The sequence below is a fragment of the Anolis sagrei genome, chromosome 3, assembly GCF_037176765.1.
Source record: "Anolis sagrei isolate rAnoSag1 chromosome 3, rAnoSag1.mat, whole genome shotgun sequence".
NCBI lineage: Eukaryota > Metazoa > Chordata > Lepidosauria > Squamata > Dactyloidae > Anolis > Anolis sagrei.
The window spans coordinates 1,839,250-1,961,145 of record NC_090023.1 but is presented as its reverse complement, the minus strand read 5'-3'; the positions used below and the strand labels follow the sequence as shown (position 1 = coordinate 1,961,145).

The following is a 121,896-nucleotide window of genomic DNA, read 5'->3' as shown; positions in this document are numbered from 1 at the left end:
GGTATTGGTTGTGTTGGGTGGTGGCCTTGTTCTGCAGGAGGATTTGGGGGAGCCAAGGCTTAGGGATGGACACCCTCTGTTTTTGGAACCCAGGGTTCCATGAGGACAATGAGAGGTTCCTTCTCCTGCGCATCCAACCAACCTCCTGATGAAGGTTCCTGGAGGACTCCAGCCTTCTCTGGGCAGGAGTTCTGTCCCACTGAAGCAGCTGCCGGCAGTGGAACCAGGATCCTCCTATCCTTCCGAAGCGGCCACCACTAGCAGCAACCAAGCCAGGAGGGCCAAAGTCCATTCCTTGCCCATCCCTTTGGAGTCAGGCTTCGCTGAAGTCATGGTCCGTCAGATTGACCGTGTAAGGGACCTCAATGACCGCCTGGGAGATCTCCCGGCCCGTGGCCATTCGCCAGGAGTTGAGCGGGCTGATGGCCTTCCGGAAGCGCTGCAAGGAAGAGCAAGGGGAACGACGAGAGATTAGGCATTGCTCCGAAAGGGAGGCGTTCGCTTCAGAGGGACGTACCCTTTGGCTCTGGCAGACCTCCCCAAAATCCCATCTGGACAGTCATCAAGACTCCATTTCCAAAGGAACTTTTTGACTGGGGTGTTGTGTGGTTTCTGAGCTGAATAGCTCTGTTCAAACAGCATTTTCTCCTGACATTTTGCATCTGTGGCTGGCATCTTCAAAAGATCTGATGGTAGTCAAGTAAGTGGACTATGGAATGTCCAGGCAGTGACTGTTAAACAGGTGTAAAAGGTGCAATTAGCAAGCTAGATTTTTATGTGTTGGGTGTGATTCACCCATTAGCATGCAAGTGACCCTGCAGATAACAGAGTCAATTAGTGAGGGCATCTGTGTGGAAGTAGCATTGCCATTGTTCCCTTTTAATTGTTTGCTGTCTGGAGACATCCTTTGCCTGGGTGGCATTCACTCACTTTAGACTACTTACTGCCTGGAGACCTCCTTTGCCTGGGTGGCATTCACTCACTTTAGACTACTTACTGCCTGGAGATCTCCTTTGCCTGGGTGGCATTCACTAGCCCTTTACTACTTGCTGCCAGGAGACCTCCTGTGCTTGGATGGTGTTCATTAGTCACTGTCTTGATTCTAATGTTTTTCAATACTGGTAACCATAGAATCAGAATCCTAGAGTTGGAAGAGACCTGATGGGCCACCCAGTCCAACCCCATTCTGCCAAGAAGCAGGACAATCACGTTCAAAGCACTCCCGACAGATGGACATCTAGCCTCTATAGAAGGAGCCTCCACCACACTCCGGGGCAGAGAGTTCCACTGCTGAACAGCTTTCACAGTCAGGAAGTTCTTCCTCATGTTCATAAGGAGCCTCCGCCACACTCCGGGGCAGAGAGTTCCACTGCTGAACAGCTTTCACAGTCAGGAAGTTCTTCCTCATGTTCAGAAGGAGCCTCCGCCACACTCCGGGGCAGAGAGTTCCACTGCTGAACAGCTTTCACAGTCAGGAAGTTCTTCCTCATGTTCAGGTGGAATCCCCTTTCCTGTAGTTTGAAGCCATTATTCCATTGCGTCCTAGTCTCCAGGGCAGCAGAAAGGAAGCCTGCTCCCTCCTCCCTATGACTTCCTCACATATTTATACATGGCCTTCGTTGTGTCTCTTCTCAGCCTTCTCTTCTGAAGGCTAACCATGCCCAGCTCTTTAAACCACTCCTCATAGGACCTGTTCTCCAGAGTCTTGATCATTTCAGTCACCCTCCTCTGGACACATTCCAGCTTAGAGTCAATATCTCTCTTGAATTGTGGTGCCCAGAATTTGACACAGTGGGATTCCAAGTAAAGTGGTCTGACCAAGGCAGAACAGAGAATGGGGAGCATAACGTCCTTGGATCTAGGCACTAGACTCCTATTGATGCAGGCCAAAATCCCACTGGGTTTTGTTATTTTTTTTGCCACCACATGACATTGTTGACTCATGTTCAATTTGTTCTCCACGAGGACTCCAAGATCTTTTCCACATCTCAAGCCAGGCATTGTCCCTTAACGCATTTCCTTTTTCCTGCCTAAGTGGAGCATCTTGCATTTGTCCCTGTTGAACTTCATTGTGTTAGTTTTGGCCCATCATCTCTCTCATCTGTGAAGATCATTTTGAATTCTGCTCCTGTCTTCTGGAGTCCTGACCATCCCTCCCATATTTTGTTCATTTTCATAGTTTCCTTTCCGTTGAAATTGCCCGTATGCTTATGGACTTCAGTGGCACTTCTGTGTAATCTGACAAAGTAGTTGCCAGAGTGGTCCAGAATGTCAACAGAAAGGCCAGGCTACTTCCAGGCAGATGCTCCAAGCAGCAAACAACTCAAAAGGCAACAAAGGCCAGGCTACTTCCATGCAGATGCCCTACTCGCATGCTAATGGGTGGCTTCCACTCAACACACACAAATCCAGCTTTTTAATTGCACCCTTACACTTGCTTAACAGACAATGGTTCTTTCCTTCCACCCTGGACATTCCATGGGTATATAGACTCCACTTGCTTGACTGTCATCAAATCCCCTGAAGATGCCAGCCACAGATGCAGGGGAAGCGTCAGGAGAAAATGCTGCTAGAACACCTTGGCCAGACAGCCCAGAAATCACACAACACCCCAGTGATTCCAACCATGAAAGCCTCCAACAGCATAGTTTCTGAATTGTTGGAGGCTTTCATGGCTGGAAATGAATCTAGACAGGCTATTGTCTAGATTGGGGGGACCCTGATTGACTCATTTACCCGTACCCACTCATTTACCTATATATAGGCCGACACATCCATTATAGCCAGGATCATACATCACCCCCTGGAGCAATTGCCATGTTATCATTTCCTGGCGACACCTTTAGGGTCCCTGCCAGGTGGCCCCATTCCCATCCACGCCCAACTTAGGTCCCCATTTGTTCCTTCAATGGCAGGGACACAACAAGGGGTCTTTTTAGGATTTCCATAGGGTGGGTGAGGGGGGGTCTCTCAATTCAGCCCCTCAATACCCCCCCCCCCCCCCCACTTTCTCCCAATACTCACATCAGCCAGCGTCCCGGTCTCCTTGCACAAGGCGATGGCGGCCCAAAGCGGGATCTGGCCGCAGGTCAGGACCCCCATGCAGACCCCCAGGGCCGACCCCCAGGCAGGGAAAGCGTAGGCCCCATAGTGCAGGGTGGTGCTGGAGAGGTCCAGGAAGATGTAGAAGAGGGTGAACTAGGGACAGAGAGGAAGGAAGAGGAGGGAGGGGTGACCTATGAGTCATGCTCACCAAAGCCCCCTCCCCAAAGAATGCTCTGTGTCTCTCCTTTGGAGAAGCCACAGGAGCCCAGAACCCCCACGCCAGGGCTCTCCATCTGAACATGAGGAAGAACTTCCTGACTGTGAGAGCCATTCAGCAGTGGAACTCTCTGCCCCGGAGGGAGTGTGGTAGAGGCTCCTTCTTCTGAAGCTTTGAAACAGAGGCTGGATGGCCATCTGTCAGGGGTGATTTGAATGCAATATGCCTGCTTCTTGGCAGAAAGGGGTTGGACTGGATGGCCCAAGAGGTCTCTTCCAACTCTTGGATTCCATGATTCTATGATTAGGAAGAACTATCTGATTGTAAGAAGAGCTGTCCATCAGTGGAACTCTCTGCCCCGGAGGGAGTGTGGTAGAGGCTCCTTCTTCTGAAGCTTTTAAACAGAGGCTGGATGGCCATCTGTCAGGGGTGCTTTGAATGCAATATTCCTGCTTCTTGGCAGAAAGGGGTTGGACTGGATGGCCAAAGAGGTCTCTTCCAACTCTTGGATTCTAAGATTCTCGGAGTATCATCGGATCATAAAGTTGGAAGAGACCTTCGGGACAATCAAAGCACCCCTCAACAAATGACCACCCAGCCTCTGTCAAAGCCTCCAAGGAAGGAGCATCCACCAGACTCTGAGGCAGAGAGTTCCACTGCTGAATAGCCCTCTTTACAGTCAGAAAGGTCCTCCTAATGTTCAAGCTGACTCTCCTTCCAAGTCATTTGGACCCATGGCTCCATTGAGATCCAGCCACCAGTAGAATCACTGTGAACATCACGACCACCAATCAGTTTGTTGCTGGACTGTAACTCCCATCATAGAATCAAAGAGTTGGAAGAGACCTCCTGGGCCATCCAGCCCAACCCCATTCTGCCAAGAAGCAGGAATACTGCATTCAAAGCACCCCTGACAGATGGCCATCTATCCTCTGTTTCAAAACCTCCAATTAATCCCTCTCTACAGCTGCAGTTCTCTACCTGTGGGTTGCGGCCCCTAGAGGGGTCAATAGGCTGTCTAAGAGGGGTCACGCCATAGCCTCCTTCGACCTTGCCACCCCCGAATGGCCGTTGGGCCCCCTCCTTCCCTTTTCTATCTTTCTTTTTCTATCCCTTTCCTACTCCAAGGAGCAAGATCATAGAATCCTAGAATCCAAGAGTTGGAAGAGACCTCGTGGGCCATCCAGTCCAACCCCATTCTGCCAAGAAGCAGGAATATTGCATTCAAATCACACCTAACGACCATCCAGCCTCTGTTTCAAAGCTTCCAAAGAAGGAGCCTCCACCACACTCTGGGGCAGAGAGTTCCACTGCTGAACAGCTCTCACAGTCACGAAGTTCTTCCTCATGTTCAGATGGATTCTCCTCTCTTGTAGTTTGAAGCCATTGTTCCATTGCGTCCTAGTCTCCAGGGAAGCAGAAAGGAAGCTTGCTTCCTCTCACATATTTATACATGGCTATCATATCTCCTCTCATCCTTCTCTTCTTCAGGCTAAACATGCCCAGCTCCTTAAGCCGCTCCTCATAGGGCTTGTTCTCCAGACCCTTGATCGTTTTAGTCACCCTGCTCCTGCTTCTTGGCTAAAGGCTCAGCGGAGCAGCCCCAAAGCCTCTTACCTCTCTAGCCTCGTGCTGAGCCAGAGCAGTGTCGTGAGGAGGCATTGGGCTGCTCCACCAGGCTTTGAGCCAGGGAGCAGGGACAGGAGGAAGCCTTTCCACCTCTGCCACACTTCCCGTGCTTGCAATTTCTCAAGTCACTCCTGACACACACACAAAAAAACCCCTAGAATTCAACTTGTCCAGGTGTGCACACAGGGGCGGCTCAACCCATTACGCAAAGTAAGCATTTGCAGTATAGTTGATTTTGCCCAGGGGTGCTCTTGGGGAAAAATAGACCTTGACATATGCGAGTTGTAGTTACTGGGATGTATAGTTCACCTACAATCAAAGAGCATTCTGAACTCCACCAAGGATGGAATTGAACCAAATGTGGCACACAGAACTCCTACAACGAACAGAAAATAGTGGGTTGTTGTAGGTTTTTCCGGGCTATATGGCCATGTTCTGGAGGCAATTTTTCTCCTGACGTTTCGCCTGCATCTATGGCAAGCATCCTCAGAGGTAGTGAGGTCTGTTGCAAGTAGGAAAAATGGGTTTATATATCTTTGGAATAATGACCAAGGTGAGACAAAGGACTTTTGTCTGCTGGGGCTAGCTGTGAATGTTTCAGCTGATCACCTTGATTTGCATTCAATGGCTTGGAAGTGCCTGGGGGGAATCTTTTGTTGAGAGTGATTTTATGTGCCTGTTTGTTTCCCCTGATTTATTTCACTGATTGTTTCACTGATATATATCAGTGTTTGGGGGGGGGGGCGCAAAATACTGCTTGCTTACCATTGAAAATTACCTAGGGCTGCCTCTGTGTGCACAGCATCCCCTTGCACTCTCTCTGCTGGAGATGCTACTGTCATATGAGCTCCTGTCATAATGTTATTTAATTACAACATCCCTGGTGTAATCTCATTAACTTTAATGTGTGGGAAAGGGAGGGACATCAGAGGTTTGGAGTGATTGACACATGGTGGGTGTGAGGCTTATACATATTGATGGCAGGGGAGGGACTGATCAATGGCTCTGATGTGTGAGGAAGTAGAGGCATCAGAGGATTTCTGTGATTCATGGGTATGGGCAAACTTAAGCCCTCCAGGTGTTTTGGACTTCGACTCCCACAATTCCTACCAAATTGTGGAAGCTGAAGTCCAAAACACCTGGAGGGCCCAAGTTTGCCCATGCCTCTTTTTTTTTTTTTTGGTTGTGTCAGGAGCAAGTTGCTTCTGGTGTGAGAGAATTGGCCGTCTGCAAGGACGTTGCCCAGGGGACAATGCCTGGATGATTTGATGTTTTTATCATCCTTGTGGGAGGCTTCTCTCATGTCCCCACATAAGGAGCTGGAGCTGATAGAGGGAGCTCATCCACCTCTCCCTGGATTTGAACCTGCAACCTGTCGGTCTTCAGTCCTGCCAGCACAGGGGTTGAACCCACTGCGCCACCGGTTGCCCATGCCTGATCTAGAGCAACACAGCCAGTGCACAAAGGGACCTTAGAGCCCCGAACCTCCTTGGTTACATGAGTGTAACCTGTCGACTTGAACCTTGGGGCCGAGAGGAGCAACGAGTAAGGAGCAAACTACTTTCCTACCAGGAGTAGACCCGGAGTGAAGGCCACCCAGCAGGCCTTGAAGTAGAGCACCATCTGGCTGCACCAGGGAGGGCATCGGCTGATCATGTCCACGATGTCCCGGCAGAACTGGTTGATCCCTGCAAGAGAGGAAGGGAGGAAAGAAGGGCTGAGCAAGTGGAGGGACCCATTGGGACACCGCTATTCACCCCCGGCATCCCACAGTCAGGAGGGTTGAAGCTGAGAGGTGGGTGCAGAACATGTCAGAGTGTTGACGGTTGCCAGCGAAAGGAATGCCAGATCACACAGACACTGAGTTGCAAAAATAAGGACTCTGCAAGCTTTGAGTTACAAAAAAAACTAAGTTTTACGAAGTACATCAAACACTCGTCTTACTACAGTGAGCTACAAACAGGCACTAGTCAAAACGAAAGTCTCTTCACATCTGCTTATCTCTCTTCTCTCTGGCTGAGACGGACTACTCCCTTCTGTTCACCTACATCCAGAGAGCAAGAGCAAACCTTATCTTACTTCTCCCAAGGTTACATAATCACAGCCTCATGGTATGAACATTCTGCACAGCATTTCTAATACACAGTGGAATCCATCTTGGCAATACATAGAAGCACATTGAAAAACACATACATAACTCGCTGCGGACTCGCTGTTTCACAGATTTTTCTTCCCCTTCCCCTTCCAGGAGCCGGCGGGGAGGAAGAGGAGGAGCCAGGTGCTGGCAAATGGTGGGGCCTGAGGATCATAGAATCATAGAATCCTAGAATCCAAGAGTTGGAAGAGACCTCATGGGCCATCCAGTCCAACCCCATTCTGCCAAGAAGCAGGAATATTGCATTCAAATCACCCCTCACAGATGGCCATCCAGCCTCTGTTTCAAAGCTTCCAAAGAAGGAGCCTCCACCACACTCCCTCCGGGGCAGAGAGTTCCACTGCTGAACGGCTCTCACAGTCAGGAAGTTCTTCCTCATGTTCAGATGGAATCTCCTCTCTTGTAGTTTGAAGCCATTCTTCCACCTCGTCCTAGTCTCGCAGAAAACAAGCTTGCTCCCTCCTCCTCCCTGTGGCTTCCTCTCACATATTTATACATGGCTATCATGTCTCCTCTCAGCCTTCTCTTCTTCAGGCTAAACATGCCCAGCTCCTTAAGCCGCTCTTCATAGGGCTTGTTCTCCACACCCTTGATCTGCTCCCTCCTCCCTGTGGCTTCCTCTCACATAGTTATACATGGCCCTCATCATATCTCCTCTCAGCCTTCTCTTCTTCAGGCTAAACATGCCCAGCTCTTTAAGCCGCTCCTCATAGGGCTTGTTCTCCAGACCCTTGATCATTTTAGTCGCCCTCTTTCTCTGGACACATTCCAGCTTGTCAATATCTCTCTTGAATTGTGGGGCCCAGAATTGGACACAATATTCCAGGTAAAGTGGTCTAACCAAAGCAGAATAGAGCATGGGGAGCATGACTTCCCTAGATCTAGACACTATGCTCCTCTTGATGCAGGCCAAAATCCCATTGGCTTTTTTTGCCGCCACATCACATTCCTGGCTCATGTTTAACTTGTTGTCCACGAGGACTCCAAGATCTTTTTCACACGTACTGCTCTCGAGCCAGGCCTTGTCCCCCATTCTGTATCTTTGCATTTCATTTTTTCTGCCAAAGTGGAGTATCTTGCATTTGTCCCTGTTGAACTTCATTTTGTTAGTTTTGGCCATTCATCTCTCTAATCTGTCCAGATCCCTTTGAATCCTGCTCCTGTCCTCTGGACTATTGGCTCTCCCTCCCAATTTGGTGTCATCTGCAAACTTGATGATCCTGCCTTCTAACCCTTCATCTGAGTCATTAATAAAGATCCTGAACAGGACCGGGCCCAGGACGGAAGAACTCCACTCGTCACTTCTTTCCAAGATGAAGAGGAAGCCTTGGGGAGAATCACCCTCTGGGTTCGTCCATTTAACCAATTACAGATCCACCTCACCATAGTTTTTACAGTTAGTTATTGCAGTGTTCCCCCACTACTTTGTGGTTCACTTATTGCAGACTCGCTGTTTCACGGGTTTTTCTTCCTCTCCCCCCCCCCCAGGAGCCGGGGGGGGGGGGGAGAGAAAGAGGAGGAGCCAGGTGCTGGCAAATGGTGGGGCCGGAGGATGCCGGAGCCTTGCTCCTTTCGGGCTAGGAGGAGAAGGTCAAGGAGAGGAGGAAGAGGGTGAGCACAGACCTTGGCTGAGGCACTGGAAGAGCTTGCCCAATGGGGAGGCCTACAGCTCAGGCCAGATGAGAAGAAGAGCAAAGGAGAAGGAGAAGAAGAATGCCCCCAAGCACTTGCAGAAGCAACAACTCCCTCCTTCTCTTCCTCGGAGGCCCCTTGGCAGTGGAGTCTTGCACTATTTACAAGAACTACTTACTTACTTAGGCAATCCCTTGTTGTCCGAGTAGGATAATCCTCCAGGGTGGGTCCGTAGGTGACTGTGGAGCCCTATTCTTGACTCGCATGTTCTCCCACAGTGAGGGCATCGGTTTCAGTCTGGGTTGGCTTGATGCGCCTTCCTCTTGGTACCTTTCTCTCTTTCACCCTCCATTCATGCCTCTTCAAATTATGCAGCACTGCTGGTCACAGCTGACCTCCAGCTGGAGCGCTCAAGGGCCAGGGCTTCCCAGTTCTCAGTGTCTATGCCAGAGTTTTTAAGGTTGGCTTTGAGCCCATCTTTCAATCTCTTTTCCTGTCCAACAACATTCCGTTTTCCGTTCTTAAGTTCGGAGTAGAGCAACTGCTTTGGGAGACGGTGGCCGGGCATCTGGACAACGTGGCCAGTCCAGTGGAGTTGATGGTGGAGGACCATTGCTTCAATGCTGGTGGTCTTTGCTTCTTCTTCCAGCACGCTGACATTTGTCCACTTCTCTTCCCAAGAGATTTGCAGGATTTTTCGGAGGCAGCGCTGATGGAATCGTTCCAGGAGTTGCATGTGACGTCTGTAGACAGTCCACGTTTCGCAGGCATATTGCAGGGTTGGGAGGACAATGGCTTTATAAGCAAGCCCCTTGGTCTCCCTACGGATGTTCCGGTCCTCAAACATTCTCTGCTTCATTCGGAAAAAGCTGCACTTGCAGAGCTCAGGCGGTGTTGTATTTCAGTGTCAATGTTGATGTCTGTAAACAGTCCACGTTTCGCAGGCGTAGAGCAGGGTTGGGAGGATGATAGCTTTATAAACAAGCTCCTTGGTATCCCTATGGATGTCTAGGCCCTCAAACACTCTCAAGAACTAGGTTTCCATGACACAAAGTTCAACCATCACACTGGAGCTTCACACACAAAGCCTTCTCATACTTACTAAGGCCTGCCTCACACTGAGGCCTTCTCACAGACAGAGACCTTCCTCCCACTGAGGCAAACTCACACTGAGGCCTACTCAGCTACAGGCACGCCTGCTTATATAGAACTGCACTTTTGCTGAGTCATTGCATCCATTTAACCCTTTCAGTGCTTGACTCACATTTTTGTAATTAAAAATGCCTAATTTTTAATCTTTCCGACAAGCCCAGCCCAGCAAGGAATCTGGCAAAACGTTTCAGAGACGTCAAAAAACGATACGACTGGGCCATGTTTCCTGCAAAGGACTCACCGTAAAAGAAAGCCATGCCGAGGCACATGAAGAGGACGATGATGATGAGGCCGAAGCTCGTGCTGTAGGCGTCAATGAGGGTGAACCAGTAAATGCCACCCTGTTAACGGGGAAACCACAGATATTGAAGGATGCTAAACAAGGGGCTTTGAATTAAATTAATAGCAAAAAAGAAACATACCCTTCCTCTGTAGAAAAATAGCAATATGAAAGAAAATGTCTTTAAGAAACAAGAAGGTACCGTGTTACACAGGATGTCGCATTGTGGTTAACTTCAAAGGTTACGAGAAGGTACTTTCTGTCAAAAGGTCAAGGAAGAGGGGGCTGGAAAGAGAGTACTTTCCACGAAAAAAAAAGTATTCTTCTGTTAAAGGTTTAAATTGTTGATCTCACAGTAAAAGGTTAAAATTTATGTCGGTGGTACTTTCCCTTTTGCATTGGGGTATAAAGATATGCAGATTTCAAGAGACGGCGCGGGCAGTCTTTGAAAGCACAAACAGAAGTGCTTCTGTCCGTCTCATGTTGATCAGCTCGATTAAATGGTGTCTTACATGAACCAATTGGACTCTGTGGATTTCTTCAAAAAGGGACCCCACACTCTAAACCCGTGATCCCTTACAATATTAGGAGTGGAGAAGTCACCAAGGGGACCACAAAGGTCATCCAGACCAACCCCAGTCTGCCAGGCAGGGATACACAACCCACAGGGTTCTTCCTGTCCCTCATTGCTCTCTATGTACATACAAGTTTGCATGCTTCTTCCCTTCCAACAGGAATGACATGAAGCTCAAAGGGACACTCCACCTGTGACCGATCTCAAAAGGAAGACCACTTTACCTCTGTGATCAGGAGGAGGCCCAAGAGGTAGAAGGCGGTGCAGAGGAGGGCCAGGAAGAGGGCCTTCCTCTTTCTCTCCCGCAGCGAAGGGAACTCGTCCATCAAAGCTGTGGAGATGCCCTCCATGTTGCCAAACTAGAAAGGTCAGAAAGAAGAAGAGATTCGTTGAGTTGGAAGGGACCCCAGGGGCCATCTAGTCCACCCCACTTCTGCAATTATGCAGGAAAGGTAAAGGTAGTCCCCTGACATTAAGTCTAGTCATGTCTGACTGGGGTGTGGTGCTCCTCTCCATTTCTAAGCCGAAGAGCCAGCATTGTCCGTAGACACCTCCAAGGTCATGTGGCCGGCATGACTGCATGGAGCGCCGTTACCTTCCCGCCGGAGCGGTACCTATTGATCTACTCACATTTGCAGGTTTTCGAACTGCTAGGTTGGCAGAAGCTAGGGCTGACAGCGGAAGCTCATGCCGCTACCCGGAATCGAACCTGCGACCTTTCGATCAACAAGCTCAGCAGCTCAGTGCTTTAACCCACTGCGCCACCAGGGGCTCTTATGCAGGAAAGGCACACTCAAAACACCCCCGACAGATGGCCATCAGAGGCAGGAAAGGGGTCAGAGAGGGATAGAGGCCCCAAGCGAAGTCTTACAAAGGGACATTGCTTCACACTAGGCCAGGAATACCTTTTAACCCCGCACCAAACAGTGTCCTGTAGTTGCTAACTACAGCAGTTTATTTACAAAAAGCATATCCAAAAGGGAAAATGGACTTTTCCCAAAAAGCAGAAGAAAAGGTGCTATGAAATGGCAATAGTCCAAATATATAAAGATCAATAGTCCAAGACTGCAAGGCTCATGGAATCCGAGATAGCAAGGTACATAAAATCCATGAAGTCAAGAGCATAGACCTGAATCCATAAGCATGAAAACAGGAACTTCTCCGGAAGAAGGGCAAACTTGAGAGCTGATCATGAACTTGATTTTATGACAACATTGTCTACTCTGAAGAGGCCAGGAAAACATCACCTAATTTAAGCTCAAACCTCACCAAACAGACATGAGATCATCCCTTCGGCACCTGGGTTTCAAGGACTGCTTCTCACAGAGTCTTTCTGACCTTTTAATTAACCTTTTCTTGGCTCTCTCTGAGCAGAGACCTAATCTCATATCATGGGGAAACTTCCCATCTTCAGAAGGCTGAGAAGACCGATTCTCAAAAGTAACATCCTCTGTCTCTTCTGCAGCTGTTGGTCCTTCTGTCTGATCTACGGCCTACATTTCTGTCTGTATTTCAGCCTCGTCACTCAGTGAAAAAGCCATCATTTCCCTCATTGGGTTGTTGTAGGTTGGGGTAGCCAGATTTTGTTCATTTTCATGGTTTTCATGCCTACCAGTATTAAAAAAAACTCTAAAATTACAACAGCAAAACAACAGAGAGGAAACAATCAGGGACAGCTAATCACCTCTCAACAAAAGATTGCCCCAGGCACTAACAAGCCACACCAAAAAACTGCCAGGCCATCAAATGCTAATCAAGGTGGTCAGTGGAAACATTTACACCTAGCTCCAGCAGACAAGAGTTCTTTGTCCCATCCTGGTCATTCCACAGGTATATAAACCCATTTTTCTTAGTTCCAACAGACCTCACAGCCTCTGAGGATGCAGGTGAAATGTCAGGAGAGAATGCCTCTAGAACATGGCCATATAGTCCGAAAAAAACCTACAACAACCCAGTGATTCCGGTCCTGAAAGCTTTCGACAATACATTTCCCTCATCCTCTGAGGAAGAATCCCCGGCATCCCCAGCAACTAGCTGCTGAAACCTAATGTTGCTGTTGACCCAACCACAGGTGTGTGTCTGTTACACAACAGCCCCCCAAACAGCCACTGGGAAAGACTTACTATGATGTGGCTGGCCCCACTCACCAAAGTGTCCACTCCAAGAGTGAAGAGCATCAGGAAGAAGAGAACGGACCAGAAGGCCGAGCCGGGCAGCAATGCAAGGGCTTCTGGGTACGCCACAAAGGCCAAACCAGGACCTGGAAGAGTTTCAATGAATCTTCATGGGAAGGGACCCCAGCCCCCAGGAAGGAAGGAAGGAAGGAAGGAAGGAAGGAAGGAAGGAAGGAAGGAAGGAAGGAAGGAAGGGGGCCCCATCCGTCCGTACCTGAGTCGGCCACCTGCCCCACGGGCACCTTCTTCCGCCAGGCCATGTGGCCCAGGATGGAGAAGATGGCGAAGCCGGCAAAGAAGCTGGTGCCACAGTTCCCGATGGCGATGACCAGCGTGTCCCTGCGAGAGGGAGGCAACAAGGGACCGTTGCAGGGTTTGTGTCTCGGAGCAAAGAGCAAGAGTCACCCAGGAGGGCTGAGGAAGGGACTGGGAAGGCCGTACACTACAGAACCCAGCTGGCTCTAGGGCAGTGGTTCTCAACCTGGGGTCCCCAGATGTTTTTGGCCTACAACTCCCAGAAATCCCAGCCAGTTTACCAGCTGTTAGGATTTCTGGGAGTTGAAGGACAAAAACATCTGGGGACCCCAGGTTGAGAACCACTGCTCTAGGGTGTCCTGGAAGAAGGAATCCAAACATGCTTCTCCAGTCACTGGGATAAAGGGTTTCTCAACCCAGAAGCTTCTCAGATGTTTGGGTCCCAGTTTTGGAGAACAGGGGAGGAAGGGAGGAATAGCTGGATGGATGGATGAACAGATAGACATGGAGAGATGATAAATACTAGACAGACAGACAGACAGACAGATAGATAGATAGATAGATAGATAGATAGATAGATAGATAGATAGATAGATGAAGAGATGGAGGGATGGATACATGGATAGACAGAGGGATGGATGGGCAGATGGATAAGTTGATGGATCAATGGATGAACAGATTATGATAGATACACAGGGATAGATGGAAGATGGATAGCTGAATAGATGGATGGACAGATGGAATGATAACATGCATGGATAGATAGATGGGTGGATAGATGAAGGATAGGTGACATACATAAAGACAAACTGATAGGTGGTTAGACAGTTCAGATGGATAAATGGATGGAGGGATGAATAGACAAACAGACAAATAAATGAATGGAGGGAGGAATAGATCGGTAGGTAGGTGGGTGGATGGATGGATGGATGGATAGAGGACTGGATGGATTGAGGACTGGATGGATGGATGGGTGGATGGATTGAGGACTGGATGGATGGATGGATGGATGGATGGATGGATGGATGGATTGAGGACTGGATGGATGGACATGGATGGATGGATGGATGGATGGATTGAGGACTGGATGGATGGACGGACGGACGGATTGATTAATGGATGGATGGATTGAGGACTGGATGGATGGACTGATGGATGGATGGATGGATGGACAGATGGATGGATAGAGGACTCAATGGGTGGATGGATTGAGGACTGGATGGATGGACTGATGGATGGATGGATGGATGGATAAGATGCATGGATAGACAGATGGGTGGATAGATGAAGGATAGATGACATGCATAGAGAAAGACACACTGACAGGTGGCTAGACACTTCAGATGGATAAATGGATGGAGGGATGAATAGATAGGCAGATAGATGGATGAATGGACGGAGGGATAAGTAGGTAGGTAGGTAGATAGATAGACAGAGGACTGATTAGATGGATAGATGGACTGATGGATGGATGGTTGGATAAGATTGATGGATAGATTCATGGCTAGACAAATGGGTGGATATATGAAGGATAGATGATAGATACTTAGACATACATAGACAGATTGATAGATAGTTCAGATTGATGGACAGAAGGATGAATAGATAGATAGATAGACAGACAGACAGACAGACAGACAGACAGACAGACACATATCAGAGTTTTAAAAACCCAGAGGATGTTGGTGGTGGATGGAACCATGCTGGGTCTTTCCCCTTCCAAAAAGGATGGGCCAGCCCATGTTTTGGTCCCATCTCAGGTGTTCAGGTGTCCCATTTCCACAAAGGACCCTTCCACCCCCACCCCGGGGCCCCCACCTGATGACGTTGTTGTGGAACTTGTTGTAGGAGGCCATGGAGAGGAGGCCCCCAAAGCCGATGCCCAGTGAGTAGAAGATCTGGGAAGCTGCATCATTCCAGACCTGGAGGAGAAGGAGGAGGAGGAGGAGGAGGAGGAGGAGAGGAACAGGCAGTCAGGTGTCGGGAGAGAGGTGGAGCCACATAGGTCTGCCTCGCAGGGGAGTCGCCACCTTTTAGGTGAAATCCCCCCCACTCCCAGGATTTCACTTGGTTCTCTTGTTTCAAATAGTGCTCTTTTTGTCAACAAACAGCATCATTGCCAGCATGGTCTCCTTTGTGAGAACCGAGGACCTCTCCAGAACCATCTTAATCAAAAGCCCAGCTGTTCATAAACTCATTGGTCATACCTCCAGCATTTTGCACTACTACGAGGAAGGTTCAGTTTCCCAGATCCTAAACAGACTCTCATTGGTTCCACCATTCTGATTTCCCTTTGATTGTCCCAGCCCAAAAAGTCTTCTATAAGCTTTGTATGTCTCCATATCATATACATGGAGCACGCCTGCAAAGGAGCTCCTTCCGTTGCAGAAGGGCCGCCCAGCCCCTTGTCCACCCGTCTCCGGCCACAGATGACCCACCTGCGCACTGCCCAGGCGGCTCCAGTCAGCGGAGAGGTAGAAGCGGACGCCCTCCAGGGAGCCCTCCAGCGTGGCCCCTCGGACGATCAGCACGAAGATGACCAGGTAGGGGAAGGTGGCCGTGACGTAGACGACCTACACAAGACAGCAGACATGGGAAGTTGGGAAGAGAGACCATGCCTCGGAGGAGAGGGTGGTAAATATCCATTTGTATTCATGCAAGGTAAATAAGGATTCTCAGTTGTTAGACTGATATCCCTGGCTATCTCTCTGAACTGTTAAGAACAAAGATTATGACAATGCACGAAATATATAGCAGATCTTCAGAAGTGTTATTTTCAGTTGCCCAAAAACATCTACTTTCCCTTTTAAATCACGTGTTGGGAATCAGCCTGTGTTTCTGTTCAGGATCCTGATGTGGGAAATGATGAGGGAAATGATGGTGCCGAGGTACAAGATGAAGATGGTTTGGTCAATGATTTTCATGCAGACAATGACAGAGAGGCCCCATTGCAAAGGGCAGTTTCTCATGAGAATATCCCCGCTGGGCCTAGCAATGATGGTTCACTCCCTCTCTCTGTGAGCTCTCAAGATTTGGGTTTGGAAAACAATCTGATGCCTGGGAATTTTAATGAGCAGCCAGAGCTAGATAGGGAGCTGAAGAATAGATGGTGGGAGGTTAGCCAGGGTCAACAGCAAACTCGGTGTTTATGTCACTCCGAAAGGCTTCGCCTGACAAGGGGTAAATGTGGGGGAAATGCTAAATCAATTTATGAGTTTTGGGATATAAGGCTTGCCTCAAGGGGAAACCTGTTAGATTAGGCATCGTTTGGAAACCAAGTTCGTGTGCCATGGAAATCCTGTTCAAGAGGTCTGGTTCCTGTGGAGTTTTTAGCCTTTTGGATTGTCTTTGCATCCTGTCTGATTCCTGTCTGGATTAATGCTGCATTGGATTGCTTTTATTTCTTGTGTGGATATTGTTTTGTCTTACAGCTTTTTATGGACTGATTACTTTTTGGAACCTTCTTATTTTCTTACAAGCATTTATTTCTCCTGGCTATTTACTAAGCTTCAATAAAATAAGATTTGTTTCTTCACTCTTTGTGTGGTGTGTTTTAAAGTCAAAGGGCTTTTTCCTGACCTGGAGTGCAACATCACACTCTCAAGAGACCAAATATATATAAGTTTTCATTAAAAGCGTCATAGCTGATTTACTCACAAACTTCATGTATTCAGCATACAGGTAGATTTCTTATTGGTTGAGAGTTTAAACAGTAAGTTCTCTAAGGCATTCGGTTGCAGTCTCTTCGCTGCCTCATGTCTAATGCATAAGAAACACTGACTATACAAAACATAACACAACAGTTGTGCTGGTATGGCTGTACCAGAAGGTCCAACTTTATTTTCTTTCTGTTATCTGTTTGCAGTCATAGGGCAGGCCTCCTGTCCATCATAATTAAGCTTTGGTTCCGCCCCTTATTCTGGGCTCTGGGAGGGAAAGGAGCCATTTTTTGGGCAGTCTCACATAAGGAAGCTAAACTATAGGATGTAGACCAGCTCTTCCTGTAGAAAAACTTCTTTTCCCAAGAACATCCGGGAAAACAGAAACAGAAATTCCAGGGAAAAGGTCCCAAGGCTCTGGCTGAGAGCTCACGGCCTCTCAGCCTCACAGCAATCAGAGGGAAAATAACCCTGAGGTTTTCAACGAATTCTCTGAGGGAGGACAGCACTACAGATCCACGGAACTCCATCTGAAATATCTACAAGCCTCGGCTGGTAGGTCTACTCAATACCCAGACGCATTTGGAATCGGTAGTAGGACCCACACTGATGAGGCAGAGATAGTAAACGGCCTGGGAGAGGTTAAATAGGGTTTTTTTCCCTACAGATAAAGTACAGTTAATTGAAGTCAGGTGCCAGTCCATTGAGGACTAGACTAAGAAAGCCTTAAAGTGTTGTTTGAACCATTGAACATTCATTTCTCAAGAGCAACCATCAAACAGCATGCCTGGCAGGAGGTTTCTAGTCCTCCTCTTTTCTGATCTACGTCCTTATGCAATTTGGCAACAAAGTGGTCACTTGCTCTCACCTTTCCTGAGCTGTGGATGCCCTTCAAGGTGCAGAGGAAGAGGAGGGCCCAGGCCAGGAGCAGGCAGAGGGCCAGGGGCCAACGCACGGGGCCAGGGTCCCCCAGGCCGGAGCTGGACGTCACCCCCAGCACCTGGTCACTGTGAGGTAGAAAGGACAGGGTTGTGGTCAGCAGCACTGCAGTCAGCAAGGGATGCCCCCTGAAACCCCCCATCTCCCTTCCCCTCAACATCCGTGCAGGTGGAACCTCTCCTCAATTCAGAGCGGACCAGGATCACCTCCAAACTGTATTCACAGAGACCTTGCACTCTCCACCCTCCAAACTGCATCCATAGGAACCTTATTTGGGGGTTTTACTTTGGGATATTGTTGGAGTTCAGCCTGTGATTGTGTTTCAGGATCAGGGTGCTTTGGATGTGGGAAGTGATGCTAATGAATTTCAAGATGGCAATGGTTTGGTCAATGATACTGATGCAGAGAAGGACCAGGAGACCCCTGTGCAAAGTGTAGTTTCCCATGAGAATGTCCCTGAGGGGTGTGGGGAAAATGGTGTATTCCCTGAATTGCTACCAGGGAGTTCTCAGGATTTGGGGCTTGAAAACAACTGGGCATCTGGCCCAGCTGCTAAACTTAATGAGCATATAGATAGGAGGCAGGAGATTAGTCAAAACAGGCAGACCGAAGAGTGCCTTCGGCAGACTGCCAGAATCCGACAGGGAATCTCAAAGTGAAACCTATTTTTGAGTGCTGGCGAGACTCAAAGCAAAAACAGCAGAACAGCAGGAGTTTTAGAAAGATGGGAGAAGGTTCATGTTGTAGTTCAGCCAGCTGAGGATGATGAGGGGTTTGGCGTAGTTCAGCCAGCTGAGAATGATGTTGAGGGGCCTGCAGGATCTGATGCTTCTAGAGGTGCTCAGACAGAGGGGATGTTAGAATGGGATGGTGATTCCCTGGTTGGGAGAATGGAGGGGAATTTGGTTGATTCTCTGTGTGAAAACGAAACTGTTTTAGAAGCTGACAGGCAGAGAAGGGAGGAACCCCCTTCCTCCCTTCTCTGCCTGTCAGCTTCTAAAACAGTTTCGTTTTCGTTGGACAGAGAATCAAGGCTGTTCCTGCAGGGGGAAAATTTCAGGTGCAAGCCAGGCCATAGGAAAGGGAGGCCGAGAAAGACTCCTCAGGTTCAACAGAATGCTTTCATGCATTGCTGTCCTTAATTAGGGAAATAATAGCTTTCAGTTCTCAGATCAAGCAACGCAGCAGATAGAGCAAGAAGCGCCTGCTGTTGCACCTCAGAGTAGATTCACCTTGCTAAAAACACCAAACTGCAAACAGACAGAAGTCTTTATAGTTTATTAAAAATAAAAGGTAAAAAGTTCTTGAATGCAAAGGTTAGTGTTCCAAAAGATCAATATAGCATAGCACTTGAAGCTTAATCCAAAAAGGCACCAGCAAAGCAAAACCCAAGCTAATATGACAAAGTCCTGAAACCATGAACACAAGAAAATAATCCAGACAAACAAAGGCAAGCTTCTTAGCTGAACGAAAAGTTGCTTTGACAAAACTTTGGTCTCAAACACACCGCTTAATATCCTTTGCAAAACATGAAGGCGTTTCTTTGGCCCCTGGCCTCCCTCTTGTTAGCTATACTCTCACTCCTTCGAACTTGGAATTCCAAACGGTCAGCCCGATCTAAGGTTCCCATTTCGTCAAGGTCAGTCTGTTCGTTAGTGTCAGCGTGTTTCTCTGGTTTCTCTGCTTGCTCATTATCAGGCTGAGAACTGTCCTTCTCTGAGTCAATCTGCACCTGCACCTGGCTATTTTCAGAATCAACACTCTCATTCCTTGCTGTGGGAAACTGCACTTCCTCACTATCTATAACAGGGACATTTTGAACCAGACTGTGAACCTGAGTCCCATCATCCTCATCGGAGACACTCAGTGAATCCATCTATGAATCCAGCTGAGTAACAACACCTGCCTTGTTCCTAGCTTCAAGTCATTCCCTGGTCAAGTTTTGCTTTAAGTCTTGGGGATTTTACCAGGGACTCAAGCTCATGTATTGTTCTTTGATTCTTGGTGCACTCAAGTTGATGTTTTATTCCTTGTCTTTTGGATTAATCAAGCTCATGATTACACCCTGCACCTTGGATTCATGTTCATGCTTTAACCTTTGCATTGGAGATTTATCTCTGGCCTTTGGGACTCTTTCTATCTTACATATTTGGATTTTTTACTTTTTTACTGAATGTGCTTTTTCAGTAATCTGTTTATTCCTACATTTGTCTTCCTGGGGAGTGCTTGAGCAAGGTGAACCCTCGCTGAGGTGCAACAGTTCAAGAGACAGGACACTATGACCTGAAGAGAAGGGAGTGTAGGAAAGAGGAAAGAAAGAAAAGGGGAAATGGCTGGAATGAAGATAGATAAGAGGCAAAGGACAAAGAAGAAGTGTGACTGAGAGGGAAAAGCTTGTCCATGCATGTTTAGCCTGGTGGCACTATTGCACACCCAATAGCTTTGCTCTGGCCAAAACCAAACCTATTGCAAGTTGAGATCCTCGCTTCTAGTGCCAGATTGAAACAGAGAGACTAGGGCCGTGATGGTGAACCTATGACACGCGTGTCAGCACTGATACGCATGGCTATTTTTGATGACACACAGACACATGCGGCCGCATACAGAGAAGTACACCTTATAAGAGCCAATCTAATTCCATCCTTAAATTTGCAAAAAGCTCTGCAAATTTAACATCTGCACGTTTGAGTTTTGTTCACTCCATAACTCAGCATGGATTACGCATTTTTCTTATTTAAACTATAAATATTGCAAAATTATGGGTTTTTTCTAGAAGTGACACTCTACCCAAGTTATGCTCAGTTTATTGGCAAATTTGGACACACCGAGCTCAAAAGATTGTCCATCACTGGACTAGGGCTTTGGGGCAGACTACTCTCATGCAATGCCTTTGCTGCAGAGGAAGCTGAGCCATGCAATGTTGCGGTTGCTTAGAAGTCTTCTTGGAAATCCCATGCAACCCAGACGGATTGCATTTCCTGTGTGCCTCTCCTTGCAAAAGAGAAATGGTGCCATCCGCACCAAGGGAGGTGCAGGTGGTGGAGAAACAGGAGGGAAGGAAGCGCTTTGCAAAGCATCGTAACAAGGCCGCCGCTTGCAAGACTTTCCGAGCTTCAAGGGGGTCCGAAGGCCTGAGGAAATGAGCTGTAGTTGCTGTGAGCTATTCGGGGCTGTACGGCCATGCTCCGGCAGCATTCTCTCCTAACGTTTCACCTAATATCATCCAGCCACAGATGCAGGCAAAATGTTAGGAGATAACTTTATGGCCATCCAGCCCCGAAAAGCTCACAGCAACCCAGTGTTGCCTAGATTGCAACATCGACAACCCATACTTTGTTTTTTAACACAATCGTGAGGTCAGGAGTGTTGTTGTTGTTGTTGTTGTTGTTGTTATACACAACAAGATTCATACTGACAAGAGTTTTGGAGCACAAGACTCCTGACTCCACAATGGTGGGAAAATAAACATGTGGATGTTTCAATAAAAATGCATCTCCATAAAAATGCATCTCATTCATGTGGCACTATTTCTCTGTAGCACACCCAATAGCTTTGCTCTGGTCAAAATAAGCCTATTGCATTTGATCTCCTTGCTTCTAGTATCTCATTGAAACAGAGCTAGTAGGGATCTGGGACAGCATTGAGCCTCAACACTAATGGGTCATGACACATGGTTTGGAAAGCTCTGCCTGACAGCCTCAAGATGAATGGTCAGAGACACTTCTCCAGATCTACATCCAATCTGTGTTAGATGCTTCCCAGCTTAAAGGCCCATCCCCATCTCCTTGGTTTTGCTTTGATGAAGCTGTTGTGACTCAGCTTGACTCTGAGTCTGAAGCTGAGCTGTCTGGGCCTTCTGAGCCTGACTTTGGGCCTTCCGAGCCTGACTTCCTGCAAGATGATGAGGAGGCTGATGGGTTACAGATTCCTGTGCATGTTTAAGACGGGGCTGATAGTGTGGCTGCTGAAGGAGAAACAGCAAGTCAGTTCCCCGGGGAAAGGAATGTTCCTGTAGTTAGAGAGACTGATAGCGAGAGTGAAATCCCACATGGCCAGGTGGAGGATCTGTCCCAGCTGGACCCAGATAAGGGGTTGCATAGCCTTGAAGATAATGAATTAATGAGCAGACAAGATCGTTTGCAATTAAGACTTTGGAGAAGCACTCGCTTGGCCAGTAAGCAAGAAGCCAAAGGTGCCCAAGGTCAACGCAATGCTTTCATGTTCGCAAAGGGTATTTAGTCCTGAAGCTGACAGGCAGTTGTTGTCAGTCCAACATTGCTCTTCCCATGTTTACTTCTGGAGATTTTCCTTGGTTTTTCGCAGCACGCTTCTGGCTTCCTGAGTTTGGGATTTGGGTCTTGTTTTCAACTGTTTCAACATGGACTTTTGTTTGACCATTGCTAAGGGATTATGCTTCATGTTTTTGCCTTTGGATCTTGGGAACTTTGCCTTTACATTTAAGTCTCTGCTTTGTAAAGGTAAAAACTACCCTGAGTTGCAACAGTAGCAAGGTCCTTCCCAAAGGAGAGATGACAACATTGGCCTCCCTGCAAAGCACCTACACCAGAGCAGGAACACCTCTGACCTTCAACACTACACCAGCTTAGCAAAATAGGCAAGCAGTTTATTTGTAGAATATAAGTAGGCAAAGCATGAAAAAATAGCAAAACAGTAAAAGTCCAAAATCCAAAATAGTCCATAAGCTTCAAAGGGATACCAGATCCATGAGTACTTAGAAATCCATGAATCAAGGCATTTGAAACCATGAAAATAAACAGCAGGAAAATTCCATAGACAAAACTAAATCTTGTCAAAAACTTGGTGCATGAAACTCAGAGCACTTGAAAGCAAGACCGTGATAAAATAACAACGTTGACTCAACTGAAGCAACTTTCTTCCATTAATCATTATAAACCTTTTCCAGATTCCGAAACGGAAAGGAAAGCAATTTTCTTAACCTTCCCACCAGAAAATGATAGGAGCCCCCGGTGGGTGGGTTAAATCCTTGTGCAGTGGGTTAAATCCTTGTGCCGGCAGGACTGAAGACCAACAGGTCGCAGGTTCGAATCCGGGGAGAGGAGGATGAGCTCCCTCTATCAGCTCCAGCTCCTCATGCGGGGACATGAGAGAAGCCTCCCACAAGGATGATAAAAACATCAATTCATCCGGGCGTCCCCTGGGCAACATCCTTGCAGACAGCCAATTCCCTCACACCAGAAGTGACTTGCAGTTTCTCAAGTCGCTTCTGCCCTATCCTCTCCCTCATCAACTCCTGCACCTGGCAAATCAATCTCACCATCATTTTCAGACAGTTGCTCTGAGAAAAGCGGCGAGAGGCCTCTCTCAGGAATGTGGCCTTGTGAGTCTTCCTGAGACAGTTCAGACCTCTCTTCTGATCTTAGCTCAGGCCAAGCAACCCCTCATCCCCAATCCCATCAGGAACATTCCCATCATGAACATCAACATAAACTTGAGTATCAGCATGAACATCAGACACAATCACAGGGTGAACAGGCTGACATACAACAGCACCCCTTTCTCCCACCAAATACAACTCACTTCCAGAAGGCTTCACTGGCGCTGATCTGGGAGACGTTGGCCAAGGAGCCATTCTGAAATGAAGCAAAAGCAGGTCACCCTACATCTTGCAGTCCTTTGAATGTGTGGCTTTGTGGCGTGAGGGCCTCCCGTGTTGCATCTCTGTGGTGCAAGGCAAGGAATCCCTGGTGGCCACCACGTCCCCACATAGAGGTCAGAGGGCAAGGGTCACCTGTGTCCAGCAGAGGGGGGCATTCTGGGGGGCCTGGCAGGACCAAGGCAGGGGACTCTGGAGGGACATGGCCAGGTAGTAGAAGGTCCAGGCGATGATGACGTTGTAGTAGAGAGAGACCAAACCGGAGACCAGCAGCATCCCAATCCCGATCCCTGCGGAGGGACAGTAGAGAGGTCAAGGACAAGCGTCAAACCCCAACATGGTCCCCAACTAGGCTACAGTAGCACAGCTGTTAAATCCTAGCTGCAGGAAATCTGCTGACCAGATAATTAGCCGTTTCAAGCCGCAAGTCAGGGTGAGCTCCCGCTGTTAGCCCTAGCTTCTGCCAACCTAGCAGTTCGAAAGCAATGCGAGTAGATCAATAGGTACCATCTTGGCAGGAAGGTAAAAGGGTGCCTCATGCAGATATGCCAGCAAAGAGACTGGAGACGTTTGCAACAGCAGGGGTCTAGGATGCATGAGGTCTCCCTCACTTCTCCGAGTATCTTGTTCACATCCTCTGGTTTCACCAATTGAAATGAATCCATCAAAATCGGACAAGCCGGTGTTCGTGTTACATCCTCAGAGACTACCATTAACATGGTGTCCAGGCCAAAATGGATCAAAGTAACTTTGTCCGCAAAGAACCGAGCAAATACTTCACAGCGAGCTGCCGAGTTGTCAGGGCTCCCATCCTGAAAGGTGGAATTTAATAGGCCTCTGACAACTCGGAACAGCTCCACTGAAGGGTTCCTTGCAAACGCAATATTGGGTGCCATCAATGATTTCTGTGCAGCTTTTATTGCCACGGCATATGCCCTTAAACGGGCATCTAGCCGTGGTTCAATTTGACTCGCTTGGATCTGAGCATCACACGCCATCTATTTTATTTCCTTATATTCCGCCCTTCTCACCCCGCAGGGGACTCAGGGCGGATTACAGTCAACACATATATGGCAAACATTCAATGCCAGTTTTGACAAACAACGTTTAACACCCAAATACACCAAGGCTATTTAACCTTTTTCTGGCCACCAGGGGAGCTGCTGCTTTTTATCGTCCATCAACGACACCGATGAAGTTCTTCCGCATTCCACGTTCCCCGGAGTCTTTTTTCTTTATGGCCTCATAAATTAGTTAAATTTAGCCTCCCACACAAGGTGGTGCCTTATTTTCCTACTTGACAGATGCAACTGTCTTTCGGGTTGCAAAGGTCGACAACGGGCTACACAATGGCTGGACACCCACTCCAGCCCGGGCTGGCTTCGAACTCATGACCTTTTGGTCAGAGTGATCTTAATGCAGCTGACACTCAGCCAGCTGCGCCACAGTCTCCTCTTCCTTCGCTTCATCGCTGCCAGCTCCTCGTTGAACCAAGGAGCTGGTTTAGCTTGGCTACTTGGGAGGGGACGTTCTGGAGCAATTGTGTCTATTGCTCTAGTCATCTCCCCATTCCAGAGAGTGACCAGAGCATCAACAGGATCACCTACCGAGGTGGCAGAAAACTCCCCAAGAGCCATCAGGAAACCATCCGGATCCATAAGCCTCTTGGGATGGAGCATCTTAATGGGTCCTCCACCCCTGCGGAGGTTGGAGGATGCAGTGAGTCTAAACCTGATCAGGTGGTGGTTGGTCCATGGCAACGGAGCGATGGTCGGTTCCTTCACACCACCACCTTCCTCCCATCCCTGGCAGAAAACCAAGTCTAATGTGTGTCCGGCCTTGTGAGTAGGGCCAGATATCAGTTGGGCCATGGAAGACATGAAGTCCTGAGCTGCTCCTGACAGGGTGGCCGTGGCATGGATGCTGAAGTCCCCAAGCACAATAAGCCATTGGGACTTCAACACCAGGCTCCAGACCATCCCTCCTAGCTCAGGTAGGAAGACTGTAGTGCAGCGGGGTGGACGGTACACTAGCAGAATCCCTATTCTGTTCCGGTCAACTACCCTCAGGTGGACACATTCAAAATTGGTTGACTGTGGGATGGGGCACCTGATCAGGGAGATGGAATCCCTATAGACCTCCAGATCTCGGTTGGTGCTGCACGGAGAAACGTGATGGACAAAGCTGGGTCAGATTTACACCTCCAGCCTCGTCCAACCAGTTTTCCGTTATGCACACCAGGTCTGCCCGCTCATCTAGAATTAAGTCCTGGATGAAAGCTGTTTTCTCGTTGACAGAGCTGGCGTTCAAGAGCACCATCCTTAATCTATTATTATTGTAATCTGGTCTGAATCCCTCTGGGGAGATAAAGCAGAATATAAATCAAGTGTATTATTATTATTCAATGAATATCTCATAGAGTTTCAATCAATTCAGCACAGTTTTTGACACAAAAGCAAAGTTTCTGGAGGAGAACAACTACTTTCAGCTTTAAGGACTGCACAATTAAACAGGAAACTACTCTTTCAAATTAGGACAGATTTCCCCCCAAATTTTGTTCCATAGTGTAATTTTTTTAACGGGGGTTCATTCAACACCTTAATACTCCCCAAACACCTCCCAGAGAAGAGCCCTCCCCAAATAAAAAGACAGCCGGTACCTTTGAGGAGGGGGCAGCACTTCCAGACGGTGATGGGTCCGGCGGCCCCATATTGGCCCAAGCTGAGCTCCATTAGGAAGAGGGGCAGCCCGACGAAGAGGAGCATGATGCAGTAGGGGATCAGGAACACCCCTGCGAGGCGGGAGACATGCATCAGAGGGTCAGGCGTGGAGTTTCCTTCAATGAACACATTTCAGGCTACCATACTGACTCGAGTAATATATGAAGCATGGACAGTCATTTCACAGTAGCCCAAAGTCACAATAACCCAGATAGTCATTTCCTCTTCCTACTCCCTTTGCTGACTGGCTGTTGCCAGCAGAGTAGAACCCGATAATTTCTATTAAACTATTTTTCTTTCTTCCCTGATTTCATTTTAGGAATCAGAAGTAACAAGACTGAAAACCAAAGTTGTAGGTCTTGGCAAAAGAGAATCCATGAAGCACTTATCTGTCTCTCAAAAGTAACTACTCATCATAGAATCATAGAATCAAAGAGTTGGAAGAGACCTCCTGGGCCATCCAGTCCAACCCCATTCTGCCAAGAAGCAGGAATATTGCATTCAAATCACCCCTGACAGATGGCCATCCAGCCTCTGCTTAAAAGCTTCCAAAGAAGGAGCCTCCACCACACTCCGGGGCAGAGAGTTCCACTGCTGAACGGCTCTCACAGTCAGGAAGTTCTTCCTCATGTTCAGATGGAATCTCCTCTCTTGTAGTTTGAAGCCATTGTTCCATTGCGTCCTAGTCTCCAAGGAAGCAGAAAACAAGCTTGCTCCCTCCTCCTCCCTGTGGCTTCCTCTCACATATTTATACATGGCTATCATGTCTCCTCTCATCCTTCTCTTCTTCAGGCTAAACATGCCCAGTTCCCTAAGCCGCTCCTCATAGGGCTTGTTCTCCAGACCCTTGATCATTTTAGTCGCTCTCCTCTGGACACATTCCAGCTTGTCAATATCTCTCTTGAATTGTGGTGCCCAGAATTGGACACAATGGCTTGATGATCCAGAACTGGACTTTGCCAAGCATTCTGTTGCATTCTAGGCTTGAGACACCTTTTCACGCAGCACCACACCAGAGTCCAAAATTTATTAATGAAAGCATATATAAGGGGGGGAAGGCATTTCCCCAAAATGCAGTAGAGTAGAGTAGATGCAGCAATCCAAAAATGACAAAGTGCATGAGGTCAAGATAGCCAGAATCCACAACAGTCATTCAAACATAAATCTAAAAGCATGAAAACAGGAGCTTTCAAGGAACCAAGGCAAGGACAGGAAACTTGAATCATGAACTTGAGAGCCGAGACAAGAATGCCATCAGGTTGTTGTAGGTTTTTTCGGGCTATATGGCCATGTTCTAGAGGCATTCTCTCAACAAAAGATTTCCCCAGGCACTGCCAAGCCATCAAATGCTAATCGAGGTGGTCAGTTGAAACATTCACACCTAGCTGCAACAGACAAGAGTTCTTTGCCCCACCCTTGTCTTTCCACAGATATATAAACCCATTTTCCTAGTTCCAACAGACCTCACTGCCTCTGAGGATGCTTGCCATAGATGCAGGCGAAACGTCAGGAGGGAATGCCTCTAGGACACAGCCATATAGCCCAAAAAAACCTACAACAACCCAGTGATTCTGGCCATGAAAGCCTTCGACAATACACAGAATGCCATCCTTTGGCAACTTTGTCTCCTCTGAGAGACACCACTTAATTTAAGACCGACCAAGAACTCATGAGGTCATGCCGGATGCACCTGGACTTCAAGAACTTCTCACGGATTCTCTCAAAATATCTAATGAATCTATTTTTCACTCCTTCCGTTCTTAAACCTAATCTGGCTCCTTGGGAAAACTCCCCATTGGCCTAAGGCCATGTCACAAGGAAACTGAAATCTTCACTTTCTGTTGCCTGGGAACAAGCACAGGAAATCCACAATGGCCTTCTTGGTCTGCAATTCTCTCTGATCACTAGCAGAATTTTTAACTTTGAAATCTATCAAATCTCTTATCATCTTCTGAAAAATCCTCTGCCACTTGCTGAGACACAACACTTTCTCAGATTTCCTTCTCTAATCATAGAAACTTGCATTGCTCTACAAGCATCAGTGACCAAAGCTTCAAAAACAGTGGGAACGTGTTAGATCTGAAGCAGAAAACCTTAGGGTACATCTATGCTGTAGGATGAAGCCACTTTAATTGCCTTGGTTCAATACTATGGGATCATGGAATCTATAGTTTGATAAGGTCTTAAACCTTCTCTGCCAAAGGATCTGATGCCTTACTCAGCATTGCATAGGATTGAGCCATAGCCATTAAATTGGAGATAATGTCTCTAGAATCAAAGAATCGTAGAATCAAAGAGTTGGGAGAGATCTCGTGGGCCATCATCATCCAGTCCAACCCCATTCTGCCAAGAAGCAGGAATATTGCATTCAAATCACCCCTGACAGATGGCCATCCAGCCTCTGTTTAAAAGCCTCCAAAGAAGGAGCCTCCACCACACTCCGGGGCAGAGAGTTCCACTGCTGAACGGCTCTCACAGTCAGGAAGTTCTTCCTCATGTTCAGGTGGAATCTCCTCTCTTGTAGTTTGAAGCCATTGTTCCCTTGCGTCCTAGTCTCCAGGGAAGCAGAAAACAATCTTGCTCCCTCCTCCTCCCTGTGGCTTCCTCTCACATATTTATACATGGCTCTCATATCTCCTCTCAGCCTTCTCTTCTTCAGGCTAAACATGCCCAGCTCCTTAAGCCTCTCCTCATAGGGCTTGTTCTCCAGACCCTTGATCATTTTAGTCGCCCTTCTCTGGACACATTCCAGCTTGTCAATATCTCTCTACAATTGTGGGGCCCAGAATTGGACACAATATTCCAGATGTGGTCTAACCAAGGCAGAATAGAGCATGGGGAGCAGGACTTCCTTAGATCTGGACACTAGGCTCCTCTTGATGCAGGCCAAAATCCCATTGGCTTTTTTTGCCGCCACATCACATTCCTGGCTCATGTTTAACTTGTCACACAAGTCCACGAGGACTCCAAGATCTTTTTCACACGTACTGCTCTCAAGCCAGGCCTCATCGTCCCCGATTCTGTATCTTTGCATTTCGTTTTTCCTACCTAAGTGGAGTCTCTTGCATTTGTCCCTGTTGAACTTCATTTTGTTAGTTTTGGCCAATCATCTCTCTAATCTGTGGAGATCGTTTTGCATCCTGCTCCTGTCCTCTGGAGTCTTGGCCCTCCCTCCCAATTTGGTCCCATCTGCAAATGTGATGATCCTGCCTTCTAGCCCTTCATTTAAGTCATTAATAAAGATGTTAAACAGGACTGGGCCCAGGACAGAGCTCTTGGAGCAGATTTTATTTATTTATTTATTTATTTATTTATTTATTTATTTATTTCGGTTGCTTCTACCCCGCCCTTCTCACCCCGGAGGGGAGTCAGGGCGGCTTACAAGAGCAAGGCACAATTCGATGCTCGCATCACATAACAGCAATAAGATAAATAACATCTGGCTACCGCTCGCTGGACCAGTTGAAGTTTCTGAACAGTCTTCAAGGGCAACCCCACGTAGAGTGTGTTGCAGTAGTCTATTCGGGATGTAACAAGAGCGTGGACCACTGTGGCCAGATCAGACTTCCCAAGGTATGGGCGCAACTGGTGCACAAATTTTAGTTGCGCAAAAGCTCTCCCGGCCACCGCTGAGACCTGGAGTTTCCCCTTTTGCTTGATGAGAATGTTATGCGAATCTAATGCGGACCTGAATTTTGGCCAGGTCTTTTAGCCAAAAAAGGTGAGTGTTAGAGTAAATAGGGTAATAATAACAATAATAACAACATCAGAAACAACAACAACAGCAACAACAACAGCAGCAGGAGAAGCTTCTCCTCCTTCTCTGGACCATGGATGGCACTTACCTCCTCCATTGCGGTAGCAGAGGTAGGGGAAGCGCCAAACGTTGCCCAGCCCCACGCAGTATCCCAGGCAGGAGAGCAGGAACTCGTACCGGCCGCCCCACGTCTCTCTGGCCGGAGCGGTTTCGGGGGTCGCAAGGGTCGCGGCCTGGGTCTGGACGGCGGCAGGAGGTGAAGGGTGGGCCTCCGCAAGGGCCCCGTTGAGCTGGACATCACTGCCCTGCGTCTGGAGGACAGAAGGACAACATGAGGATCAAGGCATGGAGGAGGAAGGGGTCAGAAGCCAGAGAGATGACCATTCGGGGCTTTTAGAGAAGGAGAATGGGGACAAAGGGAGAATGGAGGCCAGAGGAGGAAGGGAAGGTGGCATGACTCGTAGTCATAGAATCATAGAATCAAAGAATTGGAAGAGACCTCCTGGGCCATCCAGTCCAACCCCATTCTGCCAAGAAGCAGGAATATTGCATTCAAAGCACCCCTGACAGATGGCCATCCAGCCTCTGTTTAAACGCTTCCAAAGAAGGAGCCTCCACCACACTCCAGGGCAGAGAGTTCCACTGCTGAACAGCTCTCACAGTCAGGAAGTTCTTCCTCGTGTTCAGATGGAATCTCCTCTCTTGTAGTTTGAAGCCATTGTTCCGTGATTGGGGAACACCTGGGGGTAAGTGTTTGTTGTGATACTGATTGTTGTGCACGACAAAATGAAGTTTAACAGTGACAAATGCAAGATACTCCACTTTGGCAGGAAAAACGAAATGCAAAGAGACAGAATGGGGGATGCCTGGCTCAAGAGCAGGACGTGGGGGAAAGATCTTGGAGTCCTCGTGGGGAGGAAGGGGAACATGAGCCAGGAATGTGATGTGGAGGCAAAAAAAGCCAATGGGATTTTGCCCTGCATCAAGAGGAGCCTAGTGTCTAGATCTAGGGAAGTCATGCTCCCCATGCTCTATTCTGCTCTGGTTAGACCACATCTGGAATATTGTGTCCAATTGTGGGCACCACAATTCAAGAGAGATATTGACAAGCTGGAATGTGTCCAGAGGAGGGCCACTAAAATGATCAAGGGTCTGGAGAACAAGCCTTATGAGGAGCGGCTTAAAGAGCTGGGCATGTTTAGCCTGAAGAAGAGAAGGCTGAGAGGAAACATGATGAGAGCCATGTATAAATATGTGAGAGGAAGCCACAGGGAGGAGGAGGGAGAAAGCTTCTTTTCTGCTTCCCTGGAGACTAGGACGCAATGGAACAATGGCTTCAAACTACAAGAGAGGAGACTCCATCTGAACATGAGGAAGAACTTCCTGACTGTGAGAGCTGTTCAGCAGTGGAACTCTCTGCCCCGGAGTGTGGTGGAGGCTCTTTCTTTGGAAGCTTTTAAGCAGAGGCTGGATGGCCATCTGTCAGGGGTGATTTGAATGCAATATTCCTGCTTCTTGGCAGAATGGGGTTGGACTGGATGGCCCAGGAGGTCTCTTCCAACTCTTTGATTCTACGATTCTATGAATAGGGGCTACCTGGAAGGAAAGCATGGGCCAACTTCAGCTCTCCGCCCAGGTGTTTTGGACTTCAACTCCCACCATTCCTAAGAACCAGTGCAGTCTGGGGACCCTTCCACGCAGCTCAACAAAATCCCACATGATATGCTTTGGAATATATAGCAGTGTGGACACAGGCAACCAGGTTCAAAGCAGATATTGTGGGATTTTCTGCCTTGACATGCTGGCTGTGTGGAAGGGCCCTGGGAGTCTATAAAGAGAGGCTGGATAGCCATCTGTCAGGAGGGCTTGGATGGAGTGTCCTGCCTGGAAAAAGGTGGGTTGGGCTAGATGGCCTTTGGAGGTGCCACCCATCTCCACTGGAATATGCACTTGACAGGAGAATCATACGAGAAGCTTGGCCTGTCATTGAACATCGAGAAAACCAAAGTCCTCTTCCAGCGGTCACCAGCCAACCCCTCCCCAATGCCAGAGATACAGGTTAATGGTGGAACATTAGAAAATGTGGACCATTTCCGCTCCCTTGGCAGCCACCTCTCCACCAAAGTCAACACTGACACCAAAATACAACACCGCCTGAGCTCTGCGAGTGCAGCATTTTTCCGAATGAAGCAGAGAGTGTTTGAGGACCGGGACATCCGTAGGGAGACCAAGAAGGAAGGGAAAGGAAAGAGGGAATAGTATGAAGGGAAGAAAAAAGGAAGGAAGGAAGGAAGGAAGGAAGGAAGGAAGGAAGGAAGGAAGAAAAAAAGGGAATGAAAAGAAAGGAAGGAGGTAAAGTATGGAGAGAGGGGAGAAAAGAAAGAAAGAAGGGAAGAGGGAAGAAAGAAAAAGAAGGAAGGGAAAGGAAAGAGGGAATCGTATGAAGGGAAGAAAAAAGGAAGGAAGGAAGGAAGTAAGGAAGGAAAGAAGGAAGAAAAAAAGGGAATGAAAAGAAAGGAAGGAGGAAAAGTATGGAGAGAGGGGAGAAAAGAAAGAAAGAAGGGAAGAGGGAAGAAAGAAAAAGAAGGAAGGGAAAGGAAAGAGGGAATCGTATGAAGGGAAGAAGAAAGGAAGGAAGGAAGGAAGGAAGGAAGGAAGGAAGGAAGGAAGGAAGGAAGGAAGAAAAAAAGGGAATGAAAAGAAAGGAAGGAGGAAAAGTATGGAGAGAGGGGAGAAAAGAAAGAAGGGAAGAGGGAAGAAAAAAGAGAAGAAAAAGGAAAGCAGTAGTATGAAGGGAAGGAAGAAAAGAAAGGAAAGGAAAGGAAGAAGGGAAGAAAGAAAAAGAAAGAAGGAAAAGGAAAGGGAATAGTATGAAAGGAAGGAAGAAAAAAGGGAATGAAAAGAAAGGAAGGAGGGAAAGTATGGAGAGAGGGAAGAAAAGAAAGAAGGGGAAGAAAAAAGAAGGAAGAGAAAGGAAAGAGGGAGTAGTATGAAGGGAAGGAAGAAAAAAGAGAGAAAGGAAGGAAAAGGGAATGAAAAGAAAGGCAGGAAAGAGGGAAAGTATGAAGGGAGGGAAGAAAGGGAAAGAAGGGAAGAGAAAGGAAGGAAGACATTTAGGTAAAGCACCAGCGGGACCCCACAGCATTGAGACCAGGCAGATGATAGTGGTGCCAAACCCCCTTCATGTTCCAGTGTAGATGCGTTCTTGGCAGGGCAAGCCTTTCAGCCTTTTCTGGTTTTGTGGGTGGATTTCTTTTGCCCTGAACTTCAAAGGGCGGCGGTGGCCTCAGGGCTTGGCTTGGGTTGCAAACCCATCAGGAAACAAGAGGCATTTTTTGGTGACGCAAGGCCAGCCTTGAGCAAGTCCAGCCAAGTGCAAGAGGCTGAGCAGAGGAAGGAAGAGAGGCGCTTCGGGAGCCATGTCAGCCTCTTGCCTCGTCTGGCCGCCTTGCCTTCTCCTTGCATCACCAATGGCCCAGGAGTTTTGCATCCAAGGACTGGAATCATAGAATCCTAGAATCTTAGAGTTGGAAGAGACCTCCTGGGCCACCCAGTTCAACCCCATTCTGCCAAGAAACAGGAATATTGCATTCAAATCACCCCTGACAGAAGGCCATCCAGCCTCTGTTTCAAAGCTTCCAAAGAAGGAGCCTCCACCACACTCCGGGGCAGAGAGTTCCACTGCTGAACGGCTCTCACAGTCAGGAAGTCCTTCCTCATGTTCAGGTGGAATCTCCTCTCATGTAGTTTGAAGCCATTGTTCCATTGCGTCCTAGTCTCCAAGGAAGCAGAAAACAAGCTTGCTCCCTCCTCCTCCCTGTGGCTTCCTCTCACATATTTATACCTGGCTATCATATCGGGTTCGACGTTCAGAGAGGGGCTTATTTATTTCGTTGAGGGCCTTATTTCCCCTTGGCTTTGTGGCTCTCGGTCTTCTTGATTGAAAGGTCGCAGGTTCGATTCCGGGGAGCGGCGTGAGCTTCCGCTGTCAGTCCTAGCTTCTGCCAACCTAGCAGTTCGAAAACATGCAAATGTAAGTAGATCAATAGGTACCGCTCCGGCGGGAAGGTAACGGCGCTCCATGCAGTCATGCCGGCCACATGACCTTGGAGGTGTCTATGGACAAACGCTGGCTCTTCGGCTTAGAAATGGAGATGAGCACCATACCCCAGAGTCAGACATGACTGGACTTAATGTCAGGGGACAACCTTTACCTTTACCGTTATCATATCTCCTCTCAGCCTTCTCTTCTTCAGGTTAAACATGCCCAGCTCTTTAAGCCGCTCCTCATAGGGCTTGTTCTCCAGACCCTTGATCATTTTAGTCGCCCTCTTCTGGACACATTCCAGCTTGTCAATCTCTCTCTTGAATTGTGGTGCCCAGAATTGGAGCATGACTTCCCTAGATCTAGACACTAGGCTCCTATTGATGCAGGCCACAATCCCATTGGCTTTTTTTGCCGCCACATCACATTGTTGGCTCATGTTTCACTTGTTGTCCACGAGGACTCCAAGATCTTGGAAGCGGCACTGGGGGCAATTCAAACAGGTGTCAGGTGGGGAGGGGTGTGCCGTGTGCGCGCATGGGAGCAAGAGAGCGCTCAAGCCAGGCTGCAAACAGCAATTAATCAAAGATTGTCGTGCCTGAAACAGTTCTTAAAGGCAACCCTATAAAGCCCCAAAGCAAACACAAGGCTTGGCCGCCATCCAGAAGCCGTTTCCGGGAATATGCCAAACGGCTAAAAAGGCAGCAAGAAAATCCAACCAATGCTCCGTTCAGCAAAGGACAAGAAGGATCCTCTCACCTCTGCAGGAGTCTATCGTGTACCATGCAGCTGTGGACAAGAAGTCTCCATAGGGACCCCCAAACGCAACAACATTGCCCAAACACGCATCAAGGAGCATGAACGGCACTGCAGACTCCTTCAACCAGAGAAGTCAGCCATAGCAGAGCACCTGAGGAACCAGCCTGGACACAACATAGTATTTGAGAACACAAGAAATGCTGGACCGCTCTCACAACCCCCATGTCAGGCTACACAGAGAAGCCATTGAAATCCACAAGAAGCATGTGGACAATGTCAACAGAAAGGAAGAGACCATGAAAATGAACAAAATCTGGCTACCAGTAGTAAAAAAAACTTTAATTACAACAGCAAAACAACAGAGAGGAAACAATCAGGGACATCTAATCACCTCTCAACAAAAGATTGCCCAGGCACTGCCAGGCCATCAAATGCTAATCAAGATGGTCAGTTGAAACTTTCACACCTAGCTCCAGCAGACAAGAGTCCTTTGTCCCACCCTGGTCATTCCACAGATATATAAACCCATTTTCCTAGTTCCAACAGACCTCACTACCTCTGAGAGTGCTTGCCATAGATGCAGGCAAAGCGTCAGGAGAGAATGACTCTAGAACATGGCCAAATAGCCTGAAAAAACCTACAATAACAGCAGCAATGAGGGTTTTATGGATGTCCTTTTTGCAGTTGTCCCTGGCCCCTTCCTTTCGCATTGGTAGCCGCTTTGAGTCTCTTTGTGGAGAGAAAAAGCAGGATATGAGTAAATACCATAATAATAATAATAATAATAATAATAATAATAATAATGTTCCAAAGGCAAGATAGGAAGCTCCCCAGAGATTCCTAACTGGCCATTGGGAGGTTACAGCCACAGAAAAGGAAAGACTTCCTACTGCAAGAGCCCTTTGGTCATGGAATCTACTGCTGCTTCTGTCTGGGAGTCCATTGGGTCTCCTTCCTTCTCTGGAGGTTTCTAAGGAGAGGCTTGATGGCCATCTGTTGGGAGGGTTTGGATGGGGATGCTCCTATCTAGAAGGATAGGAACACCCTCTCATTCTACATGGCCTTCTGGATGGCCTTTGGGGGCCCTTTCTAACTCTAGGAGTCCATCGAGAGAGACTAAATGGCCATCCGTCTGGAAGGCTTCTGTTGTGGGTTCCTGCCTGGCAGAAGGAGGCTGGACTGGATAATAATAATAATAATAATAATAATAATAATAATAATAATTACAACACTTAATTTATACCCCGCTACCATCTCCCCAGGGGACTCAGTGCGGCTTACATGAGGCCGAGCTCAAAATACAACAATACAAGCAATGACAACAACAATACAAGCAATTTAGAACAGCAAAACAGTAAAACAATAACATAAACATCAAATAAGACAACACACTTTAAAATCTATGGGTACGCCAAATGTAATTAAGATTAAAAAAATAATGCTGGACATAGGCGAAAGAGTGATGGGGCGGTTTGTGGAAACATACAAGCAGACTTAAAACAATATAAAGTGCTTTGGAGGACAAAGTGCTATGGGATCATTGTTCTGGGAAGGCACACTGGAACAACCACGTCTTCAAGCTCCTCCTGAAGACTGCCAGAGTTGGAGCATGCCTGATGTCCTTAGGAAGTGAGTTCCAGAGTCAAGGGGCCACCACTGAAAAGGCCCTCTCCCTCGGCCTCACCAAATGCGCTTGCGATACAGGTGGGAGCATGAGCAGGGCCTCTCCAGATGATCGAAGACATCATGTGGGTTCGTATACAGAGATGCAGTCACGCAGGTAGGCAGGTCCCAAACCGTTCAGGGCTTTGTAGGTGAGAACCTGCACCTTGAATTGGGTAGAAAATGAATGGCAGCCAGTGGAGCTCCTTAAACAGGAGGGTTGACCACTCCCTGTAAGGAGCCCCGGTTAACAACCTGGCTGCCGCCCGTTGGACCATCTGGATGGCCCTTTGGGGACCTGTTCCCACTCTGTGCTTCTGTGCCACCCAGTTTCTGCCAACCTAGCAGTTCAAAAACATGCAAATGTGAGTAGATCAATAGGTACCGCTTTGGCGGGAAGGTAACGGCGCTCCATGCAGTCATGCCGGCTACATGACCTAGGAGGTGTCTACGGACAATGCCGGCTCTTTGGCCTAGAAATTGAGCATATTATTTATTCACGGACACCTCACCTTTTTCTCAAAACTGGGATTCAAGGAATATTATAAAAATTAAACACAGATCTTAACATCCATATGTGTGTGTGTAATGTTCATTTGTGGGATTAACATAACTCAAAGCCCACTTGATGAATTGACACGAAATTTGGACACAAGGCACAGAAAAACACTGAAAAACACAGCGGAAGGGACTTAAAAAGCCAAAAAGACACTGCAATGCATGCGCAAAATGACTCCCCCTGGCAAACAAAACACACAATATGGAACCCTGCGCATAGGGTTGGTCAATGCGACTTAAGCAATGTGCAGTCATTGAATTCTTGAGTGCAGAAGGTGTCACCTCAAAGAAGATTCACCAGAGAATGCAAGCCGTTTATGGTGATTGTGCTGATGTGAGTACTGTGTGTCGTTGGGCGAGAAAGTTTAACGATGTTGAGGTAACACCTTCTGCTGTCAAGAATTCAATGACCGCACGTTGCTTAAGTCGTATTGACCGACCGTCTGCGCAGGGTTCCATATTTCGCAGTTTAACAACACAACTGTTCAATGCTAAGTCTTCCCACCAAAATGGAACTGTAGAGGAGAGTCTACTGAACAAGCCAGTACCTGCTGCATACGTTGCTTAAGTCACATTGACCAACCGTCTGCACAGGGTTCCATACTTCACACTTTAACAACACAACCATTCAATGCTAAGGCTTCCCACCAAAATGGAACTGTAGAGGAGAGTCTACTGAACAAGCCAGTACCTGCCACATATGTTGCTTAAGTTGCATTGACCAACTGTCTGCACAGGGTTCCATACTTTGCACTTCAACAACACAACCATTTAATGGTAAGGCTTCCTGCCAAAATGGAACTGTAGAGGAGAGTCTACTGAAGAAGACAGTACCGGCCACATACCAGTACTGCCATCTGTTGAGGAGTTACGAAGGTGGAGGCATTACTTTTCATTCAACCCTCGTATGTCTATACACCCCAACTTTCCCCACTAGCAACACAACCTCAGAAGATGCCATTGGCTACAGATGCAGGTGAAACTTCAGGAGAAGGTGGCCAGACAGCCAGGAAAACTCACAGCAACCCAGACCCTGCTCTTGAAGATGCTCCTCAGGGGAATGATGCACCGTCTCCAGGTCATCATTGCCCTTTTCCGAACCCCTTCCAACTTAGAATCATGGAATCCTAGAGTTGGAAGAGACCTGGTGGACCATCATCCAGTCCAACCCCATTCTGCCAAGAAGCAGGGAAATCGCCTTCAAAGCACCCCCGACAGATGGCCACCTAGACCCTGCTCTTGAAGGTGCTCCTCAGAGGGATGATGCATGGTCTCCAGGTCATCATTGCCCTTCTCTGGATCCCTTCCGGCTTAGAATCCTAGAGTTGGAAGAGACCTGGTGGACCATCATCCAGTCCAACCCCATTCTGCCAAGGAGCAGGGAAATCGCCTTCAAAGCACCCCCGAGAGATAGCCACCTAGACCCTGCTCTTGAAGATGCTCCTCAGAGGGATGATGCATGGTCTTCAGACTGTCATTGCCTTTCTCTGGACCCATTCCGGCCTAGAATCCTAGAGTTGGAAGAGACCTGGTGGACCATCATCCAGTCCAACCCCATTCTGCCAAGGAGCAGGGAAATCACCTTCAAAGCACCCCTGACAGATGGCCACCTAGACCTTGCTCTTGAAGATGTTCCTCAGAGGGATGATGCATGGTCCTCAGACCGTCATTGCCCTTCTCTGGACCCCTTCCGGCTTAGAATCCTAGAGTTGGAAGAGACCTGGTGGACCATCATCCAGTCCAACCCCATTCTGCCAAGAAGCAAGAAAATCACCTTCAAAGCACCCCCAACAGATGGCCACCTAGACCCTGATCTTGATGCTCCTCAGAGGGATGATGCATGGTCTCCAGGTCATCATTGCCCTTCTCTGGACCCCTTCCAACTTAGAATCATGGAATCCTAGAGTTGGAAGAGACCTGGTGGGCCACCCAGTCCAACCGCATTCTGCCAAGAAGCAGGGAAATCACCTTCAAAGCACCCACAACAGATAGCCACCTAGACCCTGCTCTTGAAGATGCTCCTCAGAGGGATGATGCATGGTCTCCAGACCATCATTGCCCTTCTCTGAACCCCTTCCGGCTTAGAATCCTAGAGTTGGAAGAGACCTGGTGGACCATCATCCAGTCCAACCCCATTCTGCCAAGAAGCTGGGAAATCACCTTCAAAGCACTCTCAACAGATAGCCACCCAGACCCTGCTCTTGAAGATGCTCCTCAGAGGGATGATGCATGGTCTCCAGGTCATCATTGCCCTTCTCTGGACCCCTTCTGGCTTAGAATCCTAGTGTTGGAAGAGACCTGGTGGACCATCGTCCATTCCAACCCCATTCTGCCAAGAAGCAGGGAAATCACCTTCAAAGCACCCCCGACAGATAGCCACCCAGACCCTGCTCTTGAAGATGCTCCTCAGAGGGATGATGCATGGTCTCCAGACCGTCACTGCCCTTCTCTGGACCCCTTCCGGCTTAGAATCCTAGAGTTCGAAGAGACCTGGTGGACCATCATCCAGTCCAACCTCATTCTGCCAAGAAGCAGGACAATTGCCTTCAAAGCACCCACAACAGATAGCTACCTAGACCCTGCTCTTGAAGATGCTCCTCAGAGGGATGATGCATGGTCTCCAGGTCATCATTGCCCTTCTCCGAACCCCTTCCAGCTTAGAATCCTAGAGTTGGAAGAGACCTGGTGGACCATCATCCAGTCCAACCCCATTCTGCCAAGAAGCAGGGAAATCGCCTTCAAAGCACCCCCGACAGATGGCCACCTAGAACCCTGCTCTTGAAGGTCTCCAGGTCATCATTGCCCTTTTCCGAACCCCTTCCAACTTAGAATCATGGAATCCTAGAGTTGGAAGAGACCTGGTGGACCATCATCCAGTCCAACCCCATTCTGCCAAGAAGCAGGGAAATCGCCTTCAAAGCACCCCCGACAGATGGCCACCTAGAACCCTGCTCTTGAAGGTCTCCAGGTCATCATTGCCCTTCTCTGAACCCCTTCCAACTTAGAATCATGGAATCCTAGAGTTGGAAGAGACCTGGTGGACCATTATCCAGTTCAACCCCATTCTGCCAAGAAGCAGGGAAATCACCTTCAAAGCACCCCCAACAGATAGCCACCCAGACCCTGCTCTTGAAGATGCTCCTCAGAGGGATGATGAATGGTCTCCAGACCATCATTGCCCTTCTCCAAACCCCTTCCAACTTAGAATCATGGAATCCTAGAGTTGGAAGAGACCTGGTGGGCCACCCATTCCAACTCCATTCTGCCAAGAAGCAGGGAAATTGCCTTCAAAGCCTTCCAGACAGATGTCCCCCCAGGCTCTGCTTCCAAGCCTCCAAAGAGAGCCAACCTCTCTCCTCTCTTGCTTTGCCCAGAACTGGACTGGGGGTTGTTCTCCCAGAGGTGAGGGGGTCTGACCAAAGCAGGAGAGGAGAGAGGGGCAGGCAGGGCAACTCCCAGCACCCCCCCCCCTCCTCAAAGGACTGACTCACCTGCAAGGGCTCCGGGGGAGAAAGCTGCATGGGGGGGCCACAGGAGCCCTCCTTTCCTCCCCTCCTTCCTTCCTTCCTCCTCGCCCTCAAAGGCTCAGACACAGGAGGAGAAAGAAGAGGAAGCTCTGCAGTGAAGGAGGGAGGCAGGCAGGTAGAGAGGAAGCGCCTCACCTGCCCGGTGTCTCACCTGGGCAGCTCAGGCCACGCCCCTCGGGGCAGGGATGTGGGTGGGACCAGGGGCCAGAGGGGAGGGGCTGCCTCAGAGTTGGGCCTCACCCAGAGGAGGTTCCCCTTTGCCTTGCCTTGAGGCTGAGAGAGCGCCACCTGCCTACCTTCTCCTGGAGACAAGGACTGTTTTTCGGGCTGTATGGCCATTTTCCAGAAGCATTCTCTCCTGACGTTTTGCCTGCCTATGTGGCAGGCATATAATAATAATAATAATAATAATAATAATAATAATAATAGGAAGTCAAGAGTAGAAAACTGCTTCAGGTGCAAAAATCAAAGAGGGATTAGAGAGGTGATTGGCCAAAACTAACAAAATGAAGTTCAACAGGGACAAGTGCAAGAGACTCCACTTAGGCAGAAAAAACGAAATGCAAAGAGACAGAATGGGGGACAATGAGGCCTGGCTCGAGAGCAGGACGTGTGAAAAAGATCTTGGAGTCCTCGTGGGGAGGAAGGTGAACATGAGCCAGGAATGTGATGTGGCGGCAAAAAAAAGCCAATGGGATTTTGGCCTGCATCAATAGGAGCTTAGTGTCTAGATCTAAGGAATGCTCCCCATGCTCTATTCTGCTTTGGTTAGACCACTTTACCTGGAATATTGTGTCCAATTCTGGGCACCGCAAGTCAAGAGAGATATGGACAAGCTGGAATGTGTCCAGAGGGGGGTGACTAAAATGATCAAGTGTCTGGAGAACAAGCCCTATGAGGAGCGGCTTAAGGAGCTGGGCATGTTTAGCCTGAAACAAAGAAGGCTGAGAGGAGATATGATAGCCATGTATAAATATGTGAGAGGAAGTCATAGCGAGGAGGGAGCAAGCTTCCTTTCTGCTTCCCTGGAGGCAAGGACACAATGAAGCCATGGCTTCAAACTACAAGAGATGAGATTCCACCTGAACATGAGGAAGAACTTCCTGACTGTGAGAGCCGTTCAGCAGTGGAACTCTCTGCCCCGGAGTGTGGTGGAGGCTCCTTCTTTGGAAGCTTTTAAACAGAGGCTGGATGGCCATCTGTCAGGGGTGATTTGAATGCAATATTCCTGCTTCTTGGCAGAATGAGGTTGGACTGGATGGCCCAGGAGGTCTCTTCCAACTCTTTGATTCTATGATTCTTCTTCTGAATGTACATAGATGATGTTGTCATCAGCATACTGGAGTTCTATAACAGATGTTGTTGTAACCTTGGATTTGGCTTTCAGTCTGCTGAGGTTAAACAGCTTGCCATCTGTCTGATAGATGGTTTCCACTCCGGTGGGAAGCTTCCCATCAACAAGGTGAAGTATCATAGCGATGAAGATGGAGAATAGAGTTGGGGCAATAACACATCCCTGTTTGACACCTGATTCCACCTTAAATGGGTCACTTTGGGGGCCATTGCTGTCCAGGACTGTTGCCATCATGTCATCATGGAGGAGCCGCAGGATGTTCACATTTCTGTTAGGACACCTGATTTTTTGGAGGATGGTCCAGAGGGTGCTGCGATTCACTGTGTCAAATACCTTTGCAAGGTCAATGAATGCCATGGACAGAGGTTGATTTTGTTCCCTGCATTTTTCTCGGAGCTGTCGTGCAGTGAAGATCATGTCCACGGTTCCTCTGGAGGGGCGCAAGCCATTCTGGGATTCTGGGAGGGTGTCTTCTGAGAGGGGCAGAAGGCGGTTTGCAAGGATTTCTGCGAGGATTTTTCCAGCGGAGATTAGGAGGGAGATACCTCGATAGTTTCCGCAGTCTGTTCTTTCCCCTTTTTTGAAGAGGGTGATGATGGTGGCGTCCTTGAAATCTGCTGGGATTTTCTCAGTCACCCACACTTTTTCTATGAGCTGGTGGAGTTGTTGTGTCAGCTCAGGTCCTCCCTCTTTAAAGATTTCAGCAGGGATCCCATCAGGTCCGCTGGCTTTGTTATTTTTTTGTTGGCTGAACGTATCCTCCCCTATGAACCATCAAGATTATTAAGATCGTCTGGAGAGGCCCTGCTCTCGGTCCCACCGGCCTCGCAAGCGCGCCTGGTGGGGACGAGGGACAGGGCCTTCTCCGTGGTGGCCCCGCGACTCTGGAACTCTCTCCCACCGGAGGTCAGAACCGCCCCGTCTATCCTGACATTTAGGAAACGGGTGAAGACGTGGTTGTGGAGACAGGCTTTCGATGAATGAGACAACACCCTAGGATTCTGGATGGAAGATGATGTATATTTGATTTTAATATGACGACTGACCACCGTAGTTTTATATATATTGTTATTTTAAATGTGTTACTGTAATTGTGAACTATGATATTTTAATGAGTGTATGTGTTTTTATGGTTGGAAACCGGGCTGAGTCCCTCAAAGAGGTTGAGAAGGTCGGTATAGAAAACTTTGAAATAAATAAAATAAATAAATGATGGCAATAACTTTGCGAGATCAAGGTCTTGACCCATTCAAATATTAAAGCCCTGAAAAGCCCAGGGAAAAGCAAGAGGTCTTTGGTTGGAGTTTTTGCAGCCCTCAACTCCCTTCCCCAGATGTCATGGACTTCCTCTTCATCTAAAATGATCAAGGGTCTGGAGAACAAGCCCTATGAGGAGCGGCTTAGGGAACTGGGCATGTTTAGCCTGAAGAAGAGAAGGCTGAGAGGAGATATGATAACCTATAAATATGTGAGAGGAAGCCACAGGGAGGAGGAGGGAGCAAGCTTGTTTTCTGCTTCCATGGAGACTAGGACGCGGAACAATGGCTTCAAACTACAAGAGAGGAGATTCCATCTGAACATTAGGAAGAACTTCCTGACTGTGAGAGCCGTTCAGCAGTGGAACTCTCTGCCTCGGAGTGTAGTGGAGGCTCCCTCTTTGGAAGCTTTTAAGCAGAGGCTGGCTGGCCATCTGTCAGGGGTGCTTTGAATGCAATATTCCTGCTTCTTGGCAGAATGGGGTTGGACTGGATGGCCCATGAGGTCTCTTCCAACTCTTTCAATCTATGATTCTAATTGTTTTATTTCAAAACATTGCCAATTTTTCAAAAACAGAGGTGGACTAATGAGCATTTTGTCCCACCTTAGTTGAGCAGAAAGCGTCCCTACAATATTGTGTCCCTTTTTTTGGGCAGCGAAATGTCCCTGTCCTTCTCTGCTTCAGCTCTTTTCAGAGTCATATCCAGAGTGACAACCCCGTTGGAATGGAGACCCAATGAATCATCATGTGTCACTTCCCGTCTGCTGTGGGCAAAGGATGGATTGCATTGGTTTCTGCCTTGAGATACAAATCAGATTGCAAGACAAAACGATGGGGAAAGAGCAGCACCTGCAGAGAAGTCTAAGGAACGGCAACAGTTCTGCAGGAAGTTGTGTTTGTTTCAATGGGATCTTGAGGGGTTTTCCCCATTAATCCGAGACAAAGAAGCTATCCAGTGTTCCCAAATAAATCTCACCAACTTGACGAAGAAGCCACCGAGATGTATATTAATTCAGACGAAGTGATGCCAGCCCACAGTAATCTGCCAAAGTAAGCTGAGATACAGCACATTTGCAAAACAGTCGTTTTTATACACTGCAACCCTTTGACATTCAGTGGATCTGAGTGTCCCTTTTTGGGTCAGTTTAGGAGAGTGACTAAAATGATAAAAGGTCTGGAGAACAAGCCCTATGAGGAGCGGCTTAAGGAGCTGGGCATGTTTAGCCTGAAGAAGAGAAGGCTGAGAGGAGATATGATAGCCATGTATAAATATGTGAGAGGAAGCCACAGGGAGGAGGAGGGAGCAAGCTTGTTTTCTGCTTCCTTGGAGACTAGGACGCAATGGAACAATGGCTTCAAACTACAAGAGAGGAGATTCCATCTGAACATTAGGAAGAACTTCCTGACTGTGAGAGCTGTTCAGCAGTGGAACTCTCTGCCCTGGAGTGTGGTGGAGGCTCCTTCTTTGGAAGCTTTTAAACAGAGGCTGGATGGCCATCTGTCAGGGGTGATTTGAATGCAATATTCCTGCTTCTTGGCAGAATGGGGTTGGACTGGATGGCCCATGAGGTCTCTTCCAACTCTTTGATTCTATGATTCTATGAAAAGCAAGATATTATTATTATTATTATTATTATTATTAAACTTTATTTGTACCCCGTTAACATCTCCTGAAGGACTCGATGCAGCTAGTCTTATAATTAATCAAGGAAGAAGATAAGAGTTGATTCAAAACAGATCAGTTAAGTCGCGGATACCGAAACCCAGGTGGGAAACGGTATCCGCGGTTTAAGGGAGCCCTATTCTTGACCCGCATGTTTTCCTGCAGTGAGGGCACTGGTTTCCAGGTGGAAGGCGGTCCTGGTCAGGGTTGGTTTGATGCGCCTTCCTCTTGGCACTTTTCTCTTTCATCCTCCATTCATGCCTCTTCAAATTCTGCAGCACTGCTAGTCACACCTGACCTCCAACTGGAGCGCTCAAGGACCAGGGCTTCCCAGTTCTCAGTGTCTATGCCAGAGTTTTTAAGGTTGGCTTTGAGCCCATCTTTGAATCTCTTTCCTTGTCCACCAACATTCAGTTTTCCATTCTTGCGTTTGGAGTAGAGCAACTGCTTTGGGAGACGGTGGTCAGGCATCTGGACAACGTGGCCGGTACAGCGGAGTTGATGGTGGAGGAGCATCGCTTCAATGCTGGTGGTCTTTGCTTCTTCCAGTATGCTGATATTTGTCTGCTTGTCTTCCCAGGAGATTTGCAGGATTTTTTGGAGGCAGCTGTGATGGAATCATTCCAGGAGTTGCATGTGACGCCTGTAGACAGTCCACGTCTCACAGGCATAGAGCAGGGTTGGGAGGACAATAGCTTTATAGACAAACCCCTTGGTCTCCTTATGGATGTCCCGGTCCACAAACACTCTCTGCTTTATTTGGAGGAATGCTGCACATGCAGAGCTCAAGTGGTGTTGTATTTCAGTCTCAATGTTGACGTCTGTAGACAATCCACGTTTCACAGGTGTATAGCCGGGTTGGGAGGGGAATGGCTTTATAGACAAGCTCCTTGGTCTCCCTACGGATGTCCCGGTCCTCAAACACTCTTTGCTTCATTTGGAGGAATGCTGCACATGCAGAGCTCAAGCGGTGTTGTATTTCAGTCTCAATGTTGACGTCTGTAGACAGTCCACGTTTCGCAGGCATATAGCCGGGTTGGGAGGGGAATGGCTTTATAGACAAGCCCCTTGGTCTCCCTATGGATGTCCCGGTCCACAAACACTCTCTGCTTCATTTGGAAGAATGCTGCACATGCAGAGCTCAAGTGGTGTTGTATTTCAGTCTCAATGTTGACGTCTGTAGACAGTCCACGTTTCGCAGGGTTGGGAGGGGAATGGCTTTATAGACAAGCCCCTTGGTCTCCCTATGGATGTCCCGGTCCTCAAACACTCTCTGCTTCATTGGGAAAAATGCTGCACTTGCAGAGCTCAGGCGGTGTTGTATTACAGAGTTGATGTTGACTTTGGTGGAGAGGTGGCTGCCAAGGGAGCGGAAATGGTCCACATTTCTGGCATTGGGGAGGGGATGGCTGGTGACTGCTGGAAGAGCACTTTGGTTTTCTCGATAGTTAATGACAGGCCGAGCTTCTCGTATGCTTCTGCGAAGGTATTTAGAGTGGCTTGTAGTTTTTCTTCTGAATGCGCACAGACGACGTTGTCATCAGCATATTGGAGTTCTATAACAATGTTGTTGTAACCTTGGTTTTGGGGCACTTTGGTTTTCTCGATGTTCAATGCCAGGCTGAGCTTCTCGTATGCTGCTGCGAAGGTATTTAGAGTGGCTTGTAGGTCTTCTTCTGAATGTGCACAGATGACGTTGTCATCAGCATATTGGAGTTCTATAACAGATGTTGTTGTAACCTTGACAAGCTGGACTGTGTCCAGAGGAGGGCGACTAAAGTGATCAAGGGTCTGGAGAACTAGCTTTATGAGGAGCGGCTTAAGGAGCTAGGCATGTTTAGCCTGAAGAAGAGAAGGCTGAGAGGAGACATGATAGCCATGGATAAATATGTGAGAGGAAGCCACAGGGAAGAGGAGGGAGTAGGCTTCCTTTCTGCTGCCCTGGAGACTAGGACGCAATGGATCCATGGCTTCAAACTACAAGAGAGGAGATTCCATCTGAACATGAGGAAGAACTTCCTGACTGTGTTCAGCAGTGGAACTGTCTGCCTCGGAGTGTGGTGGAGGCTCCTTCTTTGGAAGCTTTGAAACAGAGGCTGGATGGCCATCTGTCAGGGGTGATTTGAATGCAATATTCCTGCTTCTTGGCAGAAGGGGGTTGGACTGGATGATGGCCCAGGAGATCCCTTCCAACTCTTGGATTCTATGATTCTTCTTCTGTGCATAGGTGACCTTGTCATCAGCATACTGGAGTTCTATAACAGATGTTGTAACCTTGGTTTTGGCTTTCTGTCTGCTGAGGTTCCATAGCTTGCCATGATTTCCTCTCCAGTGGGAAGCTTCCCATCAAGAAGATGAAGTCTCATAGCGATGAAGATGGAGAATAGAGTTGGGGCAATAACACATCCCTGTTTGACACCTGATTCCACCTTAAATGGGTCACTCTGGGAGCCATTGCTGTCCAAAACTGTTGCCATCATGTCAGTGTAAAGCCTCAACCCTGGTATAGGTGTATAATAGTGTCCATGGCTTCCAGAAGTTGCCTCAGTCAAACTCTCCTTCAGAAACGAAAAAGGCGCCAAAACAAACCAAGCCCTTCTCTGAGGTAAAAGGCAGAGTGCGCTTGCGCGGGCGCCATTTTGTTCTCGGGCGGAGCTAGCCCCGCCCCTTTCCCTCACTTCATAACTTTTTTTCAGGGAACGAAGGGTACGCTATGCCCTTAGTCAAGATGGCGGCGGTGAAAAGGCGGAGCTACGGCGGCGCAAGAGGGACATCGTCAGTTGGCGGGAGAGCGGGAAAGAGGCATTTGGAGAGACAGAGGGAAGGAAGAGGAAGAGGAGGCCATGCACGTCGTCAAGAGAGGTCAGCACTCTCCGGAGAGGATAAATATTTAATCTTTTAATGGCTTTTAAGGCTATGGAGGGTGTTCAAGGCTGTTTCAGTCCTGCAGGCTTGGTAATTAAGGGAAGTATTGAATGTGGAGGGAAATACACATCCCCATAACCACCCTCACCCTTTGTTTTGGCCATTGGAAGAGGCCTCTTAGAGAGAGATACCTTTTCATATGGAATAATAATAATAATAATATGTAGTTTTTAAAAGAACTAAGTTTTCGTGTTTGTGTAAAATATATGCAATAATAACATTGTAATGTAATACTGATATATTATTAACTATATAATTTTATATAATTAATATATAAATATTATATTATAAACTATATAATTATATATAATAAACAGAATTATTAATGTTATATTAATATTATATTAATAACTTTACATAATTATTATATCAAATAATTACTATTGTATCAATATATTAACTATATATAATGAATATATAGTTATTAATATATTAATAACTATAATTCTATATAATTAATATATAGAATTATTTGTGTAAAGTAGATACAATAATAACATATATTATTAACTATATAATTCTATATAATTAATATATATAATTAATATACAGAATTATGAACGTTATATTAATATTATAAAATATATTACATATTATATTAATAACTTTATATAATTATTATATCAAATCATTACTATTGTATTAATATATTAATTATATAATGAATATATAGTTATTAAAATTATATTAATAACTATAATTCTATATAATTAATATATAGAATTACTTGTGTAAAATAGATACAATAATATACAATAAGTAGCTGATGACACTATTGATGTTAGCTAGACACATTTCTAGTTAGGAATAGTTTGCATGGATTTTCCTTTGAAAGTGGCTTAAAATCGAGTGAATGGTATATGTTATACCTACTTTGTACAACTTGCTGTCTACATACAGATCTAGACATGTTCCAGTATTTCTGAACGTATATTTTCTGATTATATATGAGATTATGTCAAATAATTAATTTAAAAAATATTTAAGAGAAAGAAAGAAATAGGAGATAAATGTTATATAGAATGTTAATCTATAAGGTTCATCTCAAAAAGGATTAATATGTAAAAGAAAACAATCCTCATGGTGGTGGGAACTATAAATGTTGGGTATGTATTAAAATAAATATATATAATAAAAAGCACTATATATATATACACACAATAATAACATATATTATATTATTAACTATATAACTATTAATATTATATTAATATTATATATTATATTATAAACTATATAATTATATATAATTAATATACATAATTATGAATGTTATATTAATATTATATAACATTCATAATTATGTATATTATATATAATTATATAGTTTATAATATATAATATATTACATATTATAATAACTTTATATAATTATATCAAACCATTACTATTGTAATAATAGATTAATTATATAATGAATATATAGAGTTATTAATATTATATTAATAACTATAATTCTATAGAATTATTGTTATATTAACATAATATAATATATTACATAATATATTAATAACTATATATAATTAATATATCCAATTATTAGTATTGTGTTTATTATATTAATTATATATAATGAATATATAGAGTTATTAATAGTATATTAATATTATATATTAAATTAATAGCTATATAATTATATACAATTAATATATAGAATTATTAATGTTATATTAATATAATATATATTGTATTATATTAATATATATTGTATCTATGTGAGGTTGCCTTTGAAGACGGCCCGGATGCTTCAATTGGTCCAACGTGCGGCAGCCATGATACTAACAGGAGCGGGACACAGGGAGTATACAACCCCCTTGTTGTACCAGCTCCACTGGCTGCCGATTTGCTACCGGGCTCAATTCAAGGTGCTGGCGTTGGCTATAAAGCCTCACTCCTCAGGATGTCTGGTTCTAATTCATTCACCACACCGTCAAAGCTATCCTCGATATTATTATCCTTCCTATACAGATCTTCTGTGTAGTCTCGCCACCTTCTCTTGATCTCTTCAGCTTCTGTTAGGTCCCTGCCATCTTTGTTTTTAAGGCCTATTCAACCTCACTCCTCAGGATGTCTGGTTCTAATTCATTCACCACACCGTCAAAACTCTCCTAGATATTATTATCCTTCTGTGTAGTCTCGCCACCTTCTCTTGATCTCTTCAGCTTCTGTTAGGTCCCTGCCATCTTTGTTTCTTATCATACCAATTTTTGCCTGAAATTTACCTCCAATGTTTCTAATTTTCTGGAAGAGGTCTCGTGTCCTTCCTATTCTGAAGATGGGACTCCCAGGTCGGAAGATGGCCAAAATGCTACTGGGGAGGAGCAGAGGATAAGTCCAACTAGCCCCAGACGTGATGACGCAGCTAGCTCAAAGCCGAAAGGAAGGCTAGCGGCCGACGGTACTGGAGGTGAACGACGAATCCGATGCGCTAAAGATCAACACACCATAGGAACCTGGAATGTAAGATCTATGAGCCAGGGCAAACTGGATGTTGTTATTGGCGAGATGTCAAGACTAAAGATAGACATTTTGGGGGTCAGCGAACTGAAATGGACTGGAATGGGCCACTTCACATCAGATGACCACCACATCTACTACTGCGGACAAGAGGAACATCGAAGAAATGGAGTAGCCTTCATACTTAATAAGAAATTCGCTGAAGCAGTGCTTGGATACAACCCAAAAAATGACAGAATGATCTCAATTCGAGTGCAAGGAAAGCCTTTCAACATCACCGTGATCCAAATATACGCCCCAACCACAGCTGCTGAAGAAGCAGAAGTAGATCAGTTCTATGAGGATCTGCAGGACCTACTGGATAATACACCAAAAAGAGACATTATTTTCATTACGGGAGACTGGAATGCCAAGGTGGGAAGTCAAATGACAACTGGGATCACAGGCAAGCATGGTCTGGGAGAACAAAATGAAGCGGGACGCAGGCTGATAGAATTCTGCCAGGAAAACTCGCTGTGTATAACAAACACTCTCTTCCAACAACCTAAAAGACGGCTTTATACATGGACCTCACCAGATGGTCAACACCGAAATCAGATTGACTACATCCTTTGCAGCCAAAGGTGGCGGACATCCATCCAGTCAGTGAAAACAAGACCTGGGGCTGACTGCGGCTCAGATCACAAACTTCTTATTGCTCAATTTAGAATAAAACTAAAGACATCAGGGAAAGTACACAGACCAGTTAGATATGATCCCACTACAGTGGAAGTGAAGAACAGATTTGAAGGACTAGATTTAGTAAACAGAGTCCCAGGAGAACTACGGACAGAAGTCCGCGACATTGTTCAGGAGGCGGCAACGGAGTACGTTCCAAAGAAAAAGGAAACCAAGGAGGCAAAATGGTTGTCTGCTGAGACACTGGAAGTAGCCCAAGAAAGGAGGGAAGCAAAAGGAAACAGGGATAATAAGGGGAGATATGCCCAGCTAAATGCGCAATTCCAGAGGTTAGCCAGAAGAGAGAAGGAACTATTTTTAAATAAGCAATGCATGGAAGTGGAAGAAGACAACAGAATAGGAAGGACAAGAGACCTCTTCCAGAAAATTAGAAACATTGGAGGTAAATTTCAGGCAAAAATGGGTATGATATTAGCTATATATAGTTATATATAATTAATATATAGAATGTATTATATAATGCTAATAGTATAACAGGCATGGACAAACTATGGCCCTCCAGGTGTTATATTAATATAATCTTTAGGTTCTTGTGGGTTTTTTCGGGCTATAGGGCCATGTTCTAGAGCAGTGCTTCTCAACCTGGGGGTCGGGACCCCTGAGGGGGTCGCGAGGGGGTGTTAGAGGGGTCGCCAAACACCATCAGAAAACACAGTATGTTGTGTTAGTCATGGGGATTCTGAGTGGGAAGTTTGGGTCAATTCTATCATTGATGGGGTTCAGAATGCTCTTTGATGCTAGGTGAACTATAAATCCCAGCAACTACAACTCCCAAATGTCAAGATCTATTTTCCCCAAACGCCACATGTGGGCATATTGAGTATTGTGCCAAGTTAGGTCCAGATCCATCATTGTTTGAGTCCACCGTGCTCTCTGGATCTAGGTGAACTACAACTCCCAAACTCAAGGTCAAACCCTTCCAGTATTTTCTGTTGGTCGTGGGACTTCTGTGTGCCAAGTTTGGTTAAATTCCATCGTTGGTTGAGTTCAGAATGCTCTTTGATTTTAGGTGAACTCTAAATCCCAGCAACTACAACTCCCAATTGACAAAATCAACCCCTCGCCCAACCCCACTAGTATTCAAATTTGGTTTTATTGGGTATTTGTGCCAAATTTGGTCCAGTGAATAAAAATACATCCTGCATATTGGATATTTACATTACAATTCGTAATAGTAGCAAATTTACAGTTAGGAAGCAACAACGAAAATAATATTATGGTTGGGGGTCACCACAACATGAGGATCTGTATTAAGGGGTTGCGGCATTAGGAAGGTTGAGAAACACTGTTCTAGAGGCATTCTCTCCTGACGTTTCGCCTGCATCTATGGCAAGCATCCTCAGAGGTAGTGAGGTCTGTTGGAATTAGGACAATGGGTTTATTCCACAGATAGATAAACCCCTTTTCCTAGTTCCAACAGACCTCACTACCTCTGAGGATGCTTGCCATAGATGCAGGCGAAACGTCAGGAGAAATGCTTCTAGAATATGGCCCTATAGCCCGAAAAAACCCACAAGAACCTAGTGATTCCAGCCATGAAAGCCTACTGGCTGTTAGGAATTGTGGGAATTGAAGTCCAAAACACCCGGAGGGCCAACGTTTGCCCATGCCTGTAGTGTAATATACTGGTAGTGTATTATATATTGTGGTATAATAATATAGTACAATATAATAATACAGGATTTTTAAGGCAGTGTAGACGGAGCCTGAGCTACATAGAATTGTCTCTCTAGTGGTGTGTTTGTAGGTTGGTGTGTGCACATTAATGTAGGTATGCGTTAGGTTTAGGACCCTTCCACACAGCCATGTCACCCAGAATATCAAGGCAGATAATCCACGATATCTGCTTTGAACTGTATTATCTGAATCCTTACTTACTTAGGCAATCCCTCGTTGGACGAGTAAGATGGTCTTCCATCATGGGTTTCCTTGTGGGTCCGTATGTGGCTGTGGAGCCCTATTCTTGCTCTGCATCTTCTTCCGCAGTGAGGGCATTCGTTTCCAGGTGGAAGGCGGTCCCGGTCGGGGTTGGCTTGACGCGCCTTCCTCCTGGCACGTTTCTCTCTTTCACCCTCCACTCGTGCCTCCTCGAATTCTGCAGCACTGCTGGTCACAGCTGACCTCCAGCTGGAGCGCTCAAGGGCCAGGGCTTCCCAGTTCTCAGTGTCTATGCCACAGTTTTTAAGGTTGGCTTTGAGCCCATCTTTCAATCTCTTTTCCTGCCCACCAACATTCCGTTTTCCGTTCTTGAGTTCGGAGTAGAGCAACTGCTTTGGGAGACGGTGGTCGGGCATCCGGACAACGTGGCCGGCCCAGCGGAGTTGATGTTGGAGGACCATCGCTTCAATGCTGGTGGTCTTTGCTTCTTCCAGCACACTGCCATATAATCCAGTTCAATTTGGATTTTACACAGTTGTGTGGTGGGATCCTAAATTTTGTAGAATGTTTAGCAGTTAGTTAGAAAGCTAGGAGCCTCCGGTGGTGCAATGGGTAAAACTGTTGTGCCGGCAGGAGTGCTGACCGATAGGTCAGCGGTTCAAATCCGGGGAGAGTGCCAGTAAGTTCCCTCTCTCAGCTCCAGCTCCCCATACAAGAACATGAGACAAGCCTCCCACAAGAATGGTAAAACATCAAATATCCAGGCGTCTCCAGGGCAACGTCCTTACAGACTACTAATTATCTCACACCAGAAGCGACTTGCAGTTTCTCAAGTCGTCCTGACATGAAAAAACAGTTCGAAAGCTACTGAGTTTTAACAATATATATATATATAATATATATATAATATAATATTGTGGGGTTTTTGTTTTTGTTTTTTGTATTTCCTATTGTCCTTATTTCTGAACAAAGCCTATTCTCTTTTTGACAGATGGCCGCCATGAGCGCGTCATGTTCGACAAGATCACCTCCCGGATCCAGAAGCTGTGCTACGGTCTTAATCTGGATTTCGTGGATCCGGTAAGTGGCTTCAGCGTTTCTCCCCATAGACCTCCTGCTATGGGCCTGTCTTGAAGTAAACAAGGCGAAATCAGAATGGTGGAGTCCCTTGAGCATTTTATGCAGAGGAAAGGCAGGATCCTTTTTGTTTTCATCTACAGTTGTCCATTTTGTTTGTTTTCATCTACAGTTGTCGTCATGATGCACTTTCCCTGTCCTTGTTGTTGTTCATTCGTTCAGTCGTCTCCGACTCTTCGGGACCTCATGGACCAGCCCACGCCAGAGCTCCCTGTCGGCCGTCACCACCCCCAGGGTCTCCTTCAAGGTCAGTCCAGTCACTTCAAGGATGCCATCCATCCATCTTGCCCTTGGTCGGCCCCTCTTCCTTTTGCCTTCCACTTTCCCCAGCATCATTCCCTTCTCCAGGCTTTGCTGTCTCCTCATGATGTGGCCAAAGGACTTCCACTTTCCCTCTAGTCTCCTTCCCTCCAGTGAGCAGCCGGGCTTTCTTTCCTGGAGGATGGACTGGTTGGATCTTCTCGCAGTCCAAGGCACTCTCAGCACTTTCCTCCAACACCACAGCTCAAAAGCATCTCTCTTCCTTCGCTCGGCCTTCCTGAAGGTCCAGCTCTCACATCCGTAGGTGACTCCAGGGAAGACCATGGTTTGGACTAGGCAATGGATCTTGGTTGCCAGTCTGGTGTCTCTACTCTTGACTATTTTATCGAGACTGGACATGGCTCTCCTCCCAAGAAGGAAGCGTCTTCTGATTTCCTGGCCACAGTCTGCATCTGCACTCATCTTTGCGCCTAGAAATACAAACCCTGTCACGGCCTCCACGTTTTCTCCCTCTATTTCCCAGTTGTCAATCATTCTTGTTGCCATAATCTTGGTTTTTTTTATGTTTAGCTGCAACCCGGCTTTTGCGCTTTCTTCTCTCACCTTGATTAGAAGGCTCCTCAGCTCCTCCTCGCTTTCGGCCATCAGAGTGGTGTCATCTGCATATCTGAGGTTGTTAATGTTTCTTCCAGCCATTTCCACCCCGGCTTTGCATTCCTCAAGCCCCGCACATCCTCGCATGATGTGTTCTGCATACACGTTAAAAAGGTTGGGTGAGAGGATGCAGCCTTGCCGTACGCCTTTCCCAATCTTGAACCCGTCTCCTGTTCCGTGGTCAGTTCTGACTGTGGCTCCTTGGTACAGATTCCTCAGGAGAGAGGGAAGGGGGCTTGGTATGCCCATCCCACTAAGAACTTGCCACCATTTATGATGATCCACACAGTCCAAGGCTTTAGAATAGTCAATGAAGCAGAAATAGATGTTTTTCTGAAACTCCCTGCCTTTCTCCATTCTCCAGCATCCGGATATTGGCAATCTGGTCTCTCGTTCCTCTGCCTTTTCTAAACCTTTTCCCTGTCCTTAATAAAGGCCAAACCCCACTGCTCCCCCTTCTTGGGCTCCTCCCTTACAAATGCACTTTTCTATACACTCTTTTACTCCCATCTCATCCAGGGTTTTCACATTTTAGCTCATGCATTTGGCCCGCCCTTTGTGTTTGAATTCTTATTATGTTATGTTGCATTGTTTATTCTGTTATTTTATATATTGTTAAGTATTTTACTTGATGTCATTGTTTTTGTTTATATGTATTTTTGCTCTATTGTAATTTGTTTGGGCTCGGCCTCATGTTAGCCGCCCCGAGTCCCTTTGGGGAGATGGTGGCGGGGTATAAATAAAGATTATTATTATTATTATTATTATTATTATTATTGTCTGATTCAGTTCCTTGTATTTTCTCTTCCCTTTTACTCTAGCTATCAGCTCTTTCCATTTTGACTCCCAGTTCTCCTTAGAATGTCCATTCATATATTTAATTCCCCTTCCAGTAATATTATGAATCATGTAGTCTGCAAAGTATTCAAACCATTGGGTTGTTGTAGGTTTTTACGGGCTACATGGCCATGTTCTAGAGGCATTTTCTCCTGACGTTTTGCCTGCATCTATGGCAAGCATCCTCAGAGGGAGTGAGGTCTGTTGGAACTAGGAAAATGGTTTTATATATCTGTGGAATGACCAGGGTGGGACAAAAGACTCTTGTCTGCTGGAGCTAGGTGTGAATGTTTCAACTGACCATCTTAACTAGCATTTGATGGCTTGGCAGTGCCTGGGGGAATCTTTTGTTGAGAGGTGATTAGATGTGCCTGATTGTTTCCTCTCTGTTGTTTTGCTGTTGTAATTTTAGAGTTGTTTTAATACTGGTAGCCAGATTTTGTTCATTTTCATGGTTTCCTCCTTTCTGTTGACGTTGTCCACATGCTTCTTGTGGATTTCAATGGCTTCTCTGTGTAGCCTGACATGGTGGTTGTGAGAGTGGTCCCGCATTTCTGTGTTCTCCAATAATATGCTGTGTCCAGGTTGGTTCCTCAGGTGCTCTGCTAGGGCTGACTTCTCCTTTGTCCCTCCCTGGTCATTCCACAGATATATAAACCCATTTTTCCTACTTCCAACAGACCTCACTACCTCTGAGGATGCTTGCCATAGATGCAGGCGAAACATCAGGAGAAAATGCCTCTAGAACAGTGGTTCTCAACCTGGGGTCCCCAGATGTTTTGGCCTTCAACTCCCAGAAATCCTAACAGCTGGTAAACTGGCTGGGATTTCTGGGAGTTGTAGGCCAAAACACCTGGGGACCCACAGGTTGAGAAACACTGCTCAAGAACATGGCCATAAAGCCCAGAAAAACCTACAACAACCCAGCGATTCCAGCCATGAAAGCCTTCGACAATACATATTCAAACCATTTCTTATTATTGCCCATTTTCTGTTCTCTTTCCAACCCCAGGCAACCTTTGCTTGTGCAGCTTCTATCATATATTTTTGTAATTTCGGCCCATTCTTTAGTCTCGTCTATAACCCATTTTCTGGGTTAAAAATTGATATTTAGTCAACTCTACTTATCTGGAATCCCCGGTGGCACAGTGGGTTAAACCCCTGTGCCGGCAGGACTGAAGACTGACAGGTCGCAGGTTCGAATCCGGGGATAGGCGGATGAGCTCCCTCTATCAGCTCCAGCTCCTCACGCGGGGACATGAGAGAAGCCTCTCACAAGGATGATAAAACATCAAAATCATCTGGGCGTCCCCTGGGCAACGTCCTTGCAGACTGCCAATTCTCTCACACCAGAAGCGACTTGCAGTTTCTCAGATCGCTCCTGACACGACAAAAAAAACAAAAACAAAACTACTTATCTCTGATATTTCCTCCTGCTGTTTTTTTAATCTTGTTTCAAGGTTTGTCCCCAGAGCTGTTATGAGGGTAGGATATTGTCAGGATTTATTGAGATATAATTGTGTGTTTTAAATGTAATTCTTGTATTACCGATATGGATTCCACTTAGAGCAGTGTTTCTCAACCTGGGGGTCGGGACCCTTGTGGGGGTCACGAGGGGGTGTCAGAGGGGTCGCCAAAGACCATCAGAAAACATAGTATTTTCTGTTGGTCAAGGGGGTTTTGTGTGGAAAGTTTGGTCCAATTCTCTCATTGGTGGAGTTCAGAATGCTATTTCATTGTGGGTGAACTATAAATCCCAACAACTACAACTCCCAAATGGCAAGGTCTATTTTCTCCAAACTCTACCAGTGTTCACATTTGGGCATATTGAGTATTTGTGCCAAGTTTGATCCAGATCCATCATTGCTTGACTCCACAGTCTGGATATAGGTGAACTACAACTCCAAAAATTCAAGGTCCATGTCCACCAGACCTTCCCAATATTTTCTCTTGGTCGTGGGAATTCTGTTTGCCTAGTTTGATTCAATTCCATCATTGGTGGAGTTCAGAAGGCTCTTTGATTTAAGGTGAACTATAAATCCCAACAACTCCAGCATTACCAAATGACAAAATCAATCACCCCCAACTCCACCAGTATTCAAAGTTTGGGGGTATCGGGTATTTGTGCCAAATTTGGTCCAGTGTCTGAAAATACATCCTGCATATCAGATATTTACATAACGATTCATAACGTTAGCAAAATTACAATTATGAAGTAGCAATGAAAATAACGTTATGGTTGGGGGTCACCACCACATGAGGACCTGCACTAAGGGGTCGCGGCAATGGGAAGGTTGAGAACCACTGACTTAGAGTGTAATGCTATGCTGAAATGTTTTATGTTGAGGCTGTGATTGAGTGACCTTAAGATAAGCTCTCTGCTGCTGAGAAAAATTAGGGAGTTAACCACTTGGAGCAGAAGAGCTAAGCAGCTGCAAAAGAACTGTTTTGACTTTCGGTTTGCCTTGTGTGTTCCTGTGTGTCACCCGCTGAAGATGGATGTGCTTAGTAAACTGAGTTTTCCTTGTAACCTGACGTCTCCAGAGTCCATGATTTTACAGAGCTGTATCTGGTGGATCCAGCATTTGCTTCTGTCAAGTTGTGCCTTAGCTTGACAGATATTAATGTTTTATGTGGAGGGAAAGCTGCAAAAGTCAGAAGCGCTGTGAAAAACCCCTCTTTATTAGAATTGTTTTTGGGATGCTTCAGGCCGGCTTGCCCGTTGACGTTCTGCTTTGTCCTTGTCCAGGCTCAGATCACCATGAAAGTGATCCAGGGTCTCTATAGTGGCGTCACCACCGTGGAGCTGGACACTCTGGCCGCGGAGACAGCCGCCACCCTGACCACCAAGCACCCCGACTACGCCATCCTCGCCGCTAGGATCGCCGTCTCCAACCTGCACAAGGAGACCAAGAAAGTCTTCAGCGGTGAGTGGAGGCCTGTGCTGTAACACGGCATCACCTTTTGCACTGCATTGCTCACTTGGCAACATGTTAACTGTGTGCCCCTAGCACAACTACAACTACAACTCCCAAACTCAAGGTCAATGCTCACCAAACCCTTCTAGTGTTTTCTGCTGTTCATGGGAGTCCTGTGTGCCACTGTGTGCAACAATTCCATTGTTGGTGGGGCTCAGAATGCTCTTTGATTGTAGGTGAACTATAAATCACAGCAACTACAACTCCCAAATGACAAAATCAATTTTTTGAGTGGTGGTCACTCCTTGGGTTAGTAGGTGTCTTGTGGCCAAATTTGGTGGCAATTCATCCAGCGGTTTTTGAGCTATGTTAATCCCACAAATGAACATTACGTTTTTATTTATATAGACTAGCCGTCCCCTGCCACGCGTTGCTGTGGCCCACTCTGGTGGTCATGGGGGTTCTATGTGGGAGGTTTGGCCCAATTCTATCGTTGGTGGGGTTCATAATTCTCTTTGATTGTAGGTGAACTACAAATCCCAGCAACTACAACTCCCAAATGTCAAGATTCTATTTTCCCCAAACTCCACCAGTGTTCACATTTGGGCATATTGAGTATTCGTGTAGAGTTTGGTCCAGATTCATCATTGCGTCCACAGTGCTCTCTGGATATAGGTGAACTACAACTCCCAAACTCAAGGTCAATGTCCACAAAACCCTTCTAGTGTTTTCTGTTGGTCATGGGAACCCCGTGTGCCACTCTGTGCAACAATTCCATTGTTGGTAGAGTTCAGAATGCTCTTTGATTGTAGGTGAACTATAAATCACAGCAACTACAACTCCCAAATGACAAAATCATTTTTTTGAGTGATGGTCACTCCTTTATTTATTTAGAGGATTTCTATACTGGCCTTCTCAACCTCGACGAGGGACTCCTTGGGTTAGTAGGTGTCTTGTGGCCAAATTTGGTGGCAATTCATCCAGCGGTTTTTGAGTTATGTTAATCCCACAAATGAACGTTACATTTTTATTTATATAGACTAGCTGTCCCCTGCCATGTGTTGCTGTGGCCCACTCTGGTGGTCATGGGGGTTCTGTGTGGGAGGTTTGGCTTAATTCTATCGTTGGTGGGGTTCAGAATGCTCTGTGATTGTAGGTGAATTATAAATCCCAGCAACTACAACTCCCAAATGTCAAGATTCTATTTTCCCCAAACTCCACCAGTGTTCACATTTGGGCATATTGAGTATTCGTGTAGAGTTTGGTCCAGATTCATCATTGCGTCCACAGTGCTCTCTGGATGTAGGTGAACTACAACTCCAAAACCAAAGGACACTGCCCTCCAAACCCTTCCAGTATTTTCTGTTGGTCATGGGAGAACTATGTGCCAAATTTGGTTCAATTCCATCGTTGGTGGGGTTCAGAATGCTCTTTGATTGTAGGTGAACTATAAATCCCAGAAACTACAACTCCCAAATGACAAAATCAATTTTTTGAGTGATGGTCACTCCTTGGGTTAGTAGGTGTCTTGTGGCCAAATTTGGTGTGAATTCGTCCAGCGGTTTTTGAGTTCTGTTAATCCCACAAACGAACATTACATTTGTATTTATATAGATATTTATACTCTGCAAGCCTGTGTGTCAATAATGGCAGCTCTGAATACTCTAATGCAGGGATGGGCAGCTTTGGTCTTCTAGGTGTTTTGAACTCCAACTCCCACAATTCCTAACAGCCAGTAGGAATTGTGGGAGATGAAGTCCAAAACACCTGGAGGGAGGGCCCAAGTTTGCCCATGCCTGCAGAGAACAGCTTAATTAAATAAATTCACATTCGAATATTGACAAGCTGGAATGTGTCCAGAGGAGGGCGACTAAAATGATCAAGGGTCTGGAGAACAAGCCCTATGAGGAGCGGCTTAGGGAACTGGGCATGTTTAGCCTGAAGAAGAGAAGGATGAGAGGAGATATGGTAGCCATGTATAAATATGTGAGAGGAAGCCACAGGGAGGAGGGAGCAGATCAAGGGTCTGGAGAACAAGCCCTATGAGGAGCGGCTTAGGGAACTGGGCATGTTTAGCCTGAAGAAGAGAAGGCTGAGAGGAGATATGATGAGGGCCATGTATAAATATGTGAGAGGAAGCCACAGGGAGGAGGGAGCAGATCAAGGGTCTGGAGAACAAGCCCTATGAGGAGCGGCTTAAGGAGCTGGGCATGTTTAGCCTGAAGAAGAGAAGGCTGAGAGGAGATATGATAGCCATGTATAAATATGTGAGAGGAAGCCACAGGGAGGAGGAGGGAGCAAGCTTGTTTTCTGCTTCCCTGGAGACTAGGACGCGGAACAATGGCTTCAAACTACAAGAGAGGAGATTCCATCTGAACATGAGGAAGAACTTCCTGACTGTGAGAGCCGTTCAGCAGTGGAACTCTCTGCCCCGGAGTGTGGTGGAGGCTCCTTCTTTGGAAGCTTTTAAGCAGAGGCTGGATGGCCATTTGTCAGGAGTGATTTGAATGCAATATTCCTGCTTCTTGGCAGAATGGGGTTGGACTGGATGGCCCAGGAGGTCTCTTCCAACTCTTTGATTCTAGGATTCTATGAATATAGTCAGGCAGTCAGTAGCCTTTATTTCGGTCAACAAACCATTGGCTAAGTCAAGTGAAAGTAGGATGATGAAATACAACAATAAACAATTAATAACATCACATTTGGCTTATAATTAATAAAAACAAGTATCACCATTCGCTATTGGATGAATGGCTGTCTATATAATCTAAAACAGGAACTGATTGCAAGTTAATAATAAGTCTCCCGAGTACTCTTTGTTACACTCAGCCTTTACAGGTTATTCATGAAGCACTTGCGGCTTTTTGCCGCTGCAAACAGAAATTTGGCCACCTGTTCCGTTACCCTTTTATCAAGATAAGACAGTAAATAAGTGCAGTCCCAACATAGGGATCTTCCTGGTCACTTGGTGAGTAGAGGGGATATTCACCTTAGTCTATCATCCTTGTAAATTGTGCAAATAAAAAGTACATGTGTTGCAGTTTCAATTTTACCCTCCCCGCATGGGCAGACTCTGTGTTCGTAATCAGTCCCTTTGTATCTGCCCTCTAGTTTGGCTGATTTGAGGGCATTGAATCTGGCCCAACTGAAAGCAAGGCGAAATTTTGGGATGTTTAAATTTTCTAAGTATTTGGCACCTCCCAAAGAATTAAATGTTAGGCCTAAACTCAATGGAGAGCATGTGGAGCGCGCCAGAGACATTGAACATTCGAATAAAACTGTCCACATTGCAGTAAAGGGTCGGATGGGCCTCTTCTGTCTTGCTGCAGAGGCAGCCCTTTGGGGGAAAAAAAACCCTTTCGATGCTGCGTTTCTTCTCCTAACTACTTTTTTTGTTACTAGATGTGATGGAAGACCTGTACAACTATGTGAACCCTCACAACAGCAAGCATTCTCCCATGATTGCGAAGGAGACGCTGGACATCGTTCTGGCCAACAAAGACGTACGTAGCACTTTCAGAGATCCATTTTCCTCCTTCTTTCCTGAGTGTGTTGAGTCAAAGTGAAGCTAGCTGTTCTCAGATTGGCAAAACACAAGCCTTAGAATGTAATGTTAGATATCGGCCTGGTGACACCGGATTATAACCGGAAGTGGGATGATGGCCATATAACATTTTCTTTTCTTTTTAAAATCAGCTTTTAAAAATTGAATATTTCTATTTTTTCACACAAAAGTGGAAAATTGAACAGTTGGGTAAAAAGGAAAAAAGAGAGGAAGTGTTGGGGCTCAGCCTGTGTTTGACCCTGAATCTGTTATAGTGTTTCCCCTTCTAATGCTTCTCAGCCTGACTTGGATGGTGAACCTGATGTGAGCAATGTCAATGAGGATGAGGTGCAACACCTCTCAGGCCAACGAGTGGCCATCACTCATAAAAACACGGAAAAACACAGCAGAAGGGACTTAAAAGCCAAAAAACAAAAATACATTACAATGCATGCACAAAACCACATATATACATCCAAACACACATATATACACGTATACAGAAATATATACACACATATAAACAGAAAGGGGGAAGGATGGAAGGAGAGAAGGAAGAAGAGAAAGAGGGAAGGAGAGAAGGAAGGAAGGAAAGAAAGGTAGAAAAGGAAGAAAGGAGAGAAGGAAAGAAAAAAGTGAAAGAAGGAAGGAAAGAGAGAGGGAAGGAAGGAGAGAAGGAACAAAAGGGAGGGAAGGAAGGAAGGAAAGAGACAAGGAAGGATGGAACCAAAGAGCAAAGGAAGAGAGCAAAGAAGAACGAAAGAAGAAGGGAAAGAAAAAGAGGGAATAAAGGAAAGAGGGAATAAAGGAAAGAGGGAAGGAAGGAAAGGTAGAAAAGGAAGAAAGGAGAAAAGGAAAGAAAAAAGTGAAAGAAGGAAGGAAAGAGAGAGGGAAGGAAGGAGAGAAGGGACAAAAGAGGGAAGGAAGGAAGAAAGGAAAGAGACAAGGAAGGATGGAACCAAAGAGCAAAGGAAGAGAGCAAAGAAACACGTAGAGAAGGACGAAAGTAGAAGGGAAAGGAAAAGAGGGAGGGAAGGAAGGAGAGAAGGAAGGAAATAAAGAAAGGTAGAAAAGGAAGAGAGAAGGAAAGAAAAAAGTGAAAGAAGGAAGGAAAGAGAGAGGGAAGGAAGAGAAGGAACGAAAGAGGGAGGGAAGGAAGGAAGGAAAGAGACAAGGAAGGATGGAACCAAAGAGCAAAGGAAGAGAGCAAAGAAACAGGTAGAGAAGGAGGAAAGAAGAAGGGAAAGAAAAAGAGGGAATAAAGGAAAGAGGGAGGGAAGGAAGGGAGGAAAGAAAGGTAGAAAAGGAAGAAAGGAGAAAAGGAAAGAAAAAAGTGAAAGAAGGAAGGAAAGAGAGAGGGAAGGAAGGAGAGAAGGAACAAAAGAGGGAGGGAAGGAAGGAAGGAAGGAAGGAGACAAGGAAGGATGGAACCAAAGAGCAAAGGAAGAGAGCAAAGAAACACGTGGAGAAGGACGAAAGAAGAAGGGAAAGTAGAAGGGAAAGGAAAAGAGGGAATAAAGGAAAGAGGGAGGGAAGGAAGGAAAGAAAGGTAGAAAAGGAAGAAAGGTGAGAAGGAAAGAAAAAAGTGAAAGAAGGAAGGAAAGAGAGGGAAGGAAGAGAAGGAACGAAAGAGGGAGGGAAGGAAGGAAGAAAAGAGACAAGGAAGGATGGAACCAAAGAGCAAAGGAAGAGAGCAAAGAAACAGGTAGAGAAGGACGAAAGTAGAAGGGAAAGAAAAAGAGGGAATAAAGGAAAGAGGGAGAGAAGGAGGGAGGGAAGGTTAGCCACAGCATCATGTGGCAGGTACAGCTAGTAAAAAAGAAACAATATCAAAAAGAGGATTATTATTATTATTGTTACTAGCCGTACCCTGCCACGCGTTGCTGTGGCCCAGTCTGTGTTTATGTGTTTTGTGTGTATATATATTTGTGTACGTGTGTATATACATGTGTTTGCATATATATTTATGTGGTTTTGTGCATGCTTTGTAACATTTTTTTTGCTGCTTTGGCTTTTTAGTCCCTTCTGCTGTGTTTTTCAGTGTTTTTATGGGTGATGGTCACTCATTGGCCTGAGAGGTGTCTTGTGTCCAAATTTGGTGGCAATTCACCCAATGGTTTTCGAGTTATGTTAATCCCACGAGCGAACATTACATTTTTATTTATATAGATTGTGCTTATTTATACCCCACTTTATCTTTTTCAAAGGGTACTTAAAGCAGCTTAACATAAAAGCATTTGCACACGATTTAAAATATACAAATATGCAAATATTAAAACAGAATTACATATAAGCAGTATTTAAAAATTCACTGTTAAAAATAATTAAAACACATTCAAAGTTATGGTCATCCAATTTTCAACCTAATAGTCATACCGTCTTATACTTTCTGTCTTCTTCCATGTTCTTCTTCTCTTCTGCTCCAGCTCTTCTTCATTTTTAAAACTTCATCCTTGAGTATTCTTACTGGGATTGTTTCTTGTAGAACTCTCTTGTCAAATTTTCATTGGTATCTGAATTACTGTCTAAATAAAGGTTTACTTCAATCTATTATTAATTATTCAATTAGTATTTTGCAGACTAAATTCACTATATAAAACGTTTGTCATTCATTCCTCCTTACTTTTATCCATTAATTATTAAATGATTATTCTGCAGACTAAATTCACCGTATAAAACTTTTTATTTATTTCATAGAATCATAGAATCAAAGAGTTGGAACAGACCTGGTGGGCCATCATCCAGTCCAACCCCATTCTGCCAAGAAGCAGGAATACTGCATTCAAATCACCCCTGACAGATGGCCATCCAGCCTCTGTTTAAAAGCTTCCAAAGAAGGAGCCTCCACCACACTCCCTCCGGGGCAGAGAGTTCCACTGCTGAACGGCTCTCACAGTCAGGAAGTTCTTCCTCATGTTCAGATGGAATCTCCTCTCTTGTAGTTTGAAGCCATAATTCCATTGCGTCCTAGTCTCCAAGGAAGCAGAAAACAAGCTTGCTCCCTCCTCCTCCCTGTGGCTTCCTCTCACATATTTATACATGGCTATCATATCTCCTCTCAGCCTTCTCTTCTTCAGGCTAAACATGCCCAGTTCCCTAAGCCGCTCCTCATAGGGCTTGTTCTCCAGACCCTTGATCATTTTAGTCGCCCTCCTCTGGACGCATTCCAGCTTGTCAATATCTCTCTTGAATTGTGGTGCCCAGAATTGGACACAGTATTCCAGATGTGGTCTAACCAAAGCAGAATAGAGGGGGAGCATTACTTCCTTAGATCTAGACACTATGCTCCTCTTGATGCAGGCCAAAATCCCATTGGCTTTTTTTGCCGCCACACCACATTCCTGGCTCATGTTTAACTTGTTGTCCACGAGGACTCCAAGATCTTTTTCACACGTCCTGCTCTCGAGCCAGGCGTCCCCCATTCTGTATCTTTGCATTTCATTTTTTCTGCCAAAGTGGAGTCTCTTGCATTTGTCACTGTTGAACTTCATTTTGTTAGTTTTGGCCCATCATCTCTCTAATCTGTGGAGATCCCTTTGAATCCTGCTCCTGTCCTCTGGACTATTGGCTATCCCTCCCAATTTGGTGTCGTCTGCAAACTTGATGATCATGCCTTCTAGCCCTTCATCTAAGTCATTAATAAAGATGTTGAACTATCCCGCCCATTTCAGCCTGAAGGCGACTCAGGGCGGTATACACAGTCGGCACAATTCGACGCCGAAACAAAATACATACATTGATAAAACAAAAACATTCAGTGCAATTAAACATAAACAACAATGCATAATAACAATTTAAAAAGAAACTATGTCCTCTGTTCAAATCTTGATCCATTTACATTCATTTTTATCATTCATTCCCCCTCTACCTAGTTAATTTTTAATATTTCTGACGCTACTTCTAATTCTTCATTGCTTTTACTCTTACACACAATATTAAAAACATTACAAATTGCATATATCCATATAAGCCAATATCCTCAAATGCACATTTAAGTGTTAAAATTTGTATAGCAAAAGTTAGTTAATTTCCAATGATGTAGATGGGTAACGAGCATATGAGGAGGTGCGTGAGGACACAGGGATGATGAAGGCACATAAAATGCCGTAATAAAAGTCATAATAGTTCCAGTTTCAGAGAATTATTGCAAGGCTGACTTCATTCACATAGATTTTGTCATGGTTCTGCCTCACAAATGCATGAATAATACAATTTACTTAAAGGATAAGTAACAATCTGCTAATGTTCTGATCACATTTTGGTGTGGGGGGGCAAATCTGTCTCAAGAGAAGGCAGGATCATCAAGTTTGCAGATGACACCAAATTGGGAGGGATAGCCAATAGTCCAGAGGACAGGAGCAGGACTCAAAGGGATCTTGACAGATTAGAGAGATGGTGGGCCAAAACTAACAAAATGAAGTTCAACAGGGACAAATGTAAGATACTCCACTTTGGCAGAAAAAATGAAATGCAAAGATACAGAATGGGGGACAATGCCTGGCTCGAGAGCAGTACGTGTGAAAAAGATCTTGGAGTCCTCGTGGACAACAAGTTAAACATGAGCCAGGAATGTGATGTGGCAGCAAAAAAAGCCAATGGGATTTTGGCCTGCATCAAGAGGAGCCTAGTGTCTAGATCTAGGGAAGTCATGCTCCCCATGCTCTATTCCGCTTTGGTTAGACCACACCTGGAATATTGTGTCCAATTCTGGGCACCACAATTCAAGAGAGATATTGACAAGCTGGAATGTGTCCAGAGGAGGGCGACTAAAATGATCAAGGGTCTGGAGAACAAGCCCTATGAGGAGCGGCTTAGGGAACTGGGCATGTTTAGCCTGAAGAAGAGAAGGGTGAGAGGAGATATGATAGCCATGTATAAATATGTGAGAGGAAGCCACAGGGAGGAGGGAGCAAGCTTGTTTTCTGCCGCCCTGGAGACTAGGACGCAATGGAAGCCATGGCTTCAAACTACAAGAGAGGAGATTCCATCTGAACATGAGGAAGAACTTCCTGACTGTGAGAGCCGTTCAGCAGTGGAACTCTCTGCCCCGGAGTGTGGTGGAGGCTCCTTCTTTGGAAGCTTTTAAGCAGAGGCTGGATGGCCATTTGTCAGGGGTGATTTGAATGCAATATTCCTGCTTCTTGGCAGAATGGGGTTGGACTGGATGGCCCAGGAGGTCTCTTCCAACTCTTGGATTCTAGGATTCATTCACATAGATTTTCTCATGGTTCTGCCTCACAAATGCATGAATAATACAACGTACTTAAAAGAATAAGTGACAATCTGCACTTCTGATCACATTTTGGGGTGTGTGGACAAATCTGTCTCAAGAGAAGAATGCCACAATTTCAGGATGCCACTACCAGGTACAATATTGAGTCTTAATTTACTGTTTCTTTTCCACAGCGACTGAACTCTGCCATCATTTACGACCGAGATTTCTCCTACAATTATTTTGGCTTTAAGGTAAAGAGCTGGGGTTTTTCTCCTATAGGAATGACTGTAATGGATGAGGTTTTGAAGGGAAGGCCCTCCACTTTGTATCGACTAGAATTAAGAACCTCCCCGATGAGTGTTTTGCTTTCTGGAAATTGTGTCTATGGCATTGAATGTTTGCCACGTATATGTACGTTGTGATCCGCCCTGAGTCCTCTGTGGGGTGAAAAGGGCGGAATATAAATACTGTAAATAAATAATAATAAATTGGGGTTTGATAACCTCAATCTCCAAAGAGATGTCCCAGTGCAGAAAGGAGGCAGTGGTGGGAAGAAAGTGAACCTCACTTCCATTATTTTAGTCTCTGAAGAAGGGTTGCCTAATTTTTATTATTTCTCTCTTCTCTTTAAGACACTCGAGCGCTCCTATCTCCTGAAAATCAATTCTAAAGGTATGTCTGACTTGAGCATTATCTCAGTCCTATGTGCCACAGGTTAAGGCAGGTGGGAGTCCCCAGTGGCGCAGTGGGTTAAACCCTAACCCTGCCTCTCTCATCCCTACCAACTGTGCTTGAGATGGAGGGACCGAGAGAAGAGCCTCCCCAGCAGATCTTCATGCCCATGCCCATGCCCAATTCAAGGTGCAGGTGGTACCTACAAAGCCCTAAACGGTTTGGGACCTGCCTACCTGCGTGACCGCATCTCCGTTTATGAACCCACGCGTTCTCTTTGCTCATCCGGAGAGGCTCTGCTTGCGATCCCTCCTGCGTCGCAAGCGCGTTTCGTGGGGACGAGGGACAGGGCCTTTTCTGTGGTAGCCCCCCGATTTTGGAACACCCTCCCCAAAGACATCAGACAAGCCACTACGTTGGCAGTCTTTAGGAAGAGTTTGAAGACCTGGCTGTTCCGATGTGCCTTTCCAGAATAGGAAACTTCAGAAATATGTCCCAGAAGCACTTTATCAGAGTTTTAAGATGGTCTGCACATTGAACTTACCCTGAAATCCTACATCCACCTGTCACACCCAGCACCTTTTAATCTGTACCCATTGCATTTGGCCCCGCCCTAGTTTTATTGTGTTATGGTGTATTGTTTTTATTGTTTACTGCTATTGTTTTAATGTTTGCTTTGCTTTAAGTTACGTGTTTTGTTATGCCGTTGTGTTATTGAGGCCTTGGCCTGTGTAAGCCGCATCGAATCCTTTGGGAGATGCTAGCGGGGTACAAATAAAGTCAATAATAATAATAATAATAGAAGGAGATGGCGGTCTCAAAGATAGATTGCAGCTGACACAATTTGGAAAGCTCTGCCTTCCACCTCACTGGGCCCATAACTGCACATGCCTGCGGTCACTTATACACTGACCGTTTGATGCAAGCTTGACTGCATTTTGCCCCTTTAAACAGGGGTAAGCAAAGTCAGTGGATGTGGGGAAATAGAGCCCGCCCTATGCATCAGCACACTCCAGCTGTAAAGCACATTGCACCGCAAAATCAAATAGCTGTGGACATCCAAAGTGCTCTGCTGATCTACAAATGGGGAGAGCTGGAGGGGAATCCCTGCATTTGTTGCACAGAAGTGGATTTTAGGCAAGTCTCATGAAAAAGACACACAGGCAAGAGGAAAACGGAACAGAAAAACTACTCTTATCAGCAGAGGCATAAACTTGCCGTGTTGCATACAAAATCAAACAGTGCAACAAGCTTACATAGTACTTGTTAGTAACACAGAATAAGGCATCGTCATCTTCATTCAAATGAGAGAGAAAAACATAAACCTTGAGTAAATAGCTATTCCACCATAGCCAAGAGCATCACTGTTAGAGCATAGCAGCATTACAAAATATTGTTTCTCTTCCTCAGAGTAGCAAATTGCTTCTCCAAACTGTAATCTAAAATCCATACAGTTATACCCCACCGAGTGTGGCCCAAACATGCTGGCTGACCTACATTACCAGCTGCACATAATTAACATCATAAGGTTTTTCTTTAACGCACACTTGATCCTGGAACTCACTGCCTAGAGAAATTAGGAAAGCCCCTTCCCTAGAAAATTTTAAAAAGAACCTTAAAACCTGGCTCTTCTGCTGCGCCTTTGATGAGTAGGTATACAGTTTGCACATTATTGCTCAGCCTCAAGTATTCGTCCCCTCTCCTCGTGGGAAACCCTGCTTCCACATCCCGCCCTATAATGAGCTCTCCTCCACAAACTACCTGCTTCTCTCTTTTATCTCATCCGAGTTTTTAATTAGTTTTAACCAGTTTGTCTTTTAATCATTACATGTAGCCTGCCCATCATTATTGTCCCTGTGCTTATTGTAATTTTTACATTGTTATGTATGTATATGTTTTATGTAAATATGATGTTATTGTTTATTGTTTGCATTTTCAGTTTGTGTTTTGGTTTTTCCCCCCCTTTATTGTACTTGTTGTTTGGGCTTAGCCTCATGTAAGCCGCTCCGAGTCTCCATCGGGGAGGTGGTCAGTCAGGTCGTGTCAGGAGCAACCTGAGAAACTGCAAGTCACTTCTGGTGTGAGAGAATTGGCCGTCTGCAAGGACGTTGCCCAGGGGACGCCCGGATGATTTGATGTTTTTATCATCCTTGTGGGAGGCTTCTCTCATGTCCCCTTTGCATGAGGAGCTGGAGCTGATAGAGGGAGCTCACTCCCCTCTCCCCGGATTCGAACCTGCAACCTGTTAGTCTTCAGTCCTGCCAGCACAGGGGTTGAACCCACTGCGCCACCGGGGGCTCCAAGGGAGATGGTGGCGGGGTATAAATAAATATTATTGTTGTTGTTGTTATTATTATTATTATCATCCTGCTACCACTTACTGTAACAAATTTACTATACATTTTGGGAATTGGTTTGAGGCCAGCCCTTGCTCCATGCTTCAAACCAGTTCCAGAATCTCGCCCTGTATTTATTCTGAGACATGGGAAGTCTTGTGCGTTTGGGAGTTTTGACCCTCTCTCTCCCTCTCTCTTGCCCCCGGTGTGCAGTGGCCGAGCGTCCCCAGCACATGCTGATGCGGGTCTCTGTGGGGATCCACAAGAACGACATTGACGCGGCCATTGAGACCTACAACCTGCTCTCCGAGAAGTGGTTCACCCACGCCTCCCCCACCCTCTTCAATGCCGGCACCAACCGCCCCCAGCTCTCCAGGTGAGGCCGGGCTCCGGTGCAAAGCTTTCCGCTGGCTTTTCTTGCACTGGCCTGTGGTTTTAAGCCAGGCATGGGCAAACGTTGGCTCGTCCTCCAGGTGTTTTGGGCTTCAACACATGTTTGCAGTTCATGCTTAAAAGTGGCTGGGTAATGCATGGGTTTTGCTAAGGAATCCTTGCAGATATGGCTTCTCCACAGCGTACAAGCCCTATGAGGAGTGGCCTAAGGAGCTGGGCATGTTTAGCCTGAAGAAGAGAAGGCTGAGAGGAGATATGATAGCCATGTATAAATACGTGAGAGGAAGCCACAGGGAGGAGGGAGCAGATCAAGGGTATGGAGAACAAGCCCTATGAGGAGCGGCTTAAGGAGCTGGGTATGTTTAGCCTGAAGAAGAGAAGGCTGAGAGGAGATATGATAGCCATATATCAATATGTGAGAGGAAGCCACAGGGAGGAGGAGGGAGCAAGCTTCCTTTCTGCTTCCCTGGAGACTAGGATGCAATGGAGCCATGGCTTCAAACTACAAGAGAGGAGATTCCATCTGGTCATGAGGAAGAACTTCCTGACTGTGTTCAGCAGTGGAACTCTCTGCCCCGGAGTATGGTGGAGGCTCCTTCTTTGGAAGCTTTTCAACAGAGGCTGGATGGCCATCTGACAGGGGTGATTTGAATGCAATATTCCGGCTTCTTGGCAGAATGGGGTTGGACTGGATGACCCAGGAGGTCTCTTCCAACTCTTTGAATCTATGATTCTATGTACGTGGCCTTTGTTGCACGGTGTGCCTTCCCTTTGCCTCTCTCCAGCTGTTTCCTGCTGTGCATGAAGGACGACAGCATCGAAGGCATCTACGACACGCTGAAGCACTGTGCGCTCATCTCCAAGTCGGCCGGAGGGATCGGCCTCGCCGTCAGCTGCATCCGCGCCACCGGGAGCTACATCGCAGGGGTGAGTTTGCGTTTTAAACATGGACGCACTGGGCTCTAATGTTTCTTCCTCGTGGTGTCTGTGAAATTGCACATATGGGTTTGTTTCCTGAAAGTGGACTGCTTCCCTGCAAATGTATCATGACTCCAAAACCATACTCCTTTCTATTCCTATGAGAAAAGGAGCAAGTGACCAGACTGCGTTCCTTTGCAAATCTTATCTGAACTCCCAAAGGTGCACCACCTCTTTCAATAGAGCATGGTGGGTGGGACGGACTCCTCTGGTCTGCCACCATTTTGGAATATTAGAAGCTCTCTTATATAGCAATATTTCTTGCTGATGTTGTTCCAAAGTTGTAAATGAGTGATAGATGTTTTTCCAGCCTGAAACATCCTGACTTCATCTCGGTTCCCGACAGATGTTGACTCTCCATAATTGGTGTTTGGTCAACGTAAGGAACCTTATGTTAACTTCCTTCTTAACGTAAGGAACCTTGTAAACAATTCCTTAACTTAAAAGAACCATTGTCTCTGATAACGTAAACACATTTTCCACCAAAAGTTCAACAGTTAATTATTTGTCTCTGGTCATCAATGTCAACAGTTTAATTATTTGTCTCTGGTCATCAATGTCAACAGTTTAATTATTTGTCTCTGGTCATTAATGTCAGCAGTTTAATTATTTGTCTCTGGTCATTAATGTCAGCAGTTTAATTATTTGTCTCTGATCATCAATGTCAACAGTTTAATTATTTGTCTCTGATCATCAATGTCAACAGTTTAATTATTTGTCTCTGGTCATCAATGTCAGCAACTTTTAAATACAGTCCATGAAGTGGGTTGTAGGTTTTTTTGGGCTATATGGCATTCTCTCCTGACGTTTCACCTGCATCTATGGCAAGCATCCTCAGAGGTTGTGAGGTCTGTTGGAACTAGGAAAAAGGGTTTATAGTATATCTGTGGAATGTCCAGAGTGGGACAAAGAACTCTTGCCTGTTGGAGCTAGGTGTGAATGTTTCCACTGACCACCTTGATTAGCATTTGATGGCCTGGCCGTTCCTGGGGCAATCTTTTGTTGAGAGGTGATTCGAAGTCCCTGATTGTTTCCTTTCTGTTGTTTTGCTGTTGTAATTTTAGAGTTTTTCAATACTGGTAGCCAGATTTTGTTCATTTTCATGGTTTCCTCCTTTCTGTTGAAAGTGTCCACATGCTTCTTGTGGATTTCAATGTCCATAAAGTTTTCACCTCCTTCTTATAGTTTTCCATCTTTCAGTCTTTTTAGAATTGTGTCTTCAGCCCAATTAGGCCCCGTTAATACACCTTTCATACAGTTCCATTCAAACCATGCATCATATTTCATAAGTTATCAATGGGACCTAAAACAAACACGGTAACATAACATACCTACAGCAACATGCACATACTCAACACACAACTGTACAGAGACTGTTCTGCAAATGTTACGCTCAGTGCTGAGTTTGGCTCCTTATTATCCTGCTCCCTTTAGATAGAGCTGTATAACTACACTTATACCGTTCCTCTACTTGTTTTTGTTGAGGAAAAGTGATAAACAAGTCCCAATATTCTCCTTGATCGGGCTCCATCAGTGTGTCCATTTCTGCTAATTCACAAATCTTTGTCGGCTGTTTTTCTTGCATTGCAATGACTGGTCGTTTCCATCTCTGCACATACATGATGATTCCTGCTGCCATTACCCAGTATTGTAGTCCATCCTCCATGTTTCCTTTCTAGTTGATGGTCCGTCATTCCTGTTGTGGCTCACTTTGAGCCTGAGCTTTCTGAGCCTAGTTTCCTCAGGACGAGGAGGATGATGGGTTACAGATTTCTGAACATATCCCTGTTATTGAGGCAGACAGTGTTGATTCTGAAGAAGAGATGGCATTTCTGTTTCCCAGAGAAAGGAATGTTGTTTTAGATGAAGATAGTGAAACTTCACAGCTGCAGGTGGAAGAGTTGGCCCCATCTGGGAGTTCAGGGCCTCTCAATTCCCAGGGAGACCAGTCCCAGGATAATGAGGTATCCGGCCTTGAAGATGGTGGAGATTTGATTAGGGGGGACCGTTTGCAATTAAGGGTTTGCCGAAGTGTGTGCCTTGCCAACAAACGGGAAGTTTGAGGTTAACGTAATGCTTTCATGCTGGGGAGACATATTTAACGATCCGATTGAAGTCTGTCCTTTGTCAGTGCAATGTTGCTTACACCCTGTTAACTTCTCTGAAATTACCTCGGCTTTTGGGGAAAGCTTCTAGCTCTTTGGGAACTACAAAACTTACAGCCTTGGTGTGTGGTGGTGTCTTGAGCAAGGTGAATCTATCCTGAGTTGCGACAATTCCCCCCCCCCCCCAAAATAAAACTGTGGTTTCAGAGATTTTTTAAAACCTTAACAATATATTTCCAGCATTGTATGTAGTTGACTCCAGTATTTCGGTGCCGTTCTGAAAGCCATTATTTTGCACGTCTTGCTTCCCTCCCCAGACCAATGGGAACTCTAATGGGCTGGTCCCGATGCTGAGAGTGTACAACAACACGGCCCGCTACGTGGACCAAGGGGGAAACAAGGTATGACATTGTTGTTGTTGTTGTTGTTGTCGGTATTACATGACAGAAGAAAAAGAACGTTCATTTTATGTGTGCGTTTACGTTAATTTGAGACTACAAAACCCATGCTTTAGAAACAGTCAAATGTGGCACTTTTTCCTTGACGCCATCTTGGCTTCTCTTGATTGTAAGGACCACCCTTTAGTTGTTCTATATCAGTGGTTCTCAACCTTGCTAATGCCGTGACCCCTTAATGCCGTTCCCTATATTATGACCCCCAACCATAATATTGTTTTCGTTGCTACTTGATACCTGTCATTTTACTACTGTCATAAATCACAATGTAAATATCAGATATGCAGGATGGATATTCATTCCCTGGACTAAATTGAGCACAAATACCCAATATGCCCCAATGGGAATGCTAGTGGGGTCGGGGGGAGGATTGATTTTGTCATTTGGGAGTTGTAGTTGCTGGGATTTATAGTTCACCTATAATCAAAGAGCATTCTGAACTCCACCAGCGATTGATTTAAATCTAATTTGGCACACAGAACTCCCATGACCAGCAGAAAACACTGGAAGGGTTTGGTGGGCATTGACCTTGAGTTTGGGAGTTGTAGTTCACCTATATCCAGAGGAGTGCTGTGGATTCATGCAACGATTGATCTGGACCAAACTTGGCACGAATACTCAATATGCCCAAATGTGAACACTGGTGGAGCCTGGGGAAAATAGGCCTTGACATTTGGGAGTTGTAGTTGTTGGGATTTATAGTTCACCTGTAATCAAAGAGCGTTCTGAACTCCACCAGCGATGGATTTAAATCGAATTTGGCACACAGAACTCCCATGACCAACAGAAAACACTGGAAGGGTTTCATGGGCATTGACCTTGAGTTTGGGAGTTGTAGTTCATCTATATCCAGAGAAGTGCCATGGATTCATGCAATGATGGATCTGGACCAAACTTGGCACGAATACTCAATATGCCCAAATGTGAACACTGGTGGAGCCTGGGGAAAATTGGCCTTGCCATTTGGGAGTTGTAGTTGTTGGGATTTATAGTTCACCTACAATCACAAAGCATTCTGAACTTGACCAACAACAGAATTGGGTCAAACTTCCCACACAGAATCCCAATGACCAACAAAATTTACTATGTTTTCTGATGGTCTTTGGTGACCCCTTTGACGCTCCCTCACGACCCCCTCAGGGGTCCCGACCCCCAGGTTGAGAAACACTGTTCTACAGAGTTAAACTATTGAATCTTAATCACCTCAATTTGGGAAATAGAAAGGACTATCGATGTAGAAGGGGGCTCTGCATCATCAGAGCAGAGAATGACCTCTCTTCTGGTGACCTTTCTCCCCCCCCCCCCACTTTGTCCTGACCTGACCTCGGTGCCCTTTGCCCTTCCAGCGACCGGGGGCGTTTGCCATCTACCTGGAGCCCTGGCACTTTGACATCTTTGAGTTCCTGGACCTGAAGAAAAACACCGGGAAGGAGGAGCAGCGGGCCAGGGACCTCTTCTTCGCGCTCTGGATCCCCGACCTCTTCATGAAGCGGGTGGAGACCAACCAGGTAGGGAGCCCCACTCACCTGGGAAGCCTTTGGCCAGAAGAAGCACTGCCTTGGCTTATTTCAATTAATTCAGTTCCTCTAAAATTTAGGTGAGTTTGGTACCTTTCGGAAACAAACACCACATTTATTGTTTATTATATCATATATCTGGCTACCAATATTAAAAAAAACTCTAAAATTACAACAGCAAAACAACAGAGAGTAAACAATCAGGCACATCTAATCACCTCTCAACAAAAGATTGCCCCAGGCACATCATTCCACAGATATATCAACCCATTTTCCTACTTCCAACAGAACTCACTACCTCTGAGGATGCTCTATTTAATAGAGTAATATAATAAATGATGTAATTATAATAGATGTAATAAAATAGTAAAGTAATAAATGTAATAACAATAATAATAAAGTAAAATAATAAATGATAAATTATAATAGAGTAAAATAATAAATTAATAACAGTAATACATAAAGCAAAAAATGTAATAAAAATAATAGAGTAAAATAATAAATGTAATAATAACAATAATAAATAGAGAAATATAATAAATCTAATAATAATGAATAGAATAAAATAATAAACGATGTAATTATAATAGAGTAAAATAATAAATGTAATAACAATAATAATAAAGTAAAATAAATGATAAATTATAATAAAGTAAAATAATAAATGTAATAACAGTAATACATAAAGCAATAAATGTAATAAAAATAATAGAGTAAAATAATAAATGTAATAATAACAATAATAAATAGAGAAATATAATAAATCTAATAATAATGAATGTAATTATAATAAAGGAAAATAATAAATGATAAATTATAATAGAGTAAAATAATAAATGTAATAACAACAGTAATAAAGTAAAATAATAAATGATAAATTATAATAAAGTAAAATAATAAATGTAATAACAGTAATACATAAAGCAATAAATGTAATAAAAATAATAGAGTAAAATAATAAATGTAATAAAATTATAATAATAGAGGAAAACAATGTAAATGTAATAAAAATCATAATGATAACAGAGTAAAATAATAAATAACCTTGACTCGAATATAAGCCGAGGGGGCTTTTTCATCCTAAAAAAGGAGCTGAAACACTCGGCTTATACTTGAGTCTATATGGAAAACTAAACTCTGTAACAAAATTTATTTCGTGTTTAATTGTGCAGCCCTTACTTTGAAAGTAGTTGTTCTACTCCAGAAATGTTTTTGTGGCTGCCACAAACAAGGTTGAATGGGCTGAGACTCTGAGATAGTCATTGAAAGCCCAGAGCAAAATGTGCTATAGCAGGAGGTATAATAAACAATAAATAGAGTAAAATAATAAAGACTTTATTTATTTATTTACTTTACTTGTATACTGTACTCTCTCAGCCCGTAGGCTGTTTTGCAGTTTTAATAAACTTTTCCCTTGTTTTTATGATAGAACCAATTGGGAAATGGAATTCATAAACCCAGGAAGGAAAATTGTGAGAGACCTTTCCTTGCCTTTTTTCTCAAGTCCATAAGAGTGTGTCCTGTTTTAACTTGTCAACAATATTTGGGATTCCCTTCATAGAGCAGAGTTGCAGAGTTAGACTGCCCTTGAGCCACGCTGGCTGCGTCCAGTGAAATCAATCGTGGTTCCAAAGCAGACAGGGCTTAGCGGATTTGTGTTTTCCATCTTGAGAAGGGCAGGAAGGCCTTCTGTGTGAAGAAGTGCCTTTTGGGTCAACCGCTGGGGTCCCCCTTGGTCACCTTCGACCCTCCTTTTGCAGGACTGGTCCCTGATGTGTCCCAACGAATGCCCCGGCCTGGATGAAGTCTGGGGAGAGGAGTTCGAAAAACTCTACGAAAGGTATTGTTGTTGTTGTTGTTACCATTACTTTGTTTATTTACACCCTACTTTTTCTATCCACCAGGAGAGAGAAAGCTGCATGTATTAAAAAAGAATTTCCATGCAATTTAACATTGACAAATATACAAACATATAATTGCTATTTTAAAAGTCCAATTAAAATCCATAAAAACATATTCAAAACTAAAAACCACAGCACCTAGTTTATAAACTTGTGCCTTGTGTTTAATCTCTGTTCTATATATTTTAATATGGATTTTATAGAAATACGTTTTAATGTGTATTTTTATAGAAGTACATTTTAATATGTGTATTTATAGAATTTTTACAATGATTATGTGTTTTAATTATGTTGTAACCTGTCTCAAGCCACGAGGATAGGCAGGCAAGAATTAAAATGATTATTGGGTTGCTGTCAGAAGTCAATTTCTGACATCGTGGAGTATATGTGTGTATGTGTGTGTGTGTATGTATGTATGTATATATATATATATATATATATATATAAACCTCACTTGCCTACTTTCCAACAGGCCTCACAACCTCTGAGGATGCCTGACGTAGATGTGGGCAAAACATCAGGAGAGAATGCTGCTGGAACATGGCCAGGCAGCCCAGGAAACTCTCAGCAACTGTAAGACTGTAGGTTTTTGTAGCAAATAATCACTCACAAGTCAGTATGGAAATGAATATAATTTGCTTGTTTCTCCGCAGTTTTCTTTCTCTGACATTTTGACATTGTGAAGCCAGCAGAGGGCGCTGGAGACTTTGTGTTGGAACTTGGGAGGGGGTATAAAAGGAAGTGGTGGTGGGGAAAAGGCAGTAGTGTCTTCCTTTGCTGTGGAGAAACAAGCAAATTATATTCATTTCCATACTGACTTGTGAGTGATTATTTGCTACAAAAACCTACAGTCTTACAGTTGCTGAGAGTTTCCTGGGCTGCCTGGCCATGTTCCAGCAGCATTCTCTCCTGATGTTTTGCCCACATCTACGTCAGGCATCCTCAGAGGTTGTGAGGCCTGTTGGAAAGTAGGCAAGTGAGGTGTATATATATATATATATATATATACATACATACACACACACACACACACACATACACACCAGTGAACAATGTCCAGAGTGGGAGAAATAACTCTTGTCTGCTTTAGGCAAGTGTGAATATTGCAATGGCCTAGCAGCTTCAAAGCCTGGCTGCTTCCTGCTGGGGGAATCATTTGTTGGGAGGTGTTACCTGGCCCTGATTGATTCTTGTCTGGAATTCCCCTTGTCTGGAATTACTATCCTGATTCTAGAGTTTTTAATACTAAATGGAAAGTAGGCAAGTGAGGTTTATTTATCTGTGGAATGATGTCCCGGGTGGGAGAAAGAACTCTTGTCTGTTGGAACCAAGTGTGAATGTTTCAGTTGGCCACCTTGACTAGCATTGAATGGCCTAGCAGCTTCAAAGCCTAGCTGCTTCCTGCCTGGGGGAATCCTTTGTTGGGAAGTGTTAGCTGGCCCTGATTGATTCTTGTCTGGAATTCCCCCGCTTTTTGATTGTTGCTCTTTATTTACTATCTTGATTCTAGAGTTTTTAATACTGGTATTAATACTAAAATAATAATAAAGTGTTTGACTTGTGATATTTTGATACGAAATCCAGCATATAGATCTCGTTTGCTGTGACATACTGTGCTTGTGTGTCAATAATAATAATAATAATAACTATTATTGATCTTAAAAACCTTTCTTAAAAGCCAGCGTGAATAAAAAGGTTTTAAGTAGGGGGAAATGGACATGAGATCTAGGTCCTTCCCTCTCAGAAAATAAACTCACTTTGAGGGAGTAAAGTACCGTTTAAGAGAATTAGGAACAAGCAACTTTATCCAACTATTGTCACAGCTGACAAGCATCATATATTTCTTCATAAATTGAGAAATTCCAATATTTTGTGAGCTATTTCCCCATGATGTATATTATTCTTTTCCTGGTCTTTATTGTCGTTGGCCAGGAAATCAAAACAGTGCCTCGTCCCCACTCTTCTCAGGTTTCCCGTGAGAACAACCTTGAGTTAATTTCTTTTTCCCAAAACAAGAGTCTGTCCATCCTTCGGGTCAAACAAGACAGGCCTGCATTCCTTGCTAATGAGATGTTGGCGTGCCTTCTTCCACCAGTTAATTCTCTGGTGCACCGTTCCCTGTTACATATGCGAACCCTTCTCTGTTACATATATGAACCTAAAAGCATGTACAATGGGATTTTGGCCTGCATCAAGAGGAGCCTAGTGTCTAGATCTAGGGAAGTCATGCTCCCCATGCTCTATTCTGCTTTGGTTAGACCACACCTGGAATATTGTGTCCAATTCTGGGCACCACAATTCAAGAGAGATATTGACAAGCTGGAATGTGTCCAGAGGAGGGCGACTAAAATGATCAAGGGTCTGGAGAACAAGCCCTATGAGGAGCGGCTTAAGGAGCTGGGCATGTTTAGCCTGAAGAAGAGAAGGCTGAGAGGAGATATGATGAGAGCCATGTATAAATATGTGAGAGGAAGTCATATGGAGGAAACTTCCTTTCTGCTTCCTTGGAGACTAGGATGCAATGGAGCCATGGCTTCAAACTACAAGAGAGGAGATTCCACCTGAACATGAGGAAGAACTTCCTGACGGTGAGAACCGTTCAGCAGTGGAACTCTCTTCCCCGGAGTGTGGTGGAGGCTCCTTCTTTGGAAGCTTTTAAACAGGCTGGATGGCCATCTGTCAGGGGTGCTTTGAATGCAATATTCCTGCTTCTTGGCAGAATGGGGTTGGACTGGATGATGGCACAGGAGGCCTCTTCCAACTCTTTGATTCTATGATTCTATGTATGTAGCCTGAGCAGAATATAAATAGTAATGCAGTAAGCATGTTTGACATGTGCAACAGTGGTTAGAATCAAGGTTGGCATTTCATTTCATTGTGTAATGGCAATCAAGGTAGTCTATATTCTACATCGTGACCAATGGGGTTGTCTGTAGCAAAAGCACATGGAAGAACAGTAGGGAGTGTGGCAGGACCTCCCGATCGCAGGCAGGGCTTGGAGGGAAACGGACATCTCTTGACAAAGGCCTGTTTAGTTCCAATTCAAAAGCTTTCACGTTTGTCCCAGGTATTCTCTTGCCCCCCTTGGGACTCCTGATGTTGTGGCTCAGCTTGACTCCGAGTCTGAAGCTGAGCTCTGTGTTCCTACAGGATGAGGATGATGGGTTAGAGGTTTCTGTACATGCTTCAGACAGGCCTGACGGTGGGGCTCCTGAAGGGAAAACAGTCAGTCAGTTCTCAGGGGAAAATAATCTGAGTGAGACTAACAACGAAAGTGAATTCCCACACGGCCAGGTGGAGACGTCTTTGCCTTCCCACAGTAATCCGGTCTAGCTGGACCAAGATAAGGGGTTGCATAGCCTTGAAGATAATGAATTAATGAGCAGGCAAGATTGTCTGCAATTAAAGCTCCGGAGAAGCTCTTGCTTGGCCAGCAAGCGAGAAGCCAAGGGTGCCAAAGGTCAACGCAATGTGTTCATGTTTGCAAAGGGTATTTAGCCTTGTAGCTGACAAGCAGAGGCTGTCAATTCAATGCAGCTGTTCTCATGCTAACTTCTGTGGATTAACTTTGGCTTTTAGCAGTACGCTTCTGGCTTCCTGAGTCTAGGATTTGGGCCTTGTTTTCAACTGTGTTCTATGGACTCTTGTTTGAACTTTGCTAAAGGATTATGCTTCATGTTTTTGCCTTTGGATCTTGGGAACTGTCTTTGCCTTTAAGCCTTTGATCTGCTTATGGATTTTATGCTTTTGTATGCTCTGTTTTGATTTTCCTTTTTCTCAATAAACTACAAAAACTACAGCTTTGGTATGGTGGTGTCTGGAGCAAGGTGAAAACTACCCTGAATTACAACACCTGAATGGTTTGTGAAAGGACGCCTGTGTCCTCCTGTGTGTTGTTTCAGTTACGAGAAGCAAGGCCGCGTGCGCCGCGTGGTGAAGGCCCAGCAGCTCTGGTACGCCATCATCGAGTCCCAGACGGAGACCGGCACTCCGTACATGCTCTACAAGGACTCCTGCAACAGGAAGAGCAACCAGCAGAACCTGGGGACCATCAAGTGCAGCAACCTCTGTACCGAGATCGTGGAGTACACCAGCAAGGACGAGGTGGGTCGCAGGAGGGGCCACCCAAGGCCTGCCTTTGGAGTTGAGGTTTTATTTGCTTGCTTGTTTGTTGATGTATTGTTGTATTTGTATTTGACAGGCTTGGCCTCATGTAAGCCGCCCCGAGTCCCTTCGGGGAGATGGTGGCGGGGTATACATAAAGTTTTTATTATTATTATATTACTATTATGAGGGCCATGGATAAATATATGAGGGGAAGTCATAAGAAGGAGGGAGCAAGCTTGTTTTCTGCTTCCCTGGAGACTAGGACGCAAGGGAACAATGGCTTCAAACTACAAGAGAGGAGATTCCACCTGAATATATAATTATATAATAATAATATAATAAAATAATAACAAAACACCCGGAGGGAGGGCCAAAGTTTGCCCCAGCCGGGTCTCTTCAGCCACTGAGCCTCGCCTCTCTCCTTCCGCTTTCCAGGTCGCGGTGTGCAACTTGGCCTCCTTGGCCCTCAACATGTACGTCACTCCGGAGCACGGCTACGACTTCGGGAAGCTGGCCGAGGTCACCAGGGTCATCGTCCGGAACCTGAACAAGATCATCGACATCAACTACTACCCCGTCCCGGAGGTCTGTGGGGAGCAGGAGGGAGGGGCCCCAAACTAGGCATGTCGGGGGGTGATGGTTTTTAAATAGCCTCAGCCAATTTATTTATTTATTTATTTACTTTGCTTGTATACCGCCGTTTCTCAGCCCGTAGGCGACTCGACGCGGTTCACAACAAGAGCAAAAGTCAATCATAACAACATACAATTTAAAACCATTAAAAACATAGTATACAAAGTAATGACACATCAATAACAACACATTAACGTCTCATAACTAGAGTCGTGATCCAATTCGTCAGCCGTAATTCCGTTCCTATATTCATCATATTCATTGCACTGCTTGTTCGAATGCCTGCTCAAACAGCCAGGTTTTTAGTTTTCTTCGAAATACCATTAGCGAAGGAGCTGATCTAATGTCCCTGCCAAGTAGATTAGAACCATGCAAAACAGTTATTCCCAAATGCGCTCACGGCTTCCTGGATAGTTTCTGCCAGACGCTGGAAATAAAGTATTATTCCACATGTAAGGCATCTTTGAAGTGACTGGACTGACCTTGAAGGAGCTGGGGGTGGTGACGGCCAACAGGGAGCTCTGGTGTGGGCTGGTCCACGAGGTCACGAAGAGTCGGAGACGACTGAAAGAATGAACAACAACAAAGGGAATGGTTCACCAAACTGCCAAACTTTGCAGAATTTGATAGCCTTGTCTCCTACAACAACAACAACAATAATCATCATCATCATCATCATCATCAGTACTGTGGTGCATTAAGATTGCCACTGACTGAAAAGTCATGAGTTCGAAGCCAGCCCGGATCGGAGTGAGCTTCTGACCAATTTGTTTAGCTTGCTGTTGACCTTTGCAGCCCGAAAGACAGTTGCATCTGTCAAGTAGGAAACTTAGGTACTGCGTATTGTGGGAAGCGAACTTAACTAATTTACGATGTCATAAAAATATCCAGCAAGCATGCAAAGAATGAGGAAGTACTTCATCAATATAATACTAATAATAATATAATATTATAATTCTATATTTATGTTATTAGTAATATTACATGTAATGCTATTAATAATATTACAATATAATGGTATAATACAATATAGTAATATTTAATGTTGCATATAAATAAATAGCTTTATATACTGATCGTTATGTTATCATAACGATCATAATGTTATACGGATGTTTATTTATGTTACAATTGTTTTTAATTGCCCTATACTTGTCTCGTGATGTTTTGTATTGATGTTGTTCACCGCTTTGAGTCGCCTGAGGGCTGAAAAAAGCGGTATATAAATAAAGTTAATTAATTAATTAAATAATTAAATGTGTACACTTTGGTACTACTACTAAAATAATCTATATAAATAAAAATAATGTTCATTTGTGGGATTAACAGAACTCAAAAACCACTGGACGAATTGACACCAAATTTGGACACAAGACGCCTCTCAGGCCAACGACTGACCATCACTCATAAAAACATTGAAAAACACAACAGAAGGGACTTAAAAAACGGGGGAAAATACATTACAACGCATGTGCAAAACCACATATATACAAACACAAACCCATATACACAGAGTGGGCCACAGCAATGCGTGGCAGGGAATGGCTAGTAATCTATATAAATAAAAATGTAATGTTCGTTTGTGGGATTAACATAACTCAAAAACCACTGGACGAATTGACGCCAAATTTGGACACAAGACGCCTCTCAGGCCAATGACTGACCATCACTCATCAAAACACTGAAAAACACAGCAGAAGGGACGTAAAATAAAAAGTATATTACAACGCATGCACAAAAGTACACAAGCACAGAGATATACACAAGCACAGAGATATACACATATACAAAAATATATAATACATATATATATATATATATATATATATATATATATATACACACACACACACACACATATACACAGACTGGGCCACGGCAAAGTGTGGCAGGGGACGGCTAGTAATAATAATAAAAGAACCACAAAGAAAGTATGAAAGCATAGCAGGACCTAAGCGTACCACGGCCTGTCCCTGGCGACTAATGGTGGCTCCCCTTTGTTTGTTTCCTCCCTTTCTCTCTCTCTCTCTCTCTCTCATCCAAGGCGGAGGTCTCCAACAAGCGTCACCGCCCCATTGGGATCGGGGTGCAAGGCTTGGCGGACGCCTTCATCCTGATGCGCTTCCCCTTCGAGAGTGCCGAGGCCCAGCTCCTCAACCAGCAGATCTTCGAGACCATCTACTACGCCGCGCTGGAGGCCAGCTGCGATCTCGCCAAGGAGTGCGGCCCCTACGAGACTTACGAGGGATGCCCTCTCAGCAAAGGGGTGAGCCCCAGAAGGGGTTGGGCGAGATGAGTGGATCCATCCCCAGGGGTTTGGGCCCACGACTCTGTTATCATCGAATCCTAGAATCAAAGAGTTGGAAGAGACCTCCATCATCCAGTCCAACCCCATTCTGCCAAGAAGCAGGAATGTTGCCTTCAAATCACCCCTGACAGATGGCCATCCAGTCTCTGCTTCAAAGCCTCCAAAGAAGGAGCCTCCACCACACTCCCTCTGGGGCAGAGAGTTCCACTGCTGAACGGCTCTCACAGTCAGGAAGTTCTTCCTAATATTCAGATGGAATCTCCTCTCTTGTAGTTTGAAGCCATTGCTCCATTGTGTCCTAGTCTCCAGGGAAGCAGAAAACAAGCTTGCTCCCTCCTCCTCCCTGTGGCTTCCTCTCACATATTTATACATGGCTATCATATCTCCTCTCCGCCTTCTCTTCTTCAGGCTAAACATGCCCAGCTCCTTAAGCCGCTCCTCATAGGGCTTGTTCTCCAGACCCTTGATCATTTTAGTCGCCCTCCTCTGGACACATTCCAGCTTGTCAATATCTCTCTTGAATTGTGGTGCCCAGAATTGGACACAATATTCCAGATGTGGTCTAACCAAAGCGGAATAGAGCATGGGGGCATGACTTCCTTAGATCTAGACACTAGGCTCCTATTGATGCAGGCCAAAATCCCATTGGCTTTTTTTGCCGCCACATCACATTCCTGGCTCATGTTTAACTTGTTGTCCACGAGGACTCCAAGATCTTTTTCATTATGATTTTTATTACGTTTACATTGTTTTCCTCTATTATTATAATTTTATTACATTTATTATTTTCCTCTATTATTATTGTTATTACATTTATCTCAGAAATCCCCGCCAGTTTGCCAGCTGGTAGGATTCCTGGGAGTTGAAGGCCAAAACATCTGGGGAGACACAGGCTGAGAAACACTGAGCTAGATGTCTCTTCAACTCTATGGCATGTTGTTGGGCCAAATTTGTCTAGATCAGGCATGGTCCAACTTCGGCCTTTCCTCCGGGTGTTTTAAACTTCAACTCCCACAATTCCTGTTAGCTGTTAAACAGTTCGGGACCTACTTGTCTTCTGTGCTATGTTAATAATATAATATAATATAATATAATATATTGCATATACATATAATATTTATAATATTATAATGTAATGCAATATAATACTAATAATAATATGATATTATATAATTATAATAAATTATAATTATAAATATATAATTATAAACATATAATTTATATTATAAGTAAAAGTTTTGGACTTCAACTCCCACAATTCCAGTAAGCTGTTGCCTGTTAAACAGTTCAGGACCTGCTTGTCTCCTGTGCTATGTTAATAATGTAATGTAATGTATATACATATAATATTTATAATATTATTAGTAGTAGTATTATTTATTTATTTTTGTCGTGTCAGGAGCGACTTGAGAAACTGCAAGTCGCTTCTGGTGTGAGAGAATTGGCCGTCTACAAGGACGTTGCCCTGGGGATGCCCCGATGTTTTGATGTTTTAACATCCTTGTGGGAGGCTTCGCTCATGTCCCCGCATGGGGAGCTGGAGCTGATAGAGGGAGCTCATCCGCGCTCTCCCTCGATTTGAACCTGCGACCTGTCGGTCTTCAGTCCTGCCTGCACAGGGGTTTAACCCACTGCGCCACCAGGAGCTCCCTATAATATTATAATGTAATGGAATATAATACTAATAATATGATATTATATATTTATTTTATTCATATATTTATTAGTAATATTTTTGGACTTCAACTCCCACAATTCCAGTAAGCTGTTAACTGTTAAACGGTTCAGGACCTGCTTTTCTCCTGTGCAATGTTAATAATGTAATATAATATAATATAATATATTGTATATACAAATAATATTTATAATATTATAATGTAATGCAATATAATACTAATATGATATTATAATTATATATTTATATTATTAGTAATATTACATGTAATATTGCCAATAATATTATAATATAATGATATAATACAATGTCATAATATTTAATACTGATATTGTACTCTGCTAATAATATAATATATTGTATGTATATATATCTTGTAAGCCGCTCTGAGTCCCGCTCTGGGACCCCCTTGACTGGTTTGTGCCAGAGTCTTTGCAGTTTGATCTTCTAATCCTCATATCATGTCAGCTTTTCCAGTTGTTTCTCTTCAATCCTGCTTTCTCCTGGGATTGCAACATAGACAATCCTTACTTTGTTTTTTAACACAATTGTGAGGTCTTGTGCTCCAAAACTCTGTCAGTTTGGATTCGGAAGTCCCAGAGGAGTTTGGCGTGTTCATTTTCTGTAACGTTTTCCGGCTTGTGATCCCACCAGTTCTTTGTCACAGGCAAAGGGTGTTTGTGGCACAAGTTCCAATGAATCGTCTGAGCAAGAGTGTTGTGCCTCTGCTTGGAGTCTGTCTGCGCGATCTTCTTGCAGCAGCTGAGGATGGGATCTATAGTTTCGCCTGCTTCCTTGCAGAGTCTACATTTGGGATCTGTAGTTGACTTTTCAGTCCTGGCTTCAATGGCCTTGGTTCAAATGGCTTGTTCTTGGGCTGCCAGAATCAGGCCCCCCTTTCTCTCCCTTTTCAGAGTCCCATTTGTGAGCCACAGCCATGTTTTTTCTTTGTCAATTTGGCTCTCCATGTTTCCCAGGAACTGTCCATGGAGAGCCTTCTTCTTTGGCCAGTTTTCTCTTCTGCTCTGGATTGTGTTTTTACGGCATTCCCTCTTTGTCTTTCGCCCTTGAAGTAGTTTTCTATTCTTGACTTTCCTCAATGTTGGTTCTTGACTACCTTTCACATAATCTGCCAGCGCATGTTTCTCTTCTTCTTCTACCGTTTGTTTCACTTGCAGAATTATTATTATTATTATTATTAGTCCAAAACATCTGGAGGAAGGGCCAAAGCTGGTGTTGCTGATGCCTGCCCAGAATCCATGAAGAGAGGGGCCTTGAAGGCAGTTCCATCTTGCCTCCAGTGTCATCAGTTGGGGGATTTCTCCCCCCACCCCCCCAACACCAACCGCTGCTCTGAGATCAGAGTGAAGAGAGGGGCCAGGAAGGCAGTTCCATCTTGTCTCCTGCACTGTGCTTATAATATAATATACATATAATATTGATAATATTATAATGTAATACAATATAATAATACTACTACTAATATAGTATAATTATATATTTTATATTAAATGTAATATTACTAATAATATTGCAATATAATGTTATAGTACGGCGTTCTGTGTGGGAAGTTTGGCCCAATTCTATTATTGGTGGGGTCCAGAATGCTCTTTGATTGTAGGTGAACTATAAATCCCAGCAACTACAACTCCCAAATGTCAAGGCCTATTTTCCCCAAACTCCACCAATGTTCATATTTCAGCATATTGAGTATTCATGCCAAATTTGGTTCATATTCATCATTGTTAGAGTCCACAGTGCTCTCTGGATGTAGGTGAACTACAAATCCAAAAGTCAAGGTCACCTCCCACCAAACCTTTCCAGTATTTTCTGTTGGTCATGGAAGCTCTGTGTGCCAAGGTTGGTTCAATTCCATCATTGGCAGAGTTCAGAATTCCTCTTTGATTGTAGGTTAACTATAAATCCCAGCAACTACAACTCCCAAATGACAAAATCAACACCCCACCCCCAAACCCACCAGTATTCAAATTTGGGTGTATCGGGTATTTGCGTCAAATTTGGTCCAGTGAATGAAGGTACATAATGCATATAGAATATTTACATTACAGTTCATGACAGTAGCAAAATTACAGTTATGATATAGCAATGAAAATAATTTTATGGTTGGGGGTCACTACAACATGAGGAACTGTGTTAAGGGGTCATGGCATTAGGAGGGTTGAGAAACACTGTTATAGTACAGTGTAATATATAATATTAATATTGTGCTATGGTAATAATATAATATATTGTATTTACTTGTTGCTTGTAAGCCGCTCTGAGTCCCCTTTGGGGTGAGAAGGGCGGCATATAAATGTCGTAAATAAATAACTCCAGGAAGCAGCACCCTTTGGTCTGTTCTGATGCGAGGCACTTGTTTATCTCCTACAGATCCTGCAGTACGACATGTGGAACGTGGTTCCGACAGACCTTTGGGACTGGAAGGCCTTGAAGGAGAAGATTGCAAAGTGAGCAGAAGCCATTCCTTGGGTGGAGGGGCCCTTGACCCTTTGATACAGGCCTGGGTAAACTTCGGCCCTCCCTCCAGGTGTTTTGGACTTCCAACTCCTACAATTCCTAAGAATTGTGGGAGTTGGAAGTCCAAAAACACCTGGAGAGCAGACCTTAGGCCTCACCATGCTGTTTAATATCTACATGAAGCCGCTGGGTGAGATCATCCGGAGTTTCGGGGTACGGTGTCACCTGTACGCAGATGATGTCCAGCTCTGTCACTCCTTCCCACCTGCTACTAAGGAGGCTGTCGAGGTCCTGAACCGGTGCCTGGCCGCTGTGACGGTCTGGATGAGGGCGAACAAACTGAAATTAAATCCAGACAAGACAGAGGTCCTCCTGGTCAGTCGCAAGGCCGAACGGGATATAGGGTTACAGCCTGTGCTGGACGGGGTCGCACTCCCCTTGAAGGCGCAGGTTCGCAGCTTGGGTGTGACCCTGGACTCATCGCTGAGCCTGGAGCCTCAGGTTTCAGCGGTGACCAGGGGAGCATTTGCACAGCTCAGGCTCGTGCGCCAGCTGCGCCCGTATCTCGGGAAGTCTGACTTGGCCACGGTGGTACACGCTCTGGTCACATCCCGCCTTGACTACTGCAACGCTCTCTACGTGGGGCTGCCCTTGAAGACGGCCCGGAAGCTTCAGCTGGTTCAGCGCGCGGCAGCCATGTTACTAACTGGAGCGGGATGCAGGGAGCACACAACGCCCTTGTTGTCCCAGCTCCACTGGCTGCCGATTTGCTACCGGACCCAATTTAAGGTGCTGGTTTTGGCCTACAAAGCCCTAAACGGTTCCGGCCCAAAATACCTTTCGGACCGCATCTTGGCCTACGAGCCCACGAGGACCTTGAGATCGTCTGGGGAGGCCCTTCTCTCGATCCCGCCTGCCTCACAGGCACGTCTGGCAGGGACGAGAGAGAGGGCCTTCTCGGTGGTGGCCCCCCCGGCTGTGGAACACTCCCTGCAGACATCAGGCAGGCGCCCTCCCTTATGTCCTTCCGAAAAAACCTTAAGACATGGCTGTTCGAGAGGGCATTTAATTAAGTGCTATAATAATGTGGTAAAGATGACTGGAATGGAACACGGAATATGAGATTGGTTATGATTCTACTATGAGACGAAGCGGATTATTTAGTGTAACTTTGTAATTGTTATATTGTTAAGATGTTGTTGTAATTGCCTTTTTGTAAATTGCCTTTTTATATGTGTTGTACACCGCCATGAGTCGCCCTAAAGGGCTGAGAATGGCGGTCAACAAATGCAGTAAATAAATAAATAAATAAATAAATAAATTAAGAAGGCCTTCGTGAAACTCAGCCGGTCATTTTCCTCTTTTCCTTCTTTCCGTCCGTCCGCTTTAGGCACGGGGTCCGGAACAGCCTCCTGGTGGCCCCCATGCCCACGGCTTCCACGGCTCAGATCCTGGGCAACAACGAGTCCATTGAGCCCTACACCAGCAACATCTACACCCGGAGGGTCCTCTCTGGAGAGTTTCAGGTAACGGAGCGGCAACGGGATCATCCTTGCGCTAGGCAAGGAGATACAGTCCTTCCCATGAAGAGGCTGGGGTTTCAACAAGTGTGAATGTTATAAGTTTGGAGAATGGGTGAAAGAGAGGGAAGGAAGGAGTGAAAAGAGCGAAGGAATGGGGAAAAGAAAGTGAAAGGTAAAGAAATATCGGAAGAGATGGAAGGAGAAGCACAGGAGAAGTGTTTTGAAAAAGAGGATGTTTTTGGAACAGAGAGATGCCAAATTGAAGAACAGGTGGGAGAAGAAAAGGGGAAAGGTTTGGTTGTGTATGTGTGTGTGTGTTTACCCCAGAAGTTTCCAAAATGTTTTTCGTAGTCAGCACTTCTCATGTCATAATAATAATAATAATAATAATAATAATCTTTATTTCATTTAATACCCCGCCACCATTTCTCCCAACGGGGACTCAGGGTGGCTTACATGTTCGTTTGTTGGATTAACATAACTCAAAAACCACTGGACAAATTAGCATCAAATTTGGACACAAGACACCTAACAACCCAATGTATGTCCTTCACTCAAAAAATGGATTTTGTCATTTGGGAGTTGTAGTTCCTGGGATTTGTAGTTAATCTACAATCAAAGGGCATTCTGAGCTCCACCAACAATGGGACTTAACCAAACGTTGCATACGGAACTCCCATGACCAACAGAAAACACTAGAAGGATTTGGTGGACATTGACCTTGAGTTTGGGAATTATAGTTCACCCACATCCAGAGAGCACTGTGGACTCAAACAATGATGGATCTGGACCAAACTTGGCACGAATATTCCATATGTCCAAATATGAACACAGATGAAGTTTGGGGGAAATAGACCTTGACATTTGGGAGTTGTAGTTACTGGGATTTATAGTTCACCTACAATCAAAGAGCATTCTGATCTCTACCAATGATGGAATTGACCAGACTTGGCACACAGGACTCCCATGACCAACAGAAAACACTAGAAGGGTTTGGTGGGCATTGACCTTGAGTTTGGGAGTTGTAGTTCACCTACATCCAGAGAGCACTGTGGACTCAAGCAATGATGGATCTGGACCAAACTTGGAACGAATATTCCATATGTCCAAATATGAACACAGATGAAATTTGGGGGAAATAGACTTTGACATTTGGGAGTTGTAGTTACTGGGATTTATAGTTCACCTACAATCAAAGAGCATTCTGATCTCTACCAATGATGGAATTGACCAAACTTGGCACACAGGACTCCCATGACCAACAGAAAACACTAGAAGGGTTTGGTGGGCATTGACCTTGAGTTTGGGAGTTGTAGTTCACCTACATCCAGAGAGCACTGTGGACTCAAGCAATGATGGATCTGGACCAAACTTGGCACGAATATTCCATATATCCAAATATGAACACAGATGAAGTTTGGGGGAAATAGACCTTGACATTTGGGAGTTGTAGTTACTGGGATTTATAGTTCACCTACAATCAAAGAGCATTCTGATCTCTACCAATGATGGAATTGACCAAACTTGGCGCACAGGACTCCCATGACCAACAGAAAACACTAGAAGGGTTTGGTGGGCATTGACCTTGAGTTTGGGAGTTGTAGTTCACCTACATCCAGAGAGCACTGTGGACTCAAACATTGATGGATCTGGACCAAACTTGGAACGAATATTCCATATGTCCAAATATGAACACAGATGAAATTTAGGGGAAATAGACCTTGACATTTGGGGGTTGTAGTTACTGGGATTTATAGTTCACCCACAATCAAAGAGCATTCTGAACCACACCAACGAGATAATTGGGCCAAACTTCCCACAGAGAACTTCCATGACCAACAGAAAGGTTTGGTTTGTGTGTGTGTGTGCATGTATCGTGAATAACTTTTCTATAACCCTAAATCATAGATTTTATTGGACTGTACTTGAACTCTTTTTGACTATGATTTTAATCTGGTGATTTTAATCTGGCGAACAAGTTTTAATATACATATACATACTATTTTAATGTATATGAATGTATTTATTATGTGTTTTATATCATGTTTGGCATTGAATTGTTGCCAGTTTCGAAGCCCAAAGTGACCAGACTGCTTTCCCGTAGCAGATGTGACACTCAGAGCCTAGTGGGTGGAACAGACTCCTGTGTTCTGCCACACTTGAGAATCATTAGATCGAGTCTTTTATAGGAATATCCTGTTGATGTCGTCCCAAAGTTGTACATTAATGATAGACGTCTTCCATCCATCCAGGAAACTCAGTTTCCTGGCCAGATGTTGATTCATCTTGCTTGGGGTTAGCCTTGTGTTGACTTCCTTCTTAACCATGTAAACATTGTTGAAGGCTTTCATGGCCGGAATCGCTGGGTTGTTGTAGGTTTTTCGGGTTGTATGTCCGTGTTCTAGAAGCATTCTCTCCTGACTTTTCGCCTGCATCTATGGCAGGCATCCTCAGACCTTACAACCTCTGAGGATGATTGCCGTAGATGCAGGCCAAATGTCAGGAGAGAATGCTTCTAGAACATGGACATACAGCCTAAAAAACCTACAACAACCCATTGTAAACATTTCTCTTATCACTGTCACAGTTCTTATCACAGTTTATTTTTCAGTTCTCATTAGCAACTTTTAATTTGGGTTGTATGTCCGTGTTCTAGAAGCATTCTCTCCTGACTTTTCGCCTGCATCTATGGCAGGCATCCTCAGACCTGACTCTCTGGCATTGTAAACATTTCTCTTATCACTGTCACAGTTCTTATCACAGTTTACTTTTCAGTTCTCATTAGCAACTTTTAATTTGGGTTGTATGTCCGTGTTCTAGAAGCATTCTCTCCTGACTTTTCGCCTGCATCTATGGCAGGCATCCTCAGACCTGACTCTCTGGCATTGTAAACATTTCTCTTAATCACTGTCACAGTTCTTATCACAGTTTATTTTTCAGTTCTCATTAGCAACTTTTAATTTGGGTTGTATGTCCGTGTTCTAGAAGCATTCTCTCCTGACGTTTCACCTGCATCTATGGCAGGCATCCTCAGACCTGACTCTCTGGCATTGTAAACATTTCTCTTATCACTGTCACAGTTCTTATCACAGTTTACTTTTCAGTTCTCATTAGCAACTTTTAATTATAGTCCATGGAGCAGGTAGTTAGTCATCTCAGGCCTTAATCTTTAGAATGGTGTCTCCAAAATTATTAGCTCTCGTTCATTCATTTCTTTCATGTTGAATTTATTGAGATAAATTACCTCTGTGTCTTATCTCAAAACTTCCTGACTCTCTGGCATCCGCACAGAGAGCACAAGGAAAATAAATTCACCATGCAACTTTAGATCAACTCCAAAGCTTGGAATGACTTACTTTATTGCAAAATGCTAAAACTACAGACTATTTATAGAAGTGGCAAAAACACGTCCATCCTTCTAGCCCTACATTGTTGGAAGCGGAACCACATGCTAATCTGATTCAATGGAATGTAAACACTCAAAAGTTATGCTCTAGGACTCAAGCACAGCTCTATACAATTAACTCTTACACTGCATTGCATTGCTACACCAGACACAGTTAAACTACAAACAATATTTCATTATTTTTAAACCAAAATTCTAACATTTCATTCCATTCCATTCCCACCATGTATTGTATCGATTTATCAAATCTGCACATATTTCTTATGACACATGTTTACCCCAGAAGTTCCCAGATCAGTTATGTCAGCAGCAGTTTTTTCTTCTTCAGCACTTTTCAAGTAATAATAATAATAATAATAATACTTTATTTGTACCCCGCTACCATCTCCCCAAGGGACTTGGCACGGCTTACATGAGGCCAAGCCCGCAGTACATCAATAAAACGAAGGCAGTAACAAAATAATCAATACAAAACAGTAAAATAAATCTCAAAACAAAAAATAAACAATAAACAATAACAATGAACAATAACATACAAGCATTTAAAAACCTATGTAATAATTAAAACATTTTTAAAAATAATAATTCTTCACCTTCTTTGTGATGCCATTTGTTGTGGCTGAGTTGTTCTCTGATGATGAGGATGATGGGATTCAGATTCCTGGCTCTTTTTCTGTGCCTCAGATCTCGGCCTGCTTCTAGGTCTTTTTCTGAGGCTCCCACAGACAGTGGAGAGTCAACACAGCGATTCTCAGAAGAAAAGAATTTTAACGAAGGAGATAGCGAACAGGTGGAGAGGCCTTTGCCTCCTTCCCACACTGATACTGAAAGTGCAGAAAGCCTTGATAGTGACCTGACCTGGCAAGCCCGTCTTGATTTGCGGGTCAGGCAGAGTTCTCTCCTGGCCGGCAGACGAGAAGCCAGCTCAGGGAAAGGTCATCGCAATGCTTTCATGTTGGTGAGAGCATAATGTTTTCATGTTAGAATGGTATTTAGGCTTCCTGCAAACGAAGAGAAAGTGTCAGTTCAACGTAGCTTGTTAGCCTGGAAGCTCCATGGCATAACCTTAGCTGGAAAGCAGCATGCTTGGGATTTCTTGCATTGTGATTCTTGGGGCAATTTCCCCCCCCCCTCCCCCCAATAAACTCTAAAACTACAGCTCTTGTGTGGTGGTGTTTGGAAGCAAGGCGAAGCTTACTCTGAGTTGCAACACCATTCTAGGCCTCAATCTTCTTAGGATGGTATAGTCAGTCTTGCCAAACCTTAATAGGCTCTTAGTCAGACCCCAATCACCCAATGTTCTAGAGTGCTTCTAGAACATGGCCATATAGACCGAAAAACTCACAACAATCTATTGTAAACATTTTTCTTATCACTGTCACTGTTCTTATCACAGTTTACTTTTCAGTTCTCATTAGCAACTTTTAATTATAGTCCATTTAGCAGGTAGTTAGTCATTCAGTCCACTCATAACAGAAGAAGGGGTTGGGTTGGTGTGTAGCATTGTACTGAAGTATCCGTTCTGCATTGCTGTCCCTGCAGATTGTGAACCCGCACTTGTTGAAGGACCTAACTGAGCGAGGCCTTTGGAACGAGGAGATGAAGAACCAGATCATCGCCTGCAATGGCTCCATCCAGGTGAGTCACAGGCGTGGACCTCTCCTCGGATTCCTCGCTTTAGGAGGCCCTCAAAGCCCTGAGAGAAGCGGGACACAAATCTCCTCTCCTCCTTCTCCCTTCCAGACCATCCCCGAAATCCCAGACGACCTGAAGCTGCTCTACAAGACGGTGTGGGAGATCTCCCAGAAGACGGTGCTGAAGATGGCCGCCGACCGAGGGGCCTTCATTGACCAGAGCCAATCCCTGAACATCCACATCGCCGAGCCCAACTACGGCAAGCTGACCAGCATGCACTTCTATGGCTGGAAGCAGGTGAGCAGCGAGCGGGAGCCTCTCCCTAGACCTCTCCTGGGGATCAGATACATCGTTATTATTATGACTGTTATTATTACTTCTGTCATGCTTTATTGCTCTTGAAAAGAGACCCAAAGCAGCAAACTTTGGCCCTTCCCTCCAGATGTTGTGGACTTCAACTCCCACCATTCCTAACAGCCTCAGGCCCCTTCCTTTTCCCTCTCAGCTGCTTAATTTGGACACAAGACACCTCTCAGGCCAACGAGTGACCATCACTCATAAAAACACCGAAAAGCACAGCGGAAGAGACTCGAAAAGCCAAAAAACAAATATTACATTACAAGGCATGCGCAAATCCACACACACACACACACACACATATATGCAAACATACAGATACGCAAATATAAACACACACATATATATACACACAAAACAGATACATATATATATACACACAAAACACATATATACAGACTGGGCCACAGCAACGTATGGCAGGGGATGGCTAGTATATTAAAAAAAAAACCCTATATATATACACATACACATATACACATACATACACACACACACACACACATATATATATATAGACACACACACACATACACAGATGGCCACAGCAACGCATGGCAGGGGATGGCTAGTATATTAAAAAAAACATATATATATATATATATATATATATACACACACACACACCCATACACATATACACAAATATATACACACACATATATATACACAAAAAAAAAACATATATACACAGACTGGGCCACAGCAACGTGTGGCAGGGGACTGCTAGTATATAAAAAACCCCATATAGATATATACACACAAACATATACACTAATACACACACACATATATATACACAGACATACAAACAAAACACATATACACAGACTGGGCCACAGCAATGCGTGGCAGGGGATGGCTAGTATATTTTTAAAAAACCTCTCTACATAGATAGATATAGATATATATATACACACACACAGATATACACAAATATATACACATAAATATACACACACAAAACACATATACACAGACTGGGCCACAGCAATGCGTGGCAGGGGATGGCTAGTATATAAAAAAACCCAAATATTTACACACATATACACAAATATATACAAATATATGCACACACAAAACACATATACACAGACTGGGCCACAGCAACATGTGGCAGGGGATGGCTAGTGTATATATATGAACATATATATATATATATATATATATACACACACACACAAACTTATACACTAATATATGCACACATATATACACACACAAAACATACACAGACTGGGCCACAGCAACGCGTGGCAGGGGACGGCTAGTATATTAAAAAAAAACCAAATATATACAAATACACACACACACAAATATATACACACACAAAACACATATACACAGACTGGGCCACATCAATGTGTGGCAGGGGACGGCTAGTATAAAAAAACCCCAAATATATATACACACATATATACAAACTGGGCCACAGCAATGTGTGGCAGGGGATGGCTAGTATATAAAAAAACCATATATATATATATATACATACATACATACATACACACACACACACACACACACACACACAAAACACATATACACAGACTGGCCCACAGCAACGTGTGGCAGGGAATGGCTAGTATATAAAAAAACACACACACACACACACATATATATATATATATATACACACACATACATACACACACACACACACATATATACAGACACACAAACAAAACACAGCAACGTGTGGCAGGGGATGGCTAGTATATTTTAAAAAAACCTCTATATATATAGATAGATATAGATATATATATACACACACAGAGATATACACAAATATATACACATATATATACACACACAAAATACATATACACAGATGGGCCACAGCAACACGTGGCAGGGGACGGCTAGTATATATAAAAAAACTAATATACACACACACACAAATATATATACACACAAAACACATATACACAGACTGGGCCACAGCAGTGTACAATATAATAGATTGACTTTTTGACCATGAGACACATCTAGAAGTCTCTGATCTTTCAGAAGCAACGAGGCTTGGATTGTGTTTCCTTCACCTGTGGCTGGCTCTCCTCCTCGGCAGGAAGCCCCAAAGTCAGTCCGTCACGCTCTCTCTCTGTTTCTTCTGACATGTTTCTCAATGCCGTTTCCAGGGCCTGAAGACCGGGATGTACTACCTGCGGACGAAGCCGGCGGCCAACCCCATCCAGTTCACGCTGAACAAGGAGAAACTGAACAAGGAGAAACCGAGCAGCGCTGCAAAGGAGGACAACGGCGAGGAGAAGGAGCGCAACAAGGCGGCCATGGTCTGCTCCCTGGAGAACAGGGACGAGTGCCTCATGTGCGGGTCTTAACCGCAGAGGGAGCGAGTGGCAGAAGATAGGATTAGGTAGGTCTAGTTTACCTGGGACAAAGAGAGAGGCCCCCAGAAGCCTTTGGCGTGCCTTGAGGCCAATATTGCAGGACCCACACTATTCTTCGTGATGCAACACATGGGGTTGAGGCAGTTTCTGTAGGTCAGATGCAAATTTGGACCCTCTGGGTGCTTTGGAGTGCAACTCCCACCATTCCTAACAGCCTCAGGCCCTTTCCTTTTCCCCCTCAGCCGCTTAAGCGGCTGAGGGGGAAAAGGAAGGGGACTGAAGCTGTTAGGAATGGTGGGAGTTGCAGTCCAAAACACCCAGAAGGCCCAAATTCACCCATGCCTGATATAGGTCAATTTTCTCTACTGTTGTGGTCCTGAGACTGGACATTCCCTGTGTTATCCTTTGCAACCTTCTGCTGTACGATGTTCTCTTTCGTTTCCCGGCAACAAAAATCCCGTTCCTTCCTTGCCGTCCTAAATCCGTGGCCTCTTTTTGGTGGCTCTGGACTATTTATTGAGGGCAGGGGGTCCCGGGCAGGGTCCTCCGACCCACTTCAGTACATTAATAAAAAAACCTTGAGGTGCAAAGCTGGTGTCCGGAGGTCTTTTGTGGGCAGCCTCCAGGCTCAGGGAATGAGCCCATTGTTGTTGTTGTTGCTCTTGTTATTGTCCCTATTTCTACCCTACCTTTCTCCATCGTGGGAAAAGAGCCTCAATTCAGGTGCAAAGCTTGTGTCCGGAGGTCTTTTGTGGGGAGCCTCCAGCCTCGGGGAATGAGCCCATTGTTGTTGTTGTTTCTCTCATTATCAACCCTATTTCTACTCTACCTTTCTCCATAGAGGGAAAAGAGCCTCAATTCTTGCCACCATCCATTATCTATGGTCTTGCAAGCAAACTAGTCCAATGTGGGTTGGACACTACTTAGTTCTTACTTAGGCGATCCCTCGTTGTCCGAGTAGGATTGTCTTCCAAGATTGGTGTCCTGGCGGTGGGTCCGTAGGTGACTGTGGAGCCCGATTCTTGACCTGCATGTTCTCCCGCGCCTTCCTCTTGGCACATTTCTCCCTTTTGTCAGAGTAAGATTCAGGGGTGCTATGCGCAGCGGATGAGGTTCACACAGACACGAATCAGGACACTGCAGTCTTCCAGTTTCAAAAATAACATAAAGTTTACTAAGTACATTTCAATACACGTCTACTTCTCAGCGGGCAAAATCAGGAACTACAAAGCACAGCTTCAGTACAGTTTCAGAACATCTGCTTATCAGGCTCTCTGGCTGTAAGCCAGTTACTCCCTAAACACCTTTGCAGAAGCATACGAGAAGCTTGGCCTGTCACTGAACTTCGAGAAAACCAAAGTGCTGTTCCAGCAGTCACCAGCCATCCCCTCACCAATGCCAGAGATACAGCTTAATGGTGTAACATTAGAAAATGTTGACCATTTCCGCTACCTTGGCAGCCACCTCCACCAAAGTCAACATTGACGCCAAAATACAACACCGCCTGAGCTCTGCAAGTGCAGCATTTTTCCGAATGAAGCAGAGAGTGTTTGAGGACCGGGACATCCATAGAGATACAGGGTGCTTGCCTATAAAGCTATTGTCCTCCCAACCCTGCTCTATGTCTGTGAGACGTGGACTGTCTACAGACATCACATGCAACTCCTGGAACAATTCCATCAGTGCTGCCTCCAGAAAATCCTGGGAAGACAAGCGGACAAACGTCAGTGTGCTGGAAGAAGCAAAGACCCCCAGCATTGAAGCAATGGTCCTCCAACATCAACTCCGCTGGGCTGGCCACGTTGTCCGGATGCCCGACCACCGTCTCCCAAAGCAGTTGCTCTACTCCGAACTTAAGAACGGAAAACGGAACGTTGGTGGACAGGAAAAGAGATTGAAAGATGGGCTCAAAGCCAACCTCAAAAACTCTGACATAGACACTGAGAAGTGGGAAGCCCTGGCCCTTGAGCGCTCCAGCTGGAGGACAGCTGTGACCAGCAGTGCTGCAGAATTTGAGGAGGCACGAATGGAGGGTGAAAGAGAGAAACGTGCCAGGAGGAAGGCGCGTCAAGCCAACCCCGACCGGGACCGCCTTCCACATGGAAACCAATGCCTTCACTGTGGAAAAAGATGCAGAGCAAGAATAGGGCTCCACAGCCACATACGGACCCACAAGGAAATCCATAATGGAAGACCATCTTACTCGTCCAACGAGGGATCGCCTAAGTAAGTAAGTAAGTAAGTAAGTAAGTAATGAATTCATGACCTTCTGGTCAAAGTGATCTTAATGCAGCCGACACTCAACCAGCTGCGCCACAACCCCAGTGCATTTATTGCACTGCAGTTCATCTCCAAAGGTTTGGTCCCATAACCATGTGTTCACTTTCTTCCTGAAGGCTAAAAGGGAAGGAGCTGGTCCAATATCTCCCACTGGGGAGGCAGCGGAAAACAAGGCAGCCCGCCTCTCTACCTGGGGGGCTAACACGCCCTCTTCCCACCTAAAGACCCTCCCCTGCCCTGTCAGTGCTGGACTGTGATGTCGCAGCCATGATGGCACAGTGGTGGCCAGAGGACAGGGCTGCTGCTGCTGCTTTGGGGCTGCCACTTGGGCCGGGGCCCTTCTGCCCCTGTGGCCCCGTGGGGCGGTGGGCTTCATGGGTCTCTCCTGCCCTTCCGTGCTGCAGATGGGCCATGAGCCAAGATCAGGAGGAGCCCGGATGCAGTGCAAAGGGTGCCTCGGATGAACCACGCCTCCTCACGGTGGTGGTGAGGAGCTCCACGGAGGCTCATGATGTCCAGGTGTCCGAGGGGAGCACCGTGGGGCAGCTGAAGGAGCAGGCCGCCCTCCAATTTGGTCTCAGCAAGGACCGCATTCTGTTGGTCTTTGCGGGGAAGATCTTGCGGAGCCGAGAGACCCTCCTGCAGCACAACATCCGGGATGGGATGACCGTCCACTTGGTGGTCAGGAAGCCAAATGTCGATGCAGTGTTGCCTGAGCAGAATGTCGCCACCCCACCTCTGGCCCTTGTTTCTGTGGTGCCAGCCTTCCTGGACAGCGCCCGGAAAGACCTGGCTGCGCTGCTGGAAGTCCTGACTGAGATGCCCGGGCACTTCCTGTCCTGCCCTGACCTCATACGCTATGTTGTCCAGAGCCCCCCCATCCAGGACATCGTCTCAGAAGACAGCAATTGTGGACCCCTGGTTGTGGCTTTCCTCCTGGCTATGGCTACTCTCATTGGGGCAAGTGCCTGCAAGGAGAAATCGGCAAGTATGACTACAATTGCTGAAGCTCTGGAGACCCCTGGAGCTCAGGACATGCTCACCAGCACCAAGGAGATGGCCGTCTTCTTGTCAGAAGCTCCAGATTTCCAAAGCTTCACCCACAACACTCCACAGTTTGAGCAGATGATGAGCATCAACGGACTGAGGAAGCTGATGACCATCTACACAAAGCTAGGCGGTGGTCTGGACGCTGAAGCAGACGTAAGTCTTGAAGGAGACCCTCAGGAGGAAGCTCACTCCTTCCAGCAGCTGATTGCGGAGGTGGTGAGGGTCCTGTCTGGCCCAGAGACCCAGGAGGAGCTGGAGGAACGCATGCTGAGGCACACCATCGCCACCAACATGTCCCTGCGGAGGCTGGCCGAGCAGAACCCCCAGGTGGGCCACCTGCTGAGCAACCCTCAGGTCCTGGAGCAGATTGTCCGCTACATCCGTAACCCAGAGGTCCGGCGTGAGATGGACCGCCATGGCGAACGGACCCTCAAGAAGCTGGAAGGACTTCCGGGTGGCCACAGCCTCCTGCACCATGTTTACACCGAGGTTGAGGAGCCCATCTGGAGCATGATGGAGGAACAGCCTGAGGGAAGTCTTCTCAGGGTGCCACGTGCAAAGAGGGGCCACCTGCCCCCCGGCATGGAGAACAGGAGCCCCCTACCAGACCCCTGGGCCCCTCGCCGGGAGACCCCAAGGTCCGGGCGGCCGAGAGGGGCTGCAGAAGAAGGGGGGCCCAGCAAGAAAAGAGGGGACTCTGCCTCACCTGAGCAACAGGGAGGGCCCTCCTGCTCTTCCTCTTCCTCACGGGATGCAGAGGCAGGTCATCCCATTCAAGGACAACCAGATAGAACTGGTTCAGAAGAGCCCAAGGAGATACACGAGGGGAAAGCAGACCTTGAAGTGAAAGCAGACTCAGAAGATGGACACGATGCATCTGAAGACACTGATAGAACTGGATCCAAAGAGCCCAAGGTGACACATGAAGGGAAGGCAGACCTAACACTGGAAGCAGACTCAGAAGATGATGGACACAATGCAGCTATGGACACCTCCACTGAACCCAAGTCTTCTTCTCAGCAGCTTTTGCTGAAGGAAGAGGCAGAAGATGAACACAACGAAGCCATGAACACCTTCCATGGACCACAGCCTCCTTCGTAACAGCACCTTTCAGCAAGAATGACTGCAATTGCTGAAGCTCTGGAGACCCCGGGAGCTCAGGACATGCTAACCGACACCAAGGAGATGGCTGTCTTCCTGTCAGAAGGTCCAGACCTCCAAGGCTTCATCCTCAACACTCCACAGTTTGAGCAGACGATGAGCTTCAGCAGACTGAGGAAGCTGATGGCCATCTACGCAAAGCTGGGTGGTGGTCCGGATGCTGAAGCTTTCGCTGAAGGAAGGTGCAGAAGAAGATGAACAACGCAGCCACAAACACCTCAACTGGACCACAGCCTTCTTCATAACAGCACCTTTCGGCAAGAATGACTGCAATTGCTGAAGCTCTGGAGACCCCGGGAGCTCAGGACATGCTAACCAACACCAAGGAGATGGCTATCTTCCTGTCAGAAGGTCCAGACCTCCAAGGCTTCACCCACAACACTCCACAGTTTGAGCAGTCAATGAGCTTCAGCAGACTGAGGAAGCTGATGGCCATCTACGCAAAACTGGGTGGTGGTCCGGATGCTGAAGCTTTCGCTGAAGGAAGACGCAGAAGAAGATGAACACAACGTGGCCACAAACACCTCAACTGGGACCACTGCCTTCTTCATAACAGCACCTTTCGGCAAGAATGACTGCAATTGCTGAAGCTCTGGAGATCCCAGGAGCTCAGGGCATGCTAACCAACACCAAGGAGATGACTGTCTTCCTGTCAGAAGGTCCAGACCTCCAAGGCTTCACCCTCAACACTCCACAGTTTGAGCAGATGATGAGCTTCAGCAGACAGAGGAAGCTGATGGCCATCTACGCAGAGCTGGATGGTGGTCCGGATGCTGAAGCTTTCGCTGAAGGAAGACGCAGAAGAAGATGAACAATGCAGCCACAAACACCTCAACTGGACCACTGCCTTCTTCATAACAGCACCTTTTGGCAAGAATGACTGCAATTGCTGAAGCTCTGGAGATCCCGGGAGCTCAGGACATGCTAACCAACACCAAGGAGATGACTGTCTTCATGTCAGAAGGTCCAGAGTTCCAAGGCTTCATCCACAACACTCTACAGTTTGAGCAGATGATGAGCTTCAGCAGACTGAGGAAGCTGATGGCCATCTACACAATGCTGGGCAGTGGTCCGGATGCGGAAGCTTGCGCTGAAGGAAGACTCAGAAGAAGATGAACACAACGCGGCCACAAACACCTCAACTGGACCACAGCCTTCTTCATAACAGCACCTTTTGGCAAGAATGACTGAAATTGCTGAAGCTCTCGAGATCCCGGGAGCTCAGGACATGCTAACCAACACCAAGGAGATGACTGTCTTCATGTCAGAAGGTCTACGCAATGCTGGGTGGTGGTCCAGATGCTGAAGCTTTCGCTGAAGGAAGACGCAGAAGAAGATGAACACAACGTGGCCACAAACACCTCAACTGGGACCACAGCCTTCTTCATAACAGCACGTTTCGGCAAGAATGACTGCAATTGCTGAAGCTCTGGAGATCCCGGGAGCTCAGGACATGCTAACCAACACCAAGGAGATGACTGTCTTCATGTCAGAAGGTCCAGAGTTCCAAGGCTTCACCCACAACACTCCACAGTTTGAGCAGATGATGAGCTTCAGCAGACAGAGGAAGCTGATGGCCATCTACGCAAAACTGGGCAGTGGTCAGCATTCTGAAGCTTTCGCTGAAGGAAGACTCAGAAGAAGATGAACACAAAGTGGCCACAAACCCCTCAACTGGACCACAACCTACTTCATACCAGCACCTTTCTGACCCAACACTGGAAGCAAACCCAGAGGAAGATGGACGCAACGCAGCCACAGATGGGACTCGAGTCTTCTCCTGATCAGCGGCAAATTCAGGTGCCCTTTGGCCGAGGAATGAGGTGGCCAAAGACCAGGAGGTCTTCTCTACTGGTTGTTCTTCCAGGGCAGTGCAGAATAAAGGGCTTTCTTCTCTCTTGCTGAGATGGTTCCTCCTCAACATGAAATGTTCCTTAGTATAGGAGGCCAAAGAGGCAAAGGGGCCCTTTTCTGGAGGTGAGTTTCAGTGGTGGGTTCCTCCTTCTGTCCACCTATCTGTTCCTCTGCCTTGTTTGTTCACACATTCATGCTCATCAAAAAGCATGAGCTAAAATCTATGTGAAACAGACAAATTTGGCAAATTAAGATGAGTTAAAGCTAAATAGCCCAGAGGAGAGAAGACGGAGAGTTGGCTGGAGGACCTTCATGATCTGCAGAGGAAATGCCATCAGAGGCGGAAGATGGAGCCCGTTTGTTGTTCTGCTGCTCCAGAAACCAAAACACAAAGCAATGGAGTTACATGGCAAGCCAAATACTAGACATTCTTGACTGTAAGACCAGTTCATGGATCCTGACCCCAAATGGGGTCCCCTTGGGCCAATGTTAGGCATCCTGAAAAAAATTCTGAACATCGCCTAATGGCCATCTTAGACATTTACATGAGTCTACAGTGGACTCTGCAGAAGACGCTTTCGCTGTCCTTCATAAAAAAATGAGCCTCTTTAGCAAGCCTTGCAAATGCTGATTTGTTATCAGTACGTCTTTTTTTTATGCCTATACTATATATCTATATACATGGGGTCATGTAAACATTTTTCTGGTGGAAAAGTTTAAGAAGCTCTGGACTAGATGACCTTTGCAGCCCCTTCTCAATCCAGGGTTATAACACTTCAAAATCGTAACCTAAGTGCAGATTTGGATGAAACCATTTGGCCAAGAAGGCTCCTCTCAATGCCCTGATTTTAGGGGCAGAACATTAGAATCATAGAATCAAAGAGTTGGAAGAGACCTCATGGGCCATCCAGTCCAACCCCATTCTGCCAAGAAGCAGGAATATTGCATTCAAATCACCCCTGACAGATGGCCATCCAGCCTCTGCTTAAAAGCTTCCAAAGAAGGAGCCTCCACCACACTCCGGGGCAGAGAGTTCCACTGCTGAACGGCTCTCACAGTCAGGAAGTTCTTCCTCAGGTTCAGATGGAATCTCCTCTCTTGTAGTTTGAAGCCATTGCTCCGCGTCCTAGTCTCTTTGGAAGCAGAAAACAAGCTTGCTCCCTCCTCCTCCTCCCTGTGGCTTCCTCACATATTTATACATAGCTATCATATCTCCTCTCAGCCTTCTCTTCTTCAGGCTAAACATGCCCAGCTCGTTAAGCCACTCCTCATAGGGCTTGTTCTCCAGACCTTTTATCATTTGAGTCGCCCTCCTCTGGACACATTCCAGCTTGTCAATATCTCTCTTGAATTGTGGTGCCCAGAACTGGACACAATATTCCAGATGTGGTCTAACCAAAACAGAATAGAAGGGTAGCATTACTTCCCTAGATCTAGACACTAGGCTCCTCTTGATGCAGGCCAAAATCCCATTGGTTTCTATCTATCAGCCTGCCTGCCTGCCTGCCTGCCTGCCTACCTACCTACCTACCTACCTACCTACCTATCTATCTATCTATCTATCTATCTATCTATCTATCTATCAACCTACCTATCCATCCATCCATCCATCCCATTAGCTCAGTGGTTCTCAACCTATGGGTCCCCAGATGTTTTGGTCTTCAAATCCCAGAAATTCTAACAGCTAACAAACTGGCTGGAATTTGGATGAAACCATTTGGCCCCTCTCAGTGCCCTGATTTTAGGGGCAGAACATTGGTCTCCCGCCCTATTGCAATTCCCTGTCCCTACCTCTATATCTAGCTAGCTAGTTAGCTACCTACCCATCCATCCACCTCATTAGCTCTGTGGTTTCAACCTATGGGTCCCCAGATGTTTTGGCCTGTCCCTACCTCTACCTACCTACCTACCCATCCATCCATCCCATTAGCTCAGTGGTTCTCAACCTATGGGTCCCCAGATGTTTTGGCCTTCAAATCCCAGAAATCTTAACAGCTGGAATGTGGATGAAACCCATTTGACCAAGAAGGCTCCTATCAGTGCCCTGATTTTAGGGGCAGAGCATTGGTCTCTATCTATCTATCTATCTATCTATCATCTACCTACCTACCTACCTGCCTACCCATCCATCCATCCACCTCACTCTGGTTTTCAACCTATGGGTCCTCAGATGTTTTGGCCTGCCCCTAACTCTACCTACCTACCTACCCATCCATCCATCCCATTCGCTCAGTGGTTCTCAACCTATGGGTCCCTAGATATTTTGGCCTGCCCCTACCTCTACCTACCTACCTACCTACCCATCCATCCCATTAGCTCAGTGGTTCTCAACCTATGGGTCCCCAGATGTTTTGGCCTGCCCCTACCTCTACCTACCTACCTACCTACCCATCCATCCATCCCATTAGCTCAGTGGTTCTCAACCTATGGGTCCTCGGATGTTTTGGCCTGCCCCTACCTCTACCTACCTACCTACCTACCTACCCATCCATCCATCCATCCCATTAGCTCAGTGGTACTCAACCTATGGGTCCTCGGATGTTTTGGCCTTCAAATCCCAGAAATCCTAACAGCTGGAATTTGGATGAAACCCATTTGGCCAAGAAGGCTCCTATCAATGCCCTGATTTTAGGGGCAGAACATTGGTCTCCTGCCCTATTACCTGCCCCTACCTCTATCTATCTATCTATCTATCTATCTATCTATCTATCTATCTATGGAAGGATGGATGCCTACCCATCCATCCTTCCATCCACCTCACTAGCTCAGTGGTTTTCAACCTGTGGGTCTCCAGATGTTTTGGCCTGGCCCTACCTCTTATCTACCTACCTACCCACCCATCCAGCTATCTAACTCACTAGATCTGATTTTCAACCTATAGGTCCCCAGATGTTTTGGCCTGCCCCTACCTATATCTACCTACCCACCGATCCATCCACCTCACTAGCTCTGGTTTTCAACCTATGGGTCCCCAGATGTTTTGGCCTGCCCTACTTACCTACCCATCCCTCCACCCACCCACCTCACAAGCTCAGTAGTTTTCAACCTATGGGTCCTCAGACGTTTTGGCCTGCCCCTATATCTATCCTATCTACCTACCTATTCATCCACCCACCTCACTAGCTCAGTGACTTTCAACGTATGGATCCTCAGATGTTTTGGCCTGGCCCTACCTCTTTCTATCTACCCAGCTACCCACCCATCCAGCTATCTAACTCACTAGCTCTGATTTTCAACCTATGGGTTCCCAGATGTTTTGGCCTGCCCCTATCTCTACCTATACACCCACCCACCTCACTAGCTCTGGTTTTCAACCTATGGGTCCCCAGATGTTTTGGCCTGCCCCTACCCCTACCTACCTACCCACACACCCACCTCACTAGCTCTGGTTTTCAACCTATGGGTCCCCAGATGTTTTGGCCTGCCCCTACCCCTACCTACCTACCCACACACCCACCTCACTAGCTCTGGTTTTCAACCTATGGGTCCCCAGATGTTTTGGCCTGCCCCTACCCCTACCTACCTACCCACACACCCACCTCACTAGCTCTGGTTTTCAACCTATGGGTCCCCAGATGTTTTGGCCTTCCCCTACCCCTACCTACCTACCCACACACCCACCTCACTAGCTCTGGTTTTCAACCTATGGGTCCCCAGATGTTTTGGCCTGCCCCTACCCCTACCTACCTACCCACACACCCACCTCACTAGCTCTGGTTTTCAACCTATGGGTCCCCAGATGTTTTGGCCTGCCCCTACCCCTACCTACCTACCCACACACCCACCTCACTAGCTCTGGTTTTCAACCTATGGGTCCCCAGATGTTTTGGCCTGCCCCTACCCCTACCTACCTACCCACACACCCACCTCACTAGCTCTGGTTTTCAAACTATGGGTCCCCAGATGTTTTGGCCTTCCCCTACCCCTACCTACCTACCCACACACCCACCTCACTAGCTCTGGTTTTCAACCTATGGGTCCCCAGATGTTTTGGCCTGCCCCTACCCCTACCTACCTACCCACACACCCACCTCACTAGCTCTGGTTTTCAACCTATGGGTCCCCAGATGTTTTGGCCTGCCCCTACCCCTACCTACCTACCCACACACCCACCTCACTAGCTCTGGTTTTCAACCTATGGGTCCCCAGATGTTTTGGCCTGCCCCTACCCCTACCTACCTACCCACACACCCACCTCACTAGCTCTGGTTTTCAAACTATGGGTCCCCAGATGTTTTGGCCTGCCCCTACCCCTACCTACCTACCCACACACCCACCTCACTAGCTCTGGTTTTCAACCTATGGGTCCCCAGATGTTTTGGCCTGCCCCTACCCCTACCTACCTACCCACACACCCACCTCACTAGCTCTGGTTTTCAACCTATGGGTCCCCAGATGTTTTGGCCTGCCCCTACCCCTACCTACCTACCCACACACCCACCTCACTAGCTCTGGTTTTCAACCTATGGGTCCCCAGATGTTTTGGCCTTCCCCTACCCCTACCTACCTACCCACACACCCACCTCACTAGCTCTGGTTTTCAACCTATGGGTCCCCAGATGTTTTGGCCTGCCCCTACCCCTACCTACCTACCCACACACCCACCTCACTAGCTCTGGTTTTCAACCTATGGGTCCCCAGATGTTTTGGCCTGCCCCTACCCCTACCTACCTACCCACACACCCACCTCACTAGCTCTGGTTTTCAACCTATGGGTCCCCAGATGTTTTGGCCTGCCCCTACCCCTACCTACCTACCCACACACCCACCTCACTAGCTCTGGTTTTCAACCTATGGGTCCCCAGATGTTTTGGCCTTCCCCTACCCCTACCTACCTACCCACACACCCACCTCACTAGCTCTGGTTTTCAACCTATGGGTCCCCAGATGTTTTGGCCTGCCCCTACCCCTACCTACCTACCCACACACCCACCTCACTAGCTCTGGTTTTCAACCTATGGGTCCCCAGATGTTTTGGCCTGCCCCTACCCCTACCTACCTACCCACACACCCACCTCACTAGCTCTGGTTTTCAACCTATGGGTCCCCAGATGTTTTGGCCTGCCCCTACCCCTACCTACCTACCCACACACCCACCTCACTAGCTCTGGTTTTCAAACTATGGGTCCCCAGATGTTTTGGCCTGCCCTACTTACCTACCCATCCACCCACCCACCTCAACCTATGGGTCCTCAGATGTTTTGGCCTGCCCCTATTTCGATCTATCCTGTCTACCTACCTACCTATCCATCCATCCACCCACTTCAGTAGCTCAGTGGTTTTCAACCTATGGGTCCCCAGATGTTTTGGCCTGCCCCTACCTCTGTCTGTCTGTCTTTCTGTCTACCTATCTACCTACCTACCTGAAAGGTTCCAAGTACTTCCCAGATCTGCCTTGGAGGAGGTTCAAGAGCCATGGGTCATCTTCCAGGCCAACTTCAAAATGCGGAAGCCTTATATGACTTATGCTGGAAGTATCTGTTTGACCACAGAATACACAACTGGAGTCCGGCAGAGTTCCTTTCTCAGGAGGTTTTTTTTTCCAACAGAGGCTGGATGGCTTTCTGTGGGGAGGGTTTGGATGGTGCCTTCCCTCGTGACAGAAGGAGGTTGGACTGGATGGCTTTTGGGGATCCCTTCCATTTCTCTGGTCCTACAATTACATAATATCACAACATCTGAAAATTGTTCTGTTTGAAAGTGTTTATTTCCTGTTTAATGCTGCAGTCCTGACTTTGAAAGTCGTTCTACTCCCGTTCTCCCAAGAAGCAGGGATATTGCATTCAAAGCACCCCCGACAGATGGCCATCCAGTTTTGGAGTTGTAGTTCACGTACATCCAGAGAGCACTGTGGACTCAAACAATAATGGAACTGGACCAAACTTGGCATGAATACTCAGTATACCCTAATGTGAACACTGGTGCTGTTTGGGGAAACTCAACCTTCACATTTGGGAGTTCTAGTTGCTGGGATTTATAGTTTGTTTATTTATTTACGACATTAATGTTTTTATGACATTGTTTACCTACAATCAAAGAATGTTCTGAACTCCAACAACGATGGAATTGAACCAAACTTGGCACTCAGAACTCCCATAACCAACAGAAAATATTGGGAGGGTTTGGTGGGCATTGACATTGAGCTTGGGAGTTGTAGTTCACCTACATCCAGAGAGCACTCAAACAATGATGGATCTGGAACAAACTTGCCATGAATACTCAGTGTGCCCAAATATGAACACTGGTGGTGTTTGGAGAAAATAGACCTTGACATTTGGGAGTTGTAGTTGCTGGGATTTATAGTTCACCTACATCAAAGAGCATTCTGAACTTCACCAGTGATGGAATTGAACCAAACTTGGCACACAGGACTCGCACGACCAACAGAAAATACAGGAAGGATTTAGTGGGTATTGAACTTGAGTTTTGGAGTTGTAGTTCACCTACATCCAGAGAGCACTGGGGATTCAAACAATGATGGATCTGGACCAAACTTGGCACGAATACTCAATATGCCCAAGTGTGAACACTGGTGGCATTTGGGGAAAATATACATTGACAGTTGGGAGTTGCAGTTGCTGGGATTTATAGTTCACCTCCAATCAAAGAGCATTCTGAACCCCACCAATGATAGAATTGGCCCAAACTTCCAATGCAGAACCCCCATGACCAACCGAAAATACTGGGAGGGCTTGGTGGTCACTGACATTGAGTTTTGGAGTTGTAGTTCACCTACATCCAGAGAGCACTGTGGACTCAAACAATGATGGATCTGGACCAAACTTGGCACGGATACTCAATATGTCCAAATGTGAGCACTGGTGGAATTTGGGGAAAATAGACCTGATACACCCAAATTTGAATACTGGTGGGGTTGGGGGGGAATGATTATGTCATTTGGGAGTTGTAGTTGCTGGGATTTATAGTTCACCTACATCAAAGAGCATTCTGAACTTCACCAGTGATGGAATTGAACCAAACTTGGCACACAGGACTCGCACGACCAACAGAAAATACAGGAAGGATTTAGTGGGTATTGAACTTGAGTTTTGGAGTTGTAGTTCACCTACATTTGGGAGTTGTAGTTGCTGGGATTTATAGTTCACCTACAATCAAAGAGCATTCTGAACCCCACCAATGATAGAATTGGGTGAAGCTTCCCACGCAGAACCCTCATGCCTTGAAGAGACTTGCTGCCTGAGCCTCCCTCCACGAAAATACTGTGTTTTCTGGTGGTCTTTGGTGACCCCTCTGACACCTCCTCGCGACCCCCCAAGGGGTCCCGACCCCCAGGTTGAGAACCACTGCCTTAGGCGACTCACAGCGGTTAACAACAGAACAGCGAAAATACAGTACGCAGTAAAAAACAGCAGCAACATAACACCTGTGTGTTGGGTTCTGTGTGTTGTGTTGTGCAGGTTGTGTTGTGTGGTGCTAGGTGTGTGTGGTCATGTGGGTAGGGTTTGGGATGTGCTGCTTGGCTCGGCTCGAGGGTCCGTGTCTACAAGAGGGACACGGACCCTCGAGCCAAGCCAAGCCAAGCAGCACATTGCATTGTGTGAGTTGTGTTTATTGATTTATTTGGGGTTCTTGTACCCCGCCCTTCTCACCCCGAAGGGGACCCAGGGCGGCTTACAACAGCAAGGCACACTTAGACGCCTGCCACACAAACAATCATCACAAAAGTACAACAATTCAAAGTACCCACAATTCAAGCCATTATCTCAATAAAATCTATAAAATCGATAAAAACAATAAGAACAATACAAACCCAATTCTTCCTCCTACCCATCAGTGTACACTAGCTCAAAGATCTGTTTTTGATTCCACTTCGACAATAGAATCATAGAATCAAAGAGTTGGAAGAGACCTCCTGGGCCATCCAGTCCAACCCCATTCTGCCAAGAAGCAGGAATATTGCATTCAAATCACCCCTGACAGATGGCCATCCAGCCTCTGAATCATAGAATCATAGAATCATAGAGTTGGAAGAGACCTCCTGGGCCATCCAGTCCAACCCCATTCTGCCAAGAAGCAGGAATATTGCATTCAAATCACCCCTGACAGATGGCCATCCAGCCTCTGAATCATAGAATCATAGAATCATAGAGTTGGAAGAGACCTCCTGGGCCATCCAGTCCAACCCCATTCTGCCAAGAAGCAGGAATATTGCATTCAAATCACCCCTGACAGATGGCCATCCAGCCTCTGCTTAAAAGCTTCCAAAGAAGGAGCCTCCACCACACTCCGGGGCAGAGAGTTCCACTGCTGAACGGCTCTCACAGTCAGGAAGTTCTTCCAATCCTGCTGATCTTACACATCTGATTGTCTTATTTAGTTGTCTTGAGAGGTCCCTTATTTAGTTGTCTTAGATCTTACACATCTGATTGTCTTATTTAGTTGTCTTGAGAGGTCCCGCCGGCCTCTCAAGCACCGTTGGCGGGGACGAGAGATAGGGCCTTCTCGGTGGTGGCTCCTCGGCTATGGAACGCCCTTCCTGTAGATGTTAGGCTGGCACCATCTCTCATGACATTCCCTAGAAAGTTGAAGACCTGGATGTTTGTGCAGGCTTTTGAGTAATTCAATGCAATCTCTGGTAATTGAACATAGGAAAGGAACAATGGACGACGAATTTGGATCACGTTTGGATGATGAGGCGATCTGGGGTGGGTTTTTTGTGATAACTGTGTATTGATGTTTGTTTATTGCTAGAAATGGAATTGTGTAGTTTAACTGTTTTGATATATTGATTACTGCTGTTTTTACTGTCTCTGTTGTTTGCTGTTTGGAAACCGCTGTGAGTCGCCCTCGGGCTTGAGATACAGCGGTATACAAGAATAGTAAATAAATAAATAAATAAATCTTATTTAATTGCCTGGTTGCCCAAAGGCCTGGTTCCACAACCATGTCTTCACCCTCCTCCTGAAGGAGAGGAGGGATGGTGATGCCCTGATTTCCCCCGGGAGTGAGTTCCACAGGTGAGGGGCCACCACCGAGAAGGCCCTGCTCCTCGTCCCCACCAGCCTCACTTGTGACAGTGGTGGGGTCGAGAGCAGAGTCCCCCCAGATGATCTCAGACTCCGGGGTGGGACGTGTTGTGTCATGTGGGTTCTGTGTGTTGTGTTGTGCAGGTTGTGTTGCATTGGGTGAGATGGGAAGTCTGACTTGGCCACGGTAGTCCACGCTCTGGTTACATCCCGTTTAGACTACTGCAACGCTCTCTACGTGGGGTTGCCTTTGAAGACGGCTCGGAAGCTCCAATTAGTCCAACGTTCGGCAGCCATGATACTAACAGGAGCGGAGCGCAGGGAGCACACAACTCCTCTGCTGCACCAGCTCCACTGGCTGCCGATTTGCTACCGGGCTCAATTCAAAGTGCTGGCGTTGGCCTTTAAAGCCCTAAACGGTTCTGGCCCAACCTACCTATCTGAACGTATCTCGGCCTATCAGCCCACCAGGACCCTAAGATCTTCTGGGGGGGGGGGGGCTACTCTCTATCCCGCCTGATTCACAGGTGCGGCTGGCGGGGACGAGAGACAGGGCCTTTTCTGTGGTGGCCCCTCGGCTCTGGAACGCCCTCCCCATGGAGGTAAGATCAGCCCCCTCATTGATGGTTTTCCAGAAAAGACTAAAAACCTGGATGTTCGGACAGGCATTTGGTTAATTCGGTGCAATGAATGTGATGAATACAGGAATGGTAATTTGGACGACGAAACTGGATCACGATTTTAGTCATGAGATGCATTGGGTTGTTATTGTTGTGTCAAGATTGTGTATTATTATGCTTTTATGGTTTTAAATTGTATATTGTTGACTGTTGTATTTATTTATTTATTTATTTGCTATACTTGTATACCGCCGTTTCTCAGCCTAGCTGGCGACTCAACGCGGTTCACAACAACTTATAACAAACAACAGTATACAGTTTAAAAGCATAAAAACACAATCCACAATACATATATCAATAAACAATCCAATTCATCTCTTGACTAAAATCGCGATCCAGTTTCGTCGTCCAAGTTGCCAGTCCTTCAATCATTACACTTATTGCACTGAGTTAACCGAACGCCTGCTCGAACATCCAGGTTTTTAGCCTTTTCCTGAATACCATCAATGAGGGAGCTGATCTTACCTCCATGGGAAGGGCGTTCCAGAGCCGAGGGGCCACCACAGAAAAGGCCCTGCCTCTCGTCCCCGCCAGCCGCACCTGTGAAGCAGGCGGGATAGAGAGCAGGGCCCCCCCAGAAGATCTTAGGGTCCTGGTGGGCTGATAGGCCGAGATACGTTCGGATAGGTAAGTTATAGAATCATAGAATCAAAGAGTTGGAAGAGACCTCATGGGCCATCCAGTCCTACCCCATTCTGCCAAGAAGCAGGAATATTGCATTCAAATCACCCCTGACAGATGGCCATCCAGCCTCTGCTTAAAAGCTTCCAAAGAAGGAGCCTCCACCACACTCCGGGGCAGAGAGTTCCACTGCTGAACGGCTCTCACAGTCAGGAAGTTCTTCCTCATGTTCAGATGGAATCTCCTCTCTTGTAGTTTGAAGCCATTGTTCCCTTGCGTCCTACTCTACATGGAAGCAGAAAGGAAGCTTGCTCCCTCCTCCTCCCTGTGGCTTCCTCTCACATCTTTATACATGGCTATCATATCTCCTCTCAGCCTTCTCTTCTTCAGGCTAAACATGCCCAGTTCCCTAAGCCGCTCCTCATAGGGCTTGTTCTCCAGACCCTTGATCTGCTCCCTCCTCCCTGTGGCTTCCTCTCACATATTTATACATGGCTATCATATCTCCTCTCAGCCTTCTCTTCTTCAGGCTAAACATGCCCAGCTCCTTAAGCCGCTCCTCATAGGGCTTGTTCTCCAGACCCTTGATCTGCTCCCTCCTCCCTGTGGCTTCCTCTCACGTATTTATACATGGCCCTCATCATGTCTCCTCTCAGCCTTCTCTTCTTCAGGCTAAACATGCCCAGTTCCCTAAGCCGCTCCTCATAGGGCTTGTTCTCCAGACCCTTGATCATTTTAGTCACCCTCCTCTGGACACATTCCAGCTTGTCAATAAGTTGGGCCAGAACCGTTTAGGGCTTTAAAGGCCAACGCCAGCACTTTGAATTGTACCTTTGTTGTAAACCGCGTTGAGTCGCCTGTTAGGCTGAGAAACTGCGGTATACAAGTAAAGTAAAGTAAAGTAAATAAATAAAATAAATAAAATAAAACTAACAAAATGAAGTTCAACAGTGACAAATGCAAGATACTCCACTTTGGCAGAAAAAATGAAATGCAAAGATACAGAATGGGGGACAATGCCTGGCTTGAGAGCAGGACATGTGAAAAAGATCTTGGAGTCCTCGTGGGGAGGAAGGTGAACATGAGCCAGGAATGTGATGTGGCGGCAAAAAAAGCCAATGGGATTTTGGCCTGCATCAAGAGGAGCCTAGTGTCTAGATCTAAGGAAGTAATGCTACCCCTCTATTCTGCTTTGGTTAGACCACATCTGGAATACTGTGTCCAATTCTGGGCACCACAATTCAAGAGAGATATTGACAAGCTGGAATGTGTCCAGAGGAGGGCGACTAAAATGATCAAGGGTCTGGAGAACAAGCCCTATGAGGAGTGGCTTAGGGAACTGGGCATGTTTAGCCTGAAGAAGAGAAGGCTGAGAGGAGATATGATAGCCATGTATAAATATGTGAGAGGAAGCCACAGGGAGGAGGAGGGAGCAAGCTTGTTTTCTGCTTCCTTGGAGACTAGGACGCAATGGAACAATGGCTTCAAACTACAAGAGAGGAGATTCCATCTGAACATGAGGAAGAACTTCCTGACTGTGAGAGCCGTTCAGCAGTGGAACTCTCTGCCCCGGAGTGTGGTGGAGGCTCCTTCTTTGGAAGCTTTTAAGCAGAGGCTGGATGGCCATCTGTCAGGGGTGATTTGAATGCAATATTCCTGTTTCTTGGCAGAATGGGGTTGGACTGGATGAGGGCCCATGAGGTCTCTTCCAACTCTATGATTCTATGATTCTATGATTCTATGATTTGTGTTCTGCTAGGTGACTTTTATTGTGCTGGGTATGTTTCATTGTGTGAGCTGCGTTGTGTGAGTTGCATTGTTTTTATTATTTTTGTGTGTGAGTTGAGTGTGTGTCCTTTGCAACACACACCTTGCCAACGCTTTGGCTGCGAGGCCAGCCAACTGGTCCTGGTCTTCTTCGGCCGCATCCTGAGGGACCAGGACACCCTCCACAAGTGTGAGGTTAGCAGCACAACACAACACACAGAACCCACGTGACACAACTCACACAATGCAACAGTCACAATGCAACATAACACAACTCACACAACACAACACACAACACATCTAACACAATGCAACACACACATTGCCAACGCTTTGGCTGCCAGCCAACTGGTCCTAGTCTTCTTCGGCCGCATCCTGAGGGACCAGGACACCCTCCACAAGTGTGAGGTTAGCAGCACAACACACAGAACCGACATGACACAACACAACTCACACAATGCAACGTAATACAACTCATGCAACGCAACACACAACACACCTAACACAATGCAACACACACATTGCCAACGCTTTGGCTGCGAGGCCAGCCAACTGGTCCTGGTCTTCTTCGGCCGCATCCTGAGGGACCAGGACACCCTCCACAAGTGTGAGGTTGTGTGAGTTGTGTTGTGTCATAGAATCATAGAATAGAATCATAGAATCAAAGAGTTGGAAGAGACCTCATGGGCCATCCAGTCCAACCCCCTGCCCCGCCTCTCAAACAAAGCAGCACTGAAAGCAGTTAAATTTAAACACAGAAACCCCTCCTGTCATGTGGGTTCTGTGTGTTGTGTTGTGCTAGGTGCATAGAATCATAGAATCATAGAATCAAAGAGTTGGAAGAGACCTCATGGGCCATCCAGTCCAACCCCATTCTGCCAAGAAGCAGGAATATTGCATTCAAATCACCCCTGACAGATGACCATTGGGTGGGATGTGCTGCTTGGCTTGGCTCGAGGGTCCATGTCCCGCCCCGCCCCGCCCCGGCGCATTCCTTACAAACGAGGCGTGAGGCAAGGAGCTCTGAGGCCACGGTAATATCCAGCAAGCGGACTTTCTTTTAGTGTGTGTGGGGTGACCCTACAAGAGGCCGGGGTAATTTCTCTGCGGCGGCGTCGGCGGCTAGGGCCCCCGGGAGTTGGTCAGCTTCTCCACGGCGGCCGCCAGGTCCCCCCCGGAGTCCAGGAGTGCACGCAGGTTCTGCTCCTTGTCGAGGAAGCCCATCGCCCGCAGCTGCTCCAGCTGGGCTTGGTACAGGGGGGCCAGGGGGCTCTGCTGCTCCATCGCGTCTTCCTCGTTGCCGTTGTCGTCTTCGTCTTCGTCGTCCTCCTCCTCCTCCTGCCGTCCTCGCTTCCTCCCTCGTCCTCTGCCTTCTTTGGACCCCTCGCTTTCCACCTCCAGGCTTTCGGCGGCCGAGAGCAGGCTGGCGACGTCCGAGGAGGGGCTCTCCTCCCCGCCGTCCGAGTCCTCCATGCTCTCGGGGTCCGCGTCCGGGTCCACCAAGGCCAGGATGAAGTCCGGCGCTTCCCTCCGCAGCGCCAGCAGGCTCATCTGCAGCTGCAGCAGCGCCTGGATCGCCCGGGGGTTGCTCAGCAGCGCCCCGCATTCGGTCTGGGCCAGTTTGGGGGGCAGGAGTTGGGCCCAGCCCTGCGGGGGAGGCGGGCTGCCCTTGCCGTCGGCCAGGAAGGCCTGAGTGGGCCCGTCCGGCTGGGAGAGCGCGTTGACCATGCTCTGCATGAAGGCTGGGTTGTCGGTCAGCTGCTGCACCATGTTCTGGATGTTCTCCGACTTGGTCAGGTTCACCCCCACTCGGGAACTGAGGGCGATGTGGACGCAGCCGGGCGACCAGAGGGTGTCCGCCCCGTCACCGTTGAAGCCGTGGTCGCCGCTGCTGTTGGACTGCAGGGCCCAAGGGTTGGGCAGGGGCTCCCGGTTCTCCGTCCGGGGCAGGGGTCCACCCCCCTCGGGGCTGGGCTTGCTTTCCAGAGCCCCGCTATTGTTGCCGTTGCCATTGCCGTTACCCTGGAGGGCGTTGAGCATGGGCGCCTCGATGTCGTTGTAGAGCTGCTGCAGTGCGCTGTACCCGCCGGGGATGCTCTCCAGGTTGCTGAGGGCCCGGTCGTGGTTGCGGATGATCTCGTCCATCACGGCGGGGCTGGTGGCCACATCGATCATCTCCCGCAGGAAGTCGGCGTCGTTGAGGATGTGCCCGATCTCCGGGTTCTGCTCGGCCAGCTGCCGGACCTGCGGGACGGAGAGTATCATCTGCCGAACGCGATCCGCGTCGCCAAAGAGGTTCTGGATGAAGGGGTGCTGCATCACCTCGGAGAGGAGCTCCTGCCGGCTGGCTTCCTGCTCCTGCGCGGCAGCCTCCTCCACCAGCTCGGAGACCTCGGCTGCATCCAAGCCCAGGATGTTCATGCCGGTGACCCCCAACAGGAAGCCCAGGACCAACGGGTTGGTGCTCAGGACCTCCAGGTCCTCGAGTCCCAAGATCTGGAGCAGCAGCTCCTCCATGGTGCGGGTGACCAAGTCCTGGCAGGAGGCCATCAGCTCCTCTGGCCGCTGGGACCACTCCAAGAGGTCCAGCATGTCGTTGGGGTCGCTGTCCTGGGAGAGGAAGAGTGCCGGGAGGAAGGGGCCAGGCGCTGGGGTGGAGGGTGGCGGGGGCTTCCGTTGGGCTTTGATGAAGAGGTGAACTTTGGCGCCGTCCCCGATCCGGTGCTGGGCCAGCGTGTCCTGGTCCCTCAGGATCTCACCCGCAAAGATGAGGGAGAGCTGCTCGGCCGGCGTCTTGAACCGCTCGGCGATCAGAGCCTTGAACTCGCGGACTAGCGTCCCCTCGGACACCTCAAAGGGCTCTTTGCGCTTGAGGGTCTTGACCGTCACCTTGACCAGCCGAGGGCTGGCAGGGCCGGCGGGGCCCTTCTTGCCCTCAGACATGGCCGCCCGGAGGACGATGGGGATGAAGGGGACAAGAAGATGAGCAGGAGGAGGAGGAGGAGGAGAAGAAGGCAAGGTCCAGCAGGGAGGAGCGGGACAAAGTCGGCGTGGTGCCGCTTTTGAGGTGGGAAGGGGCCAGTGGTCTGCTGCCCGCCTTAGTCTCGAGGCTTGCCAAGGCCAGAGTGCACATACCAGCGGGATGGTGCCCGTCTCTTGTTCCGCTGGCTCACAGCCTGGCAGGTTCCTTCATCTTCCTCTGCTTCCCCTCAGCTGCTGGTCAAGCCCCCTCCCCCCACACAGGTCACTTCCTCTCTGTCAGCCCAGGTGAACTGTGACCTCGCCGCTGACCTCACAGAGAAGAGCCAAGACTGGGACGGTGGGGGGGGGGGGGTCAGGCAGGACCTTCATGGGTCTCTCCCACTTCTCCATCCCACCATCCGTCCATCCAGGTCCCGCCTGACCTCCTCAAGACACTCTGAGCCTGGAGGCTTCCTGCTGGTGGATTCACATTTGGAATGTATGCAAGAATCCCAACTCTTTGCAATAAAATGCCCACGTGAATGGTATAATTTAGGAGATTATCGCACGCTGTTATTCCACTTTGACTGCTGAGGAGTTTGCAGTTTCAGGAGAGCCAGGGCTGTGTGTTTGAGATCTCTCCAGGTCCTTCCTAAAGACCAATCCCATTGCAGCTAAAGTGAAATAGCAAGCGCTTGAACAGTCTCGTGCGATAATCTCCTGAAGGTGCATCTACACTGTAGAATGAGGGGCGTTTGACACCACTTTAACCACCCTGGCCTAATACCATGGAATGTTTGGAAGCTGCAGTTTGGTGAAGCACAGGGTCCTTTGGCAGAGAAGGGCTTCTCCATCTCCCAGAATTGCATTGCATTGCAAGACTGCTATTGCAAGCGTTGTCGAACTGCACTCATTCTACAGCGCAGATGCATCCAACGCCCGGCTCATGGAGGTGGGCCAATGGTGGCCGCTGTCCTTGTGGGGTGGCCCTTTTCCTTAGCCCACGTGAATGGTATAATTTAGGAGATTATCGCATACTGTTATTCCACTTTGACTGCTGAGAAGTTTGCAGTTTCAGGAGAGCCAGGGCTGTGTGTTTGAGAGTTCTCCAGGTCCTTCCTAAAGACCAATCCCATTGCAACCAAAGTGAAATAGCAAGCGCTTGAACAGGCTCGTGCGATAATCTCCTGAAGGTGCATCTACACTGTGGAATGAGGGACGTTTGACACCACTTTACCTACCCTGTCCTAATACCACGGAATGTTTGGAAGCTGCAGTTTGGTGAAGCCCCACGGCCCTTTGGCAGAGAAGGGTTTGTCCATCTCACAGAATTGCATTGCGTTGCGAGACTGCTATTGCAAGTGTGGTCGAACTGCACTCATTCTACAGCGCAGATGCACCCAACGCCCGGCTCATGGAGGTGGGCCAATGGTGGACACTGTCCTTGTGGGGTGGCCCTTTTCCTTAGCCCACGTGAATGGTATAATTTAGGAGATTATCGCACGCTGTTGTTCCACTTTGACTGCTGAGGAGTTTGCAGTTCAAGGAGACCCAGGGCTGTGTGTTTGAGAGTTCTCCAGGTCCTTCCTAAAGACCAATCCCATTGCAGCCAAAGTGAAATAGCAAGCGCTTGAACAGGCTCGTGCGATAATCTCCTGAAGGTGCATTTACACTGTAGAATGAGGGACGTTTGACACCATTTTAACCACCCTGGCCTAATACCATGGAATGTTTGGAAGCTGCAGTTTGGTGAAGCACGAGGGTCCATTGGCAGAGAAGGGCTTCTCCATCTCCCAGAATTGCATTGCATTGCGAGACTGATATTGCAAGCGTTGTCGAACTGCACTCATTCTACAGCGCAGATGCATCCAACGCCCGGCTCATGGAGGTGGGCCAATGGTGGCCGCTGTCCTTGTGGGGTGGCCCTTTTCCTTAGCCCATGTGAATGGTATAATTTAGGAGATTATCGCACGCTGTTATTCCACTTTGCTGAGGAGTTTGCAGTTGAAGGAGAGCCAGGGTTGTGTGTTTGAGAGTTCTCCAGGTCCTTCCTAAAGACAAATCCCATTGCAGCCAAAGTGAAATAGCAAGCGCTTGAACAGGCTCGTGCGATAATCTCCTGAAGGTGCATCTACACTGTGGAATGAGGGACGTTTGACACCATTTTAACCACCCTGGCCTAATACCATGGAATGTATGGAAGCTGCAGTTTGGTGAAGCACGAGGGTCCTTTGGCAGAGAAGGGCTTGTCCATCTCACAGAATTGCATTGCGTTGCAAGACTGCTATTGCAAGTGTGGTTGAACTGCACTCATTCTACAGCGCAGATGCATCCAACGCCCGGCTCATGGAGGTGGGCCAATGGTGGCCGCTGTCCTTGTGGGGTGGCCCTTTTCCTTAGCCCACGTGAATGGTATAATTTAGGAGATTATCGCACGCTGTTATTCCACTTTGACTGCTGAGGAGTTTGCAGTTGAAGGAGACCCAGGGCTGTGT

At 46.3% G+C, this 121,896-nt stretch overlaps 3 protein-coding genes across 3 annotated transcripts; 1 reads left to right on the top strand and 2 right to left on the bottom strand.

The window, feature by feature from the left end:
* Window positions 1–272: 272 nt before the first annotated feature.
* Window positions 273–40,475, bottom strand: LOC132772340 (sodium-dependent proline transporter-like). The gene is made up of 15 exons (XM_060771337.2): window positions 40,339–40,475; window positions 29,912–30,134; window positions 26,006–26,137; window positions 23,482–23,636; window positions 23,271–23,323; window positions 17,641–17,779; window positions 15,552–15,686; window positions 14,932–15,035; window positions 13,073–13,197; window positions 12,832–12,944; window positions 10,909–11,043; window positions 10,072–10,171; window positions 6,461–6,579; window positions 3,025–3,198; window positions 273–439 (listed from the first exon to the last, which is right to left on the bottom strand). Exons 1-15 carry the CDS (start codon window positions 40,366–40,368, stop codon window positions 314–316), a joined length of 1,863 nt encoding a protein of 620 aa, XP_060627320.2. The 5' UTR covers window positions 40,369–40,475; the 3' UTR covers window positions 273–313.
* Window positions 40,476–47,412: 6,937 nt separating this feature from the next.
* RRM1 (ribonucleotide reductase catalytic subunit M1) lies at window positions 47,413–98,300 on the top strand. Its single transcript, XM_067466396.1, has 19 exons — window positions 47,413–47,511; window positions 53,639–53,727; window positions 58,286–58,463; window positions 61,857–61,957; window positions 67,405–67,464; window positions 67,846–67,885; window positions 70,435–70,597; window positions 71,400–71,541; window positions 74,015–74,098; window positions 75,499–75,660; window positions 77,430–77,509; window positions 81,473–81,674; window positions 82,113–82,262; window positions 84,355–84,576; window positions 88,685–88,761; window positions 90,162–90,297; window positions 95,243–95,338; window positions 95,444–95,632; window positions 97,831–98,300. Exons 1-19 carry the CDS (start codon window positions 47,493–47,495, stop codon window positions 98,029–98,031), a joined length of 2,391 nt encoding a protein of 796 aa, XP_067322497.1. The 5' UTR covers window positions 47,413–47,492; the 3' UTR covers window positions 98,032–98,300.
* Window positions 98,301–117,559: 19,259 nt separating this feature from the next.
* Window positions 117,560–119,383, bottom strand: LOC132770304 (ubiquilin-1-like). The gene has a single exon (XM_060767176.2). It carries the CDS (start codon window positions 119,381–119,383, stop codon window positions 117,563–117,565), a length of 1,821 nt encoding a protein of 606 aa, XP_060623159.2. The 3' UTR covers window positions 117,560–117,562.
* Window positions 119,384–121,896: the final 2,513 nt, after the last annotated feature.

Coding starts and splice junctions, on each gene's coding strand:
- LOC132772340 (XM_060771337.2), bottom strand. CDS start 40,368: ATGCAGCTTTCTCCCCCGGAGCCCTTGCAG. Junction 23,324..23,481: donor CCCCCCTCTGCTGGACACAG/GTGACCCTTGCC, acceptor GCTTCATTTCAG/AATGGCTCCTTGGCCAACGT. Junction 15,036..15,551: donor GCCGCCTGGGCAGTGCGCAG/GTGGGTCATCTG, acceptor CTTCTCCTCCAG/GTCTGGAATGATGCAGCTTC.
- LOC132770304 (XM_060767176.2), bottom strand. CDS start 119,383: ATGTCTGAGGGCAAGAAGGGCCCCGCCGGCCCTGCCAGCCCTCGGCTG.
- RRM1 (XM_067466396.1), top strand. Junction 53,728..58,285: donor ATCTGGATTTCGTGGATCCG/GTAAGTGGCTTC, acceptor GTCCTTGTCCAG/GCTCAGATCACCATGAAAGT. Junction 95,339..95,443: donor CCTGCAATGGCTCCATCCAG/GTGAGTCACAGG, acceptor TCTCCCTTCCAG/ACCATCCCCGAAATCCCAGA.